The sequence below is a fragment of the Gymnoscopelus braueri genome, assembly GCF_963280865.1.
Source record: "Gymnoscopelus braueri genome assembly, chromosome: 19".
In the NCBI taxonomy this organism is placed as follows: domain Eukaryota; kingdom Metazoa; phylum Chordata; class Actinopteri; order Myctophiformes; family Myctophidae; genus Gymnoscopelus; species Gymnoscopelus braueri.
In genome coordinates this window covers 14,904,505-15,048,683 of record NC_137621.1, presented here as the reverse complement: position 1 = coordinate 15,048,683, position 144,179 = coordinate 14,904,505, and the positions used below count along the sequence as shown (strand labels likewise).

Here is a 144,179-nt window from a genome sequence, read left to right as displayed (position 1 = left end):
CAGACAGATGAGGAGATGCCACTTGCGCACTTTTGGTGTAGCTGCACAATGAACGATTGGCGCTTGCGCTTGGTATGACACACAGAATAAATGATTGAATTTCACATGCAGGCTGACTGCACACATACAGTAGCAATAGGCTACAATACAATCAGACTGTAGCTCAAAGCACGCTCACACCCTGGCCTGTACTGTACTGTATATTACAGTCAGTCAGTGACAGAAACATCACTGCTGTTGGTCATAGATTCACATCACCAAAGCGCATCAGACAAATCATCATTTTCATCCAGCATTGCCGCGGGGTCTTTTTGACCCATTTCCGAACGTTGTATGGTAAAGTCAACCACAAGTTTCTACATGTGTCTTTAGTAAAGACACATTTAGTAGGCTACATTAGTTTTCTGACAGCTTGTGCCGAATTTAACAGATGAGCGTTCTTAACCTAGCCATGGTTCACATGACACTGTCTGTCACGTTCATATTTCAAATTGTACTTTACCTCATGGTCCGGATGTAACAAGTTAAAGCGCCCGGGTCTAAGTACCCGTATCTTCCGTATTGTTCAATAAAAAGCATTTTAATCCGATCGGCGGCCATTTTCTTTTTTTCTTTAAAAAAATATATCAAAGTGCGATACACCTCCCAACCGATAGGGGCGTGTGGTTAAAAGCATATGGAGGAAATACGAAGAAAATGAAATGAAACTTGCAGTTGATCAATGCGTTTCTGCGTTTACGTGTGGACAGGGATTTTTTTTATCTTTGTCATGTGGACAGGGATTCTTTTTAAAAACAGAGGACTAAAATATCCGTTTAGAAAAAGATCCATATACGTGTAGCCTAGGCCTAGATCAGGGTCGTTTTGTACAATGCAACAATTATATTTTATTACAGTATGTCCTTAATGTCATGAGCCAGTGTACTGTACTGAGTGGTAAAGTAAATTTGTCCAGGGTTGGAAACAGGCTTTTTTTTCCTGGAAGAGAGTTCTCCTTTCCTGAGATTTTTCTTTGGTGTATGCATGCTGCAATGTGTGATTTCTGTATCCCTTATGTAAACCTTTAGTGCATATTAATGGCGTGTTGTCATCATTAGAGTCACAAAGTCTCCTCAATCTCGGAAACTGTCCAAAGGGTATTTTGGAGATGAAACTTGAGGGAGTGACCGCAACACATAGGATCGTGTTGCGGTCATTACTTTTTCTATAGATGGATGTGTTAACATTGACATTATTATCCCTCGATATCTTTATGTCAACAAAATTAATTTCTGATTTACTGTACATCCCCCAGGTTGGACAAAATGTACCGGAAAAATGCCTACTCCACCTGGCTGGTCGCCAGGAACCCCCATACCACGGTAAGACTATAGCCAGAACACATGCCAGATTCTTGGGGCCGATTGCAGTTGTGGAGAATCCCAGACCACTGATTGCTGATATTTGTTTTGAGGACAAAATCAATTATAATCAATTTGAAAACTGAGATTTGTTTCAAGTTTTTCATAAATAGAAAATAAAAAATAGACGCTCTACATTAAGCTTGTAGATGAATGGGGTACTTTTAGAATGATTACCATACAATTATTTTAATAATAATAATAATAATAATAATAATGAACATTTGCTTTATAGAAATGTAGCAGTAGCTAGTTGTAGTAGTTATAATATCTCAATATTTCAATTAATTTTGCAGCCGAAACAGAACTGAACTTCTCTTTGTTGTCACATCACAGTTTTACAGGTGTAAAGGAGTGGTTAAGATATTTTTGTGCCAGCTACTCACAACTTGCAGTTACATTTATGTACATATTAAAAATATATACGAATAAGAGTAAAAATCTCAAAACAAATTACCAGCAAAGGTCTAGATAGCCTGGAGTGGACTATTTGTGCACAACTTTGCAAAAGCTTATCCCGAGCTAACCTTTCCTACGTGGATATATAGGCTAACTATTTCTGACAGCAAATGCACAATTCTTATGGTTTTGTAAGTTAGATATCCCTCAGTAGCTGCAATGTAACAGCTCTGTGTAAACCTTCGGGTGCATCATGGCTCCTACCTGTGTAGTGTAAATGGTTGCAGTGTTAAAAAGAGAAGTATGACCTCTGGTGGTATGAAAGTGAAAACCCTATGTGTATTCGGGAGAAATGTTGGCAAAATACAAGATTCTTTATTGTTACGTGACGTCCCATTATGAACATGTAAGGACGGGAATTCGCAGTTTTAATTGGTTCAATTCTTAACAGTGATTAATGAATGAATGAATTCATAATTACATATTTACATTCCTAATTGTTGCCATGATTGAATAATAATTTGATCAAATTATTGGCTTAGGAATGTAACAAAAAACAACTCCATGGATTCCAGGCTTCATGGGGTGTTAGACTCTTATTGGACCTAAATCATAGGTCTAAAGCTTTGATTTTTAAAAGCACTGTGGCTTATTTAAAATACAGTCAGCTTACAGGTAACATCAGTGGTTCTCAACCAGTGGTCCGGGGACCACCAGTGGTCCTTGAGGGGGTTCCAGGGGGTCCCCAGCCAAATTAAGTTAGAAACCAAATTGACCCTTATGTGTCTGTAACTCTGAGAGTGTACAAATGGAACCATTTGTACACTCTCAGAGTTAAATGAACACTAAGTAATGATGATGATAAAGTGTAGATTGGGACCCCCAAGAAATCAAAATGGTTGAGTCCCTGGCATATCTTTTCAGATGGGGTCCGCGGGCTAATAAGTGTCTATTTGGGGGTCCTTGACACAAAAAAGTTTGAGAACCACTGAGTTACATGGTAAATACTTATTTATTAGGACGCCAGTAGGTGGCGGTATGCACCTTAACCTCGGTTGACGGTCGCCTTGCGCCAGGAGAGGTAGAGCTGCACGGCTTGAGTACGGCAGAAGTGGACAGCTAGCTCACGTGGTCGTGGACGGTAGCAGCGGTTCCACACGGTACAAGGTATGCTAAGAATGAGACAAACATACTGCACAAATATATAGTTTGTTAGGTTCAAAGTAATGTATTGAACGCCAGAACATAAATTAGTTTTAAATACGTCTGCACCTAGCGCCTGTTGCTACGAGGCTTTCAAGCAACGGCAAGCTAAGTGTTTGCTGGAAGCTAGCTGATGTAAATGAAGGAAAACAATCTCGGGGGTGCGTTTACGTTTCTTTTGGCAGATGTATAATATGCCATCTTTAGTTAGCAAATTAGCTAACATTAGTTGGGGGCTAGTGTGTGAAGGAGGGAGGCATGCATGAGCAACAAAAACCCGGGGCGGTATTTTTCACCTGGTGAACTCTGCCAAAACCTAACCTTATTCCTAAACGTAACGTCAGTCAAACTATGCCTAACCCTAAACTTATTTCGAACCTTATCCTCTAACAAATATAAGAATAGAAGAACCACTGGTCTGCGAAAGAAATGGGGGCGGGGGAGTGTGTTTTGGGTCACGTACGGCAAATACCGGTACAAATTCATAAACGAGACAAAACACAGCAAATGCCCAAATTACGAGTCTTATTATCCAGCAAGCATTAGAAATTGATACCAAGTGTTGGAAAAAGTACTCTCAGTTTCTATATTTAAGTAAAAGTATCAATTCTGCAATATAGAAATACCAGTGGTGGGAAAAGTACTCACATTGTTTACTTAAGTAAAAGTATCAATACTGCAATGCAGAAATACTCTGTTACAAGTAAAAGTCCGGAATTCAAAATTTACTCGAGTAAAAGTACAAAAGTATTGGCATCAAAATGTACTTAAAGTACCAAAAGTAAAAGTACTAGTTATGCCGAATGTCCTGTCTAAAATGTGTAAAATGCTTTTGAAAATAGACAAAGTTTACATAGGGCTGAATGGTTAATGTATTGTAGTGGAGTAAAAGTACACTATTTTGTCTCTGAGATGTAGTGGTGTAGAAGTAAAAGTATTGAAAAATGGAAATAATAATTAACCTTGGATGAGAGCTCCTGTTAGAGTCCTCAATGTATTCTTACTGACTAGAGAGGAAATCCTATACAAAAAACGTGTTCTTTGGTTGACTTTTTTGATTACTCTTGTTGCCATTTTATCACTGGAAACCTCACATTTTTGTGAGCTTGTAGATCTGCTCTTTTTGCTTAACAGTGCATTATGACATGCCCAGAATAGGGACGCTATGGTTAATTTGGTCAATAGCAAAAATAGGAAGAGTTATGGTAAAAACTGTATATAACACACACACACACACACACACACACACACACGCGGCAACACACCCACCACCACCACCACCACCACACACACACACACACACACACACACACACACACACACACACACACACACACACACACACACACACACACACACACACACACACACACACACACACACACACACACACACGCGCGTGTGTGTGTGTGTAATACAGGGGTAGGCAAGCTTAGGCACGGGTGCACAGGAGAGGTGATCACTGGCACACATGGCATAAGTGTGAAAGTCAAAGAGGTTTTTTATTAAAAAAAAAAAAAAGTTTAGTCAGTTAAATTAAGTCCACTCACATCTATATGCAAATTACATCAAATTCATTCAAATTGATAACTCTGACTGGGGAGGGAGTGTGGGAGATTTCTTGAAAAAAAAAGAAAAGTAAAGTAACTAGTAACTAGTTACTTTCATAATGTAGTAAAGTAACTAGTTACGTTTTTGGAGCAGTAACTAGTAACTATAACTTGTTACTTTTTAAAAGTAACTTGCCCAACACTGAGAATAACTAACATAGAATTTCTTTTTATCTTGGCAGAGCCGTCAAGATGGTGATAACTCAAGTTGGCACATTAGGCCAGCTGCAAATGAATGCACCAACAATTGACAACACACCAGGAAACTATTGGGAGCAGGATCAGAAGCACCTACATTATTATTTGAATAAGGTTACCTTTCAGGCAGACCTGGATTTTTGGCCCGACCCCAAAACCAGATTACCAGGACACCACCGTCTCCAAATAGGATGGATCAGTGCGATGTACGACAATGACCATATGGCCTTCTATAACAATCACAGGTAAAATACACAAACTAATTAAACTAATACATTTTCACCTGTCATTCCTTCGTTTATGTAGGCTATTTTCTTTTACTGCACCTGTTTTGTGACTGGTGCAGTGGTCAATGTCCACCATTAGACATATAGGGCCCTATTTAGCGCCCAAGTTGCACTACCCACTATTTGGGGATTTAGCATCTAGCAATGTTTAGCAATGTTTGGGGACAACGGGAGCTGCCTTGTGCGTTATTAACGGGTAGTGGGTAGTGCCAAGGGATAGTGTACTGCGGAAAATGGGGCCCATAGGCCTTAGCTCACTTTGCTGTGTGTGTGTGTGTGTGTGTGGCATGTTTGTATAAAACAATTGAAATCCTTGTCGACCCCACCACCTTCACAGCTTGTGACAATAAAACTGATTCTGGAACCACCACACATGCACACACCCACCCACCCACACACACTGGCAGACAGAAGACCTGGTAGCTTATTTATTGTCAGTGCATCTCTCTCAGTCTGTCCTGCTCACTCTCTCTCTCTCTCTCTCTCTCTCTCTCTCTATCTCTATCTCTATCTCTATCTCTATCTCTCTCTCTCTCTCTCTCTCTCTCTGCCCTACAGGTTAAAGTATAACTTTATCCGTGATCCCACACCACAAAACCCCCTCCCTGACGGTGATGGTGAGCATGTACCCTGGGCCTTCGAACCGGAAACGCTTACTGTTCAGGAGATGCTTCAAGGATGGAAGAAATACCCAATGAAATTTACGGACCAACCACATGGCTCTGTTCCCTGGGTTCTGAATATTGCTATTGAGCAACCGGTCCCATTGGTGGTTGTTAATGCAGGGTGAGTAAACAGACTTTAAGGCCTATGCTACACGTATATGGATGTTTTTCTAAACGCAAATTGTTTTGCATGTGGCTTCGCAAACAGTGTTTTTGGTCCCTAAAACAGAGAAATTTGTAAACGGATAAATAAGTGAAGGTTTTCCAAAACATCCGATTCAGTGGATCTGTGTGGACATGTGTGGATTTTGAGAAACGATGACTCGCGCATTCGCACATGGTCATTACAATAATAAATAATGATACACCAGGCCGCTCATGGTCATTATAATAATAAATGGACAGAGAGAGAGCAACACTTACAGTCTATGAAACAAGGCACGCTCATTTATGGCAAAATAACATCATAATTAATAATAAGACAGTGGAGGAAAAAGTACTCAAATATTTTACTTAAGTAAAGGTATCAATACTGCACTGTAGAAATACTCTATTACAAGTATAAGTCCGGGTAATCAAAATTTACTTGAGTAAAAGTACAAAAGTATTGGCATCAAAATATACTCTTAAGTAGAAAGTATAGGCTACTCATTATGCAGAATGTCACGTTTCACAACTTCAAGGTATCATATTCATGTGTATAAAATGTATAAAAAATATTTTGAAAATAGCAGATCTACAAGCTCACAACGTATTGCGTCGCATCGCCAGGCGTTGTGAGCTTGTAGATTGGCTATTTTCAAATAGCCAAAGGTTAAAGGTAGGGTAAGTGATATTTTTTTGGTTAAAACAAAAAGTATTTTGTTAAAAGGTTAAAATACTATATTCTGATAGTAATCATTGCTATAGAGTGTTTTTTCAGTAACAGATGTCTCCCTGTCTCTCCAGCTCTTTAATAAACAGAAAATCAATTTTTCGGTAGGTGTCAAAACCTCAGCCAATCAGGAGAAAGTACCCATTTTTAAGCTTAATTTGTATAGTGTTCCAGTTCAAATTTTGCCTGCTCATTTCTTAGTGTCATCACTTCCAATTTCACTTGTTTAATCTATATCCTGATTGAGTTCTCTGTCCTGGTTGGATAAAATTGGAAATGAAACTGAAACTGAAACGAAAATGCATTTTCTGTTTAATAAAGAGGTGGAGAGACAAGGAGACTCCTAATACTGAACTATACATTCTATAGCAATGAGTACTATCAGAATATAGAGCTATTTAACAATTATTTTAACCAACGCAAATCACTTACCCTACCTTTAATGTATGTTTTATAATAATAATAAACATCTACAAAGTAACTAGTGACTAAAGCTGTCAAATAATTGTAGTGGAGTAAAAGTACAATGTTTGCCTCTGAAATGTAGTGGAGTAGAAGTAAAAGTACAGAAAATTGGAAATACTCTGGTAAAGTAAAAATACCTCAAAATTGAACTTAAGTACAAGTACTTGAGTACATGTATTTATAGTTACTTTACACCACTGCAGACAGATGAGGAGATGCCACTTGCGCACTTTTGGTGTAGCTGCACAATGAACGATTGGCGCTTGCGCTTGGTATGACACACAGAATAAATGATTGAATTTCACATGCAGGCTGACTGCACACATACAGTAGCAATAGGCTACAATACAATCAGACTGTAGCTCAAAGCACGCTCACACCCTGGCCTGTACTGTACTGTATATTACAGTCAGTCAGTGACAGAAACATCACTGCTGTTGGTCATAGATTCACATCACCAAAGCGCATCAGACAAATCATCATTTTCATCTAGAATTGCTGCAGGGTCTTTTTGACCCGTTTCCGAATGTTGTATGGTAAACCACAAGTTTCTACATGTGTCTTTAGTAAAGACGCCGTGAAAAAAATCAAAGATCGGTTCTAGGCTACATTAGTTTTCTGACGGCTTGTGCCGAATTTAACAGATGAGCGTTCTTGACCTAGCCATGGTTCACATGACACTCGTCTGTCACAAGCGTCATGGCGCTATTTGTCTATGATTTTAGAAAATTGAACATTTACAACCTGTACATCTACATAAACGTTCATATTTCAAATATAAAGTGCTTTACCTCATGGTCCAGATGTAACAAGTTAGTTAGTATTGTTCAATAAAAAGCATTTTAATCCTATCGGCGGCCATTTTCTTTTTTTATAATATATCAAAGTGCAATACACCTCCCAACCGATAGGGGCACGTTGTTGAAAGCATATGGAGAAAATTCGAAGAAAATGAAATTAAACTTGCAGCTGATCAATGCGTTTCTGCGTTTACGTGTGGACAGGGATTTTTTTTTTATCTTTGTCATGTGGACAGGGATTATTTTTAAAAACGGAGGACTAAAATATATGTTTAGAAAAAGATCCATATACTTGTAGCCTAGGCCTAGATCAGGCCAGGGTCGCTCTGTACAATGCACCAATTATATTTTATTATGTCCTTAAAGGATCTACACCATGAATAAATTTAAAAAAATGATATTTAATATCATATGGTGTATGTCCCTCAAACCTTTTTCAAAAGGTTTGAGCCTAAATCATCACTCAGATATACTCATCCCAAGTCAATTGTCTCTGGCTTATACAGCACTTTCAGCTGCAATACCAAAACGTCCTCTTGGGCAGGGGGGGGCTACTGAGCAATTCTGTCTGGCCAGCATCAATGCAATGGCAATGCAAGTGACATCACTTGCATTGCACATTCTGAAATGGCCTGTTCAGACACGCCCATTCTGAAAATCTCTGAATGAATGACTGAATGTTAAAAAAATATATTTTCTGGGGTACAAGAGACACTGGGGAGCCCAAAAAATACTATAAACCAAAAAAAAAATGAAATTCATGGTGTAGACCCTTTAATGTCATGAGCCAGTGTACTGTACTGAGTGGTAAAGTAAATTTGTCAAGGGTTGGAAACAGGCTTTCTTTCTGGAAGAGAGTTCTCCTTTCCTGAGATTTTTCTTTGGTGTATGCATGCTGCAATGTGTGATTTCTGTATCCCTTATGTAAACCTTTAGTGCATATTAATGGCATGTTGGTCAAAATCATTATAGAGTCAAAGTCTCCTCAATCTCGGAAACTGTCCAAAGGGTATTTTGGAGATGAGACTGGAGGTAGTAGTGACACGTAGGATCGTGTTGCGGTCACTACTTTTTCTATAGATGGATGTGTTAACTAGGGCTGCACGATATGGACAAAATTTCATATCTCGATATTGATGCCAAATATTTCGATATCGATACGATATTACCGTTCAAATGTCATATTCTATATTTCAAGTGTTGCAACGTCAAATTCTTCAAAAAACTGACAAGTCAATATCACTTGTCACATTTTAAGTGCTAGTTGGGTTCACACCAGGCCTGGAATTTTGTCATTTTAGGGGCAAGGCCACTTGGCCTTTGGTGTGGAATTTCTTTTGAGGGCACAAAGGCCAAATGCCAGGGCAGGAAGGACCAAAAAATATTTAGAAGTCCACAGAAATAATTAATGTAATTTGATGGTTAAGGATGATTTTATTTTAATATAGTATAAGAATAGTATAACTATCTGTGAAATATAACCCATTTATTTCACAAAATAATGTTTAGTTGGTCTCAATATATGTCACATTCAGCCCTGGACTTCACTGACTGAAGTAGGGGTCACATTAATCACATTAGATTCACAGATTAGAGATTTTATGTTTTTTTTGTTTTTTTTTACATTTATTTTCATTAAAATTAAATGTGATTTAACTTGCACTAATAATGACATGAGTTGATTTTTCACTAGTTAAAATATAGTATTTCTTAATTATTAATAATAATTATAGCTTGTAGATTGTCTATTTTCATCATTTTAAATTGTTTTTAAATAATCAAAAAAAGGAACATACAAGGTTTCCACCCGACAGTGACAATACATAGCCAATATATGGTTCTGTATCAGTATATGAGTCAGTTTTAGCAGATGTCATTCTAATTGTCTACTATGACTGCCTATGAATTTCATGGGCCTGGGTAGGTCACCCTGGCCTGGCGGGGATCTGCCCTGTTGTGCACACTGCGCACAGCAGTACAACAAGGTGAAAGCAATTTAATCTAAACGAGGGCTGTGTTGCGCACCAAAACGGGCTCAAACAAACTGTCACATTCTAGCTGCTGAAATAAACTTTCCATTTAGATCATTGTTGACAAACTAACAGAACATGGATGTTGTTTTCAAAAGGATAATTTATTTATTGTCCATGAAAGAGGTGAGGTCACTCTACTGTTGTTTGATATTGATAGCCTAAACTTTGAATTTGTTTGCTTTATATTAAGACTCTCATAATTGTGGGATTTCGCTGTATTTTGTCAAATGTATTAATCTATATTTTGCTGTTGAAAAAAACATGGGGCACATCGTTCGATAGGCTACTACGGAATCCTCTCTCTCTCTCTCTCTCTCTCTCTCTCTCTCTCGTATTCACAGGAAAATCGCGCAGAGGATAAACGGTGAAATCAGCTGCTGGCTGCGCAGCTGACAGACACACACACACACACACACACACACACACACACACACCAACAGGCGCATGAAAGAGAGGGAGAAACGGAGTGCTGGTTTATTTACTGGCTAGAATAAAGGGATGTTGCTCGCTTTAGCAGTGGATGAGCGGGGGGGATTTATATCGCCGATATCGTTGCCTTTTGCGATACTGACGCGCACGTTCATACCGCGATAGCGATACGATAACGATATATCGTGCAGCCCTAGTGTTAACATTGCCATTATCATCCCTCGATATCTTTAAGTCAACAAAGTTAATCTCTGATTTACTGTACATGCCCCCAGGTTGACCAGAATACAACGTAGAAATCTCTTCTCCACCTGGCTGGTCGCCAGATACCAATACCGCCATAACCCAGTTGCCCCGACCACTACCCAGGTAAGACTATAGCCCAATCCATGCCAGATTCTTGGGTCCGATGCCGATTGCAGTTGTGGAGAATCCCAGATCACTGATTGCCAATATTTGATTTGAGGACTAAATCAATTATAATCAATTTTAAAACTGAGAACTGAGAAGTTTTTCAAAAATAGAAAATAAAAAATAGACGCTCTACATTAAGCTTGTAGATGAATGGGGTACTTTTAGAATGATTACCATACAATTATTTTAATGATAATAATAATGAACATTTGCTTTATAGAAATGTAGTAGTAGCTAGTTATAGTAGTTATAATATCTCAGTATATCAATTCATTTTGCAGCCAAAACTGAACTCAACTTCTCTTTGTTGTCACATCACAATTTTACAGGTGTAAAGAAGTGGTTAAGATATTTTTTTGCCAGCTACTCACAACTTGCAGTTACATTTATGTACATATGTATTAAGAATATGTACGAATAAGAGTAAAAATCTCAAAACAAATATCAACAAGTTTGCTCTGTATGAGGCCATGCACTTATATTGGATACCATTTATTATATGTGATACCCCAGTCTAATAATAATATAATAATAATACATTTTATTTGTATTGCACTTTACATTTGAAACAAACCTCAAAGTGCTACAGTACACAATAAAACAAGAAAAACAAGTCTACACTGTGATATCCTCAGTGATAATTTAACTAATATTTCCATTTGGAACCTCAGGTGGTCCCCGGACCTCACATTTAGAACCAGTGGAATAGAGAGGACACAAGGATGCAGAAATGGGAGGTGTTGTGTGAAACACAGGGCCGAGTTCTCGTCATGAAGTTAAAATAGACTGTGCCTCTAATGCCCAGTGCTGTACACCGACTGCCACGTATCATACCGTCTCTGTGGAAAAAAACTCATGTCTCAAGTCCAAAACTGTTACTTTTCAGGAATCAAATTCAAAAACTGAAAAAGTAGCTGATCTACAAGCTCAAAACGCTTGCACCGTGTTTCGAGCTTGCGGATCTGCTACCGTTGATACTTTTGTGTGATGCTGTAGTATGATCAAGTAGGGCACTAATAAAAAGTAAGAATATGGCAATAAGAGGTTTCTGCCTGACAGCAACGATATATAAAATATACTAACGTTACACTTTCCTCTCTCTCAACCCAAGCTAATTCCGCTGTGGAAAATAGACTGGCAGGATAGCATCCGTCTCTACATTAAGGGGCACCAGGTGTTTGAAAATACCAAAAAGAAAAACATCTTCTCCCACACTGCCACATGGACCAACCCCCCGGACTGGTGGACAAATCCCTACAATGCAGCAGACCTTTGCAACAACTCTTACCAAATGTTCCATCATCAGAACAACCTTGCGGGGCATACATTATTGCCTCAAGATCAACTCGGGTTGATACTCGGGTACCAAAAATAAAATCTGAAAAATGCTGACAAAGGTTTCTGTCATCACTTCTGATTTAACTTATTTATCCTGTAACCTGAAAAAGTTCCAGTTCCAGTTTTATCTGCTCACTCTTTCTGTCATCACTTCTGATTTAATTTGTTTATTCTGTAACCTGTATGAGTTCTCTCTCTTGATTGAACAAAATTGGTATACAGATTTTCCTTGGCCTCCAGGGAAAGTTTCATGATGAGCGGTCCAACGTTGACTTGGGACTCACAAGTCACAAGTGACAAGTCATGTCTCAAGTCAAAACAGGCCCACGTTCCAAATTGGGACTTGCCTGTCGACTTGGGACTTGACACTGGGACTTGAGTACTCTTCGTGTCAGCACTTGTGACACACGCATGCGCTCGGGGAGACCTCTACCACGCCACACTCCCAGCTAAGCCAGAGAGACTTGGCCTGTGTGTCAAAAGTGCTGACACGAAGAACCGTCTCCTGTCCAGCGTCCACTATTGTCTGAAAATGGCACTTTTCTGACCTGCTCTGACCTCACTGGACGGCCCGCCACACTTTTTTTTACACCTCTCTGGCTTAGCTACCATTTATTATATGTGATACCCCAGTCTAATAATAATATAATAATAATACATTTGATTTGTATTGCACTTTACATTTGAAACAAACCTCAAAGTGCTACAGTACATAATAAAACAAGAAAAACAAGTCTACACTGTGATATCCTCAGTGCTAATTTAATTCTGAGTTATATTTCCATTTGGTAACCTCAGGTGGTCCCCGGACCTCACATTTAGAACCAGTGGAATAGAGAGGACACAAGGATGCAGAAATTGGAGGTGTTGTGTGAAACACAGGGCCTAGTTCTCGTCATGAAGTTAAAGGAGGAGTTCACCCAAATAATTATATTTTTTTCCCCCTATCAATTGCACACCCTATGAAGCCTTGAATCCATGGATTCTTTTTTGTTTTTGTGGCATTCATAAGCTAATAATTATTCCCGTCTCCTACCGGCTAATGTATCCGGTAGGAGACACAAAGTAGATTATTTGTGTCTCCTACCGGAAATACACACGGTCATCAAATTATTGTTTTAGGAATGCCACAAAAACAAAAATAAATCCATGAAATCAAGGCTTCATGGGGTGTGTAATTGATAGAAAATAAGTAATTTTTTGGGTGAACTCCTCCTTTAAAATAGACTGTGCCTCTAATGCCCAATGCTGTACACCGACTGCCACGTATCATACCGTCTCAGTGGAAAAAAACTCATGTCTCAAGTCCAAAACTGTTACTTTGCAGGAATCAAATTCAAAAACTGAAAAAGTAGCTGATCTACAAGCTCAAAACGCTTGCACCGTGTTTCGAGCTTGCGGATCTGCTACCGTTGATACTTTTGTGTGATGCTGTAGTATGATCAAGTAGGGCACTAATAAAAAGTAAGAATATGGCAATAAGAGGTTTCTGCCCGACAGCAACGATATATGAAATATACTAACGTTACACTTTCCTCTCTCTCAACCCAAGGTAATTCCGTTGTGGAGAGTAGACTGGCAGGATAGCATCCATCTCCGGATTACGGGGCACCAGGTGATTGATATTACCAACCCAAATACGATCTTCTGCAACAGTGCCGCATTGGCCAACTCCCCGGACTGGTGGACAAATCCCTACAATCCAGGCAGCACACATTTGCAACACATCCTCCCAAATATTCCATCATCAGGACAACGTTGCGGGGCATACATTATTGCCTCAAGATCAACTCTTTCGGTAGGCGGGTACCAAAAATAAAATCAAAAAAATGCTGACAAAGGTTTCTGTCATCACTTCTGATTTAACTTATTTATCCTGTAACCTGAAAAAGTTCCAGTTCCAGTTTTATCTGCTCACTCTTTCTGTCATCACTTCTGATTTTATTTGTTTATGTGGGCTGCCATTTTCTTGAAAATAAGTAACATTACTTACCTTAGTGATATTATATCTAAGTTTTATTTTTCAGGCGCAACTTTTCAGGTTGGAAACATTTGATAATGTGTTCATAAACAACTAATCTACACAATACTAAAAAATTAGCCAGGCTCTTGATGGGGATCAACCAACTCAAAAACTAAAGGAGATAGAGGCACTCGGCCCACGGCCTAATAGCCACACACCTCTAGGCGCAAATAACGGAGTCGGCATAATGTATAGTGGGTTGTGCAGACGTAAGATACTGTTTGGGGACAACGGGAGCTGCCTTGTGCGTAATTAACGGGTAGTGCCAAGGGATAGTACACTGCGGAAGATGGGGCCCATAGGCCTTAGCTCAATTTGCTGTGTGTGTGTGTGTGTGTGGCATGTTTGTATATATAAAACAATTTGATCTCTTTTATCTGTCTGTCCTGCTCTCTCTCTCTCTCTCTCTCTCTCTCTCTCTCTCTCTCTCTCTCTCTCTCTCTCTCTCTCTCTCTCTCTCTCTCTCTCTCTCTCTCTCTCTCTCTCTCTCTCTGCCCTACAGTATAAGGTGGGACTATATCAATGCTCCCTCTGTCGTCGCTCCCATCCTTTACACCGAGACCCTTCTCAATATACCCTGGGCCAAGCCACCATCCACTTTTGATAATGAGGCGATGTTTAAGAAATGGACAGACTTCCCAAGATATAATTTCCGAACACGAGACTGGCTTCCCTGGGATCTGAAAATTGACATCCCAGTTCTTCAGGGGGTTAGAGGACGGTGAGTAAACACAGACTTTAAGGCCTATGCTACACGAATATGGATCTTTTTCTAGACAAAGTTTAAATAGGGTTGAAGTGGTTAATATATGTTTTATAATAATAATAAAAATCTACAAAGTAACTAAAGCTGTCAAATACTTGTAGCGGAGTAAAAGTACAATATTTGCCTCTGAGATGTAGTGGAGAAGTAAAAGTACAGAAAATTGGAAATACTCTGGTAAAGTAAATATACCTCAAAATTGTACTTGAGTACAGTACTTGAGTACATGTATTTATAGTTACTTTACACCACTGCAGACAGATTTTGGTGTAGCTGCACAATGAACGATTGGCGCTTGCGCTTGGTATTATACGTACAGAATAAATGATTGAATTTCACATGCAGGCTGACTGTACACATACAGTAGCAATAGGCTACAATATAATCAGACTGTAGCTCAAAGCACACTCACACCCTGGCCTGTACTGTACTGTATATTACAGTCAGTCAGTGACAGAAACATCACTGCTGTTGGTCATAGATTCACATCACCAAAGCGCATCAGACGAATCAACATTTTCATCCAGAATTGCTGCGGGGTCTTTTTGCCCCGTTTCTGAACGTTGTATGGTAAAGTCAACCACAAGTTTCTACATGTGTCTTTAGTAAAGACACATTTAGTAGGCTACATTCGTTTTCTGACGGCTTGTGCCGAATTTAACAGATGAGCGTTCTTAACCTAGCCATGGTTCACATGACACTGTCTGTCACGTTCATATTTCAAATTGTACTTTACCTCATGGTCCGGATGTAACAAGTTAAAGCGCCCGGGTCTAAGTACCCGTATCTTCCTTATTGTTCAATAAAAAGCATTTTAATATATCAAAGTGCAATACACCTCCCAACCGATAGGGGCGTGTGGTTAAAAGCATATGGAGGAAATACGAAGAAAATGAAATGAAACTTGCAGTTGATCAATGCGTTTCTGCGTTTACGTGTGGACAGGGATTTTTTTTATCTTTGTCATGTGGACAGGGATTCTTTTTAAAAATCCCTGTTTTCTAAACGGATTTTTCTAATCTGTTTAGAAAAAGATCCATATACGTGTAGCCTAGGCCTAGATCAGGGTCGTTTTGTACAATGCACCAATTATGTTTTATTATGTCCTTAATGTCATGAGCCAGTGTACTGTACTGAGTGGTAAAGTAAATTTGTCCAGGGTTGGAAACACAGGCTTTTTTTCCTGGAAGAGAGTTCTCCTTTCCTGAGATTTTTCTTTGGTGTATGCATGCTGCAATGTGTGATTTCTGTATCCCTTATGTAAACCTTTAGTGCATATTAATGGCGTGTTGTCATCATTAGAGTCACAAAGTCTCCCCAATCTCGGAAACTGTCCAAAGGGTATTTTGGAGATGAAACTTGAGGGAGTGACCGCAACACATAGGATCGTGTTGCGGTCACTACTTTTTCTATAGATGGATGTGTTAACATTGACATTATTATCCCTCGATATCTTTATGTCAACAAAGTTAATTTCTGATTTACTGTACATCCCCCAGGTTGGACAAAATGTACCGGAAAAATGCCTACTCCACCTGGCTGGTCGCCAGGAACCCCCATACCACGGTAAGACTATAGCCCAACACATGCCAGATTCTTGGGTCCGATGCCGATTGCAATTGTGGAGAATCCACTGGCACACTATAGCAGTGTGTCGGTCAGTATTGGGTAATTTTCCACTACACCCATATTGATTGGTTGATTGAGGACACGCCCATGTAAAGAGCACACCTTTGTCCCAGTCCCTATATAAGTGATGTATGCACCCATTCCCTGTTAAACCCTGAGGAAGACTGTATAGGTCGAAACGTTGGTTTCATTTCATCCATATTAAAACTTTCTGCATCGTGGCTAAGAGCTGTGCGGCCTCATCCTTGTCAACATTATTATCTGCCGTGGCCAGCACCTCATCAACACAGGTGTGCGCTCCTCACTCTGTTTTCCTTACTATGAAAGGTGCTATACAAATAAAGTTTATCATTATTATAAAAGCACAATGGCTTATTTAAAATGAGATCCCCGCGCACTCAAATCATGATGACATTTAAGAAACCAGACAGATATACACTAGGCAGAACGTCATACTGGTAACTGACTACTTCGCCAGTAGATGGCGGTATTCATCTTAACCTCGATTGCGATACGCCACAAGAGGAAGAACTACGACACGACAGTCCAACAGGTCGTTCAACACACGTTGACGACGGTCACGGTGGAACACAAGCAGAGCAGAGACACCATCAAGGTATGTTAAGAGTGAGACATATTACACAAATATATAGTTTGTTAGGTTCAAAGTAATGTATAGAACGCCAGAACATAAATTAGTTTTAAATACATCAGCTCAGCTATAGGGGCCGGGCATAGCGACGTCGCAGGGTTGAGACGCCGTTAATATGGTGGCATTTTACACTAACAACATTAATCAGAGTTTATTTTAAATTTACGTTAAATTAACGGCGACTGCACAGGGCACTACTTTCAGCACGTTTGTTATACTCAAATGTGTTACTGTAACCATTCCTTCTCTCAGAGTCGAGGGATCATTCCTAAGTTGTGTTAGAGCACCCTCTTGTGGAATCGGGGGCCGTGAACATTTTAAAAAACAAACATAACAAAAAATACCTGTGTACGTGTGGACGAAGCCTTAGAATAACTAACAATACATCTTGTAGCATTTACTCCTTTTATCTTCTTTGGTGTCTCAACAGGTCCACGACTATGGCAGGCATTACAGCAACTGCGTCCGGCAACCCCGACGCCTACTTCATTTGGGATACTTCGAGAAATATGTTCATCTTCCAGAACAAAAGGTTTTATTTTAGAGCGGAGCTCCACGGTCTCACCGTCGCCAATATCCTGAATCTGAACGTAGGTTGGATCCAGTCTTGCGACCACATGGAATTCACAACCGCATATGGGTTCGATAATCGGTAAAAAACACAAATTAAACTAATACATTTTCACCTGTCATTACTTCGTTTATGTAGGCTATTTATTTTACTGCAACTGTGTTGTGACAGAGGTCAATGTCCAGTTGCACTACCCACTATTTGGGGATTTAGCACTGTGCAAGGGGCGTTCCCGTGGCCGAGTTGCTATCTTCCGACACCTGCCTTATCCCTAAAACACCTGCGCTACCCATTACATTATGCATAGGTGTGGTTTATATTACATACTAATAAAACCAATCACCGTGCCAGATGCCATTGCCTTTAAGAGCAGGCTGTACTATACTTTATCCCCAGTGCTATCGTATACTCTCTCCCTCTCTGCCCATGGAATTATATTTGATACACAGAATTATCACTCACTGTGTGGAGTTTGCATGTTCTCCCCGTGCCCCCTAGGGTAGGTAGTACCCTCACAAAAAAACATGCAGTAATCCTGGTCTGGTAGAACAGAGTTTACAGTTTTTTATGCATTTATGAGTCAATTGTGTTCATAGATAGAGCTAAGCAATTTTACCATTTTACTTTTTTGACCGTTGCGATGTGATCTGCGATCATCATGTGTCACAGCGTCGCTATTTATTTATTTATTACTATTCCACACCATGCTTGATGTCGCTGGAGGGCCATACAGGCCCCTCCATGCTTACCACAACCATCATCTCCTCCTCCCTCACGTGATGATAGCAAGCGTTCTTAAACTAGTACACCTCCTCCTCCTCCTTCTCTACTACAAATACAATCTCCTGACTCCTCATCATGTACCACCATGGGCCCCTGGGCCTGTGTAGGAGTAGGAGCTTGGGGGTCTAGCAACGTGGGGGTGGTACTCCTGGGCCATTGTAGCCTTGTGATAGGGCCACTGGGCCAGGTATTCAGTTGAGAGACAGTGGCCAGCTGGATGTGCGAAACACTGCGAATGACCAAACTAAAACGTGTTAATTGACCTATCTGTCCTTTGTCTAGGACCATGCATATTTATTTCTTTTGATACTTAAATGTGGTACTAACACTATCTGTCTTTTGTCCAGGAACAACAGTAGGCTACCTTTATTTCAATTCAAATAGCAATACGCATGCATGTCTATACTGGAAAACTCTACAGCACAGTTTTCTGTCTGTCTGATGGTCTGTCTGTCGCGGGAGGAATAACAGCCCGCCCGTCGTGTGTGCGGTGTGCGAAGTGTGCGGGGGAGGGGGGGCAGAACTAGTTCTTATGAACGAATCGATCATGACCGACACATCACTACAGGAGAGGGTACCTGGTTCTCATGCTGTTTGTTGTTGCTGAATAAACCGAATAATGATTCTGAACCTGATCTGGACGTCTTCTCCACTTTATTCCAACCAGGGTTACCAGAAATGCGCAGGAGGGTCAAATTGACACCCATTGATGACGTGCCCCTGTCAGAATGCGTGATCAAAGTGGTTGGCCCGGACAAGGACCAGGAAAAAGGTATTTTAAAAAAAAGCTGCCAGTAATTTTCTGCAAACATTGCATGCTGGTAAAAAAAAAGTGTATTTTATGTTTTTAATTGTATGTCAATTGTATCACTCTCTCGTAGAAGACCGCAAAAGGTGCCTGGACCTGTCGCCGCTGACCACGGACAATGTAGTGTATATTAGGGCAATAATACTGGTTGGCAATAATAATCTATTTTTACATGAGCGGCTCGAATGTATTCATAATCCTTAAACCTGATGTCTTTGCAGGATTTACACTACCAGTTTCCCAAAAATAGAAATATCAAGGGCGATGGGAATTGTTTTTACAGAGCGGTCTACTCTGCTTACATGGAAACAATTCTTGAAGATGATGAAGCTTTGGAGAAGTCAGTTATAAGATTATTATTATAATTCGCTCTACCAAACTAATTTATCATAATATGAGCTTGGACAGCCGAGGTTAAGGTGTGGTGTGGACGAAGCCTTAGAATAACTAACAATACATCTTGTAGCATTTACTCCTTTATCTTCTTTGGTGTCTCAACAGGTCCACGACTATGGCAGGCATTACAGCAACTGCGGCCAGCAACCCCAACGTCGCCTACCACATTTGGGATACTCAGAGACAACTGTTCATCTTCCAGAACAAAAGGTTTTATTTTAGAGCGTCTTCTCCACTTTATTCCAACCAGGGTTACCAGAAATGCGCAGGAGGGTCAAATTGACACCCATTGATGACGTGCCCCTGTCGGAATGCGTGATCAAAGTGGTTGGCCCGGACAAGGACCAGGAAAAAGGTATTTTAAAAAAAAGCTGCCAGTAATTTTCTGCAAACATTGCATGCTGGTAAAAAAAAAGGGTATTTTATGTTGTTTTTAATTGTATGTCAATTGTATGTCACTCTCGTAGAAGACAAAAGGTGCCGGGACCTGCAGCTGACCACGAACGATGTAGTGTATATTAGGGCAATAATACTGGTTGGCAATAATAATCTCTTTTTACATGAGCGGCTCGAATGTATTCATAATCCTTAAACCTGATGTCTTTGCAGGATCCCAAAAATAGAGATATCGAGGGCGATGGGAATTGTTTTTACAGATCTGTCTACTGTGCTTACATGGAAACAATTCTCGATGATGATGAAGCTTTGGATGATGAAGCTTTGGAGAAGTCAGTTATAAGATTATTATTATAATTCGCTCTACCAAACTAATTTATCATAATATGAGCTTGGACAGCCCATTAAAAATGATCTCACCTTGATGGATTCCATTTCAGGTTAAAGAAGAAACTACAAGAGGGTCCGACATCTTTGAACCCTTTAAAGGAGTGCAGCATCATCTGACCAGAGGGCAAATAGAATTTTTATGTTGCCTTTGCGGACCAGCCCCAAGGCACTGTTCCCTGGGATCTGAATGACGTGCAGGACAACTATCATGGAGAGTGAGTAAACACAGACTATAAAATATAACGCTTGTGTTGTGTTTCGAGCTTGCGGATCTGCTACTTTTGATACTTTTGTGTGATGCTGTAGTATGATCAAGTAGGGCACTAATAAAAGTTAGAATATGGCGATAAGAGGTTTCTGCCCGACATCAATGATATATCAAATATACTAACGTTACACTTTCCTCTCTCAACCCAAGATTTGGACTCCGCTGTGTAGTCAGGTGTGGGGGTGTGAAGTCCTTTTCGCAGTAAATCCGGTGACGAGGGTGGTGATGACGACGACGCGTGACCCTGGCCCTGGCAACTACATCCGCAATGTATCGATGGAAACGTGCTTGGACTCCTGGGAAAATAGGGGGGAGCGTCTCGTTAACAGCTCAGATGTCTGTAACACTTCCTTCGACGTATGGCATCATACACCTTTAATCTCCGCATATAGGATTCTGGGTAATCCCAGAATGATTCTGGGTAATCCCAGAATTACGTTTTGAGTGGGCAAAACCGTAATGAGTGGGCAAAACTGTACCTGTATTAAAGCAGCAGCTTTTTCATATTTATCACACATTTTCTTATTTTCACCATACTTACATGACAGGTGAAAGAATTACAAAATTTTAAAAAATAGTTATCATTACTATTTTTAAAAATGTGTCATTTTTTCACCTGACATGTACGTTTGGTGAAAACAACAAAATGTGTGATAAATATGAAAAGGCTGCTCCTGTGGAAAGGTTATCACAATTTTGGGCTCTGGCTCATGTACTATTTGGTCAATAAAAAGTGACAAAAATGCTGACAAAGGTTTCTGTCATTATTTAATTTGTTTATTCTGTAACGTGTATGAGTTCTCTCTCTTGATTGAACAAAATTGGAGGAATTGGCAGCAGCATCAGAAGCTGCTAGAGTATTATTTGAATAAGGTTACCTTTCATGCAGACCAGGATTTTTGGCCCGACCCCCAAACCATAGGACACGGACACCACAGTCTCCAAATAGGGTGGATCAGTGCGATGTACGCGAATGACCATTTGGCCGTCTATAATAATCACAGGTAAAATACACAAACTAATTAAACTAATACATTTTCACCTGTCATTCCTTCGTTTATGTAGGCTATTTTCTTTTACTGCACCTGTTTTGTGACTGGTGCAGTGGTCAATGTCCACCATTAGACATATAGGGCCCTATTTAGCGCCCAAGTTGCACTACCCACTATTTGTCCGCGGGCTAATAAGTGTCTATTTGGGGGTCCTTGACACAAAAAAGTTTGAGAACCACTGAGTTACATGGTAAATACTTATTTATTAGGACGCCAGTAGGTGGCGGTATGCACCTTAACCTCGGTTGACGGTCGCCATGCGCCAGGAGAGGTAGAGCTGCACGGCTTGAGTACGGCAGAAGTGGACAGCTAGCTCACGTGGTCGTGGACGGTAGCAGCGGTTCCACACGGTACAAGGTATGCTAAGAATGAGACAAACATACTGCTTACTGATCAGCAGAAACTCTTACTGATCAGCAGATGCGTCAAGGATGGAAATACCCAATGGAATTTACGGACCGACCACATGGCTTTGTTCCCTGGGTTCTGAATATTAATTATACGCAACCTGGGCATGCGGTCCCATTGGTTGTTAATGCAGGGTGAGTAAACAGACTTTAAGGCCTACACGTATATGGATGTTTTTCTAAACGCAAATTGTTTTGCATGTGGCTTCGCAAACAGTGTTTTTGGTCCCTAAAACAGAGACATTTGTAAACGGATAAATAAGTGAAGGTTTTCCAAAACATCTGATTCAGTGGATCTGTGTGGACATGTGTGGATTTTGAGAAACGATGACTCGCGCATTCGCACATGGTCATTACAATAATAAATAATGATACACCAGGCTGCTCATGGGAGACAAAAATGTGACTTCCAAACACGGGGTAAAAAACTCTGTGACCCCTAAACCCTCCTAACAGGGTGTGGGGGCAAACCCCATCCTAAATGGGGGCCCCACCCTAGGCAACTAGTTCTAATCCCATGTAGGCGCGTACCTTAAATAAAATCTGAGAAAAATGTTGACAAAGGTTTCATTTTATTTATGTTATTCCAGTTCCAGTTTTATCTGCTCACTCTTTCTGTCACCACTTCTGATTTAATTTGTTTATTCTGTAACCTGTATGAGTTGTCACTCTCGTAGAAGACAAAAGGTGCCGGGACCTGCCGCTGACCACGAACGATGTAGTGTATATTAGGGCAATAATACTGGTTGGCAATAATAATCTCTTTTTACATGAGCGGCTCGAATGTATTCATAATCCTTAAACCTGATGTCTTTGCAGGATTTACGCTACCAGTTTCCCAAAAATAGAGATATCGAGGGCGATGGGAATTGTTTTTACAGATCTGTCTACTGTGCTTACATGGAAACAATTCTCGATGATGATGAAGCTTTGGATGATGAAGCTTTGGAGAAGTCAGTTATAAGATTATTATTATTATAATTCGCTCTACCAAACTAATTTATCATAATATGAGCTTGGACAGCCCATTAAAAATGATCTCACCTTGATGGATTCCATTTCAGGTTAAAGAAGAAACTACAAGAGGGTCCGACATCTTTGAACCCTTTAAAGGAGTGCAGCATCATCTGACCAGAGGGCAAATAGAATTTTGATGTTGCCTTTGCGGACCAGCCCCAAGGCACTGTTCCCTGGGATCTGAATGACGTGCAGGACAACTATCATGGAGAGTGAGTAAACACAGACTATAAAATATAACGCTTGTGTTGTGTTTCGAGCTTGCGGATCTGCTACTTTTGATACTTTTGTGTGACGCTGTAGTATGATCAAGTAGGGCACTAATAAAAAGTTAGAATATGGCGATAAGAGGTTTCTGCCCGACATCAATGATATATCAAATATACTAACGTTACACTTTCCTCTCTCAACCCAAGATTTGGACTCCGCTGTGTAGTCAGGTGTGGGGGTGTGAAGTCCTTTTCGCAGTAAATCCGGTGACGAGGGTGGTGATGACGACGACGCGTGACCCTGGCCCTGGCAACTACATCCGCAATGTATCGATGGAAACGTGCTTGGACTCCTGGGAAAATAGGGGGGAGCGTCTCGTTAACAGCTCAGATGTCTGTAACACTTCCTTCGACGTATGGCATCATACACCTTTAATCCCCGCATATAGGATTCTGGGTAATCCCAGAATGATTCTGGGTAATCCCAGAATTACGTTTTGAGTGGGCAAAACCGTAATGAGTGGGCAAAACTGTACCTGTATTAAAGCAGCAGCTTTTTCATATTTATCACACATTTTCTTATTTTCACCATACTTACATGACAGGTGAAAGAATTACAAAATTTTAAAAAATAGTTATCATTACTATTTTTAAAAATGTGTCATTTTTTTCACCTGTCATGTACGTTTGGTGAAAACAACAAAATGTGTGATAAATATGAAAAGGCTGCTCCTGTGGAAAGTTTATCACAATTTTGGGCTCTGGCTCATGTACTATTTGGTAAATAAAAAGTGACAAAAATGCTGACAAAGGTTTCTGTCATTATTTAATTTGTTTATTCTGTAACGTGTATGAGTTCTCTCTCTTGATTGAACAAAATTGGTATCCCGATTTTCCTTGGCCTCCAGGGAGAGTGCATGCAAAGTTTCATGCTGAGTGGTCCAACCTGGAAGAGATTGCGCTTGTAGTTCATTCATATGTCATGTAAATAGTTCATATTCATTTGTTCATGGAAGTTTATTTTTTTTTATTTTTTTAAAAATGTTTTTTCATGTAAATAAACAAAACAAGAAGTTAAGAAATGTGTTTGGTAGATGATTTCTCTGTTGTAACATTGCTTCTTGGCAATAACTTATATACGTTTGGAAAGCCTGTTTATTTCCCTTTTACAATGGTGGTTATTCTCAAGGTAAGAGCAAACCTTCATGAATGCCTGCCCCTGATCTTCATTTTTGGACCGGCCAGACTTTCTGCGCTTTGCCTCTGGGTCTTTCTGGAACTGTTGTGGTACGTTACGGCTAGTACGGAAATGAACACTGCATACATGATGGTAAATACTGTCTGCTGCATGTAGATCACAGCCATAATATTCAATTCTGCCTCGGACGGTAAAGGCCCATTCATCTGAGCGATTGTCACAACACTCAAGAATGGACTTCACAACTGCATCGGTCTTCACATAGCTTGCACTTCCATGTGCTACTGTAGCCACACAGAATTCAATAGACAGTCGGTTTGGCTGTTGAAAGGACTAGCTGCTACTCTGGCACTTCTCTTTGGTGGCTCAACTTTATTTTTTTGTTGGATTTCTTTGATTTATGTACTGCTGTTGACATTTTGAGTGTACTTTTTCACCAGCTGAAATGACTGTCATCCCCTCTTTGCACACTTGCACTGTTTCCATCAGCTCTCTTCTGACGGACTTCAACCACATCAGAAGCATCTCTTAATTCTTCATGGCAGATTTTGCAAGTCTCTTCTCACTCACTCTACCACTGGCACTGTTGCCCTTCCTAATGTGTTCTAAAAATCGAATTAATTTTGTTCATGCCATGACCCAAATGCAGGTAGACTAAAACACCAACTTAAAGTGAAATCAAAAGGTTTTATTCTCCAGTGCTCAGTGACAAGCACACATATAGATTAGTGCAACCAGTAAAGAGTCTCAGAGTGACAAACAGGTAGGCCTATATATACACAGGGAATAACTAGACACAGGTGAAACTCAAAGACAATCAACACAGGGACTGGCTTGGGCAAACAGGACACAGGAGATACAAATGAACCATAATCGGGGTAGGTGAGACAAGGCAGGTAACAACTACAAAGGAGGAAGACAGGAACACAAAACCATTACTACAAAATAAGATGCAAGAGCACACTTCAAAAACAAGACAGAAATGCAGATCTTGACAGGAGTTGTGAAGTTCTCGTGAGGTGGGTAGGGGGAGGGCAGCAGAGTGATTGGTTCATACTGCGAGAAAAATATTTAGTGAATGGGGTGGGGTGTATAATCAAAGATGCATTTTGTTTAAGCCAAATTTGATCCACAGAGCTATCCAAAACTTTTAAATAATGCAAGCAATACTATTAATCAACTGCCAATATTCTTCCACCACTTTCTGTATTACTGAAAATTGTGACAATTAGTTTTGTTGAGTTTAGCTGTTTTGAGGATATGAAGCCTTGTTCCAGTAAAAAAAAAAACTAGATGGACATTTATTACCTAATTAGTTTAGTTAACTTGAAATGGGTGACGATTTCAGGTTTTTAATAGTCACACACAAAATATTGGATTTGATCTAATTGTCACACAAAATATTGTATTTGATCTAATTGGGTCTGCCATTTGGACAAATCCAATGGATATCTAGTCCCCAAATAAATAGGGTTAGACACAAAGAATATTTGTCTAGGATAAATAATGAAAGAGTTAGGTTATTTTAATGATGTCTTGGACGCCATCTTGACAATAACACCTTTCCAGTGATCAAACTTTGGTAAACTTTTAGTATGTTATTAAGGACACCTAATACTACAAAAACCTGTTGAAAAACGTTTTGTTGCAATTTGTTTTGGGAAAGGAGCTTTTTTTTCATAACTGCACCCGCCTATAAATAGGGCTAGCTTGATTGCAGTCAGAGGAGATTGAATGCAGCTGGTCACACAGGTTCCATACATGATTCTGTCTTTAAAGCCATACTCTTTTAGTTTCCTCTTTAAATGTGTTCTAAACATTAACCTGCATGTGTCCATGCTTGTGATTCTTTCTGGCAGACAAATACATTCTTTACATGGCTCATCACCATCAGGTTCTGGCACATTGACCCACAGAGCCGCTTTTTTCTTTTATTGTGTTTAAGCCAGATGTAGCAATGGTCTGCCTCTCCCCTTTATCATGAATGTATTTTGAACAAAGCATACACCAGATGCCTTCTGTAAAATGAGGTGCTAGAAAAGGCTGCGCTGCCATTGCTTAAGGAGTTGGAAGGATTGAAAAAATGCTTGAGAGCCAAGTCAACACTGAAGACAGTATGGGACTGACAGAAGTGACACTGCAGGTTTATATAGGGCTGGCTTGATTGCAAAGGTGATTGAATGCAGCTGGTCACACAAGCAGGGAACCTGTGTCACCACATTAGGAATACACTTTTAAAAAATACCTAGTAGAACAATTGATCAGCAAACACTTATACTGATATTTCATAAAAATTTGAATAGTTTTTGCGATAAAGACATTACCATGTCTAGCTACTGCCAAATTATTCATTGCATTCATTAATTTAAATGTAGAATTACTTTAACAAATGTATCTCAAATATGCACAATACAAAAATGTCCTACGCAGAACGCTGAACGCTGTTTCTACAGGGAAAAGTACCTTGCTCAACTGAGAAATGTTTGGTAGTGATCATTGGTTTCCAAAAATATTGTCTATAATTGTCTCCGCCAGGCCGAAAGGCATGCGAGAGAGTATGTTTTGCCCCCTGTCCGTCCGTCCGTCCGTCCGTGTGTGTGTCCGTCATTCTGTCTGTGGAGAGCTAATCTCCGGCACCGTTGGCTTGCTCGCAGTGAAACTGTGCACACACACTCCCTGGATGTCACAGCAGAACCTCTGCCCCAAATTTTTCACATGGGCCTTTTATAGCGCCACCAGGAGGCCGATTTGTGCAAAACATATTTTTTGACAGTACTCCTACAGATTTTGTCCAAAAATCCCGTAAATCGGTACACAGTATCTCTATAGTCATTAAACGAAACGAGTCTTTCAGATTTTCCATATTCCATCCTGATTGGCTAAAAATGGCTTCCAAAGTTTGCAGGAGTGCTCCGTTTTGAACAAAATGCCTCAAATCATGAACACAGCATGCAATTTCCTTGAAATTTTGCATGCATATTCCCACTATGCCGAGGAAGAAATGCCATTTTAAAATGTTCAAATCAGCCTCATGGTGGCGCTATAACAGGCCCATTCGTGTTTTTACCTATAACTGCACCGATCTGTGTAAAACTTTGTAAGCGCACTCCCTAGAGGTCAAGGAAAAACCCTTGTCCTGCATTTTTCACATCTGCATTTTAGAGCGCCACCAGGAGGCCGACTTATGTAAAACACATTTTTGTATATTACTCCTTCCGATTTGATCCAAATTTCACGCAAATCGGTACACATGATCTCTATAGTCATGTGATCAAGACGGATGTGTTTGACACATTCCATCTAGATTTGCTAAGATTGACATCTAAAGTTTGCAGTAGTGGCTTGTTTTGAACAAAATGCCGCAAATCATGAATGCAGCATCCGATTGCGGTCAAACTTTGCACGCACATTCACACTATGTTGAGGAGCAAATGCCACCCTTTAACATTGGCCTGTTATAGCGCCACCAGCAGGTCTAATTTAGCAAAACACATTTTTGAACAAAATGCCTCAAATCATGAATGCAGTGTCCGATTGCCGTGCAAGGCCTAAGAAGAAATGGCACCCTTTTCACATTGGCCTATTATAGCGCCACCAGGAGGCCACAATAACCTACCTGACCTGGCGGAGACCTGTGCTCCGAGGAGCCCAAGCAGAATTAGATTCTACGTCAAAAATCACATTAGGAACTGCGAGGAGTTTGATACATCCATTTATCAGGTTGTTATAGCTTTTGCCCTGTGTATTTAGATGTTGATTTTTTGTTGGTTTTAAGTTATGTTGTTAAGCAACTAAAATCCAATATCATCTGAACGTCTCATTCTAATGTCATCTTTAAGTAGAATACGGACATTGAGTTGCCGGTTATAGAGACCAAAGCCCAACATCAACTTAACATTATAATATTAACATCCACACAACGTTAAATCCTAAATCCTAAAATCTACGTCCTTAGACGTAGATTTTTTGTTGGTTTTAATTTATATTGAATACTGACATTCTGTTGCCGGGTATTGTGACCAAAACCCAACGTCTGCTTAACTCCATTATGCTAACACAATGTTAAATAATAACATAATTAAACGTTGTTTTCTTGTTGGTTTTAAGTTGTGTTGGTATGTAACCAATACACAACGTCTGCTCAATGTATCATGCTAACATCATATATTGATGGAGAAAACTGACATGCTGTGTAGGGTATTGTAACCAAAACCCAACGTCTGCTTAACGTTATTACGTTATTAGCGCTTTGGATAAAAGCGCTATATAAATGCACCATTTACCATTTACCATTTATTATCCTAACAACCACACAATGTTAAATTTTAACATCATTAAACATAGTTCTTTTGTTGATTTTAAATTGTGTTGGTAAGTAACCAATACCCAACATCTGTTCAACGTATCATTTTAACGTCAAATTGACGTAGAATACCGACATTTTGTTGTCGGGTATTGTGACCAAAGGCCAATGTCTGCTTGACGTTATTATGCTAACATCCACACAACGTTAAATCCTAAAGCCATTAGACATAGATTTTTTGTTGGTTTTAATTTATGTTGTTAAGCAACTCAAATCCAACGTCTTCTCAATGTCCCCTTCTAACGTCTTATTTACGTTGAATACCGATATTCAGTTGTCAGTTAGTGTGAACAAAGACCAACGTCTGCTAAATGTTGTGTCAACGTCCACACAATGTTAAATTCTAGCATCATTAGACATTGAAATGAGGTTGGTTTTAAGTTGTGTTGTTGAGCAACTAAAACACAACGTCTCTTCAACCTATCATGCTAATGTTGTAGTGACGTAGAATAATGACATTCTGTTATCGGGTATTATTAGTATTGTGACCAAGTCATAATGTAAACATCCACACAACGTTAGATCCTAGTGCCATTAGATGTAGATTTGTTGTTGGTCTAAGTTGTGTTGGTGAATAACCAACATTTAACGTCTGTTCAACGTCCCATGCTAACGTAATATTAACGTAGAATACTGACATTCTGTTGCCGGGTATTGTGACCAAAACCCAACGTCTGCTTAACTCCATTATGCTAACACAATGTTAAATAATAACATAATTAAACGTTGTTTTCTTGTTGGTTTTAAGTTGTGTTGGTAAGTAACCAATACACAACGTCTGCTCAATGTATCATGCTAACATCATATATTGATGGAGAATACTGCCATGCTGTTGTCGGGTATTGTAACCAAAACCCAACGTCTGCTTAAGGTTATTACGTTATTAGCGCTTTGGATAAAAGCGATATATAAATGCACCATTTACCATTTACCATTTATTATCCTAACATCCACACAATGTTAAATTCTAACATCATTAAACATAGTTTTTTTGTTGATTTTAAATTGTGTTGGTAAGTAACCAATACCCAACATCTGTTCAACGTATCATGCTAACGTCAAATTGACGCAGAATACCGACATTCTGTTGTCGGGTATTGTGACCAAAGGCCAATGTCTGCTTGACGTTATTATGCTAACATCCACACAACGTTAAATCCTAAAGCCATTAGACGTAGATTTTTTGTTGGTTTTAAGTTATGTTGTTAAGCAACTCAAATCCAACGTCTTCTCAATGTCCCCTTCTAACGTCTTGTTTACGTTGAATACCGATATTCAGTAGTCGGTTAATGTGAACAAAGACCAACGTCTGCTAAATGATATGTCAACGTCCACACAATGTTAAATTCTAGCATCATTAGACATTGAAATGAGGTTGGTTTTAAGTTGTGTTGTTGAGCAACTAAAACACAACGTCTCTTCAACCTATCATGCTAATGTTTTACTGATGTAGAACACTGACATTCTGTTATCGGGTATTGTGACCAAAGCCCAACGTCTGAGACATGTTATAATGTAAATGTCCACACAAATCCTAACCAGCATTTTAACATCTGTTCAATGTCTCATGCTAACATCAGATTTACGTAGTATACTAACATTCTGTTGTCGGGTATTGTGACCAAAGCCCACTTTCTGCTTAACATTATAATGTTAACGTCCCCACAACGTTCAATTCTAACATCATTAGACGTTAAAATATGGTTGGTTTTAAGCTGTGTTGTTGAGCAACTAAAATACAACGTCTCTTCAACGTATCATGCTGATGTCATATTGACGTAGAATAATGACATTCTGTTATCAGGTATTGTGACCAAGTCATAATGTAAACATCCACACAACGTTAGATCTTAGCGCCATTAGATGTAGATTTGTTGTTGGTCTAAGTTGTGTTGGTGAATAACCAACATTTAACGTCTGTTCAACGTCCCATGCTAACGTAATATTAACGTAGAATACTGACATTCTGTTGTCGGGTATTATGACCAAAATCCAACGTCTGCTTAACTCCATTATGCTAACACAATGTTAAATAATAACATCATTAAACGTTGTTTTCTTGTTGGTTTTAAGTTGTGTTGGTAAGTAACCAATACACAACGTCTGCTCAATGTATCATGCTAACATCATATATTGATGGAGAATACTGACATGCTGTGTAGGGTATTGTAACCAAAACCCAACGTCTGCTTAACGTTATTACGTTATTAGCGCTTTGGATAAAAGCGCTATATAAATGCACCATTTACCATTTACAAATTTTTATCCTAACATCCACACAATGTTAAATTCTAACATCATTAAACATAGTTTTTTGTTGATTTTAAATTGTGTTGGTAAGTAACCAATACCCAACATCTGTTCAACGTATCATGCTAACGTCAAATTGACGCAGAATACCGACATTCTGTTGTCGGGTATTGTGACCAAAGGCCAATGTCTGCTTGACGTTATTATGCTAACATCCACACAACGTTAAATCCTAAAGCCATTAGACGTAGATTTTTTGTTGGTTTTAAGTTATGTTGTTAAGCAACTCAAATCCAACGTCTTCTCAATGTCCCCTTCTAACGTCTTGTTTACGTTGAATACCGATATTCAGTAGTCGGTTAATGTGAACAAAGACCAACGTCTGCTAAATGATATGTCAACGTCCACACAATGTTAAATTCTAGCATCATTAGACATTGAAATGAGGTTGGTTTTAAGTTGTGTTGTTGAGCAACTAAAACACAACGTCTCTTCAACCTATCATGCTAATGTTTTACTGATGTAGAACACTGACATTCTGTTATCGGGTATTGTGACCAAAGCCCAACGTCTGAGACATGTTATAATGTAAATGTCCACACAAATCCTAACCAGCATTTTAACATCTGTTCAATGTCTCATGCTAACATCAGATTTACGTAGTATACTAACATTCTGTTGTCGGGTATTGTGACCAAAGCCCACTTTCTGCTTAACATTATAATGTTAACGTCCCCACAACGTTCAATTCTAACATCATTAGACGTTAAAATATGTTTGGTTTTAAGCTGTGTTGTTGAGCAACTAAAATACAACGTCTCTTCAACGTATCGTGCTGATGTCATATTGACGTAGAATAATGACATTCTGTTATCAGGTATTGTGACCAAGTCATAATGTAAACATCCACACAACGTTAGATCTTAGCGCCATTAGATGTAGATTTGTTGTTGGTCTAAGTTGTGTTGGTGAATAACCAACATTTAACGTCTGTTCAACGTCCCATGCTAACGTAATATTAACGTAGAATACTGACATTCTGTTGTCGGGTATTATGACCAAAATCCAACGTCTGCTTAACTCCATTATGCTAACACAATGTTAAATAATAACATCATTAAACGTTGTTTTCTTGTTGGTTTTAAGTTGTGTTGGTAAGTAACCAATACACAACGTCTGCTCAATGTATCATGCTAACATCATATATTGATGGAGAATACTGACATGCTGTGTAGGGTATTGTAACCAAAACCCAACGTCTGCTTAACGTTATTACGTTATTAGCGCTTTGGATAAAAGCGCTATATAAATGCACCATTTACCATTTACTATTTATTATCCTAACATCCACACGATGTTAAATTTTAACATCATTAAACATAGTTCTTTTGTTGATTTTAAATTGTGTTGGTAAGTAACCAATACCCAACATCTGTTCAACGTATCATTTTAACGTCAAATTGACGTAGAATACCGACATTTTGTTGTCGGGTATTGTGACCAAAGGCCAATGTCTGCTTGACGTTATTATGCTAACATCCACACAACGTTAAATCCTAAAGCCATTAGACGTAGATTTTTTGTTGGTTTTAATTTATGTTGTTAAGCAACTCAAATCCAACGTCTTCTCAATGTCCCCTTCTAACGTCTTATTTACGTTGAATACCGATATTCAGTTGTCAGTTAATGTGAACAAAGACCAACGTCTGCTAAATGTTGTGTCAACGTCCACACAATGTTAAATTCTAGCATCATTAGACATTGAAATGAGGTTGGTTTTAAGTTGTGTTGTTGAGCAACTAAAACACAACGTCTCTTCAACCTATCATGCTAATGTTGTAGTGACGTAGAATAATGACATTCTGTTATCGGGTATTATTAGTATTGTGACCAAGTCATAATGTAAACATCCACACAACGTTAGATCCTAGTGCCATTAGATGTAGATTTGTTGTTGGTCTAAGTTGTGTTGGTGAATAACCAACATTTAACGTCTGTTCAACGTCCCATGCTAACGTAATATTAACGTAGAATACTGACATTCTGTTGCCGGGTATTGTGACCAAAACCCAACGTCTGCTTAACTCCATTATGCTAACACAATGTTAAATAATAACATAATTAAACGTTGTTTTCTTGTTGGTTTTAAGTTGTGTTGGTAAGTAACCAATACACAACGTCTGCTCAATGTATCATGCTAACATCATATATTGATGGAGAATACTGCCATGCTGTTGTCGGGTATTGTAACCAAAACCCAACGTCTGCTTAAGGTTATTACGTTATTAGCGCTTTGGATAAAAGCGATATATAAATGCACCATTTACCATTTACCATTTATTATCCTAACATCCACACAATGTTAAATTCTAACATCATTAAACATAGTTTTTTTGTTGATTTTAAATTGTGTTGGTAAGTAACCAATACCCAACATCTGTTCAACGTATCATGCTAACGTCAAATTGACGCAGAATACCGACATTCTGTTGTCGGGTATTGTGACCAAAGGCCAATGCCTGCTTGACGTTATTATACTAACATCCACACAACGTTAAATCCTAAAGCCATTAGACGTAGATTTTTTGTTGGTTTTAAGTTATGTTGTTAAGCAACTCAAATCCAACGTCTTCTCAATGTCCCCTTCTAACGTCTTGTTTACGTTGAATACCGATATTCAGTAGTCGGTTAATGTGAACAAAGACCAACGTCTGCTAAATGATATGTCAACGTCCACACAATGTTAAATTCTAGCATCATTAGACATTGAAATGAGGTTGGTTTTAAGTTGTGTTGTTGAGCAACTAAAACACAACGTCTCTTCAACCTATCATGCTAATGTTTTACTGATGTAGAACACTGACATTCTGTTATCGGGTATTGTGACCAAAGCCCAACGTCTGAGACATGTTATAATGTAAATGTCCACACAAATCCTAACCAGCATTTTAACATCTGTTCAATGTCTCATGCTAACATCAGATTTACGTAGTATACTAACATTCTGTTGTCGGGTATTGTGACCAAAGCCCACTTTCTGCTTAACATTATAATGTTAACGTCCCCACAACGTTCAATTCTAACATCATTAGACGTTAAAATATGGTTGGTTTTAAGCTGTGTTGTTGAGCAACTAAAATACAACGTCTCTTCAACGTATCATGCTGATGTCATATTGACGTAGAATAATGACATTCTGTTATCAGGTATTGTGACCAAGTCATAATGTAAACATCCACACAACGTTAGATCTTAGCGCCATTAGATGTAGATTTGTTGTTGGTCTAAGTTGTGTTGGTGAATAACCAACATTTAACGTCTGTTCAACGTCCCATGCTAACGTAATATTAACGTAGAATACTGACATTCTGTTGTCGGGTATTATGACCAAAATCCAACGTCTGCTTAACTCCATTATGCTAACACAATGTTAAATAATAACATCATTAAACGTTGTTTTCTTGTTGGTTTTAAGTTGTGTTGGTAAGTAACCAATACACAACGTCTGCTCAATGTATCATGCTAACATCATATATTGATGGAGAATACTGACATGCTGTGTAGGGTATTGTAACCAAAACCCAACGTCTGCTTAACGTTATTACGTTATTAGCGCTTTGGATAAAAGCGCTATATAAATGCACCATTTACCATTTACAATTTATTATCCTAACATCCACACAATGTTAAATTCTAACATCATTAAACATAGTTTTTTGTTGATTTTAAATTGTGTTGGTAAGTAACCAATACCCAACATCTGTTCAACGTATCATGCTAACGTCAAATTGACGCAGAATACCGACATTCTGTTGTCGGGTATTGTGACCAAAGGCCAATGTCTGCTTGACGTTATTATGCTAACATCCACACAACGTTAAATCCTAAAGCCATTAGACGTAGATTTTTTGTTGGTTTTAAGTTATGTTGTTAAGCAACTCAAATCCAACGTCTTCTCAATGTCCCCTTCTAACGTCTTGTTTACGTTGAATACCGATATTCAGTAGTCGGTTAATGTGAACAAAGACCAACGTCTGCTAAATGATATGTCAACGTCCACACAATGTTAAATTCTAGCATCATTAGACATTGAAATGAGGTTGGTTTTAAGTTGTGTTGTTGAGCAACTAAAACACAACGTCTCTTCAACCTATCATGCTAATGTTTTACTGATGTAGAACACTGACATTCTGTTATCGGGTATTGTGACCAAAGCCCAACGTCTGAGACATGTTATAATGTAAATGTCCACACAAATCCTAACCAGCATTTTAACATCTGTTCAATGTCTCATGCTAACATCAGATTTACGTAGTATACTAACATTCTGTTGTCGGGTATTGTGACCAAAGCCCACTTTCTGCTTAACATTATAATGTTAACGTCCCCACAACGTTCAATTCTAACATCATTAGACGTTAAAATATGTTTGGTTTTAAGCTGTGTTGTTGAGCAACTAAAATACAACGTCTCTTCAACGTATCGTGCTGATGTCATATTGACGTAGAATAATGACATTCTGTTATCAGGTATTGTGACCAAGTCATAATGTAAACATCCACACAACGTTAGATCTTAGCGCCATTAGATGTAGATTTGTTGTTGGTCTAAGTTGTGTTGGTGAATAACCAACATTTAACGTCTGTTCAACGTCCCATGCTAACGTAATATTAACGTAGAATACTGACATTCTGTTGTCGGGTATTATGACCAAAATCCAACGTCTGCTTAACTCCATTATGCTAACACAATGTTAAATAATAACATCATTAAACGTTGTTTTCTTGTTGGTTTTAAGTTGTGTTGGTAAGTAACCAATACACAACGTCTGCTCAATGTATCATGCTAACATCATATATTGATGGAGAATACTGACATGCTGTGTAGGGTATTGTAACCAAAACCCAACGTCTGCTTAACGTTATTACGTTATTAGCGCTTTGGATAAAAGCGCTATATAAATGCACCATTTACCATTTACTATTTATTATCCTAACATCCACACGATGTTAAATTTTAACATCATTAAACATAGTTCTTTTGTTGATTTTAAATTGTGTTGGTAAGTAACCAATACCCAACATCTGTTCAACGTATCATTTTAACGTCAAATTGACGTAGAATACCGACATTTTGTTGTCGGGTATTGTGACCAAAGGCCAATGTCTGCTTGACGTTATTATGCTAACATCCACACAACGTTAAATCCTAAAGCCATTAGACGTAGATTTTTTGTTGGTTTTAATTTATGTTGTTAAGCAACTCAAATCCAACGTCTTCTTAATGTCCCCTTCTAACGTCTTATTTACGTTGAATACCGATATTCAGTTGTCAGTTAATGTGAACAAAGACCAACGTCTGCTAAATGTTGTGTCAACGTCCACACAATGTTAAATTCTAGCATCATTAGACATTGAAATGAGGTTGGTTTTAAGTTGTGTTGTTGAGCAACTAAAACACAACGTCTCTTCAACCTATCATGCTAATGTTGTAGTGACGTAGAATAATGACATTCTGTTATCGGGTATTATTAGTATTGTGACCAAGTCATAATGTAAACATCCACACAACGTTAGATCCTAGTGCCATTAGATGTAGATTTGTTGTTGGTCTAAGTTGTGTTGGTGAATAACCAACATTTAACGTCTGTTCAACGTCCCATGCTAACGTAATATTAACGTAGAATACTGACATTCTGTTGCCGGGTATTGTGACCAAAACCCAACGTCTGCTTAACTCCATTATGCTAACACAATGTTAAATAATAACATAATTAAACGTTGTTTTCTTGTTGGTTTTAAGTTGTGTTGGTAAGTAACCAATACACAACGTCTGCTCAATGTATCATGCTAACATCATATATTGATGGAGAATACTGCCATGCTGTTGTCGGGTATTGTAACCAAAACCCAACGTCTGCTTAAGGTTATTACGTTATTAGCGCTTTGGATAAAAGCGATATATAAATGCACCATTTACCATTTACCATTTATTATCCTAACATCCACACAATGTTAAATTCTAACATCATTAAACATAGTTTTTTTGTTGATTTTAAATTGTGTTGGTAAGTAACCAATACCCAACATCTGTTCAACGTATCATGCTAACGTCAAATTGACGCAGAATACCGACATTCTGTTGTCGGGTATTGTGACCAAAGGCCAATGTCTGCTTGACGTTATTATGCTAACATCCACACAACGTTAAATCCTAAAGCCATTAGACGTAGATTTTTTGTTGGTTTTAAGTTATGTTGTTAAGCAACTCAAATCCAACGTCTTCTCAATGTTCCCTTCTAACGTCTTGTTTACGTTGAATACCGATATTCATTAGTCGGTTAATGTGAACAAAGACCAACGTCTGCTAAATGATATGTCAACGTCCACACAATGTTAAATTCTAGCATCATTAGACATTGAAATGAGGTTGGTTTTAAGTTGTGTTGTTGAGCAACTAAAACACAACGTCTCTTCAACCTATCATGCTAATGTTTTACTGATGTAGAACACTGACATTCTGTTATCGGGTATTGTGACCAAAGCCCAACGTCTGAGACATGTTATAATGTAAATGTCCACACAAATCCTAACCAGCATTTTAACATCTGTTCAATGTCTCATGCTAACATCAGATTTACGTAGTATACTAACATTCTGTTGTCGGGTATTGTGACCAAAGCCCACTTTCTGCTTAACATTATAATGTTAACGTCCCCACAACGTTCAATTCTAACATCATTAGACGTTAAAATATGGTTGGTTTTAAGCTGTGTTGTTGAGCAACTAAAATACAACGTCTCTTCAACGTATCGTGCTGATGTCATATTGACGTAGAATAATGACATTCTGTTATCAGGTATTGTGACCAAGTCATAATGTAAACATCCACACAACGTTAGATCTTAGCGCCATTAGATGTAGATTTGTTGTTGGTCTAAGTTGTGTTGGTGAATAACCAACATTTAACGTCTGTTCAACGTCCCATGCTAACGTAATATTAACGTAGAATACTGACATTCTGTTGTCGGGTATTATGACCAAAATCCAACGTCTGCTTAACTCCATTATGCTAACACAATGTTAAATAATAACATCATTAAACGTTGTTTTCTTGTTGGTTTTAAGTTGTGTTGGTAAGTAACCAATACACAACGTCTGCTCAATGTATCATGCTAACATCATATATTGATGGAGAATACTGACATGCTGTGTAGTGTATTGTAACCAAAACCCAACGTCTGCTTAACGTTATTACGTTATTAGCGCTTTGGATAAAAGCGCTATATAAATGCACCATTTACCATTTACAATTTATTATCCTAACATCCACACAATGTTAAATTCTAACATCATTAAACATAGTTTTTTGTTGATTTTAAATTGTGTTGGTAAGTAACCAATACCCAACATCTGTTCAACGTATCATGCTAACGTCAAATTGACGCAGAATACCGACATTCTGTTGTCGGGTATTGTGACCAAAGGCCAATGTCTGCTTGACGTTATTATGCTAACATCCACACAACGTTAAATCCTAAAGCCATTAGACGTAGATTTTTTGTTGGTTTTAATTTATGTTGTTAAGCAACTCAAATCCAACGTCTTCTCAATGTCCCCTTCTAACGTCTTATTTACGTTGAATACCGATATTCAGTTGTCAGTTAATGTGAACAAAGACCAACGTCTGCTAATTGTTGTGTCAACGTCCACACAATGTTAAATTCTAGCATCATTAGACATTGAAATGAGGTTGGTTTTAAGTTGTGTTGTTGAGCAACTAAAACACAACGTCTCTTCAACCTATCATGCTAATGTTGTAGTGACGTAGAATAATGACATTCTGTTATCGGGTATTATTAGTATTGTGACCAAGTCATAATGTAAACATCCACACAACGTTAGATCCTAGTGCCATTAGATGTAGATTTGTTGTTGGTCTAAGTTGTGTTGGTGAATAACCAACATTTAACGTCTGTTCAACGTCCCATGCTAACGTAATATTAACGTAGAATACTGACATTCTGTTGCCGGGTATTGTGACCAAAACCCAACGTCTGCTTAACTCCATTATGCTAACACAATGTTAAATAATAACATAATTAAACGTTGTTTTCTTGTTGGTTTTAAGTTGTGTTGGTAAGTAACCAATACACAACGTCTGCTCAATGTATCATGCTAACATCATATATTGATGGAGAATACTGCCATGCTGTTGTCGGGTATTGTAACCAAAACCCAACGTCTGCTTAAGGTTATTACGTTATTAGCGCTTTGGATAAAAGCGATATATAAATGCACCATTTACCATTTACCATTTATTATCCTAACATCCACACAATGTTAAATTCTAACATCATTAAACATAGTTTTTTTGTTGATTTTAAATTGTGTTGGTAAGTAACCAATACCCAACATCTGTTCAACGTATCATGCTAACGTCAAATTGACGTAGAATACCGACATTCTGTTGTCGGGTATTGTGACCAAAGGCCAATGTCTGCTTGACGTTATTATGCTAACATCCACACAACGTTAAATCCTAAAGCCATTAGACGTAGATTTTTTGTTGGTTTTAAGTTATGTTGTTAAGCAACTCAAATCCAACGTCTTCTCAATGTCCCCTTCTAACGTCTTGTTTACGTTGAATACCGATATTCAGTAGTCGGTTAATGTGAACAAAGACCAACGTCTGCTAAATGATATGTCAACGTCCACACAATGTTAAATTCTAGCATCATTAGACATTGAAATGAGGTTGGTTTTAAGTTGTGTTGTTGAGCAACTAAAACACAACGTCTCTTCAACCTATCATGCTAATGTTTTACTGATGTAGAACACTGACATTCTGTTATCGGGTATTGTGACCAAAGCCCAACGTCTGAGACATGTTATAATGTAAATGTCCACACAAATCCTAACCAGCATTTTAACATCTGTTCAATGTCTCATGCTAACATCAGATTTACGTAGTACAGTCATTGCCTATTGACTTTGTCGTTTTTTTTCTGGCATCTCATGCGTGTCACGCAGGACATGTGTTATTTCCACTTATTTCCACTCTGTGCCACTAGGGGCAGCAGCGGTCTACTGCCTAGAGCTGCTTACAGTTAGTGTATCCTCTCATACTTTACTATACACTTTTGTATTATGTTTTGACACTTGCTTTGGAAAATGCAAACGTATTTTTTCTCATGCCATAGCTCATTTGAATTGACAAATTATTTGTTTGTTTATTTCTGTGGTGGTGTTTCAGTGGCACTGATGAATAAAATAATTAAGCATTTTGAAATAGCCTAATGTTGCTATATTAAATAATTAAAATATATATTTAACTCTTAACTTCCTAGAAAGACAGAGAGATATCATGTCTGTTGCATACAGTACACATGTGACATTTATTACCTCGCGCTCCTGCATTAATAAATAAATACAATAAAGTAACGGGCGTCAACGCTCCTATCTGCCCCTTTTAACCGTTATTTCGTTATTTCTATTAACCGGTTATTCTATGAAATATATTTAGTTTCCATATTGCTGTCAAGTTTAGTTTAGTTTTATGAGCACATTGTTATAATATAGAAACAATACATGACGAGGCACAAAGCTCTGTGCGGCTTTTATCATAAAGTTTAAAAATAAAAACTTCGACATTAAACAAATATATTTAGCTCATCATCAGCTATATATTCTCAGTTATCTTGGCATATGCTTACATTTTTTATAAGATGATTGGATCATCTGTGACAGCACGTTTAATAAACGTCGCATTTTCATTTTGCGCTGATGTCTCGTTAAACCCATGGTGCTGGTGATCTCTCTCTCTCTCTCTCTCTCTCTCTCTCTCTCTCTCTCTCTCTCTCTCTCTCTCTCTCTCTCTCTCTCTCTCTCTCTCGTTAGTGAGGGTTTAAAATGCTCATGTTTATTGCATGGTCTTCTTTCTGTATCATCTCTTTGAGTTGCTTTTTCACCATTTCAGATCTATCGGTCCAATGGCTTCTCGCTTAAACGTGTGCTTCCCAACCTGAAGGTTGCCAGTTCAAGGCTCACTTCAGGCAGACTTCATTTGAAGCTCAATGCAAACAACATGATTATCAATGAATTCATGTGCAATTGATAATGATAACATGAAATGCTTAATTGAGAGTGTGTTTTTTCAATGTATGATATACTTCATTCTGAAAATAGCCGATCTACAATCTCAAAACTTTTCAGATAGCAATGTGTTTCTGAGCTTGTAGATCGGCTCCTTTCACTGGTTTCGGTTCCGAGGAGACATACAATTTCTCTATTGGTAAATCTCTCTAAATACGAAATACCCATGTAGCAGGGATTGTTGAAGCTGAACATGGTCCATTTTTTTTACATTAATAATTGCTTAGACCCCGTAGAGATCTGTCATTGTTTGGGGGTTATGGGATCATTTGCGTCCTTTGCGTCATTATGTTAACTCCAATGCTACTGAACGGGGATAAATTAAAGTAGTGAAAATAGCCGATCTACAAGCTCACAAAGTGTTGCAAACTACCCATCCCCCTCTCACGCTGACTGTACCTGTGAAGGTCTAACTCTACTGGAATGGCTGGGGGAAAAAACGACCCCCATCCCCCTCTAACCTCTGACTGTAGCCTACATGTGAAGGTCTGAGCTGAGCTGAGCTTTGAGCCTAGGCCAAACAGTATGCCGTGTGTCTCTTTCTTTGAGCGGACGGGGGGGAGGGTTATCAAGGCAGGCTATTTGTTCAGATGTAATTTCAGCGCGGCTATTAAATAGGCAAAAAAAAACGATCTACAAGCTCACAACGAGTCGCAATGCAGCGCTATTTTCCCAACATTTTAGTCTATTAGAGAGAGAGAGAGAGAGAGAGAGAGAGAGAGAGAGAGAGAGAGAGAGAGAGATGCATCAAAGTAGGGGTTCTCAATCTTCTTCAGGCCATGACCCCCCAAAATAACCATATTGGGGACCCCCATTTTGCGTGTGCGGCTTTCATCATAAATTTAAAAATAAAGATGATCGGATCATCTGTGACAGCACGTTCATGTTTACTGCATTAAATTTGTAACAACAGCATAATATTGGGTTGTGCAGGTGAGATTTAGAAAACCCTTAGAAAAATCTTCAGTGAATGCTTTTAGGGACTATAGGCCTACATAGAATGTGGAGGGAGAAAGGTACCAGCTGCACTTGTACTCCTTATTAACTGTAATATGCTCATTCCATGCAGCTCGGCAGAATGCGAGTGCGGCTTTAGTTTGATGAACATTGAACCTCATAACATCACTCCGTTCGCGACTGCATACAGAACGTGTGTCGGCTCTGATGTTTATTAGACAGTATGGACCTCCGCTCAGGTCCTGGAATCCAGAGCCTTATGTCAAGACTTGGCTGCGAGCACATCGCGCGGCAGAAAGCACAAAAACCAGAGTGGCACAGCCTGTCATGTCAGATAACCCAGACCCACTTTGGCAATTTTTTTAAGACAGGGGTTATTGGCGTCTTTTTGGTTTGTTTTATTTTATTTCTATTCTTATTTCTTCCTCAATATTGTTTAAGAATTAATGTGCTATCCATGACATGCTGCCTGTCACCAGTTTACCAGTTCACTGTCTGTTATTTAATGATGATCGAATATTGGCTAAATGTTTATAATGTCTTCTGTTCTGTCCAAACAATGAAAAGCACTAAGAAAAGGCAAGTGAGTCTCTCTTTAATTAAGCATGATGAGCCATGCGTTTTCCACAAAACAATTAAATATCATTGAATATAATTGCACCCTTGTCATTACTACTATGTTATTATAGCTTTCAGTAGGCCACCACAGGCACAGACAGTGCGTTTTAGCGCAGCGCAGCCTGGCTCAAGAACCGTGCTCCCCCACTTCCAAAATTAGCACTAGCCTACAACACTGGCCCAGTCTCTTGTCAAACCGGTTATGTTAATGATATGCAGCCTATTCCAAATAAGCCAAGTGAGGAACTCTGCTATCAGGTTCCCCCTCCCCCCTACAGTACCTCTGTATCTCTTCTATCAAAGTATTTGTTCAGATACAAATTCAGAGCGGCCAATTTTGATATTTTTAATGCACCAATTGGCCTACATGAAGTTAGAGGGATGGGCAGAAATGGTGTAGGCTATTTTCAACTGTTAATGGGATTTTCTTTCTTCACAAATGAATTCTACTTTGTTGTACAACAGTGTCCCATAAAAGTAGTGAAAATAGCCGATCTACAAGCTCACAAAGTGTTGTATCATGATTTTGTGATCGCATCGCACAGAGGCTGCTCCAGCTTTTACAGCTTTGCTCCTACCTACCACCGTCAGCAACAAGTGGACATGGAGTAAATGTACTTAGTTACTTTCCGCTTAGTTACTTTCACGTGCATATAAATGAGCCATGCGGTCTTATAAGAATGAAAACAAACGCCTCGCTGTTGGCCATGGGTCACATGACGGTCGTCTGTTACGACGGTGATGGATGAACTTCACCCTGGTGTACATCTACATAAACGTTCCTATTTCTAATATAAAGTGCTGACCCCATGGGCACGGATGTTACAATTCTATTCGGGTAACCCATAAGTACCCATATTTTCCGTATTGTCCAATAAAAAACATTTTAATCCGATCGGTGGCCATTTTCTCCGTATTTTCTCCATGCTTTCAACTACGCGACCCTATCGGTTGGGAGGAGTATTGCACTCTGATACATTATAACTCTATGAGAAAATGGCCGCCGATCGGATTAAAATGCTTTTTATTGAACAATACGGAAGATACAGGTACTTATACCCACTCGAAGTGAATTGTAACATCCATGGCCATGAGTTAAGCACTTTATATTTGAAATCTGAACGTTTATGTAGATGTACGGGTTGTAAATAGGCACCGACTTTAATATTTAATTTCGATTTAGCGTAGCCTAGGCCAAAGTAGTGAAAATAGCCTTTCTTTGAGCGCACTGCTTTTGTGATCGCATCGCACAGAGGCTGCTCTACACACTCTACAGACACAGGCACGCAGAGATTTAGCTATTTTATGGATAGATATATTAGATGTCATTAAATTATTTACTGCAATATTTCACCCGCGGTTTATCCGATATTAATTAATAATTATATTTAATTGACCCAAATCCAACCTAAACTGTGGTTAACACTGCGGTTAACACACACACACACAGAGTATTTGATTGCATACTTTATTAACGAGAGAGAGAGAGAGAGAGAGAGAGAGAGAGAGAGAGAGAGAGAGAGAGAGAGAGAGAGAGAGAGAGAGAGAGAGAGAGAGAGAGAGAGAGAGAGAGAGAGAGAGAGAGCGCATTGGTTCTCAAAGTGGGGTGTAACTCTGAGAGTGTACAACATTTGTACACTCTCAGAGTTACATTAACATTGATTTAACGATATAAATTCAAAAATAGCAATTACACTTCTTCACAGCGTGGGATTCGAACGCGGGCCCTAAAATCAGTAATCGTCAGCTTCCACCACTACACTGACTCCGCACTTTCAAAATAGTAGAAACAAGTAAGATAAATACTACACAGCAAATGATGCAAGAAAAAAAAAAAAAGCCAATCTACAAGTAGGTCTACACGACGTGTATAGTAGTATATAATAGTATATTATATTAATTATAATTATAATTATAATCACACACACACGCCAGGCATTGTGAGCTTGTAGATCTGCTATTTTTTTAATGACTCCCAGGTCAGGACTCCTGTCTGTCTGTCTGTCTGTCTGTCTGTCTGTCTGTCTGTCTGTCTGTCTGTCTGAAACAAAAAAAAAGTGACTCCAAAGCGCCACCTCGTGGTAGTATTTGGAACTAGATTTACTGCACGAGTGAGTGAGGCAAATGAGGAGTGTGATGTCAACATGAGAAACGACAAAGTCAATAGGCACCGACTGTATACTAACATTCTGTTGTTGGGTATTGTGACCAAAGCCCACTTTCTGCTTAACATTATAATGTTAACGTCCCCACAACGTTCAATTCTAACATCATTAGACGTTAAAATATGGTTGGTTTTAAGCTGTGTTGTTGAGCAACTAAAATACAACGTCTCTTCAACGTATCATGCTGATGTCATATTGACGTAGAATAATGACATTCTGTTATCAGGTATTGTGACCAAGTCATAATGTAAACATCCACACAACGTTAGATCTTAGCGCCATTAGATGTAGATTTGTTGTTGGTCTAAGTTGTGTTGGTGAATAACCAACATTTAACGTCTGTTCAACGTCCCATGCTAACGTAATATTAACGTAGAATACTGACATTCTGTTGTCGGGTATTATGACGAAAATCCAACGTCTGCTTAACTCCATTATGCTAACACAATGTTAAATAATAACATCATTAAACGTTGTTTTCTTGTTGGTTTTAAGTTGTGTTGGTAAGTAACCAATACACAACGTCTGCTCAATGTATCATGCTAACATCATATATTGATGGAGAATACTGACATGCTGTGTAGGGTATTGTAACCAAAAGAGTTATGCATATAACTAAGGTTCTACGAATTCCGGATGACCGCCAGAGGCAGTGTTTTCAACACCTGGATATCCATCGCTCGCTCGCGCATTGGTCGAATATTAATACCAACAAAGTCACTCGTGACCTGTGTGCACGCACGCCACCTATATAGGTGCGGGGCACACAGCGTTCATCCTCATGAAATCTTTTCGTCGAGAACGAGATTCCGAGTGACAGTCAACTCTGGCGGTCATCCGGAATTCGTAGAACCTTAGTTATATGCATAACTCTCGTTCTACTTCATTCCTACTGACCGCCAGAGGCAGTGTTTTCAACACCTGGATGACTAATACCAACATAGTCACGAGGAATCTGCGCTTACCGAAGTCGGTTTGCAGATAGAATAAACAGACAACACCACAGCCGTCGCCACAGGATGCGAGACGGCCAGGTTGACTATATATAGGAGCGGGCAAAAGCCCATGAAAGATGAAGCCCATTCGGCTGCATCTCCTGGCCTGCTCCAAGCCTGTATCACTGGTCAAGAAAGGCCTTGGGGGAACCTAGAGGCCCCCTGAAGACGTACATTTGCCTGAACACAGCAATGAAAGTCTCCATTAAGCCAAGGCACAGCTGTGCCCTTCCTCACAGACAAATACAACCAAACTCCAGCCATCACAGCTATGTCCTGCCACAGAGCCCGGACGGGACACAATAGGCAGGTACTAGAATGCAGTTGCTCCACCTCTGGTTGAGGAGCAAACTAACAAATCAACAGGCTAGCTGACGTGAAATGCAGAAAGCCTCTGAGGACGTAAGGAGGGGTCGGCCATATGGTAAACCCAGACCCATCGGAATCCCACTTTAACAGTCTCTGGCAATGGCCAGGGCATGAAGCCCATCTGCTCATTTTTGCAGATGAAGCAGTGAGGACAAAGAGTACTAGCAGATAGTCATCTGAGAGCAGCCCGATGTACCGGCTGGGGACAAAGCTTCCAATACCACAGGCAAGCATCATGAAGGCACCCATGCAACCTGTGGGGGCCACACGCGGAGAGCATCTCAATGGTAGAGAGGCTGAACCCTCTATCTAACATCATCCGCAGATATCTAGGGCAGCATAAGCACAGAGCAACGCTCCAACCTATGCAGTGGCCCTTGTCCCGACTAGAGCACAGTCTACACTCGCTGGCGTGCAACGCCCTGGTGTACGATGCACAAAAATCCAGTAATTTTCGGACAATAGTTTTGAATTTCAGTGGCCAATGACGCAGCTGAAGGTTAGGAGTGAGGATGCCACATGCACCTCCCCCCCTAACTGTGACAGGAGATCTTGTCTCTGTGGAGAGGCCAAGGCACTTCATTGAGAAGCTGCAGTAGGCCAGAGCATCTTGCCCTAACGGACTGGTCTGTCCCGGAAGGGAGACCTACAGTCAACAACGCGTTATGCCCTCAAGGCTAAGGGTACCACCGCTAGCCATACCTATGCACGTGATCCGAACTGCTATCGGATCCAAGGGGCTTCCAGTGGGAAACAAGTCCGCAGCCTGGACTGTACACCCATTGCTATGAAATTTGCAAGATGAGGCAAGGCCCACGGAAGGAGCTTCCAAGCCTCCTGCAGAGACTGACTGGGACAGACTGTTGATATATTGTGTTATTGAACAAGGCATAAACATCCTGAGGGCCAGGTGCCCTGCATGCAGGTCCAGTGCATTAACGACACTGGCTGGAGACCCTCACCATTCCGTTGCAGTCTTGGGGTTCGAGGCCCAAGCCACAGACACAAATATATATATATATGAGTAAATCAAGCAGATCAAGTAGAAACCTTCCAATTGAACTGAATTGCCTGTTCACAGTGCACTATGCTGCAAGGCCTGTTGGGTAGCAGGCCCAAACCTCTGGCCTGGAATGACAGGCAGAGTGTGAAGTGTCTCACTGCCCCTCCATGAGAGTGGGGCCTGTTGGAATGGTCCACACTCTTTTTTTTCCTTGCACATTTTTACATACGTGAAATTCATCCGCTGTATTTATTTACCCCTCCTAGAACTACTAGGAGCAGTGAGCAGCCATTCTACGGCGCTCAGGGGGCAACTAGGGGCTCAGATAGGGACACACATCGACCCATTGCTGGCCTGGCATCGAACCCGGGACATCCAGAGGCTCTGGCTCCCCATGCGGGCCACTAACCACTCAGTTATGGCCGCCTCTTAGAAAAGCCACACTGGCACTGACATTATGAAAGTAGACAGTCCGCCAATTCTCTAATCATGTAAGAAAACGCCTAGAGTGATAGGTGCTGGATAGGCGCTGGATAGGCGCTGGATAGGCGCTGGATAGGCGCTGGCGCTGGATAGGCGCTGGATAGGCGCTGGATAGGCGCTGGATAGGCGCTGGATAGGCGCTGTGTAGGCGCTGGATAGGCGCTGGATAGGCGCTGGATAGGCGCTGGATAGGCGCTGGATAGGCGCTGGCGCTGGATAGGCGCTGGATAGGCGCTGTGTAGGCGCTGGATAGGCGCTGTGTCTGCGCATCAACACTCGCATGCCGGAGGGCCAGGGCGAGGTAGTCAAGGGAATGTCCAATACGTCACATTCCAGCCGCTGTGGCATGGCTCTAGTTAGCAGACCAGAGACTAACACTGTGGCCATAAGCAACGGTCATCCAGCTCAACAGCTTCATCTAGTGACACCACCAGAGAAGCAATGTTCACAGTCTACAGTTTAGGCGTTTTGCAGGCGCTCTTAATCCGGATCGACTTACAGTAAGGTAATGTAAGTAAAGTAAGCAATGTTGGCATCAACCACTAGCCTTAGGTCTAGGCCATATTGGGCTGTACTCCCCATGGCTGACAAGTCCTTGGTAAGAGGTTCTGGAACTGGCCCACATGCCAAATCTCATGATGTACGGCACCGAGGGTGTACAACGACGATAGTTGTTGGACGCATCCATCTAGGCCAAGCCGTTATATGGCCAGCTGGGCTATGTACTCTCAACGCTTTCGTCCAGCGACAAGCAGTAGCGGAGTGGGACACACTTACTATGCTGAAGCTACGTTCATTTAGACACTTCAGCTCAGAAATAACCAGACAGTTAATGAACCATTTACCATTTATTAACCATTACCATATTAACCATAACCCATATATGCAATGATATTGCATTCAAGTTTGGCGGTGTGACTCTGCTCATGTGATATTACAGATTCCTGTGCAAACATGACACAGATCTTCAATCACAAACCCCCTGAGCAGAGCGTAATACAATTATAACATCACACAACAGTTATAACACAACAGTTATAACACAACAGTTATAACGCAACAGTTATTACACAACAGTTATAACATGACACAACATAAAACCCTTAATGTACAACCATCACCATAATACAACGCCATCTACAAAACTATCCTGCCAACATCAGATGCCAGGGAGGAGGCCGGGGAGGTGGAGGAGTTTTGACACTGACAGCTGAACAACCGGCACTGACAGCTAAGCACGTAGAATGAACAGAGAACTGGGGCTGCTTAAATGGACCGCCAGAGTTGCACTGTGGGTATAAGAGGGCGTGAGTGAGTTAGCTTATAGCGAATGAGAATGACAAGAGTTTTGAGACGTATGACTTAAAGGAGTACAACTGAATAAGCTTGTTAGCGAATGGGGGGGTCCGGGGAGTATGAATGAAGTATATAAACATTCTGCCTTCCGTGTCTACATGAACTATCGTTGCACTGGATTTCATTTAGACACTTCAGCTCAGAAATAACCAGACAGTTAATGAACCATTTACCATTTATTAACCATTACCATATTAACCATAACCCATATATGCAATGATATTGCATTCAAGTTTGGCGGTGTGACTCTGCTCATGTGATATTACAGATTCCTGTGCAAACATGACACAGATCTTCAATCACAAACCCCCAACACGCGCTCACTTGCAGTGAGCAAATACAGAGCCACACCTTAACCTATATGAGAATGTTTATCAGTTAAAGCATCAAAGTGACGCAATTTCATTTAAATCCATTTGATCTAAATGAAATATGCTACATGAATTAACTGTGTGAGTGTCAGCGATGACACATTTCCTTTAAATGCATACCGAAGATGCCCTTCACATCTAAAAGCCGACATTCTGCGCCAGCAGCAACTATTAGATGCACATTTGGCAAAACACTACTGTGTTCTGATGTTAAAGGAAATAAACTATGAAATTATGAATAACTATGTGTATAGACAGCAATGTCTAATTCCTTCTATATGATGGCAGCAATGCGAACCCTTTAGGCAAGTCCCGCTCGCCCGAACGGTGACCTGATATAGAAGGAATACACTATATAGTGAATTACCCATCTAAACCTACCATCTAAACCACCATTAAGCATACGTGAGACCCAACACGACCAATGCTTATAAATTTACCTATCTAAGCCTACCACATTAAGGTATACGTGAGACCAAACACGACCAATACCTTAGGTTAACCGTGCCTACCAACCTAAACCACTGAAGCATATGAAGACCAAGCTATACTATAAAGTTACCATAACATCATACTATAGCCTACGTGAGACCATAACACGACCGATGCTATAGTGTTTTACCTGGCCCCCAACCTGCGCTCTGGCAGGAGCAATTACTTAACCATACGACATCAATTATGCAACTCCTGACTTAATTCCATAATTGATTACACATTTACACTCATGCTTTTGAGCTGAAAGAATTTCATCCGTATTTAACGGATATAACGTTCATAAGCAGCAGATGACCAACGACCCATGGCTTTCAGTGTGAATGATGGAACCAAAGATGCTGCTGAGTTGCAGCACCAAACCGAAAGGAGTGAACAACTTGGGGCAAGTCCACATCTGAAGGCATCCTGCTTCCTGGCAGCGAACCAAGCCTTGACATGGCCCTCCCAACATCCGAACAAGGTTCATCTCCCCCAGAATTTAACCGCCGTTGAAGTAGCGAGACATAGAAGAGAACGGACAAAAGCGGTATCAGTTCTTACAATAATTGATATTCCATTAGAATAAAGCGGTATCAGTTCTTACAATAATTGATATTCCATAAGAATAATTAACTGATTTAGAGTGCTTAAGAGGAATTGAAACATGTGACTGAAAGACAGGAATGGAAATGTCATGCAAGGGATTAAAGCTTTCAGTGCAAGAAATGTATTCCCCACATCTAAGAAACCCATAAGATACTGATAGAAACTGCTTCCAAATAATATCTACATTAGTTAAGATTCTTTCCTCCGCTTAGTAATTACATAACTTCTCGCAGCTAGCTGCGTTCATCAACACATGAGCCGAGTGATCCAAAGCTACTTTTGAGTCAAATCCAACATGGTTCCAGAGCCTGGGAGCAGCAGCAGCAAAGGCGCGGTCACCCCTACTCCTCAGCCCGGTTATGGGAACCTCTAAGAGCAACTGGTTTGCTGACCTCAGCGCTCTCTCTGGAATATAGGGCTCCAAAAGTTCAGACAGGTATAGAGGGGCCAGGCCGTGCAGAGATTTGTAGGTGAATAAAATAATCGGTCGCAGCACAATTTACGGTACACTAATTTGACATAATAAGCCGTTATTACAAATAATGTGTTTCTTATTAGCAATAATGTTTTTTTATTAGGAAGAAACAAACGTTGTTATACCCTTATTTTCCACTATTATCCCTTAATTATGTTCTAATTAGAAATTGAATGAAACGTAACAAAAGGCGTTATTAGAAATGGTGTTCTCTGCTATTAGACAGAAACAAACAAACACAGTTATAGGCTAATTATGGAACATAATTCCTAGAGGCTAACAAAGCCTAATAAGACCTAACAAAGCCTAATAAGATGTTATTTCCACTTACTTGACCGTCACATTACAACCCCGCAACTACTAACTACACGATGTGATGTTAGGCTACTATTAGTCTACTGTAAGGGTTTCGTTAGAACAAATGTGTTCTTTATTAGGAGTTTATTTAATGTTATTTCAACTTACTTCAAGTTACTTTACATCTAATTACAACAGAACTGTACCGTAAATTGTACATCAGCCATTCTGGGCTAACTTCATGACCCATTATACTTCTGCCTACCTTTTTGCTTAATAAAAATTATTATGTTGTTATTAGGAACACATTACCTCTCATTACTACAGAACTGTACCGTAAATTGTACACCAGCTATTCCGGGCTAACGTCATGACACATTATACTTCTGTCTACCTTTTTGCTTAATAAAAATTAATATGTTGTTATTAGGAACACATTACCTCTCATTACTACAGAACTGTACCGTAAATTGTACACCAGCCAGTCCATGCTAACGTCATGAAAGGAGAATGCATGCTCGTTATATATCAGGTGAAGACAAAATAGCCTAAACACATCCTAGTGGCTGGTTGCTGTATAGATCATAACATCAACTCGGAAAGCTTAATAAATTGAAACAATTGCTGCAGCTTATTATTTTATTTTCACTCACTGCAAAATAAGCCATTTTGACAATGAAATCCAGTATTATGGACATATTTCTTTTAAGCTTTGCCACTCCAAGCACTTTAGGAAAAAAAATAATTAAGGACACTAAAACAAACCTTGACAATTAACAATAAAACATTTCTCTGACAAACGTTGAATAAAATATATTAAACAAGTGTCCGAAAGTCTTTATATTCCAAAACGATCCCGGTGTTGCTTCTCACACTGGACATTAGCTCAGCTAGCATGAGGCTAACACCAGTGTAACTCGAGACGCGTGCTTACTACAGTAACGTTAAAACCAGGACTCGTCTTGACTCCAAACAGGATAAATATTAAACACTATCAATACAGATGAGTAAACTCATTCATCACTTATGCACTAAGTGGTACGATTGTCACGTAATGCTCCCGTTTACATACACATAATGAGTCCTTCAGACACATCAAAACCACTTCCTCTAAAATTGGCTAAGCGCACACACACATCCCAGCTCGTCCCGCCCCCCAACCAATCATATGCTTGGAAAAGTGATGGACCGTCATAAAGACCAATCAGTCAACAAGTTAGATAGCCCCTACGGAACCTCTCCCTCCGCTTCTCTTTGCCGTTTTAGCAGGACATTGTCGCACATTTTCCACTTTACATGTTTCTTACCCCTTTCTGCACATCGTATCCAAAAAGTAAAGGTTTTCTACCATACTCTCAGATGTTTTAAGTTCTAGCGCACACTAAAAGCTATCCCAAAAAATAAGTATTTAATTCGCCTCTGTCCTCATCCGGTTACATGTTTTTAAGACATTGCGCAAGAGTTGCGCCCGTAGACATAACATTGCTGATCCCCCTACAGGTCAAATGTTGAATTGCATCTTCTAATGCAAAATATTATGGAACCGGCTGAGGACAGAGGCGAATTAAATACTTTTTTCAACTCGTTGGATAGCTTTTATTGTGCGCTTTTAAGTGCTTGGAGTGGCAAAGCTTAAAAGAAATATGTCCATAATACTGGATTTCATTGTCAAAATGGCTTATTTTGCAGTGAGTGAAAATAAAATAATAAGCTGCAGCAATTGTTTCAATTTATTAAGCTTTCCGAGTTGATGTTATGATCTATACAGCAACCAGCCACTAGGATGTGTTAGGCTATTTTGTCTTCACCTGATATATAACGAGCATGCATTCTCCTTTCATGACGTTAGCACGGAATTGCTGGTGTACAATTTACGGTACAGTTCTGTAGTAATGAGAGGTAATGTGTTCCAACAACATAATAATTTTTATTAAGCAAAAAGGTAGGCAGAAGTATAATGGGTCATGAAGTTAGCCCAGAATGGCTAATGTACAATTTACGGTACAGTTCTGTTGTAATTAGATGTAAAGTAACTTGAAGTAAGTGGAAATAACATTAAATAAAGGCCTAATAAAGAACACATTTGTTCTAACGAAACCCTTACAGTAGACTAATAGTAGCCTAACATCACATTGTGTAGTTAGTAGTTGCGGGTTGTAATGTGACGGTCAAGTAAGTGGAAATAACATCTTATTAGGCTTTGTTAGGTCTTATTAGGCTTTGTTAGCCTCTAGGAATTATGTTCCATAATTAGCCTATAACTGTGTTTGTTTGTTTCTGTCTAATAGCAGAGAACACCATTTCTAATAACGCCTTTTGTTACGTTTCATTCAATTTCTAATTAGAACATAATTAAGGGATAATAGTGGAAAATAAGGGTATAACAACGTTTGTTTCTTCCTAATAAAAAAACATTATTGCTAATAAGAAACACATTATTTGTAATAACGGCTTATTATGTCAAATTAGTGTACCGTAAATTGTGCTGCGACCAAATAATCTATTCTAAAATTAGATATAAAAGCATGGATTGCCATCTCCAGCTGTTTAGGTGGAAGATAGGGTTTAACTCTCGCTAACAGGCGTAATTGGAAAAAACTGCTTTTAACAACGGAGCTAATATGTTTATTAAAGGTGAAGGTACTGTCAAAGGTGACACAGAGGAACGGATGTTTGTGCTGAGGGAACCCAGGGTGTTGTTGGTGGATGGAGCAGTGTTATGGCCAAAGAATATAACTTCTGTTTTATTTTCATTGAGGTTTAAAAAATTAGTGTCCATCCATATTTTAACATCGTCCATGCAGTCCTGTAAGCGTTTAAGTGAGTTTTGGGCATTGGTAGTGAGGGGTAGGTATATTTGGACATCGTCAGTGTAACAATGGAAAGGAATGTTGTGTTTGGTGAAAATTGACCCTAATGGCAGCATGTATTAAAGAAACAGAATGGGGCCAAGGATAGAGCCTTGGGGGACTCCAGACGTGAGGGGGGCCGCAGGAGATGAAAAGTCACCTAGTTGGACAGAGAAACTTCTGTCCGCAAGGTAAGACTTAAACCAGGCCAGGGCAGTGCCAGATATACCTACGTGATGATAAAATGGCATAATCTACAGTGTCAAAAGCAGATGAAAGGTCCAGGAGGACCAGGACTGAGGAGCTACCAGAATCAGCAGTTAAAAACAAATCGTTAAAAACTCTCAGGAGAGCAGATTCAGTACTGTGGTCAGGTTTAAAGCCAGACTGAAACTTTTCATGTAGGCCGTTTGTGATTAGGAATGACTGTAGCTGGGTGTAAATAACTTTCTCCAAAACTTTGGAGAGAAATGGAAGGTTAGAGATTGGCCTGCAATTAGAGAAGGTAGAAGTATCAAGGTTTTTCTTTTTTAGGATTGGGTGAACAACAGCATGTTTCAGGGCAGCAGGGATGCAACCAGTGAGGAGGGAGGAATTTATTATCAGTGGCACACTTGGGCCAACAGTGTCAAAGACTTCCTTAAAAAGCCGAGATGGAATGCAGTCAGTCAAGCAATTTGTGGGCCTCAGGTGCATGACCATCAGTGAGTGTGGATAGAGACACTGGCTCAAAATGTGTGAGGGTGGCAGTGACAGGGCATGGGGGAATGGGAGGGTCTAGGGCAGTGGGAGAATGCACTGAGCGAAGGTCAGCGATACGATCAGTAAAAAATCTTTGAAATATTTAAACAAAGCAACAATGATGGGACAACAGAGGAGGCGGCACGGGGGTTTGTGAGGGAGTTAAACATATTAAAAAGGACCTGGGGTTTATTGTTGTTCATAGTGACTAAATTGGAAATTTAAGGTCTTGGCAGCTTTCACTGCCCTCTGGTAATCAGAGAGGCACGTACGTAAGATGTCTAGGGAGACGTGGAGTTTGCCTACATGTGCATCGGAGGGCGCGGGTCGAGTCATTAAGCCATGGCTCATTTTGTGTCTTGGTACGTTTGAGCCTGAGAGGAGCGACGGAATTCAGGATGTTAGTGCATGTTGTGTTAAACATGGTCAGAATCACACATGTTGTGCTCAGCGCTGGCTCATTGGCCAGAGAGTCACTGAACACCAGGGAAAACTGTGATGCAGTTGATGGGTTTATGGCTCGGGTGTGACGTGTGGGGGGGGCAGGGTTTACTACTAAGCAGGGTGTTGAGATAGAGAAAACAATGGTAGAGTGATCGGATATACAGGGCACATGAAACACATAAAGGACAGAAATAGTTAGGCAAGATGTTAACAGAAGGTCCAATGTGTGTCCCTTTTCATGGGTTGGGCCAGTTACGGACAGAGTGAGATTAAAAGAATCCAGGAGATTTAAGAAGTCCTTGACGAGGGGGCGAGACTCGCAACAGACATGTACATTCAGATCGCCACAGATCAGGATGTGATCATATTTGATCATGATGGTAGATAGGAGGTCACCAAATTCATTAATAAAATCCTTATGATACTTTGGGGGGCGATATATCAAAGCACAGAGTACGGGGGTGATAGGTACTCTGTGCTTTGATCACAAAGATCACAAAGATCAATACTGAATACGAATAAAATGCACATATCATATCACAAATAGATATTATATCACAAAACTCTCAAAATACAAGTGGACATTAAGTCCTTGAACATCCTGATAGTAGAATCTGCCCCGCCTTTCTTTGTAAATATACCATATGATTCTACTGAGCTTTATTTGTAATGTATTTGTATTTGTATTGTATTGTATGTATTATGATTTTTGTATTACTGATTAATTGAGTACAAGGGACCACAATGGAAACAAGCCCCTATAGGGCTTTGTGTGTTTTAGCATAACCTTTGACTGTACTCCCTGTACTGTTAATAATCTTGTTAATAAAGTATTCAACAAATCAATCAAGCAAACTGATATTTTGTTTATTTTCCATTCATCTTTTATTAAAGTTCATGACAGGGAAATATATTTTCACTCTTCATTAGAATCCAAAACCTCTGTTTGTGTTTTGGACTCTAATGGCCGTAGGCGCATAGAAACGTTAGTCATGTTTGCTGTCTTGTTTACTCAGTGAATAATTAAGTGACTCCGAGTTCGAGTCTGAAGAACTAATTACTTGCCTTACCTGTTTGACTCAGTACATGTTCCTTGTTTTCCAATCATACTGTGACATATACGCTACTTTGTTGGTAGCTACTGCACTGAGAGCTACTGCAGATCTTATTTTGTACATTTTTAATCAGACAGTGCTGTAAAATTCTGAAGCCCATTCAAAGGCAGTTTTGCACAACTTGTAGGCCTAGTTACTGTAAGATGCCAATATTGTAGGCTATTTGTTAGTTCTGTTCATCTCTGCCAGGAGATTCATTCAATGACAAATAAAATATGTAATTTTTGTGAATTAATAATCACAGTGCAATTGTTCCTCCAAGGCATAGATTCAACTCTCAAGGCTCATCCAGAGGCACGTATCCTCATACACACACACACGCACGCACGCACGCGCGTGCTAGTAGTGCGGAACACTGCTGTGGCATGTTGACTCTGTTCTACTTCTTAGGGGTCTGGAGGATGTGAAAACAGAACTGTAATGTTCTGTAGAAAAAACATCTGGAGGAGGGAAACAATATGAAACAATATGTGTAAACAATATTGTATCCAGTGGAAACATGTGGTTAGGAGGCTCAGTGGCAACATTCTCACAACTCATGATTCATTTACTGGTTTCAGAGATGGTAATAATATTATCTTATTGAATTAATTGAGATCATTGTTACTTTAATTTGTTAATTTAATTTGTGTAAACTATTGTAGAGTAATAATAAAACAAATACTACACAAATAATTATTCAGCAACAGCAAATTGTTGCGAACTCAGGCTATTTTTCAACAGCACAGACTGGCATGTTTTCTGAGAAGCAGATCTTGATATGCTGACTACATGACATAGGTCACTGTAGGTCACTGCATATGTCAGTAAGTTCATCAATGATTACAGTCATTTTCAAATCAGAAACTGTGGATTAACAGGAAAGTGTAAGTTTAAGCAACATTGTGGCCTCTACTTTTAAACAATCAAACAATTGTGTAGTTAGTGTATGAAAATATACTCTTAAAATATCTATTTTAAGAGCTTTTTGAAAAGGTGAAATTGCTTTTGGCTCTGTGTTTGTATAGAGAGGCCCTTTAATATGTGATTCAAATTTGATCAGATGATGTGTTCATGATTTTTGGTATTTTTTGTCAAATAGGCCTCATCCAGCAAACTTTGCAGGCCACCTGTAGCCAATTGGCATCGAATATCAAACCAAATCACGCAAACCAGCAGTTTGCAAGATTAGCCCTCGATTGACCCACAGAGACACACACACACGCACGCACACACAAGGACACAAAGACAGAGCCAGACATAACGTTTAATCAGAGCACCACATACCCTGTATTTGTTACTCTGTCTGTGGCCTGTGTGTCACTCTGGAGCGAAAAAACATGCAGGTTGTTTTCTTGTCTTTTCCACTATAGTTGAAGAGTCACAAGTGAACACGTGGCTGGTATCGATAGTGTGGCAAATGCACATTGAAACAGTTTCAAATATATTCCAAAAATGTACAAACATTTTTAAATTTCTGATAAGACTAAAACTGATTGCTGCACACACTAGAAGAAAGTTTACCCACTAAAAAGCAGTCTGTATATGGCATATACACTCCACTATACACCATTGTCCAGGGCACTGGACAATGGTCAGCACCAGCAAATTGTTGCAAACTCAGGCTATTTTTCAACAGCATAGACTGGCATGTTTTCTGAGAAGCAGATCTTGACTTGTTGATATGCTGACTACATGACATAGGTCACTGCAGGTCATGTATCATGTCAGTAAGTTCATCAATGATTACAGTCATTTCCAAATCAGAAACTGTGGATTAACAGGAAAGTGTAAGTTTAAAGGGTAAGACCACTTTGTTAGAGGTTTGGGTTGTGTAGTTACCTTGCCATGATGTAACTCCAAAGGTGGGCAAGAAATCAAAAATAATTGCTCCATTGATTAAAAATTGATAATTCAAAATGTGCTCCTCATTGACTTACATTGTACGGTAAAACAGCTCTCAGAGTCACTCTTTTAGCACATAAATGAACCCAAACATAGCTGATTCAGACAATATAGAGCATCACCAAACCCAGTACTGTTTGTTTTTTTAATAAAAATGTCAACTTCCTGTTGATTTTACTATTTGAAGATCTGGATCCGGATCCGCGGATCCAGTCCAGGTTTTCTACTTATTAAAAATGGCAAAATCAACAGGAAGTTGACATTTTTATTTAAAAAAAAAACTACTGGGTTCAATGATCAGCTGCCACGCACTTTCATTTTGATGGACAGGATGTCGACCTTGATATACTGCAAGTTCATCAGAAAACACGTGAGAAATAAACACTTCTATAAACACTTTGACCCCAGCCACAACTTCTTCATATTTCGTTCTTCTCCTCCTGGTCATTTGATATGCCATTGATCCAAATTATCCAAAGAGAATAAAGACATTTTGAGAGGTAAGGCAAAATGTTTAAGATATCAACAGATACTTTGTGCCCATGTGTCTCATGGTGTATACCTCTTGAGCATAAGAGGAATATACTTTGAGAATACAGTATGTCTTGGTTGCGCAATGCGATGCATTGAGAGCTTGCAGATCGACTAGCTTCAAAATAATGTCAAATATTTTTGGTTAAGTGGTTACAATTGTAAAGATAGCACATCAAACAGTAGTGTGCCATGATCGTTACATTGCCAGTATTCAGTTAATAGATAGACGATTAATTAACACCCTACTGTACCTGGTCTATGAATTTAAAACATATTTACATTTATTTATTCTAGCATAAAACCTTGAAAGTGTTATCTGAATAAAAGTGCAGGCTGCAACTCGCATCTGGGATGTTACCTTGTCTAGAATGTTATTTTGTTGATGTTATGTAAAATATTCCTGATGTATATTTTAAAATGTTGTTTTACTTATTACTTACTGTAATACTTGTTTAGGCCTGTAGTGGCAATGTTATTACTTTTTGGTCCCCAAAACAAATACTGCAACTCCCAAGACTGCAACTCTTCATTGTTGGAAAACATGTGAGGTATCTTCCAGCCACAGTCATACATAAAAATGGGCCAGAACTCAACTTATTTAATGAGTACAAATCAGTAGTTAAAATAAGAAGTCTGCTAAATGTTCCTTAAAGGGGCATAACAGGTAAAGAGTGGGGTCATTTGCTTAGAACGGCTAACAACACAGTAGGTGTTTGGGAAAACAATGACAATCATCTCTTGATTTGATTAACCAAATAAGCTTTTGTTTACCTTTAAAATGAGCTTTGTCCTATATTGTATTCAGGAAGCCCCAATCTGTTTGAAGCTTGGAAGGCACTGATTAATTTAGCATATTACCTGTCTGAGCAGCCTTTACAGTTTATCTAAATCATTGGGTTAAAATACAAAGTTACTTTTAAAGATGGTATTAATTCTGGGTAAAACATATACTGAAGTTAAAATTAACAAAGTCTTTAACTATGGCCTGTGTAGTTTTAATATAGGTAAAAGCCTTGTGAGGTCAAAAGTATTTACTCTTGGCTGATGTCATTAAAAGCCTCATTGAGTTAACTATTGTTTACAGATGAATGGGGATGTGATTCTTGGTATCATTCTAAAGTGTATAATGTGTAAAGTCATAATCTCAAAACAAAACTTCATCGTGAAATATGGTTTTGTACTGAAAGCAGATATTATTGTCAGAGTTATTCCCATGCAAATGTGTATGCTAAATAGAACAGGACACGCTGCCGCTCGGCCACGATGGAAAATGAGGACAGGAGGAGCTTTGAAACTAAGGAGCGTCTTTCAAATCTACAGTATAAATGCTTGTTATTTTGTGAGATGCTGTGTGCTGCTAACATCTGGACCCTCTTGCAGTAACCATTTTTGATGCTCCTTGTCGACAAATAAAGACAGGAGAAAACCTTATCACCTTCGGACCTATCTCCTTTTGTTCTGCACTCTCACTAAAGGCTAGCGTTCTTCCACGTTTCCTTTCCACGGTGTGTCCACACAGTAGATACTTCACATAAAAATAACAAAATTACAGCCATTTTTACAGAAACGTTTCATCCTTATCATGTATTTAAATGTTTCTCTCTTATACTGTCAACTCAACACATCCTCGATACCAAATCACTCCATATCCTGTACTGCACCATGATCTTACCATACCTGTCTTACTGTGTAGAAGTATGGGGAAATACATATAAAACTGCATTCCATTCACTATCCATCCTACAAAAAAGGGCCGTAAGAATCATACACAACACCGGGTACCGTGATCACGCAAACATTCTCTTCTGTAATTCCCACATCCTAAAGTTCCCTGATCTGATCAAATTCAAAACAGCCCAAGTCATGTACAGAGCAAAAAAATAAAACACTCCCAACCAATATACAAAACAGATTTCCAGATAAAGACAATTACTATAATCTAAGAAACCCATCAGACTTTGTACAACCACTAGTCAGTACTACACTCAAGTTCATGTGTGTTTCGTCCTGTGGAGTGTCACTGTGGAATGGGCTAGCTGATGATATACAAAAAAGCCCCAACATCAACCTATTCAAAAGGAAACTAAAAAAAATATTCTTTGACATTTATAAACTGGAAGACACCCTAGTAGAGTAAAATGATTTATTATACACTGTATTGTATCCTTATCACTATATAAGTATGTACTATTATTCTATTACTATCATATTATTGTATTAACCTAATAATAATACATAAATACATATAAGTAATGGACTATACCACTTAAAATAGTCACCACAGGGGGAAAAAATTGTATTAGCATACTATTATGATGATAATATATATTATGAAATGATTGTAATTATTATTGGTATTATATCATATTATATTAGTGTTATATACTATCAATATATAATTATTATTATCTAATCATAATTTCAATGAGACCTGCGCCGCCCGTTCCGCGGTGACATTCCAATGCTCTCTGCTGTCTTGACTCTCACATGAGAGTTATAAATGTGAGCGTGCTGTATCAACTGATGTATCAATTTAATGTAAATATAACATAAATTATGTATATATTTACGGTAAAAAAAAGAGGAAAAAAAAGATTATACATTTATTATTCTTTTCATTTGAATTGTGTTGCAAACACTGTACCTTTATTTCTTATTTATTTCCTTTTGCAAAATGAGCCAGGGGTAGGGCTCGATAAGCATCATGCTTCTCCCTGTCCCCTTTTCCAGTTTCTTGGACACTTCAAGTACAAGAACTTGTGCCTTGGACCTCCTTTTTTCTTGTGATTATGACTTTTCAAATTTGCATTAATGCACTTGTGTATATGTATCTTTCTGTTGTCCAAAAGAGCTGGAAATAAACTGAACTGAACTGAACTGAACTGAACTCATTAATCTTTCTATTATTCCTCATTTTTGTTTTCTATTCTACTCTCAAGATCCAACGGTTGTGAAGATGAACACCACAACTTTCAATAACACCAAGAAATGTGTTCTAGATGCCAGTGTGACAGCAGTAGTCTTCCCATGTCTATATAGTGTCCTCTTTCTAGTGGCCCTGGTACTGAACAGTCTGGCTGCATGGATCTTCTACCACCTCCCCACTACCTCCACATTTATTGTCTATCTAAAAAATGTGGTGAGTGAAGTGATTTGTGCTGGGAATATATTTGTCAGTGGAAAGAAGAAAAAACAATGTGATTAATAATATTATCCTTCACTAATAGGTGGTGGCTGACATGCTTATGACGCTGACCATCCCTGTTAGGGTGCTGAGTGACGCTGGTCTGGGCTCCTGGCAACTGCGTGTCTTCTACTGTCGATACTCAGCCGTTCTGTTCTACCTCACCATGTATGTCAGCATTCTTTTTCTGGGCCTCATCAGTCTGGACCGCTACCTGAAGATAGTCCGTCCATTCGGGAAGTATGCTCTGCAAAAGGTCTGGGTTGGTCAGGTGCTGAGTGCAACTGTCTGGGTGGTGATGTTATCTCTAGTGCTGCCAAACACCATCCTGAGTGACAAGCCACCAGAGCTCTCTGGGCGCAAACTGAAGTGTGCCTCTCTGAAGAGTAAGCCCGGACTGCTCTGGCATGAAGGATTCAACTACTTCTGTCAGGTAACTTAATAAAAAGGGATCCAGCTACTTTAGCGAGGTAACTCATCTTACTTTGCACTAAAATTGTAGACGAACGCAACTGTTGTGATATACTGTAATACTGTTTAGCATTTTAGCAGGGTAAGGAAGCAGCCTTGTTACTTCACTCACACACAGGCATTAGAGTGACCTCACAAAACCTCACAGGTTCAGTGACTAGGCACCCGGGTCTAAGAAGGCAAAAAGAGAAAGAGAAAGGTTATGGTTGAAATAGAGCAATGTGACAGTAACTCACAACTGGTTTCACAGCCTGCAGAGAGAAAGGAGGGGGTTCCCCCCCCCCCAATGTTCTTGGATATAAAGTCCCTATCACACAAATCTTTGTGTGATAGGGACTTTTTTTTTTTTTTTTTTACATTAACCACTTGAACCCTTGCATCTCTATTCTGCTATTTTCTTAGCCGAAAATAGCAGATCTAGAAGCTTACACAGCGTCGCAGACACATTGTGAGCTTGTAGATTGGCTTTTTTCGGCTAAGAGGTTTGGTGTACAGGGAGAACAGAGCAGACCAAGTACAGAGACCAAAGGTCAAGTTTCCAACGTATTGAGGGTTAAATTGGTTAAATGTTTGAAAATACACATTTAACATGAATCCAATATGTAGTGGGGGTCCCTGCTTCATCTCTCTCTCAGCAAAGGGGTCCTTGGCCTGGAAAACGTTGAAGACCCCTGGTATAACCGCTTCTTTTTCCCACCCAAGCCATGGGCCTACAATGCCAAATTGAGGATACTCATGGATGTTTACAATTGGCGCATGCGTATGATGAAACGGCCAGGGACGAACGGCTCGTTTGTGGGACAAACTGCAACGGTGCATACACGCATGGCCACACCGATGCACTTTCAAGTATAGTGCTTGTTAAAAAATAACAGCATCACAGAAGACTCTAGGGCGGCCCTTGTTATTGGGACGGTATCAAGGTTGCTTTGCAAACCAGTTAGTTAGTGCTGGTTTTCTCTTCCGTTCAAACCCATATATGGAGTTTAGATTCCCCAGTCATTATGTATGCGGAGATATCTGATCATCTGTCTACGTGAGACTATGCTACCGTATGAATCTTCCATTTCTTGCTCCGCAGCAAAACACAGTCTGCAAACACACGCACACGCACACGCACACACACACATGTAGCAGCCCCGCCTCTCAGTCACAGTGCTGATCTCAGCTCTCAACTCATCTTGTTCGCACCTCTTGAAAATAGCTGTCACAGAGTTTGTGGGTTTTAACTGGCTGAAGATGACATGTTCTTGGGCCTGTTTGCTTTATCTCCTCCTATAGAGGCGATTTAGCTTGATTTTTGTTCAACAAAACTCCCCTACAGTGCTACATGTGACTGTTTCTGTCACTGAGGGTGTCTTTTACACAGGGCACTGTTCCTGGCAGTGTGTGCGACCTTACTCTTAAAGATGGTGATAGAGTTATTTGATCTCTTATCTGAATTATCATAATGTGTCTAGGGTCCATAACCTGGTTAAAATGTCCTATTAATAATGGTCTCATATGGGCCTGTACTTTGTCATGGTAAAAGTACTCTGTACTCACAGTCTCTGTGTCTGCAAGCCAAGGTCAAACGCATGCAGGCTTTCTCTGCGGCAATCTTTTGTTTTAAGAACACTGTATCTAGAATGCTCTTTTCTACAGCTGTCTCCCTTTAGTGTCACCCAAATCATCTCTGACCAGTGACAGGTCAGAGCAGTCAGATGTCAAACGTGTTTGACCCAGACATGGGGACGCTGTTGTCCAGAGATAAACTGTCACACCATATCATCATCTACCATCATCTACCATCATCAGACGACGACGTAACCATCGCTCTCATCCAATCCGAGAAGTCCACCTTCGCCCGGAACCTCATCGATGTCACATCCTATGATGTCATATGTTTATGTTACTGGACAATGTTAAAAGCTACTGCTTTCTCTGTTACACTACAGAGAGACGCGACCGATGATGCGGAACCACTGTGATACTGTAACCTTCTATATCTCTCTGATCTGAATACAAACATGTTTCATTATACCCATGGCTGTGTCTTCTGAGTCTGGTTTCTTCCTTATTTTCCTCGTTATACAAGTATGATGTACTTTGTGTGGGTCATAAGGTGAAATCAACTCCATCAATTGGTCCTTATCGAGCCAGGATATGATTGAAATATGGTAGACGGGGGGAACTGAGAACTGTACAATCAGACTCTCTTCCCCCGGCAGACCATGTTTTAATACGTATCAAACGAACCAGCCTTGGGTGTAACGACTTATCACTTCTATTCAGATGAAGGTTAACTTTGAACGGTATCACAATTTTTTGTTTTGGACCCGGACGCGATCGCTGGACCTTTGGACTGGACCCTCGACATGTCTCAAATTCCACATGGTCCAGCCATCGGGGTCGGGATCCCTGAACCAACATCAGATTTGATGAGTATATATTTTTATTTTTATTGTACCATGGTCCAGTGATCGGGACCTCCATGTAACTTCTCCCTGTGAACCTTCTGATGAGTATACCTTTTTCTTTATTGTATGTATTGTCTTTACCGAACCATGTGTCTCATAATTATCAGCCTGTTTGTAAACTACTGTTTAACACAACTCCGCTAGGGAGTGAGTGAAGTAAAAATGTTTTATCACCTTTTATCCCTGGGAGAACATTCCTGAATGTCTCATAAATTCTCTTATCTACCTGGGTCATTATATAGTTTGTCTTTGTCTCTGTATATGTTTATGAGACCACCGGAGACACCCCGACGTTTTTTTTTACACTGATGTTTGACTATCAGCTGTTACTATCAGTTATTTGTCTTTATTTATATATATATTTATGTCAAGGCCTCTAGAATAACCCACAATTCAACTTGGGTGTTCGAGCAATGCATGGCTATATATATAAATATATGGATTTATTTTTTTGTACCTCGAAATACCACTTTTTCACGCTTTGGTTTTCGGTGCGGGTGAATTTATCTAATATTAGTTTTACACTAGGTGCAGGGGGTTTGTCTGTGTGCCTGCATAAATATATATTATTTCTCCGTCAAAGTAATGTACTAATTTTCTGTCTTGAACTCCCTGGCTACAGTTACAGCTATCAGAGCCACAGTACAGGTAACACAGGTATGCAGTTGTCTTCCAATCCAATGTTAGTACCACAAGGACACAAAGTAGTGCCGGTACAAAAACATTAACAGTAACGGACATTGAGTACAACGATAAGGTCACAATACCTGATGAATGTCCAGGGCAACGCCAGGTTGTAGTTCTCAGTACATTTATTTGTTTGTTGAGTTTGTTGTAATCTGTACCGAATAATATCTATATCTTTATTTTATCTGCCTCTCTTTCTCTCATCACCTCCGATCAGGGTGGTGCGGGGGGTGAGCATATATAATATCTATATCTTTATTTTATCTGCCTCTCTTTCTCTCACCACCTCCGGCCGGGGTGGTGCGGGGGGTGAGCGTGTATATATATTTATTACCTTTGACCGGTTTTATTTTGACCACTGTAGTTAAATCATCCATCCATTTAATATATTAAGCTTCAACAAGAAGTTTTAAATCCCTTATCCAATACAGCCTCTCATTTGTCCTGTTTCTTATCTGTTTACATTCTCTTGTTCAGAGCTGTTCTAATAACAAAGTAGGCTCACAGAAGAATACATTCACACTATAACTATGAAGGCTTGTTTTAAAAGTTTAAAATATATATTTTTTTTATCTGTTCTAAATTCCTTGAACCATCAGTATAATTATTTTTGCATAAAAAAAAAAAAACAGAGATGATTTGGGTGACACTAAAGGGAGACAGCTGTAGAAAAGAGCATTCTAGATACAGTGTTCTTAAAACAAAAGATTGCCGCAGAGAAAGCCTGCATGCGTTTGACCTTGGCTTGCAGACACAGAGACTGTGAGTACAGAGTACTTTTACCATGACAAAGTACAGGCCCATATGAGACCATTATTAATAGGACATTTTAACCAGGTTATGGACCCTAGACACATTATGATAATTCAGATAAGAGATCAAATAACTCTATCAGATGGTATAACAGAAAAACAATGTTCAGGACGGTAGAGATACCAATTTTATCAAATCAGGACAGAGAAGGATTATTTATCAGCTGCAATTTTATAGTGTTTCAAATCCAAATTTGTCTGTTCATTTTCTTTTATTTAATCACTTCCAATTTCACTTGTTTATCCTGGCTGTATAATTTATGAGTTCTGTCTCCTGATTGGATCAAATTGGCATTCTGACCTGAACATTTATATTCTATTACTATCTGAACATAGAGCACTTAATTTAACAAAGTCCTATCACTTACACTACCGATTGCAGTGAGTGTTCGACCACAATGGAAACAAGCCCTTGTGGCTTTTTGTCTTATCCTTTTAGCATCATTGTATAATCGTAAACTGTACTATTTGCAAACTGTTCAAAAAGTATTCAATCAATCAATGAAAAAGTGTGAGTTGAAGTAAAACAAGGTCCAAACGCATGTCAGTGAAGTGAATGTTTTGTTGTGCTTTTATGTATTGTGTCCAGGTGGTGTTCTGGGGCACACTGGCTCTGATGGTGGTCTGCTACACCTTCATCAGCAGGACGGTGTACGAGTCATACAAAGCCTCCAGGAGCAGCTCCAACGCAGCCAGTCGCAGAACCAAAGCAAAGGTCTTCGTGGTGGTAGCAGTGTTTTTCATCAGTTTCGCCCCCTTCCACTTTGCCCGTGTGCCCTACACATGGAGCCAAACCCAAAAAACAGCACACCACTGCGTAGTGGAGAACGCCCTCTACATTGCCAAGAACACCACCTTGTGGCTGTCAGCCACAAACGTGTGCCTGGACCCGCTCATCTACGTGCTCCTGTGCAAGGTGTTCCGAAAACGACTGACGGCCACTCTCAGGCACAAGCCCCTCCCACAAGGTTCCATCGAGGGTCCAACAGCATCTTCAACGCAGCTAGAGATGTCATAGTGTGTGATAGGAAAGGAATTTTAAAGTGTACTCTGTGATGTACTCATCACTCTATAGTGTGATGAGAATCTTTGATAAAGTAGCCTACATTAACTGTATCGTCCAAAACATTTCCTCAACTTTGCTTAACCGTCTACATTTTCTTCTGTAATCTTTTACAAATTGAACTTCCCCTCGGTATCACTTGAGCAAATTGGAAACAACATGACAGATCTAATTTCTCCACTATACATGTAGTTAAAATGTGACTATGGGAAAAATTAAGAACAGAATATACAGGAAGCAATGGTTTTCAATGGACACTGCTTGTTTTATTTGAGGTTTTCTTTCCTGGTACCTTTCACATATTTTTGCTCGTGTTTGCTAATTAACAATGTTTATTTGCATCATTGTAATTTATTTTTATGTTTTCTCTGTTACATTTACTTGTAGCGGGGGCTCTTTGGCTACAAAATAAATGTGTGGTTGTTACAAAATCCCAATTCACACCTGGACTTTTCTCACTGCACACCAGTGTGCCTCAGCCTGGTGTCAGCACACCGTTTGAGATCTACTGGGCTATAGAGCCTTACAAGCTTACATCATTGCTGATTGTCTTGTCCCAAATGTGCAAGACCTCATTTGGTCAGTCTATCTTTTTAGTAAAGGGGGGAAATTATTGAACTGTCTACCCACTGATGACAAAATTAAGCCTGACCTATGTTTTGGACATTAGCTATTTCACATACCTGTTTCACAAAGCTTAACTGTGTCTAAATTGTGAGCCAAGACCATTTTTTATTCATTGTAGGGGATGGTAATAGTAAAAGCTAAATGTCACGCCCCAACATAATCATTATTATGAAACTTACAAGACAGGTAAAGCTATGTGTTTCTGACAAGAAAACTAATGATTGATTGACTGATGATTACAAAATATTTTGCAGAGCTTTGACAAACAATGCGTTCTTGTGTTCATCCCTTTTATTCTCATGCTAAACCAGACATACAGGCTAATAATTACCCAAACTAATTACAGGTAACCCAGAACCTCTGCCTCCCTGTCTCTGAGAATATAACAGCCAAGTAATTCCTGCATTTAAAACATGGGTTGTGTGTCTTTTGTGATATGGTGCAAGGGATCTGCAGTAGATGATGGATCAACAACCACCATTTTGGTTTGATGTAGACACAGATGTTATCCGATGTTTGGAGAAGTACCTCAGAAGCAAAGCACTGGCAGAGCACCATCAATTGCTTTCAACCTGACGTCCCTGTTTTGAGCATGTCATTTAAAAAAATGTTCAATAATCCACTTTGGCTATTTTTGTTTTTTTGATGTTTTCAAATGTTTTGTGCCCAAGGCACACATAAAAATCTCAAGGCACACCTGTGTTCGTATCATGCAAAATAGACTCAAACAGTTGTTATCACTCTCGTGATTATCGTTTATTTTTATTTGCGAAAACCAAATAAAAAGTTACTCTTAAGCCCTATTTAATTAACGTTTTGAGCTTGTAGATCTGCAATTTCAGCTATTTCTTTTTTATTTGTGGGGAAGGGAGGGAAATTAAAATGTCAAATTTTAAAGGAAAAGCTAAATGTCACGCCACAACAATGTGCAGCAATGTGTTTCTGCCAAGAAAACTAGACTGATGATTATAAAATATTTTGCAGAGCTTTGACTAATAATGCGGTCTTCTGTTCATCCCTTTTATTCTCATGCCAGACCAGACATACAGGCTAATAATTACTCAAACTAATTGCAGTAGCTAGTTAACCCAGAACCTCTGCCTGTCTGTCTTATTTAAAAGCCAAAGCCTGTCTCTGAAAATGTAACAGCCCAGTAATTCCTATGTTGAAAACTTTTGTGCGAGCGTCACTGTCCATGGTGCTGACATTTAGTTTTTTCTCTGCTGCATGAGAGCAATTACCTTTAAACACTTTTAGAAAAAAAAAATTAATTGGAGAAACACTGTACTCCAGCTAAATTCATTAATATACAGTAGCATCAAATGTGTTTAACCACTTTAACCCTGTATACATAGGGTTAAAACAAGCAGTGTTATTGTGAATGCTTATGGTGCACCAGCTTAATATGTTGGTGTGGAAACTCTGCATTTTAGTTCTGCATAAAAAAGCTAGCGGCCATATTCTACATTCTAATGTTATAGCCAACAGTTTGCACACTTTAATACATATTGCTTAGTGCGACAGCGGGACATGCCAGCACAGACTAGCATGTTTTCTGAGAAGCAGATCTTGACTTGTTGATATGCTGACTACATGACATAGGTCACTGCAGGTCATGTCAGTAAGTTCATCAATGATTACAGTCATTTCCAAATCAGAAACTGTGGATTAACAGGAAAGTGTAAGTTAAGCAACATTGTGGCCTCTATTTTTAAACAATCAAACAATTGTGTAGTTAGTGTATGAAGATATACACTTAAAATGTCTATTTTAAGAGCTTTTTGAAAAGGTTAGGCCAAACATAGCCCAATTCCTGAGGTCTCCCATGGCCCCATCAAGGGCATGAGTCAGAACAAGGAGTCATAGAACAGAAGTGGGTACACTGTGTACACTGAAATATATTGAGCATATAGGCCTACTGTTGGAATTACAATATTCTCTATACTGTTATAAGTAAATAATTATATAGCTTTATTCATGAACAAGATAAACAGTATGTACTGTACACAATAATGTGTTGAAATGAAGTGAAATTGCTTTTGGCTCTGTGTTTGTATAGAGAGGCCCTTTAATATGTGATTCAAATTTGATCAGATGATGTGTTCATGATTTTTGGTATTTTTTGTCAAATAGGCCTCATCCAGCAAACTTTGCAGGCCACCTGTAGCCAATTGGCATCGAATATCAAACATTGGTATGATACATTTTCATCACGCAAACCAGCAGTTTGCAAGATTAGCCCTCGATTGACCCACAGAGACACACACACACGCACGCACACACAAGGACACAAAGACGCAGGGGCGGCCTTCGTCCTGCCAGCAGCCAGACATAACGTTTGATCAGAGCACCACATACCCTGTATTTGTTACTCAAAACCGTTTGCAGAGGCTCTGCATAGGCTAAGTGTCATTTTTAGCAAGTTAACACCCGCAAACGACTGTGAGGCGGGGCAACGTGTCTGTGGCCTGTGTGTCACTGTGGAGCAAAAAAACATGCAGGTTGTTTTCTTGTCTTTTCCACTATAGTTGAAGAGTCACAAGTGAACACGTGGCTGGTATCGATAGTGTGGCAAATGCATATTGAAACAGTTTCAAATATATTCCAGAAATGTACAAACATTTTTAAATTTTTGATAAGACTAAAACTGATTGCTGCACACACTAGAAGAAAGTTTACCCACTAAAAAGCAGTCTGTATATGGCATATACACTCCACTATACACCATTGTCCAGGGCACTGAGCATACTTTGCTCAATCAAATTTTAAGACCGAAGGAACTGCTTCTCCCATAAGCCAAAACCATCCTTTAGGTTGCTTCTTGTCTTTATTATAGTGTTTATATTGTTAATAGTGTTGTAAAATATTGTAGTTGACTGGTAGTGATTTTCACGTCTGTCACGCAAACTCTATTACTCCCAGCAGCCTCCTTGTGTCCTGATGACTGCACCCCACTACTGACACAGCCCTGGGTACTGGCAACCCGTCCTGGTGAAGATCTGCACTCTTGTCGTGCATTTTTCTAGTCATTGTTTGCTTTTATTGTTCTGAGAACAACATACTATTTCCATAGTCAAATTGTTTGGATGTGGACTAGAAATTCTGTAAAACAGTAACTGACAAATGCATGTGGAATGTCATTCCCTTAATCCACAATTCCCAGTAAAGATATTGCAATCGCCTCACAGCTCAGGGGACGCTGTGGGCGCTAGGGGCGTGTTCTCTCCTCCACATCATCAGTGCCCATACCCTAGGTGGGGTTGGCGAAAGGGCCTTTCTGTGTGGAGTTTGCATGTTCTCCCCGTGTCCCCTAGGGTAGGTACCCTCACAAAAAACATGCAGTAATCCTGGTCTCTATACTGCCTCCCCCTGGTCAGCCGGGGCGCCTGATGGAGGGGAAAGGAACTGGTTGGAATAACGTGTTCCTTACATGCGCTACATCCAACCGGGGAAACCCCCCCTGTCAGGTGATAAGAAGCGGCCTGCTCACTCCTCATGCATTGAAGGATGCATGAGCTCAGTTCGGGGCTCTCCCCAGGCTGGCAGAGGGAGAGTAGCACCCAGGATTACATGCTTAGGCAATTGGCACTGGGTGAAAAAATGGGTTACAAAATCGTGGGATAAATATTTAAGAAGAAAAATATTGCAATCAGAATCAGAACCCAAAATGCCACATGGCACAAGACTTCAAAGCAACATTATTAGAAAGTACATGGACATTATCAGCTGGCACGCACTTTTGTTTTGATGGACAGGATGTCGACCTTCATATACTGCAAGTTCATCAGAAAACACTGTGAGAAATAAACACTTCTATAAACACTTCGACCCCAGCCACAACTTCTTCATATTTCGTTCTTCTCCTCCTGGTCATTTGACATGCCATTGATGCCAATTATCCAAAGAGAATAAAGACATTTTGAGAGGTAAGGCAAAATAAAAAAAAATTAAGATATCAACAGCTACTTTGTGCCCATGTGTCTCATGGTGTATACCTCTTGAGCATAAGAGGAATATACTTTGAGAATACAGTATGTCTTGGTTGCGCAATGCGATGCATTGTGAGCTTGCAGATCGACTAGCTTCAAAATAATGTCAAATATTTTTGGTTAAGTGCTTACAATTGTAAAGATAGCACACCAAACAGTAGTGTGCCATGATCGTTACATTGCCAGTATTCAGTTAATAGATAGACGATTAATTAACGCCCTACTGTACCTGGTCTATGAATTTAAAACATATTTACATTTATTCTAGCATAAAACCTTGAAAATGTTATCTGAATAAAAGTGCAGGCTGCAACTCGCTTCTGGGATGTTACCTTGTCTAGAATGTTATTTTGTTGATCTTGTTATGTAAAATATTCCTGATGTATATTTATTCCTGATGTATAAAATGTTGTTTTACTTATTACTTACTGTAATACTTATTTAGGCCTGTAGTGGCAATGTTATTACTTTTTGGTCCCCAAAACAAATACTGCAACTCCCAAGACTGCAACTCTTCATTGTTGGAAAACATGAAAATAACAAAATTACAGCCATTTTTACAGAAACGTTTCATCCTTATCATATATTCAAATGTTTCTCTCTTATACTGTCAACTCATTGATCTTTCTATTATCCCTCATTTATGTTTTCTATTCTACTCTCAAGATCCAACAAGGTTGTGAAGATGAACACCACAACTTTCAATAACACCAAGAAATGTGTTCTAGATGCCAGTGTGACAGCAGTAGTCTTCCCATGTCTATATAGTGTCCTCTTTCTAGTGGCCCTGGTACTGAACAGTCTGGCTGCATGGATCTTCTACAACCTCCCCACTACCTCCACATTTATTGTCTATCTAAAAAATGTGGTGAGTGAAGTGATTTGTGCTGGGAATATATTTGTCAGTGGAAAGAAGAAAAAACAATGTGATTAATAGGGGTGTGCCGACTAATTTCACCAAACGATACGATACGATATTTGGCTCACAACTTCGATACGATTTCGATACGAAACGATACGCACTTTTTTATTATGAAAATATATGGGGGAGAGAAAATGCAAACAAATTATTCTGTTTTTGCATTATTCAGACGCAAACTTGTAGCTTTTCAGCTACAATAGCCGTTTTGAATCCAAATAGGGCAATAGTGTGACACCTGACCCGAAAAAAAACAACATTTTGTCACCCTTTTCACCTCGGGGCTGTTTTCAAGCCTGATTATTATTATTGTAAAAAAAAATACTAGGGGTGTGACGATATATCGGCACACCCCTAGTTGATTAATAATATTATCCTTCACTAATAGGTGGTGGCTGACATGCTTATGACGCTGACCATCCCTGTTAGGGTGCTGAGTGACGCTGGTCTGGGCTCCTGGCAACTGCGTGTCTTCTACTGTCGATACTCAGCCGTTCTGTTCTACCTCACCATGTATGTCAGCATTCTTTTTCTGGGCCTCATCAGTCTGGACCGCTACCTGAAGATAGTCCGTCCATTCGGGAAGTATGCTCTGCAAAAGGTCTGGGTTGGTCAGGTGCTGAGTGCAACTGTCTGGGTGGTGATGTTATCTCTAGTGCTGCCAAACACCATCCTGAGTGACAAGCTACCAGAGCTCTCTGGGCGCAAACTGAAGTGTGCCTCTCTGAAGAGTAAGCCCGGTCTGCTCTGGCATGAAGGATTCAACTACTTCTGTCAGGTAACTTAATAAAAAGGGATCCAGCTACTTTAGCGAGGTAACTCATCTTACTTTGCACTAAAATTGTAGACGAACGCAACTGTTGTGATATACTGTAATACTGTTTAGCATTTTAGCAGGCATTAGAGTGACCTCACAAAACCTCACAGGCACAGTGACTAGGCACCAGGGTCTAAGAAGGCAAAAAGAGAAAGAGAAAGGTTATGGTTGAAATAGAGCAATGTGACAGTAACTCACAACTGGTTTCACAGCCTGCAGAGAGAAAGGAGGGGGTTCCCCCCCCCCCCCCCAATGTTCTTGGATATAAAGTCCCTATCACACAAATCTTTGTGTGATAGGGACTTTATTTTTAATTTTTTTACATTAACCACTTGAACCCTTGCATCTCTATTCTGCTATTTTCTTAGCCAAAAATAGCAGATCTAGAAGCTCACAAAGCGTCGCAGACATTGTGAGCTTGTAGATTGGCTTTTTTCGGCTAAGAGGTTTGGTGTACAGGGAGAACAGAGCAGACCAAGTACAGAGACCAAAGGTCAAGTTTACAACGTATTGAGGGTTAAATTGGTTAAATGTTTGAAAATACACATTTAACATGAATCCAATATGTAGTGGGGGTCCCTGCTTCATCTCTCTCTCAGCAAAGGGGTCCTTGGCCTGGAAAACGTTGAATACCCCTGGTATAACCGCTTCTTTTTCCCACCCAAGCCATGGGCCTACAATGCCAAATTGAGGATACTCATGTATGTTTACAATTGGCGCATGCGTATGATGAAACGGCCAGGGACGAACGGCTCGTTTGTGGGACAAACTGCAACGGTGCATACACGCATGGCCACACCGATGCACTTTCAAGTATAGTGCTTGTTAAAAAATAACAGCATCACAGAAAACTCTAGGGCGGCCCTTGTTATTGGGACGGTATCAAGGTTGCTTTGCAAACCAGTTAGTTAGTGCTGGTTTTCTCTTCCGTTCAAACCCATATATGGAGTTTAGATTCCCCAGTCATTATGTATGCGGAGATATCTGATCATCTGTCTACGTGAGACTATGCTACTGTATGAATCTTCCATTTCTTGCTCCGCAGCAAAACACAGTCTGCAAACACACGCACACGCACACGCACACGCACACGCACACGCACACGCACACGCACACACACATGTAGCAGCCCCGCCTCTCAGTCACAGTGCTGATCTCAGCTCTCAACTCATCTTGTTCGCACCTCTTGAAAATAGCTGTCACAGAGTTTGTGGGTTTTAACTGGCTGAAGATGACATGTGCTTGGGCCCGTTTGCTTTATCTCCTCCTATAGAGGCGATTTAGCTCCCCTACAGTGCTACATGTGACTGTTTCTGTCACTAAGGGTGTCTTTTACACAGGGCACTGTTCCTGGCAGTGTGTGCGACCTTACTCTTAAAGATGGTATAACAGAAAAACCATGTTCAGGACGGTAGAGATACCAATTTTATCAAATCAGGACAGAGAAGGATTATTTATCAGCTGCAATTTTATAGTGTTTCAAATCCAAATTTGTCTGTTCATTTTCTTTTATTTAATCACTTCCAATTTCACTTGTTTATCCTGGCTGTATAATTTATGAGTTCTGTCTCCTGATTGGATCAAATTGGCATTCTGACCTGAACATTTATATTCTATTACTATCTGAACATAGAGCACTTAATTTAACAAAGTCCTATCACTTACACTACCGATTGCAGTGAGTGTTCGACCACAATGGAAACAAGCCCTTGTGGCTTTTTGTCTTATCCTTTTAGCATCATTGTATAATCGTAAACTGTACTATTTGCAAACTGTTCAAAAAGTATTCAATCAATCAATGAAAAAGTGTGAGTTGAAGTAAAACAAGGTCCAAACGCATGTCAGTGAAGTGAATGTTTTGTTGTGCTTTTATGTATTGTGTCCAGGTGGTGTTCTGGGGCACACTGGCTCTGATGGTGGTCTGCTACACCTTCATCAGCAGGACGGTGTACGAGTCATACAAAGCCTCCAGGAGCAGCTCCAACGCAGCCAGTCGCAGAACCAAAGCAAAGGTCTTCGTGGTGGTAGCAGTGTTTTTCATCAGTTTCGCCCCCTTCCACTTTGCCCGTGTGCCCTACACATGGAGCCAAACCCAAAAAACAGCACACCACTGCGTAGTGGAGAACGCCCTCTACATTGCCAAGAACACCACCTTGTGGCTGTCAGCCACAAACGTGTGCCTGGACCCGCTCATCTACGTGCTCCTGTGCAAGGTGTTCCGAAAACGACTGACGGCCACTCTCAGGCACAAGCCCCTCCCACAAGGTTCCATCGAGGGTCCAACAGCATCTTCAACGCAGCTAGAGATGTCATAGTGTGTGATAGGAAAGGAATTTTAAAGTGTACTCTGTGATGTACTCATCACTCTATAGTGTGATGAGAATCTTTGATAAAGTAGCCTACATTAACTGTATCGTCCAAAACATTTCCTCAACTTTGCTTAACCGTCTACATTTTCTTCTGTAATCTTTTACAAATTGAACTTCCCCTCGGTATCACTTGAGCAAATTGGAAACAACATGACAGATCTAATTTCTCCACTATACATGTAGTTAAAATGTGACTATGGGAAAAATTAAGAACAGAATATACAGGAAGCAATGGTTTTCAATGGACACTGCTTGTTTTATTTGAGGTTTTCTTTCCTGGTACCTTTCACATATTTTTGCTCGTGTTTGCTAATTAACAATGTTTATTTGCATCATTGTAATTTATTTTTATGTTTTCTCTGTTACATTTACTTGTAGCGGGGGCTCTTTGGCTACAAAATAAATGTGTGGTTGTTACAAAATCCCAATTCACACCTGGACTTTTCTCACTGCACACCAGTGTGCCTCAGCCTGGTGTCAGCACACCGTTTGAGATCTACTGGGCTATAGAGCCTTACAAGCTTACATCATTGCTGATTGTCTTGTCCCAAATGTGCAAGACCTCATTTGGTCAGTCTATCTTTTTAGTAAAGGGGGGAATTTATTGAACTGTCTACCCACTGTTGACAAAATTAAGCCTGACCTATGTTTTGGACATTAGCTATTTCACATACCTGTTTCACAAAGCTTAACTGTGTCTAAATTGTGAGCCAAGACCATTTTTTATTCATTGTAGGGGATGGTAATAGTAAAAGCTAAATGTCACGCCCCAACATAATCATTATTATGAAACTTACAAGACAGGTAAAGCTATGTGTTTCTGACAAGAAAACTAATGATTGATTGACTGATGATTATAAAATATTTTGCAGAGCTTTGACTAATAATGCGGTCTTCTGTTCATCCCTTTTATTCTCATGCCAGACCAGACATACAGGCTAATAATTTCTCAAACTAATTGCAGTAGCTAGTTAACCCAGAACCTCTGCCTGTCTGTCTTATTTAAAAGCCAAAGCCTGTCTCTGAAAATGTAACAGCCCAGTAATTCCTATGTTGAAAACTTGTGTGCGAGCGTCACTGTCCATGGTGCTGACATTTGGTTTTTTCTCTGCTGCATGAGAGCAATTAACTTTAAACACTTTTAGAAAAAAAAAAGTTATTGGAGAAACACTGTACTCCAGCTAAATTCATTAATATACAGTAGCATCAAATGTGTTTAACCACTTTAACCCTGTATACATAGGGTTAAAACAAGCAGTGTTATTGTGAATGCTTATGGTGCACCAGCTTAATATGTTGGTGTGGAAACTCTGTATTTTAGTTCTGCATAAAAAAGCTAGCGGCCATATTCTACATTCGAATGTTATAGCCAACAGTTTGCACACTTTAATACATATTGCTTAGTGCGACAGCGGGACACCTAAGGGGTCCTGAGAGCTACAGGGCGGCCGCCAAATCTTTGTGTGATAGGAACTTCTTTCTTTTCAACCATGAACTCTATAGCATCCCTACATTTGTCAAAAATTGTAGATCTACAGTCTCACAATGAGCTAGATCTGCTATTTTTGGCAAAGAGATAGGTGTAGAGTGGAAAAAGAGCAAGTACAGAGCCAAAGGTCAAGTTTACTAAGCATTGGGGGTTTAAAATGTCTGAAAATACACATTAACATGAATTCAACATATTAATATAAAAACTAATATTAACGAAAACAAACAAACCAAAATCAATTGACACTGATGATAATGCTGTCAAACTCAAACAAGTCTATGAATCTATCTATAAAATCTATGAAAAAGTTTAATCTGCAACACAATTTTATACGATATATAGTGGGGGGTTAGCCTGGTAAAGCCCCTCCCTCAAATGACAAATGAGATTTCCGGAGGGAGGGTTTACCAGGCTAGTGGGGGGTCTCTGCTTCACCTTTCTCTCAGCTAAGGGGTCCTTGGCCTGAAAAACATTGAAGACCCCTGGCTTAGTACATTACTTGTACTGTAGCCTATATTTGATTATGTATGCTTGATATTGTTGCCACAGTCTGGCGGAATCTGCTACACCAACATTTCACTGCACATACTGTATGAGAATATGACGAATAAGATCTCTTGAATGTTGAATGAATCTGTGGCAAACTTTGTAAAGAATAAAACCTCATGTCTCGCACACATACAACATGACAACAAATATTAAATGTATCCGAGGTATTTTACTCTTGAATTGGGGGGGAGAAACAAACTTTTTTTTGGTTCAAACTTATTTTCATACGATCATGTTTTACCCCGTTTGGTGAATTAGTTTTTTGATGTTTTCAAACTTTGATTTGCCCAAGGAACACCTAAGGGCAAGTCAAAATCTTAAGGCACTCAAGGACCAGGTTCTATAGATGTTTATTTTTTATTTACTAATAGCAAATAAAAGGTTTAATCACTTAAGCCCTAATATATTTCATACACGTTTCGAGCTTAGATCTGCTTTGTTATTTTTGAAAATGTGTGAAAAGGTTTAATGTTATCTAAATTGTGAGCTACGGCTAATTTTCTTCATTGTAGGGGATGATATTAATAGAAATGGATAAATGTCAACCTAATCATTATGATGAAACTTACAAGACAGGTAAAGCAATGTGTTTCTGCCAGGAAAACAAAGCCTGATCTTTCATGACATCTTTTTCTCATGCCATCTTTCTCTCATGCCAGACCTGACATGCTAGGCTGACAATTACCGTATTCAAACTATTTGCAGTAGCTATAGGTAACCCAGAACCCCTGCCTGCCTGTCTTACTAAACTACTGAAACCTATGTCTCTGAGAGTGTAATTAATCAGTGTTTAAAACTTGTGTGTTTTGAGAGTGAGAGCCAAGGTGCTGAAGGGCGCCTCGGGTTACACTCCACACCCTCTGGTCAAAACATCTTACCACGGCTATGGTCATACCTGTGCAGTGAATATGGCTGCAGTGTTAAATCAGTTGTAAAGGTAAAGTACAACCTCTGTTGGTATGAAAGTGAATACTGTATGTGCGCTCTGGAGAAATGTAACCCAAAATACATATGAGAAAGAATACAAGATTCTTTATAGTATATGTCCCAATATGCACGTATAAAGAGTACAATTTGCTATACATTATCAGTTAACACATTTTTCATCGGTTCAATTCTTAACGGTCAGTGATTAACTGATTGTTTTAATATTTACATTATTTGGCATTACCAACACCAACATTTCACCTGTTTGCATCCACACTCCTAGAGCTAACTTTAGCAACTCAGAAACTGTTCAACCTTTAACCTGCTTTGCTGCTGCCTTGGGACAGGAAAGACAGAGGCCTCTATACATAGCCACCACGTAGGTAGAACATTGTTAAGCACACTAGGGGGGTTTGCCATTTATGTAAGTTTCTGACTTTTAAATGAAATGACTGAATTATAACCAATTTGCCTAGTGAATTGCATCTATTTCAAGTTAAAAACAATACATGTGATGAGTGGGACATCAAAGACAAAGCTGTTCATATCTATAACTCTATAACCACATTCACTCAAGACAATGCACCAATGCAACAATGCCCCAATGCCCCAATGGCTCAATGCCTTAAACAAGTCATGTAATGTTGTTGTTAGTTGGAATAGACACAGAAGGGAGGAAGTGGACTAAGAAAGAGGAGGAGCTAACCCGAGTTCCTGTTTCTTCACAAAAAAAGGAGGTTGATAACTCTATGGTTAGTATTTACAGCAGTTGGTCTTCCTATGGAGCAGAGGCCTGGATCACTCTACAGCAGACCCATGGAAACACCAGAGATGGGCGGCAGTAGTGGCCGTCTTGGATTTGGAAGGTTCCCAGTTCGATCCCCATGCAGCTCCTCCTGGCTGTATGTCTGTAACAGGCTCCATTACAGAGTGCAGACAACGAGGTTGAGAGATCCCAATGTTCTCTTTGTTTCCAAGTAGCCAGTACAATGCTGCATGCTATGCTTTGGTGCAAGATGGGAAGAACCGGTACAGACACAGACAGACAGAGAGTGGCTTCCCCTGAAAGTGAGTGTGGGGATGACCGATTCCTGAGTTCAATTAGATTGACTCAGGCAAAGTGTGACTGCTTAAATCAGCCATCCGCCATCTCACAGTGTTGAAGTGCTCCAGATGAGCAGGTTGGTGCCGTGCATGGTTTCCTCTGCATATGTGCATTATTGGGTTCATGTAATGCACTCTGTAAAGTGGTTTGGAGATTAGATAGAATAGTCTCCACTCCTTGTTTGTTTTTTTGTGACTGTATATTTGCACATACGTGAAATTTGTCCTCTTCATTTACCCATCCTATAACAACTAGGAGTAGTGAGCAATTCGGGGAGCAATTAGGGGTCTTGCTCAGGGACACACATCGACACATTGCTGGCCTGTCATAGAATCAAACCTGGCTTCCCAGGCGGGCTAACTAACCACTCAGCTATCCACTGTCTATGGTTGCCCCCTAGAGTGGTTGAGAAGCTGAGAAGGCATTATATCAATCACTTACCATTTTATTTTACTTTTATGTCTTCAGAAATGATTTCTCCATCATGTCCATCAGCTGAGAAGACAGCTTAAAAGGAAGCAGTTCCTCCTCCTCCTCCTCCTCCTCCTCCTCCTCCTCCTCATCATCATCAAACACTAATCTCACAGCAGCCATGAAGTTAGAATTTCTGACTTTTTCATTTATGTCTCCTAAAGCAGATCTTCTTCTTAACAGCATGCAGGCCAGCAGACACTTGAGGTCAGAACATCAGAAACACCCTCACAAAGTTCCACATCAGCGCCACTAAACTGTGAAAAGTGGGAGAACAAGGAGCCACACACTCCATAAACATCTCTCTCTCTCTCTCTCTCTCTCTCTCTCTCTCTCTCTTTCTATCTCTCTCTCTCTCTCTCTCTCTCTCTCTCTCTCTCTCTCTCTCTCTCTCTCTCTCTCTCTCTCTCTCTCTCTCTCTACTCTCTCTCTCTCCTCCCTCAATTCAGTTCAATTTTAATTCTTTATTCATTCTTTATTGGCATGGTAAACATTTTAATGTGTTAACCACTTAAACCCCAGCATCCTTAGTGAAAGCCTTCCCCACATAACAGAAAACAGAAATGACACTAGTATAGAGCCCTGGGGGACTCTGGTTAACCATATTGATTGATTGATTGATGTAGTTTATTTAGAAAGACATGAGAATAGTACATGACAGTACATAACAGTACATGGAAGTACAAATTCACAATACAAGGTCTACTAAACTGGAAACCCTCATTAAGCATAACGCTTGTTTAAGATGAGAACCCCATGCACACAAATCATGATGAAATATAAGAGGCAGGCAGATATACACACTACTATACAGAATGTCATACAATCAGCTTTCAGGTTACTGGTATGACGAGAGAAAAAAATATATATAAATATATACAAAAGAGGAAAATGAAGGAGGGGGGGGGGGGGTAGGGGGGGGTAGGTTAAGACTTAGACAGGGGCCATTTTCGAATTGCAGCCTCCTGAAGGTGTATCTTTAGGGCAGTTTTGAAAGTGAGTAGGGTTTTACACTCCTTTACTCCTTTTGGTAGGGCATTCCACATTTTTGCTGAATAGCATGAGAACGAGTTCATACCCTTAGTTGAGCCAAATCTGGGTTGAACATGATCAGTGGAGCTGCCTCTGGTGTTATGATCATGGACTTCATTAACATTTTGGAAGTATTTTGACAAATACAGGGGGACAACCCTAAGCCATCCAATCCTAGCAAAATGAGCAGGGGTTAGATGGGTTCTGTGATATGGGTTTTAAATGGTCAAAACTAATTTCTCCCTCTGCTTGTGTGTGTGCATGCGTGTGTGTGTGTGTGTGTGTGTGCGTGCGTGCGTGCGTGCGTGCGTGCGTGTTCTCGTCAGAGTTAGCAGCACCCCCCCTGTCGGCAGCCGCAGGGAGCTGCAGAGCCTCGTCATCACACAGCAGTGTCTCCATTTCACTGCGTTTCGTCTCTCTACCATCATGACCTTTTAGATCCGTCCACAACAGACGGGAGGAAGACAGCGGTTTCCCCTCCGTGTTAAAAACATCGTCTTCTTCACGCTCTAGCGGACCGAGGAAGACCTTCGTCTCGAATTCATCTTCGCGTTTGACGGCGAAACGGTGAGTCTTCCATCTTCATCTCTCTCTCTCTCCTTCTTCTTTCCAGCGGACTTTCCTGCCGTCGGTGGCCGGCCGAGGAGGCGCGGCCTCCGGCTCTCCTGGAACTTGACCGCCGCTACTATACGACTCACAGGCCACACGGAGAACACAGAGCCGATTATTAACTTCAATATCAATATTAATGTTCTATATTCATACTTGACGGAACAAAAAAATGTACCGTTATAAAGATGAACGTTTAGAAGGATTAAAGTGTTTATTATTCTTCAGCTGCTAGCTTAGCTTAAGGGGCTAACGTTAGCTAGCAGCTGGTCAAAACAGCAGCGTTAGGAGGACATGTTTCATGTTAGTCTTCTTGTACAATGTGTCATTATGTCCCTTTTTGTATAGCCTATTCATGAAATGTCTTCAATATGTGTTTTTTTAACGTCTAGTTATGAGTGCCAGTCAATATCACATCGGCTAACTGAGCTATAAACCAAAGACAACCATTCTTAGAAACTTAAAAACAAACTGGTTTTAAACACTGGCAAGTTGGTTAGTTAATGTTAGTTGATGTTAATTGGTTAATTTGGTTCATTTAGATATGGAAGCGACACCCCTTTTTTAAAAGCAGTGTTTTAACTGTTTTATGCTCGTTGGCTAGCGTTAGCCTAGCAGGCCAAATGTTTAGCTTTTGTTTGTGCCGAGAGACGGATTGCTCGTTACGTTGTTATGTTGCAACATGGATCATGTTCTGGTTCTGTTGATCCGACAGAGTCGAATGGTAAACAGACTCGTCCGTGTTCATCTAGATGGAAAACGTCACTGTCAGATGGGTTTATTGCAGAGATATTGTTTCTCTATAGTAAACAACAATAACGTTTATTGTTGTTTACTAGAGAGAAACAAAACATCTCAGTCAGATGGCTTTTACAGTTTCACGAACAAGTCTGGTCTGGCCCTAGAAAAGTATAGTAAGGTTAAGTAATAAGTACCTTTTGATAATATATGAAGTATAGTGACATTATGTAATGGTATCTTACCTTTATACCTTATTTTTATTTTTTGGGTTTTCAACTTTGCTCCAGTACAACTAGCCTTGTTAACTAAAAGTGGATCATGACTAAGTGAATTTCCAATTAACCAATCTCCTCCGTCCAGTCATGTAGGTCTAGGTTTAGTTTACTGGGAGAGGGCCAGCGTGTCAGATTTAGGCTTGATAGGAGTCAGGACCTGAGCTGGTGTTGGACATGCCATGGTAAACCTTTCAGAGGCAGAATGCTGTGGGATTAATTTGTTTAATAAGAGGATCTCTAAAGGCCAGTCCACACCAATGATTCGCAGCGCAACTCCTTGCAACATGCAACTCTTTGAGGTTGCAACTGCTTGCAACCATTATCCCAAATGGCAGTTGCAAGGAGTTGCATTGGTGTGGACTGGCCTTAAAACGGTGTTGTTGCAAGGAGTTGCATTGGTGTGGACTGGCCTGTTAACAAACACACTGACAAATTCACAGTCGAACACAAACAGACGACTGGTGGTCTGTCAGCATATCTGTTGAAATTAGTCCTAACCAAGTTGGGCCTGAATGGTGTCCAAACTTTAGGACCCGTTGAGTTGTATTTTAAGTGGTTTTGACTCCTGGTGTCAGTACTACTCTCAATCAGAAATGTACTTTTTAGTGACAGTGATTGGCTGTGTTTTGGAGCTGTGCATTAAAGTGCCATGGTCATTAGGGTTGTCAGGTCTGTGACAGATGTAAAAAGTATTTAAAAAGAAAATTGATGCTCGATACCACATCAGAAAGAAGAAAAAGCTTGCACACAGTGCTGTCACTGAACACAACACATATAACACATTACTAATAGTTTTTCTCTAATGTTCTTTTCCTTCACTTGTTGTAAACAGTAGTACAGTGATGTCACTGGGTTTCCTCAGTATAAATAAATACAACTATATATATATATATATATTACACACACACACACACATACACACAGGACACTTTATTAGACACACCTCTCCAACTGCACATCAACAAACATTTCTTGTCAGCCAATCATATGGCAGAAACTCAATGCATGTAGGGCAGTAGACATGGTTAAAACGATCTGCTGCAGTTCAATCCGAGCATCTTAATAGGGAAGAAAGTTGATTTAAGTGAATTTGAACATGACATGGTTGTTGGTGCCAAACCGGCTGGTCTGAGTATTTCAGCACAATCATGCAAGTTGTATTATCATTTCTAGAAAAACACAACCATTGTAGGCACCTGACCTTGTTGACATATATCAGAATAATATCTGAGCCTTCTGTGAAAGATTGAGAAGTTTAGATAACATTAGATAGACATTTTAGATAGAGGTGTGCATTGGCACTGCCCTCATGATTCAATTCGATTACGATTCACCAGGTAACGATTCGATTACAATTAACCTTGTAATAATTCGATTCGACGATGCATCGCGATGCATCACACTTTTCTATATTATTGTACAACATTTATTTTTTTCTCAACTTTTTCATCAGTCAATACAAGCAGTCAGACATACTGAACGACATATAATTCTGCCTGCTTCTCTGTGCAATTAGCAACATGATTAAAAAACAAAAAATATATATATTTAAATTAAATAAAAAAAGCATATTTTCTTTTTCAAAATCAATTATTCGATTAAGCGATTATTGACATTTGTGAATCGATTCATAATTGTCCATGTCCGCGTTGCGATTAATCGATTATTCGATTATTTTTGACACCACTAATGACTATTTTTAAAGTAGTGATTTGTGTCATTTGACACTGGCAATAGCATTGTGAATTCATTCTCAATGTTAACCATTATTTCAACAACTTTTAAACTCAATAGTTTACAATAACTTGCAGAGATGCAATTGACCCATTGTCAGAATTGGATGGTTTTCAGCTGATTGACCGTGATTGGTTACCGGCCACCGCCAGTTTCATAAGATTCTCTGATTCTCTGCGGCTCTGTGCATAACTGTTGTCCCAGGTTTCCAGAAGGTTGCAGGTTTAAACTGATAAACACATCACACCTTCACATGTGTTTCCAGTTCAAATCTGCTGTTGAGCGAATCAAATGGAGCTATGGGGAAATAATCTATGTATTTGTGTTTGATTGGTTTATGCTGTTTTGTTTTGTTATGCTGTAATTATAATAAGTCTCTCTCTGGACAGGTGAGGGTGGTTGAATGAGGCCCAAAGAGTGGCAGCATCTTGAGCAGTGATCGGACACTGAGCCAGGTGAGTGGGGCCAAAAACCTGTATGAGCATTATAGCACAAATCCTTTCCTTCTCTTCCTGCATTAACACTTTTCTCATACTAATGGTGTTAGGCTATTGTTCAGACTGGAAGCCAATTTTATCCAGCATGGAATCAGATTTGTTTGACCAAGTCTGAATAACAAAAAAACACATGTATATTGATTTTTCTAAGAATCTTTTTCAGCGCTTATAATTTGTTTAGATGGTGACTTTTTTTTTTTTTTTAACATACTCACAGATCATATAGTTTAGATAGTGACTGTGATAGAGACAGGAAAGGCAAGCAGGGGTATGGCACCCAGCAAACAGTCCAGCCAACCATCTTATCGTATCCATAATGTCTGTCTTTGTGTCACAAGATCAGGGGTCATCCATCATGGCAGACGTGGATCCAGACACACTATTAGAATGGCTCCAGATGGGACAGGGAGACGAGAGAGACATGCAGCTCATCGCTCTGGAACAACTCTGCATGCTGCTACTAATGTCTGACAATGTGGACCGTTGTTTCGAAACGTATGTAAACACTGCAGTTACACAGTTATACTACTGCCCACGATGCAGATATACAGTTGTACTACTGACCACAATGCAGATATACGCAGTTGTTCTACTGACCACAAATAATGCTGATATACTGTTGTACTACTACTGATCACAGTGCAGTTAATAGTTATACTACAGACTCTAATACATTTAAAGGTAGGGTAAGTGATATTCTTTTGGTAAAAAATGTTTTTGTTAAAAAGGTTAAAGTACTATATTCTGATATAGCTACAGAGCGTTTGTTCGGTCCCAGGGGTTTCTCCAGCTCTTAAGTAAACAGAATGTACGTACATTTTCAGGTAGGTGACTAAATGTAAGCCAATCAGGAGAGGGCACTGAAAATGCATTTTCTGTTCAATAAAGAGCTGGAGAGACATGGGAGACTGCTTTTACTGAACACTCTATAGCAATGAGTACTATCAGAATATAGAGCTAATTAACACTTATTTTAACCAAAGAAAATCACTTAGTTACCCTACCTTTAATTATACAGTTAGTTATACTACTGACCACAGTACAGATATACAGTTATAACTGTACATCTCTGCACTGTGGTCAGTAGTATAAATACTACTGAAGTATAAATACTGCTATAAATACTACTGACGACAGTGCAGAGATATACAGTTCCAATACTGACCACCATACAGTTACACTACTGAGTCTGACCACTGCGCAGTTATAGTACTGACCATAGTACAGCACCGTTAGTTATACTACTTGACACAGGTACAGGTGACCCCTCTACGGTTATACTACTGACTAGTTGTTAGACATACAGTATATCCATTAATATACTCATTGTTGAAAATCTGTGTGTGTGTGTGTTTTTCAGGTGTCCTCCCAGGACGTTCTTACCAGCACTGTGTAAGATCTTCCTGGATGAGAGCGCTCCAGACAATGTACTTGAGGTCACAGCCAGAGCCATCACTTATTACCTGGATGTGTCGGCTGAATGCACCAGGAGGATTGTGGGAGTGGACGGAGCCATTAAAGCCCTCTGCAACAGGCTGGTGGTCGTAGAACTCAACAACAGAACCAGCAGAGACCTGGCTGAACAGTGTGTTAAGGTACATACGGTGACAAACGGACAGACAAACATGGAAGCCTCTAGTTTGAGAACGGAGGGTTCACAAATTTGACAATTTAGAAAATAAGATGTGATCCAATGTAGTTATTTAGTCACAAGCTCTTTACTTTGCATTGGTTAAATATTTGTAAAGACCCACAGACAGACGTAATCACTTTGAACCAAAATAGGGCATTCATTTATGAAGAAACATGGAGATACAAGGTTTCTGACTGTCAGTGATGACATGATTATCACCATGACTACTTAAAGATTATTCCTGAGACTGTAGTTATCAGCCAGTTGAAAGATGAGCCTTGATTGGTCACTTAATGTTATCCCTGTGATTCTGTTGGCCTGAAACAATCACACACAATACAGAAATAATAGAAAAACTAGAAAAAGTGCCCCTCGGAGCACAAGTCTCCGCCAGGTCAGGTAGGTTATGATGGCTTCCTGGTTGCGCTATAACAGGCCAATGTGAAAAGGGTGGCATTTCTTCCTCGGCCTATTGGGAATGTGCGTTGTGCGAGCAATATTTCACGGAAATCGCACACTGCGTTCATGATTTGAGGAATTTTGTTCAAAACTGACCTATCGTGCAAACTTTGGAAGCCAATGTTAGCCAATTAGGATCCGATATGAAATATCGGACACATCCATCTTGATCACATGATCATAGATATACGATTTGCGTGATTTGGACAGAATCTGAAGGAGTAATATCAAATTCTTTTTGTGCAAAAGTCGGCCTCATGGTGTGGCTATGACAGGGACCAGGGTGATGTGAAAAATGTGGGTCAGAGGTTCTGCTGTGGCATCCAGGGAGTGTGTGTGCGCAGTTTCACAGCGACCGGGCCAACGGTGGCGGAGATTAGCTGGTCGTAGACAGACGGACGGACGGCCGGACAGGGGGCAAAACACACTCTCTCGCCATGCCTTTCGGCCTGGCGGAGACAATGAAATCGACATATTCCTTTTTGTATTCAATATTTATATTGACACCATAAGAGTCCATAGTTACAGCTGTCCTACTGTCTGTCTCCTACACTGTCCCCCTCTCAGCTGTCCTACGGTCTGTCTCCTACACTGTCTCGCTCTCAGCTGTCCTACTGTCTGTCCCTCCTACACTGTCTCCCTCTCAGGTGTCCCACTGGGTCTCTCCTACACTGTCTTCCTCTCATCATATTATGTAGATGAGTAATAAAGCTGTGCATTTAGTGTCCAGGTGAAAGTTTTATATTGATTTACGTGTGCATTTAATGTATTTTCTATCGACAGGTTCTGGAGCTGATCTGTACCAGGGAGTCTGGTGCGGTGTTTGAAGCTGGAGGTCTGAACTGTGTTCTAAGTTTCATCAGAGACAGTGGACATCTGGTCCATAAAGACACACTACATTCTGCTATGGCTGTTGTGTCCCGACTCTGTAGCAAGATGGAGCCACACGACTCATCACTGGAGACATGTGTGGAATCACTGTCCAGTCTGCTGAAACATGAAGACCACCAGGTATATAGACTGACTAATCTGAGAGTTAACATCTAATGGGGCTCCTATGTTCTGTATTGTGAACCTTCAGTGTCTCTTGATTTTAGACCTCTTGGCCAGACTGCAGATGCACTAAATCATATTTACGATTTTACTCATAGTTTAACTGATGCGCCCCCTCACCTCGACGATGTCTGAAAGGAGCAGTGCTGTAGGGCTTGTGACAATGTGTACAGTTGAAATGGGGAGAAGCCTCGGGTGTATTTCTCCAGCACTGATCCTTTTAGACACCGATCAAGGTCGAGGATGCTCATCAGTTGCGCTACCTGTAATGTACCAGTCAGCTAAGGAGTCGCTAAACCAGTGAGCAAACCAGTCTGCTAGTAACAACCAGTAATTTCTTTCCAGGTGTCAGATGGAGCTCTGCGTTGCTTCGCCTCATTGGCTGACCGCTTCACACGTCGTGGTGTTGACCCCGCCCCTTTGGCCAAACATGGTCTGACAGAGGAGCTGCTGTCTCGCATGGCTGCCGCCGGTGCTACGGCAACAGGCCACTCCTCCTCCTGTAAACCTGCCCGGACCTCCACTGGACCCGCCCCTTCCACCGACAAACTGAGCAACCAAGTTTCAACCATCGTTAGTTTGTTGTCAACGCTCTGCAGGGGGTCTCCACTGGTTACGCATGTAAGACACAACACACATGACACACACACACACACACACACACACACACACACACACACACACACACACACACACACACACACACACACTCAAGTGCGGATGAGTCCTACAACTTGAATGTTTAAGAATTATAAATTGCTGTGAATGACTATCTACAATGGGAAACAATAACGCACGCATAAGTGTCTATTGTCTGGATAAGCAGGACCTTGTGCTTTCTGCGCTGGTTTCTGTTTATCAAATGTACTGTATTAGTGTTAATCTGGCTGTGTTTATGCATATTGTAATGTGTGTATGCATACAGTACGTATGATGAGTGTGTCATTGTGTTTTGCGTACTGTAGGACCTTCTACGTTCAGCCCTGCCTGACTCCATGGAGGCAGCACTAGGAGGAGATGAACGTTGTGTGTTAGACACCATGAGACTAGTGGACCTGCTACTAGTTCTGTTGTTTGAAGGTCGGAAGGCTCTGCCTAAATCTACCGCCGGGTCGACGGGCCGAATCCCTGGTCTGAGACGACTGGACAGCACAGGAGAGAGGTCACACCGACAGCTAATAGACTGTATCAGAAGTAAAGACACGGACGCTCTCATAGACGCCATAGATACTGGAGGTAATATGGATAGGAATAATATTATACTCTGGCGACAGCTAACAGACAGATGGCCTTGTAAACCATCCCGGTCGCGTGCCGTGAATTCACATTATCATGTGTCTGTCAATCACAGGGCCCCGAGCGCAGACGCCGATTGGCTCTTCCACTTTTTGGTTTCTGCAGAAGACGCATGATAATGTGAATTCACACGACCGGGATGGTTTACCAGGCTAATCGACAGATGCCATGTCTTCGAATATTATTCATATTAGACCATAAATACTAGAAGTCATATTAATATTATTATTAGACTAGATACTAGAGGTTGTTGACATTATCAGACCATATATAATATAGGTCATATTGATGTTATTACAATGAGACCACTGATACAAGAGTTAAAATTAAAATGAGTCCATTGATACTAGAAGTCATTCATATTATTATTACTATATGTCGTATTGATGTTATTACTATGAAACGATGGACACAAGAGGACAAATTAATATGATTATTAAGCCATAAATACTGGGGGCTAATAGACTTCTCTCTGTGTGACTGTCTCCCTGTTTCACAGCGTTTGAGGTCAACTTCATGGATGATGTAGGACAAACTCTTCTCAACTGGGCTTCTGCCTTTGGTACACAGGAAATGGTAAAGAAAGACACATGCACACACACACACACACACAAACACACACCTTAAATAAATATGAGTGACTTCCAGACTGTGGTTTCTTTCAACAGGATTCTTCTTTCCCTTCTCACAGAGCACAGTACTGATGAAGATTATTTGTCTGAAATAATAATTCTATATTGTATATTCATTATTTTGTGGCGTTCTCATTCAATGAGTATGCTCTGATAAGTGCTATACTGTGATGGTAGAAAATGGCAAAGTATATCTAATAAAAAAAGAAAAAGAAGGAGAAAGTCCGCACACTGTTCTCAAGCTCCAAGAAACTCACTTTTTATTTTTGCAACGTTTCGACCTTCTAGGTCTTCATCAGGCAAATGAGTATATCTAATGCCCACCCATACCTTGGAGCAGTGATCCTCAACCTTTTTCATTTCAAGGACCCCAATTTGATTTCCATCCCAAATCTAAGAAATGTTTTGTCGTTAAATATGATTTGGTCCGATATGGTCTGTTATGTGGTCCAGAATTCCTTAATGTACTGTAGAGATGTACTGTGAGATAACGGTGAAACGCTGATAAAAAATACATTCTCGTATGTTCTCTAGTTGCAGTTACATGTTACATGTAATCAAGTTACATGTAATCAATAGTGAAGATTAATATGTACGTATTGTCATTTATAGGTGGAGTTTCTCTGTGAGAGAGGAGCTGATGTGAACAGAGGTCAGAGATCATCCTCTCTCCACTATGCTGCCTGCTTTGGACGCCCTCAGGTCGCTAAGGTAATGAACGTACAGACACACACACACACACACACACACACACACACACACACACACACACATAGCAAGATTCTCCCCCTCTCCTTAGTATCCCGTCACCCAGAGCAAATAAAGGCTGGGTATTGGATACATTATTGATGTGATAATGGCCAGGCCGCTTCTGCCGCGTTTTCAGTCAACTCCCTCCCCACGCTGTAGGGGAGTCCCAAGGGGGTCATTTCCTTTTGGCACAGCACTTCCTCATTGACAATAACGTTTATTTATTCAACCAAAGTGTTGATCAAATGATATTTTTTGATTGTCTTTGTTGATATGCCAGTAACTGTAAAGTTTTTAAATGCCACTACATTTTCACTACAATGCCCTAGCCGTACCCACCCTTCCTTTTAGCTATGTGAAAATATATGATTCTGATATTCCACCGTGTTACAGTCACTCACGTCACAATATGGTCTTATCACATGTAGCTAGTAAAATGTTTCATACCATTAGCTGTAACTCTCTTGTCTATTTGTAGACTCTCCTTCGCCATGGAGCGAACCCCGACCTGAGGGATGAGGACGGAAAAACTCCGCTGGACAAAGCCAGGGAGAGAGGACACAGTGAAGTAGTATCCATACTCCAATCACCTGGTTAGTATTACTATTACTGCAGAACACAGTGAAGGTAGTATCTATAATATGTGTATGGTATGTTATTTAGTATTTTAAAAATGTTATAAAGGAGATGGCATGCTACCACCCTCAGCCTGCAGCCTCATGCCTACGACTACAGCACAGCAGTGCCGATATGTTACGGCATAGCACTCGGTAGCCCTCAGATGTCAGCCAGTTCAAAACGCTCACAATGAGTCACAATGTGATGTGTTTTGAGCTTGTAGATGGGCTATTTTCACTACTTTATAAAATAGGGCTTTAATTTACAAGTAAGACGCGCGAACGCGGTAAGCGAACGCAAAAAAAGAAAAAAAAGAATGAAAAAAAATATTGAAAAAAAAGTAACCAATAAAAAAAAAATCTGCGTTAAAAGGAGCATCTTAGAAAAATACAAATTCACAAAAAAAAAACTTGGAATGTTTTTGAACAATTCAACAAAGTGTTTGAAGTGCCTGTTTCACCCACTTCCGGGGGGCGGAGCCAAAATCCGAGCCCGATGTATTTGTTCGTAGACCCCCACTTAGGGGGGGTAGAAAAAGTTTGGGAGCGATTCGGGCACTTTTCATTTAACATGGGGTTTCAATGGGGAGTTTTTAGGAGCCTTCTCCGGGGCGTGGCTTCCGGGGGAAGGGGCGGGCTTAAACGCAACCTTGACAGGTGTGTTCAGTTTTCAAAGACCTTTCATTTGATGTATGGTACGTCTAAATTGGACATTTACTTATCTCAGAGGAGCTGCACACAGGCAGTGCACACAGGCAGTGCACACGGAGACACAGAGACACAGAGACACAACCCAAGCAGGGTTACATAGTAAGCTCCACTTGGTCGGAGGCGCGGCTTCGCCGCGCCTCCTCCCGCGTTCGCAATGAAAACTAAAATTCAATATTAAATATTGACATGGTGACAAGGTTTCTGCCTGACGGCAAGGATATATCACTACAGTGCTGGCTGCTCTTCAATGGTTTCCTGTAAATTGTTGAATACAAATCTGTATATGACAAGACAGTAACGGTTATATTAACTCATTCACTGCCTGAATTATTTTCACTGCCTATTATTATTCATGCCAGAGATTTTTCAATGAAAAAAAATAAAAGTACTCTGGAGCCGAGATACAGAATTTTTAAGTTAACAAGGAAGTGGATATATCTCTTTTTATTTTCCTTTTTAAACGAGTTAACTTGTTCTTGGCAATCAAGTGATGAAAAACTAAAAACGAGTTAAATTACACCAATTATCGAAATAGATAATAAAAAATCCTCTGGCTGTAGCATTAACCCATTAACTGCCAGAGGTATTTTCATATTTATTTAGCCAGTGCCAGAGATTTTTCATTGAAAAAAAAAAAAGTACTCAGGAGCCGAGATACAGAATGTTTAAGTTTTAAGTTAACAAGGAAGTGGATAGGAGTCTAGATCTTCGAAAAATCATATCTCCTTGGTCTTTGGGTCAAATTGAAAAAATTATATATATATATATATATATATATATATATATATATATATATATATATAAAAAATATTTAGTTCACGTAGATCTACGCGATTGGCACATGGCGGCTTTAAATAGGTTCGCGTAGATCTACGTGATTGGCAGTGAATCAGTTAACAGAGACTCTGACCTGGAACTTTGTCGCTCTGGAACAGCATTTTCTAAATGCTTACAGTCATTGTAAGATGAAACTAGGTTCCTGCTGTCAAAAAGGAGATGTAGATCCTGTGTTTGAAAAAGGCCTGTAGGTTTTTCATTGTGTGTGTGTGTGTGTGTTAGGTGACTGGATGTGTCCGGTGAATAAAGGAGATGAGAAGAGGAAGAAAGAAGTGAAAGAAGAAGAGGAAGGAAGTGAACCTAAAGGAGACCCAGAGATGGCTCCAGTTTACCTCAGAAGACTTCTACCCGTTTTCTCTCTGACATTTCAACATACAATGTTACCTTCAATAAGGTACTACTGATACTACATGGTGCAACAAGCTAACAAACCTTTTACTAGCAGAGCCTAGCTTTGACCTTTAACGTTGACCTCTGCCCCTGTAGGAAGGCCAGCCTTGCTTTGATCAGGAAGATGATTCACTACAGCGCTGAGGTTCTGCTGAAGGAGGTTTGTGACGGAGAAACCACTCACACACACAACCTGCCCACCACCCTGGTACAGATTACTGCTACTGTGCTAGACCAAGAGGTACACACACACACACACACACACACACAGACATTCCCGAAAGTCAATATATCAATTTATTTTCAACCTGTTAACCATGAATAACTTGCATTTTCTCTCTGTCTGTCTCACTCTGTCTCTCTCTATCAGGATGATGACGATGGTCATTTGTTAGCTTTACAGATCATTAGAGATCTTGTAGACAAGGGTGGAGAGCTGTTCTTAGATCAGTTAGCCAGACTGGGAGTCATTAACAAGGTTTCTACTCTGGCTGGTCCCAGTGAAGACGAAGACACCCACGAAGACAACAAGACAGACAAGGTGTGTATATACGTGTGTTCCTCTGTGTGTACATGGTCAAATCTTGTTAATTTAACTCTTGAGAGCACCGTTTCCCTTATATGCACCTGGCAGCGGCAACCTTTATTTAAATCTTTTATGAGAGAAGGGTGAAAGAACTCGGTCTTATTTCTTTAGAAACTAATAATTATGAACTATTATCTTGGTCTATGGACGCTTCATATCCAGGACAATTAACACACCTGTGGGTAGAGCACATATTGCTTAATTTATACTCTCTACGATGTTGTCACCAGAAATAGCAGGTCTACAAGCTGACAACAAACGCGTCGTGTGCTTGTAGATCTGCTAGATATTTGGGGAGCGCTGCATCATACGACGAAGTATAAATCGGTCGTAAACTAGGCATGAGACTACATCCTCTCCTCCCTTCTCCTCCAGGAGGATGAACAGCAGGAGGACTCCAAGGAGTTGTTGCAAGGAAAACCGTATCATTGGAGGGAGTGGTCTGTGATCAGAGGTAGAGATTGTCTCTATATCTGGTCTGACGCGGCGGCACTGGAGCTCTCCAACGGATCCAACGGCTGGTTCCGCTTCATTCTGGACGGGAAACTGGCAACTATGTACTCCAGCGGCAGTCCTGAGGGAGGATCTGACAGCTCTGGTACGAGCGCACACACACACGCACACACACACACACACACACACGTACGCACACGACACATGCTTACTTTACATGTAGTAAATATTGTAATATAGTTATGGTTCTAACAGTACTTCTATGTGTTTGTATGCATAGAGTCTCGTAGTGAGTTCTTGGAGAAGTTGCAGAGGGCCCGGTCCCAGGTTAAAGCAGTTTCCAGTAGCCAGCCCATCCTATCCAGTGTGGGTCCAAACAAATTGGTGGTGGGGAACTGGTCTCTGACCTGCCTAAAAGATGGGGAACTGGCTATTCACAACTCGGATGGACAGCAAGCCACCATCCTCAGAGAAGACCTGCCAGGGTTTGTTTTCGAGTCGAACCGAGGAACCAAACACTCCTTCACAGCCGAGACCTCGCTGGGTAAATATTGTTTTATAATATAGGACTGTCATCTTCCTCCTTAATCGCATTCAAATTTGCACAACTTGCATCGTTCCCGCCTTGCGTGGTCCCCGAGTAGGCTGATGCCCGAAGGGCACCAGTCTAGTTATATAAATTGATATAGTTGGTGAAAGAGTGTCAATGTTTTCAGTATCTTATACTCTTACACTGACTGCATTTGAAACGTTTATTTTTTCCAGGTTCAGAGTTTGTGACTGGCTGGACTGGCAAACGAGGGAGAAAACTAAAGTCAAAGTTGGAAAAGACAAAGCAGAAAGTGAAGCAAACAGCTAGAGAGCTTTATGAAGAACACTTTAAAGCTGTGGAGAACATGCCCAGAGGAGTGGTGGTCACTCTGCGAAACATCTCTACACAACTAGAGTCTGCATGGGAACTCCACACACACAGACAGGTAACGCACACGCACACAATACGTTTTTAATTAATAATAATGTATAATGCACTTTTTGAACAAATCTCAAAAGTGCTACAATAAACAATATGAATATAATGTGTTTTCTTGTAGTATCAGGAAGGAGAAAACACCTGGAGAGATTTGATGAAGACAGCTCTGGAGAATCTGATCGTGGTTCTAAAAGACGAAAACACCATTTCTCCTTACGAGATGTGCAGCAGTGGTCTGGTCCAAGCTCTGTTTACTGTCCTCAACACTGTAAGAACCTACCGTACTGTCCTGAACACAAAACACTGTCTGACTAGTTTTAATAACGTAACAAACTGTCTTAATGTCTTTAAAGGACTGACTGTCTTTAACATCTTAATACACAGTCTTACTGAAGAACCTCTTACGTTGGCGCTTACTGTCTCTTGATAACGTCTTACCAACGGGTATTTATTTAATTTGTATGTTTGTTTTTTGCAGAGTTCAGAGCTGGATGTGAAACAGGACTGCAAACCTCTAATGGAGAGAATCAACGTCTTTAAAACTGCCTTCAGTGAAAACGAAGACAACGAAAGGTACAGATCCAGCATTTCACACATAATCAAATAGTTAATTGTATTTATGAATTCCCCTGAGTTTAAAAGTTGTTCACAGTGATTAACCACAACTTCTCAGAACAAAAACATTCACTACAGAAGTAATTTCTGTTTTGTCAGAGGAAACAGAATAGGTGGTGAAACTCTAGAGAGCGTTCATACTGTGCTGCTGTTAAAAGTGATATGTGTGTGTGTGCGTATGTAGTCGTCCAGCTGTTGCCTTGGTGAGGAAGTTGATTGCTGTTCTGGAGTCGATAGAACGTCTTCCTTTACACCTGTATGACACACCTGGAGCTACATACAACCTGCAGGTATCTATCTGTGTTTGTATGTATATACTCAAGTTTAGATACTGTCTGTCTGCCTGTCTCTGTTTTTATGTTAATACAATCTACAGGTATGTATATGTATCTGTATGTAACTAACTGTTATATGTAACTGTTGCGTACGACAAAGCAGCAAGTTCTATTGTTTGTGTACGTTTATGTATGTCACTCGGTCTGCAAATGTATCTACCAGAGAATACTGAAAACATAATTGAGCTGTGTGGCCGTCTGTCAACGCCCTCTGGTGGACAAATCTGTGGACAGAGTCACATAAAGAGGCAGACATACACACAGCCTCATTACAATACTTTTGCACTGGCTCTTCGCATAGCTCAACTAAGCCAATCTGACATAACGGTAATGGAGTTTATATGACTCTTTGTGTGTCTACAGTTCAAAACTATCCAGTTGTATGATACTGGCACATTCACAGTAGTGTCCGTCAATGTGCTTTTGTCCTTGTAAAAATAAATAAATCAATGTTTATTCTGTGTGTGTTAGATTCTGACTCGGCGGTTGAGATTCCGTTTGGAACGAGCTCCAGGAGAGACTGCTCTGATCGACAGAACAGGAAGAATGCTGAAGATGGAACCTTTAGCCACAGTACAGTCGCTGGAACAGTACTTATTAAAGATGGTAATGCTACAAACTGTATACACACTATATACACAGTTCTGTCACTGGAACAATACAAACTATATACACTGGAACAATACGCATTGTTCACACGTCATACACAGTAACACAACTTTATATTGTCCTCTCCTCATCTCTTGTACACCTTTCTTCTCCTCCAGGTCGCTAAACAGTGGTATGATTTTGAGCGTTCATCTTTCATGTTTGTTCGCCGGCTGAGGGAAGGGCAGAGTTTCTCCTTCAGACATCAACATGACTTTGACGAAAACGGAATCATCTACTGGGTTGGAACCAATGCCAAGTAAGTACTGTACTCCACAGTACTGCAAAAACGTATAATGTTACAGTATGATTGAAGAAAACAGTCAGATTGAAAAAGGAGTGCTTGTTTTCTTCGAGTTCACCTCCCTCGCGGCGGGTAGGGACCCCCCGTCAAAAAAAGAAATGACGTCTCGGAGGTACAGAAACTAGGGGGTACGATGAGTTACGATTCTGTGCCTATCGGCACATAACTCGGGACGGCGCTGAGTCGACTGAAGGTGACTTCGCCAGGCACGGCGACTCGCTCACCTAAGCTGGTTTTGCGGTGCCTCTCGTGGCTCAAGTCACCTTCAGGCGGCACGCCTCCGTCGGTGAAACCGAGTGCACCTTTTTCAATCTGACTGGTTTTCCAATCGTACTGTGACATACACTTTGTTTAAAAAGGATTCTAAGACGGGACACATTTCAGATGGGTTATTGCATGAAATTCACTTTAACCACTTCGTCGTTCGAAGTCCCCCCGGGACTTTGAACTTCCTCCTTTTTATTCCCTTTACATCAAATCTCTTTGCAGAAAATAGCCTGTTATTTTTGCCAAATGGTCCCCAAAATAGGGACGCTAGGGTTCATGGGATGAAAAGTGTTAAACTTATATCTGTGTCCTGTTTGACGATTTTCCTGTAGGACTGCCTATGAGTGGGTGAACCCTGCGGCCTATGGCCTGGTGGTGGTGACATCATCAGAGGGTCGTAATCTCCCTTACGGCCGACTTGAGGACATCCTGAGCAGAGACAGCTCCGCCCTCAACTGTCACACCAACGATGACAAAAACGCCTGGTTCGCTGTGGACCTGGGACTGTGGGTCATCCCAACGGCCTATACGCTACGACATGCTAGGTAATGCATACATACATATAGACAGTATAGATTAGACTGGGATCAATTTGCTTTGACATTTCTGATGCGGTCTGCTTCTAGAGCGGATACAGAAATGGTGTGTGTATGTGTTCGTATTATTGCCAGTTACAGAAGTTGGGCTCTAGAACGGATCAGACGCGAGGTTAATAGCTTTTCACCTGGGCACGACCGATTCTAAAAACGCCTTCTAAATCCTGACCTAAGTTTTCTGAAAAACTTAAAATATGTATTAAAAAATTACAAAAAATGTATGTTGCTATATACTGTACATAGCAACAGGAACCAAAAGGGGTTCCCGTCTTGAAAGGTATAGTTACAAATAGGGGTACCCCCCCAAAATGGGTTAATAGACTAACATTACTGTCAATAAGGAACTACCCAGGTGAACAGAAAGGGGGCATCTGGGATTGTCCCACAGTGTGGGGTTTGATCACATTCATGTTTATTCATTTGTTGGGTATAAAGTATTAACTAAATGTGTCTCTCTGTCTGTCCAGGGGCTATGGTCGCTCTGCGTTGAGGAACTGGGTGTTTCAGGTTTCCAAAGACGGTCAGAGCTGGATGACGCTCTTCACACACACCGACGACTGCAGTCTGAATGAACCAGGGTACATATACTTACACACGCCAATGACTGTAGTCTGAAAGAACCAGGGTGTACACACACACACACACACACACACACACACACACACACACACACACACTTTATAGTTAACATTAACATGTGTGTATTGTGTATATGTTTGTTTTGTATATATATATATGTGTGTGTGTGTGTGTGTGTAGGTCTACAGCTACGTGGCCATTAGAGGTGAGTCGTGAGGAGAGGCAGGGTTGGAGGCACATCAGACTGAGGCAGATGGGAAAGAACGCCAGCGGACAGACTCACTACCTGTCTCTGTCTGGACTGGAAATCTACGGCAACGTCACTGGAGTCTGTGAAGACCAGCTAGGTAAACATACTGGCATTACTTTCAAACTGTTGTTATTATGAGTACATACACACAGAATGAGAATGTTACGTGGAACAAAGTCGATTTTCCACCACGAATAAAGAATAAAGGGCTTTTTCATATTTGTTATCATTTCTCCATGCAATGATAGTATGTGGAATCACTACTGAAAAGAGCACAGAAGCAACAGATAAAGATGATCAACAATATTTGGACTTGTATCATGATCGCTAGGTAGTTATCAAACCCACGGTTGTAATAATCATCAATTTCTCATCCATCCCCCAGGTAAAGCTGTGAAGGAGGCTGAGGCTAACCTGCGGCGGCAGCGGCGCTTGTTTCGGTCTCAGGTTCTGAGGTTCATGGTTCCTGGAGCCAGGGTCATCCGAGGAATCGACTGGAAGTGGAGAGACCAGGATGGAACTCCACCAGGAGAGGGAACAGTCACTGGAGAGGCTCATAATGGTACGAACACTAACCATAACCATAATTAAGTCATAACTCTACTGCAATTGGGCTGCCTGGTGGCTCAGCCAGTTGGTGCACAAACCATATCGTTGTAGTGAGCTTGAGGATCCGGGATCAAATCCGACCCCCGTCTTGACTCGCATGTCTCTCCTCTCTCGCTGTACTTCCTGTCTCTATACACTGATCTATTTGGAATAAGCATAACATGTTGAAAATAAAAAGGTTGATTTCATTTGCTGTCTGTAGGTTGGCTAGATGTAACGTGGGATTCTGGAGGATCAAACTCATACCGGATGGGAGCAGAAGGCAAGTTTGACCTCAAACTGGCTCCAGGTTATGACCCTGAAGCCAAACCCGTCTCCGCCACCACAGGCACAGGCCCCTCCCTGTCTGCCTTAGGCCCCTCCTCCTCGGTCCTGGGTTCCGCCTCTCAGCTGCAGCAGGGGTGGAGTTCCCTGGTGAAGAACAACTGTCCCGATAAAGGCAGGAAGGGCAGCAGTAGCTCGGTGTGCAGCTTGGCCTCCTCTTCGGATCTCAGCCTTTCGTCTGCGGGAGGAGGTCTGAGACAAGGACTCCTATTGGACCAGGGCTCCGTGGTGGGCGTGGTCGGCTCTGACGGACAGCAGCGGGAGCCTATCGTAGTGCTGTCGTCGGTGGAGGGCGGGTCCGCCTCCGTTGCCATGACGGCCGACGGCACCGTCGTCATAGCCGGCAACGACGACAACAAGGACTCTTCGACCAGCATCTCCACGGCGACAGACCCGGCCACGGCCATCTCTGTGGGGCCGGTGAGCGTGAGCTCCCCCGACGTCAGCTCCGTCTCGGAGTCCTCCGGTAAAGACGGCGCGCCTTCCCAGCGTCCCCTCTGCTCCTCCGGAGCCGTCCGACTGTCCGTCAGCTCGCTGCTGGCCGCCGGAGCCCCCATGTCCTCCAGCGCCTCCGTCCCCAACCTGTCCTCCAGAGACACCAGCCTCATGGACACCTTTGTGCGCAGAGCGCCGAACATGTCCCGAACCAACGCCACCAACAACATGAACCTCAGCAGGAGTAGCAGTGACAACAACACCAACACGCTGGGCCGCAACGTGATGAGCACCGCTAGTAAGTTTCTGATCTTAAACTGTTAGTACGTTTATCGTTACACTATAGCAGTGGTTCTCAAAGTGGGGTCCGGGGACCCCCAGGGGTCCTTGGGGGCGTTCCAGGGGGTCCCCAGCAAAATGTGTTAATATAGCATCACGATAATTTTAACCCTTTATACTTTGGCTGTTAAGAAATAGCAGACATACAAGCTCATTATTATTATTTATTTTTATTTTTCAAGCGAACATTTGCAACACAAATCTTTGCTTCTGGGGGTCCCTGGAAGAAAATATTTGAGATGGGGGTCTGCGGCCAAATGCATATCATTTTGGGGGTCCTTGACATGAAAAGATTTGAGAACCACTGCGCTATAGTACTGTCGTACGTAGGGTTGGGATCCGGAAGGAACCGGAGGAACCGGATCCAACATTGACATTGGTTTTTAATCACACTGTCTGTCAGCTGCCATGTTGACTTCACGTCTGCTATGCAATACTGTATGGGTCCATTTGGTTCCATTTGTACACTCAGAGTTACAGACCTGTTGGGGTCCATTTGGAACCCCCCTAAAGGAATCGTTAAAAGGAACCGTTAAGAGGGAATCGTCAAGGAACCGGAATCGTTAAAATCCTGAAGGATCCGAACCCTAGTCCGACTAGATGTTCTGTTATACTGTATACCAGTGGTGTCCAAACTTTTTTCAGAGGGGGCCAAATTAGAAAATATGAAAACACCCAAGGGCCAGCTTGCTCGCGCGAATCGATTATAGGCGGATTTTGGGCAAAATATGTGCGGTTTTCAGGCGGATTTGGGGCGTTTTGGGGCGTTTTATTGTTACTTTATTTCGGTTTTAGGGTTAAGCAAGAGCTAGAGAAGGTGCAGCCACCCTGAGGCGAAGGAGGAAAATGCAACTTTCACTTTTATAAATATTTTTATTTTTTTGAAGGTGCAGGCGGGGCCGTTCATAATACTATTTAGGAATGAAGCCAAGGGCCGTATAAAATGTGTCCTCGGGCCGCAAATGGCCCGCGGGCCGGACTTTGGACACCACTGCTGTATACTATGTTCTGTTATACTGCGTTACTTACTGCATATAGCACTTACCGTACTATTAGGGATGATGCATCCATTTTTAATGCTCTCAATCCATTACATTTAGTATTGAGTATATGCTGATTCAGAGCCGTGATCCTATGATTATATTTTACTACTACTACATTGGTAGGGCCAGCTCAGCTTGGGTTTAACGAGTGTCCGCCCTGAGACTGGGAGGTCGGTGTTCGATCGATCCCCGGCCGAGTCATACCAAAGATTATAAAATGGAACCGAGTAGTACCTCCCTGCTTAGCACTCGGCATCGATGATTGGATTAGGGGTATAGTATCGATTAGGCGATTATGTAATAATTATGACAGGTCTATTAACAGCATCACCTCTGATGGGAGCTCAGAGCTTTCCTAACCTGACGACCACTGGAACAACCTCCACTGTTACCATGTCAACTTCCATAGTAACCAGCAGCAACAACGTCGCCACAGCAACCACGGGGCTGTCGGTGGGCCAGTTGCTAAGTAACACCCTGACAACTAGCCTGACATCGACATCCAGCGAGAGCGACACCGGACAGGAGGCGGAGTTCAGTTTGTACGGTCAGTTAAAACACAAACACACACACACACACACACACACACACACACACACACACACACACACACACACAAATATACACACACAAGCACACTATACATTTCTCCCTCTCTGACTGGCTGTATTGTGAAATTCTTGCAGACTTCCTGGACAGCTGTCGCGCTAACACCCTATTGGCTGAGCTGGACGATGAGGAAGACCTTCCAGAACCAGATGATGAAGATGACGAGAACGAAGACGACAACCAGGAGGAGCAGGAGTACGAGGAAGTGCTGGTAAGTACAATACTGTTAGTATTGTATACTTTATTGTACTCTGATCAGACTACACTGAGATCACGCAGGCATGCAAAAGAAGCTGACTGCTCGTGAGATGCAGTGGAAAAGAAGTCGTATGTAAAAAATCTAACCTCCCAGTGTGGAGGAAGACGGCTTAGACCGTGCACTGTGACCTCTCCATCTTTAAATGTATACGCCTTGGATTCTTTCACATGTAAGCGATTCCCAAACCAGTTGTCCTCGAAACCCCAACCCCAATAGTTGTGTGATTGAGTGAGATGTGTGGAGGAAGTGCTCTTGGGCACATGAAGTCATTGAATGCTTGGTGTGGGCACTCGCTCCCATAGCAGCGAGTGCCGAGCAATGGCGTCTATACCAATGCTTGGCAAATGTTTTTATGATCAAACATAGAGATGAGGAGAAAGATGGAGACTGAATGAGAGAGAGACATGGGGAGGAAGATTGTAGGAAGATTGGTTTTGTTAGTTTTTTGCATGATGTCCAGCTGTAAGAAATGTCTTGGTGACCTCAATGTTATGCATTCTTTTATTTACTTCAGCTCTTTTCATTGTTGCTTTGTTGTAGATGAACTTTTCTATTATTATTTTCTATAATGCAGTACTTGTGTATTGATATGTGTTATTTTGTGTGTTTGTTGTTAAGGAGGAGGAGGAGTACGAGTCTAAAGGAGGAAGGAGGAGAACATGGGATGATGATTTTGTTTTAAAGAGACAGTTTTCTGCTCTGGTTCCTGCTTTCGACCCGAGACCCGGTAGAACCAACGTTCAGCAAACCACAGACCTGGAAATACCTGCACCGGGTAATAATACGAATATACATCAACACAAAATAATATATTTTTTCCCGGTTGCCAACGACACCTTCCCGCGACCCCATTTTGGGTCGTAATCCATAGTTTGAGAACCGCTGTGCTAGACAGTATAATAGGCAGCTGTGAGGTTGATGAACACTGTCCCAGTGTTTACTACACTCATCACTACACATTATACAGCTGAACAAACTATGCTTACTAACCCACGATTCCTCGCCACAGGTTCTCCTCGCTCTGAGGTGCAGGAGGAGGTGGAGTGTGCTCCGTCCCCCCACCTGGCTCTCATCCTCAAGGTAATCAATGAAATATCAATGTCAATGATGTCCCTGGTTCGAGTCAAGGCTTGCCGGACCATTTGCATGCGATTCCTTTCTTCTCTCTCCACTTTCACTATCAAAGAAAGGCTAAAAAGATGTGTGTGGGGAGTGTAGCTAATTTGCATACATACAAATGATATAGGTTACTGAGTGATAGAGGTTACTAAATTAAGAAAGAAATTGGGCCAAATGCACATTTCAACTATTACTGTACTGTATCTCACTTTCTGCTGTCTCTACTGTGTATAAGGCACTGCTGTGTCTCTACTGTGTACTGTGTATAATTTGCTGCTGTCTGAGCACTGTGTATATTGTGTGTGTGTGTGTGTGTGTGTGTGTGTGTAGGTTTCAGGTCTGGGTACAGTCAGAGAGGTTGAACTTCCGCTGTCCAACTACAAGTCGACCATCTTCTATTACGTTCAAAGACTCCTGCAGCTCTCCTGCAATGGATCTGTAAAAACTGAAAAACTACGACGTATCTGGGAGCCCACATACACGTAATAATTCTAGTATACTATTATTATTGTTATGATTGTCCATACAGTAATTCAGTCTGTAGTTCATAATATATTATCGATGGAATAGTAGAAGTAGTACAGTAATGTTTTGTATGATCAGTGGTTGTGTGTTATTTAACTACTAATGATGTTTGTAGTTTTTAGGAGCAGAATCTATCAGCAGTTTCCAGGTAAAATGTACCTTTTTAATGTGTTGTGACCTTTGACCTCTAGGATCATGTACCGAGAGCTCAAGGACTCAGACAAAGAGAAGGAGAGTGGAAAGACTGTAAGTAATTATCTCGTATGTAGGCCTGTCACAATTATTACATAATCGCAATTATTTTTGCATAATCGTTTCCATGTTGAAGAATTTTCATACATGTTCAAACATTTTCCCAAAATAGCAGAAATAGCAGATCTACAAGCTTGACGGGTTGTAAGCTTGTAGATCAGCTATTTCCGCTATTTAAATTGTTTGTGGAAAGTATACAATTATTAAATTTGTCAGTAATTTATTTGTAATTTAAGTTATTTGTCATATCTGCCCTGTGCAATTTGTGATTACGAAGCCTAAAAAACAAACTTAATTGTTTAATTGCAATTATTTGTGTGACAATTAATCGTCAACTTAAGTGGGTAATCGTGACAGCCCTACCCTTATGCCGAGTTCACACCTGTGACAAAACTGCAGAACAGAAGTATGGCCAGCTACATTAATGCAGAGTATTGCTCAATCCACACTGCACAAATGAAAAGGAGGGTTAAATGGCACAGGGAACTGGTTGACTACAAGAATGAGTTCTTCATGTTTTTGTTTCAACGTTAGCCCAATTCCTGATCCATTTCGTAAAATTATTAATTGACGCTTCACCCTAATTCATAAAAAAGATTAATCTATGCATTTGTGTAAATTAAAAATTAAGTGATTAACCTGACAAAATGGGCCAATAAGAATGAAAGTAAACAAAACAAAACAGCAGTGCTCAGCTATTGATAATTCCATGGAATGATGCCACATAAGGCAGCATGGAGACATTTTTAACCAAGAGATACAAATCACAGTGTCATACAAACATGATGGATTCAGTCAATCAAACCCTATTTAACAAATGTCATGTATATCAATATATTGGGCTAAACATAAAGCGAAGGTGCACGGATGAAATAATGTCATGAACCTGACAAAATGATGCATTGGCAGTATTAAAAACAAAAACTTTGAACTTTGACCTCCAGGACTTCTGTGAGCATGGCGTGGGAGGAGGCGGGCGGTCGGGCGGATTGAGCCCTGGCTCCGTTTCAGCCAATCATAGCAGTGAGATCCTAGTGGGTGTGGCCAGGGAGGCAGCTCAAGCCAAAGCAGGAAGTGGACAGAGCGCGTGTGGACTGGAGGACGTCCTTCAGTTGCTACGGATACTTTTCATCATTGGAACTGACGCCGTCCCGAGCACACGCACGCTGCAGGAAGGTATGCCACTCAGTCACTCACTCACTGCCGGAAGGTATGACACGCACACACAAGTCACACACTCACTAGACGTTTCAGATTTTTATTGAAGGGATAGCCGCTTGAGATGCAATCATGGCAGCATCAATCATAGAGCATCTCATTTTCCACTACCGGAAGGCATAACAAACACACACTGCAGGAAGGTATGACGCGCACACATACACACGCACACACTCACTCCTGGAAGGCATAACACAAAGACACTGCAGGAAGGTATGACCTGCTTGCACACACACAGACACACACACACTGCTGGAAGTTATGACATGCACACACACACACACACACACACACACACACACACACACACACACACACACACTCTCTCTGCTTGAAAGGTATGACACACACATTTACATCATTGCCTCATTTATCATTGATTTAGTAGTGATTAGAACATCCATTATTGTTGCTATGCAATATCCAAGTGTAACAGGTTGGAACAGAGGAATAAAAAAATACCCTGAAACCGTTTTAACACTTTCCCTGACAGGTATTATTTATGTAAACAAAAAGTGTCCGGGGGGTGGGTCTCCTACGGCGATAATGTATGAGCCATGAAATTGTCTCAATACCTCAAACTTCCTTTCATGGTGACCAATCGGGCAGCTGCTTTCTATTTGAGACAGACATGCACCTTGTTTAAACTGTATCCATGAGTGCAGCATGCAGAAAGGGAGATCTACAAGCTCGCAATGAGTTGTGAATTTCCAGATTTCCTATTTTTGTCTCTTTTATTTTTTTTGTACAATTGAAAATTAGGCTCTTGTGTTGCATTTGTTGACAATGTAAAAAATGTGCACCTATAATGTCATGCCCAAAGTAGGGACGCCAGATTGAAAGTGGTTAAATCGTATCCGAGAGAGATGGAGAAAGAGACCGAGTGAGAGATTCATTATTAAATGCTTTTCACTATGTTTCCAGATGGGGATGAATTGCAGTTCAATGCGTCTCCAGAGGAATTTACGAGCAAGAAGGTGACAACCAAGATCCTGCAACAGATAGAGGTTAGTACAACTAACTAAACAATATTATATGTACAGTATTTAAACCTCAATCCCTGCCCAGTGGAGCTTTCCATAGATGATGACAACAATATTATTAATAACGTGTCACTGGTCAGTGGAGCTCTATATAGTTGATGATGGCGACGATAATAATTATAATACATTTGTTCATAGGAACCTCTGGCTCTGGCCAGTGGAGCGTTACCTGACTGGTGTGAACAGCTGACTGCTAAATGTCCTTTCCTGATCCCATTTGAGACGAGGCAACTGTATTTCACCTGCACAGCATTTGGAGCATCCAGGTACTACACTACACACACACACCTTTTGTATTTAGCAGTGACAGAATTAACCACATAAGTCCTATTTTAAACTTTTTGTTGCGCAAAAATAAAGAAAATAGCCAATCAGCTATTTTCGCCATTTTTTTTTTTTTAAAGAACTTGGTTTAGCCCAGTTTAGCCTATAATGACATGGCCACGATAGAGGACGCCATTTTGAAAGTGGTTAAATGATGTATGCATCTTCCAGGGCTATAGTTTGGCTTCAGAACCGTCGTGAGGCGACCATGGAAAGGTCGCGGCCCTCCAGTGCCGTGAGGAGAGACGACCCAGCAGAGTTCAGAGTGGGCCGGTTAAAACATGAACGAGTCAAAGTTCCTCGAGGAGACGACATGATGGACTGGGCTGAACGAGTCATGGCTGTCCACGCTGACAGGAAGTCTGTCCTAGAGGTAAGTCGGCTCCACCTGTCTGTATATAGACTAGAACAGTGTTTCTCAAACTTTTTCGTGCCAAGGTCCCCCGAATTGTTGTATATTTGGTAGGGGTGTGCCGATACACTAATTTCACCAAACGATACGATACGATATTTGGCTCACAACTTCGATACGATACGCACTTTTTTTATTATGAAAAATATATGGGGGAGAAAAAAAGCAAATGCAAACAAATAATTCAGTTTTTGCATTATTCAGACATGCGAACTTGTAGCTTTTCAGCTACAATAGCCGTTTTGAATCCAAATAGGGCAATAGTGTGACACCTGACCCGAAAGAAAAACATGTCACCCTTTTCACCTCGGGGCTGTTTGCATGCCTGATTATTATTATTGTTAAAAAAATAAATTATAATAATAATAATTTGAAAACGATATTTTATTTTTCAAAACGATACATATCGTCACGAAAACGTATCGCGATATATCGCGGGACGATATATCGGCACACCCCTAATATTTGGCCACCCGGACGCCACTTTAAGAACCACCGGACTAGAACAGTGGTTCACAAAAGTTTTCATCTCAAGGACCCCCATAACTTTGAGAGTATATGGAACCAAACATATACACGTTGAAAGACAATTAATCAAGTAAAATGTCATGATGGTGACTGACAGCCCTGTGTGTGTGTGTGTGTGTGTGTGTGTGTGTAGGTAGAGTTCCAAGGTGAAGAAGGAACGGGTTTGGGTCCCACTCTGGAGTTTTATGCTTTGGTCGCTGCTGAGTTCCAGAGAACGTCTCTGGGGATGTGGTTATCTGATGATGACTTTCCTGATGACGAATCACGACAGGTAACGCATAACAACTCGTGCACACACACGTCAGATCAAATAAAAATGTACTGTATATTGTTGCTGTCGGGCAGAAACCTTATCTCCATATTTTTTTATTAATGCCCTACTTGATCATAGTACAGTGTCACACAAACGTATCAAAAGTAGTAGATCTGCAAGCTGGAAACACGACGTGAAGCGACACGTTTTGAGCTTGTACATCTGCTACTTTTGAGTTTGAATCCTGAAAAGTAACAGTTTTGGACATGAGGTTTCCACCCGAAAGAGACGACATGCACATCAAAGCTAAATCTATATATGTACAGTACATGTTAAAAGAAAATCTTTACACACATCAACGCAAACCATGTACAGTACATATATCAATATCTATGTACACATCAAATGAAAATCTACATTGACACATCTGGCATTACCAGAACTGACCCACGCTTCACTAATACACACACTACACATTTTGATGATTTGTTGATCGTGTGCCTTATATTTACTGTATTTCATGTTGCTAAACAACATTCATATATATATCGCACATAAAGAGCTTATGTAGTTTGGCTAATTAATACATCTTTATTATTTATTGGTTTGTATTGGATGTGTGCATTTTTAGAATGTTATTAACCAACCACTTGAACCACATGAATCCCTATTCTGGGCCAGAAATAGCAAATGATGGAGATACACAAGCTTGTAGATCTGCCATTTTTGGCAAAGAGATTTGGTGTAGAATGAAAATAAATTATAGTATAGTTATACATATATATAGTATAGTTGCAACTGGGGTTGCCTCTGTATGGGGAGTTCAACCCATTAAAACCAGGAAAGCATCTGTGTCTATTAAAAAAATAGTAGATATACAAGCCAACAGCGCGTCACTTCATGCCATGCTGCAAGCTTGTACATCTGCTATTTTTGAACATCTTTGGAAAATCTTGAATGTGTGAGAACTACTGATTTAGAAGGCATTTGTAGAATCTTCCTCAGGTCTTGATGGTTTAAGTGGTTAATATAATGATGTTGATGTTTCTATTTTAGGTTGATCTAGGAGGGGGTCTAAAACCTCCAGGTTTCTACGTCCAGAGGTCGTGTGGATTGTTTCCAGCGCCGTTCCCTCAGGACAGCGATGACTTGGACAGAATTACTAAGCTCTTCCTCTTCCTTGGAGTGTTCCTGGCCAAGTGCATCCAGGACAACCGGCTGGTGGACCTGCCCATCTCTCAGCCTTTCTTCAAGCTGCTCTGTCAGGGTGACATCCGGTCCAACATGAGCAAGCTGCTCTACCACTCGCAAGACTCCGACAACAGACATCAACCCCTCCTCTTCCTGTCGGAAAACCAATCGGAGGCCTCCACCGAGGAGAGCCAGGACACATACTCTGTGGGGAGTCTGGAGGAGGAGGACTCAAAGTCAGAGTTCATTCTGGATCCTCCCAAACCCAAACCGCCATCCTGGTACCATGGCCTGCTCACCTGGGACGACTTCCTGTTGGTTAACCCACACAGGTAAAGAAAAAGAAAAACGGGGTGCCATGCCCTTGATTGCCTTGTAGGTGATCACTGGTGTTTTTGAAGTGTGTGCATCACATATCCATAGTCTTACTTATTCATCATCAGAACAGAAAATGGCGTTTGATCAACACTTAACCCATTTTGGTTGGGAACCCCTATTTGTAACTATACCTTTCAAGACGGGAACCCCTTTTGGGGTTCCTGTTGCAATGTACAGTATATAGCAACATATAGTTTTTGTAATTTTTAAATACATATTTTCTTTTATATACAAGTTTTTCAGTCGTCAGGATTTAGAAGGCATTTTTAGAATTGGCCTCAGGTCTAAATGGGTCAAGTTAATAAATAGATTAACGTTACTGTCAATGAAGAACTGGTAGGATATCCCAACAGTGTGGGGAGTATAGGGACCGGGCGTAGCGACGTCACCGTGACGTCACAGTGGTAACCCGGCCCACTTTGGCCGCCATTTTCGGTGGGTAGATTGACGTACTGCCACAACACTGTACTAGTCCTATGCTTGTTGCACTATGGAGATCAGATGTTGGAGATATCAAAGAAACGTTGCTTGGCTTGGGTATCTTAAATACAATGAGATTGAGCTAACAGCTAAATTGTGTTTCTCTATGTGTCCAGTCTGAGAAACGTTGTCTAACGTGGGTGGCTCACGGTCACGGTGGCTGAGTAAACAGCCAAGGGACTCTTGTCTGTCTGTCAGCAAGTGTTCAGACGTCGGAGATATCAAATAAATGTAGTATGGCTTGGGTGTCAGCTGACGAAATAACATAACCTTCAACAACATTCCCAAACGCATATAAGCTCAAACGAGCATGACAGCACACAATCAAAAATATAAACATCTGTTGGAGGCGAGGCGAGCATCAGCATTGCCATGACGGCTTATTATGAGCGACTTTAGGCTTATTTTTCTGTAAAGTTGCTTGTAAAATTGGTAGTTGCGGGTTGCGTTTTTTTGTGTGGCTTATTTATAAAGTGTACTTGCTTATTTAGGCTTATTTAGGTACTTGCTTATTTAGGCTTTAACATTTTTTTAAACCAGTTCTCAAATCTTTTCATGAAAATGTTTTGTGCCAGGGAGCATTTGTTAGAATGTTTTAAAAATATTCCAAATATAAGTTTTTTTTAATAGCCTGATCAGCTATTTTCAAGTAGCTGATGTCACTAAGCCACTTCTTTTGGGCTTGTTTTCATAGACCTGGTTGCTTATTTCTCTCACAGAATATGGCAACACTGATCGCTACAAGTCCGTTGTGCACTTTCTCAATGATCAATGAACAATATAAAGTTAATAATAATACTTTGCTATAATAATATTATAAATATATATATATATATATAAATAATCAGTACTCAAGATGACTATATTTTATTTCAGTTACACAACTAAGCAACAAAATGTTGTTCTTTTCAGGTAAAATGAATGCTTGTGACTGACTGGGCACTGTCATTACATCTGATCTAGGGCGCAGATGTAATGACTTTTTTTCCAGGTAGCGTGCCTTTGCGTCCGCGTTCAGCTTCTCGCTGTATGGTATCTCTGTCACGCACTGCGCGGTCCATCTTCTGTCCTTTACCAATAAATCCGTTGTAGTGTATGCGTTCAGGAGTCAGACTCAGGACACGCGTGAGTAACTGTCAATGTTGTTGATACAGCGGTTGTTATGGAGCCCACCCAAGATGGCCACCGGAACTAGGGGCTTCTGGGCTCCAGGGACTTAGGCTCCTCCCTACGCCCATTCCCTATTGGACCCTGATGAAGGCTCCTGAGCCGAAACGTGTTGGTCACCTGTGTTTTTAAAACATTGCCACCCCATGACCTAATAAAGGCTTTTTAACACCACCGAGTGGAGTGCCTTGGATTCTCAAGTTCACCTGATTCTCTCACTTGGATACTCACAGCCTACCCCAAAGGGAAGGAACTTAAATGTTTTACCCTACAGTGTGGGGAGAGAGTTGGCTCAGAACACAAACGGCAGGTTCTGCTGGCGTGTCTCACATTTGTTGGTACGCAGCTATTCTGTGAACCATTGCAAGGTTGCCGTTTTCTGCTCTCCTTTGGTTCTTTCATGTCCCGATAAACTCCAGTGTCTCTTCAGCCATGTCTGTATTTCTCCTCACTTAATCTCCCCTCTCTTCTCCTTTTGCAGAGCTAGTTTTCTGAAGGAATTGAAGGAGTTGGCACTGAGGAGGAAGGAGGTGCTTTGTAGTAAAACTCTGTCTGAAGATGAGAAGAATGTCAGACTACAAGACATCCTGCTGAGGAACCCACTGGGAAACGGACCTCCACTCAACATAGAGGATCTGGGGTATAAAACAAACACAAAATTAACACACGCACATACAGTTCCCAGACCCAAGGGGTTCCCCAAATAATTTTGGGGGTCCCCAGATGATTAGCTTAATGTGCAACATTGTTTTCTCACTCAGCGGTAAACCAGACATGCAAAAGTGTCACTTTTCAGCTACAGTCACCTCTTTGAACCCAAATAGGGCAATTGTGTGACACCTGACCCAAAAGAAAACAACATGCTATCACCTTTTTCACCTCGGGGCTGTTTGCATGCTGTAAGTGTTGTATACACAGAGTGTCTGCACATTTCTAAAGTTACAATTTAAGGACCTTTTTAATACCTCTAAAATGAAAAATAAACTACAAGACCATTACTACATCAGAAGTAATCGACAAACTATACTATAAAATACCTGGCCAAATTGTCAAATATTACCGAAAGAGGCAACATTTTTGAAAATAGCGTTGTGGTGTTTGTTGTACTAGTGACTCCTACAGGTGAAACTCCTCACTGGCAAGTGAAAAGAAGCAGCTGGTGACTCCATTTGCATCAGAGAAAACACCTACCAAAGTTTTGTTAACAGCGACATAGAACATGTAGCATACTTAATTGTTCAATTGGCAGAACAACTACATTGGGGAGAAATGTGTTTATTTTAACCTTTGTCTCTCTCTCTCTCTCGCTCTCTCTCTCTGTAGGTTGAATTTCCAGTTCTGTCCATCTTCTAAAGTTCATGGCTTCACAGCTGTCGACCTCAAACCCAATGGAGACAATGAGGTAGGAAACTAGTTACTACTAGTCCTCTGGGGACTAGTGGTAACTAGTCTACTAGTTAAGAAGCTACTTAACTAGTCCTCTGCCAGTTAGGCCACCAGTTAACTAGCTCTCGACCAGTTAAACTACCAGTCCTCTACCATTAGATTATCAGTTAACTTGAATTACCAGCTATCTAGCACTAAGATAAGATGAACCTTTTATGGATTGCTTGTTAAACCTAGTTCATAAATGTCAATAAACTGTTTTGTCTGTGTGTAGCTTGTTACCATGGAGAATGCAGAGAACTATGTAGAGCTGATGTTCGACTTCTGTATGAACTCTGGAATCCAGAAACAGATGGAAGCTTTCAGAGGTCAGACACACACACACACACACACACACACACACACACACACACACACACACACACACGGTTGTAATAATTACAAACATATCCCACTTTAGTGTGTTTTGATAATATCAATATGAATTTCTAAAATGAATGGCAATAGAATGAAATTGTATTAGTTACATTATTTTTTTCTCACTCTTCCTTAGTATTTAGAAACTCAATTGATGTAGGGGTGATTACAATTATTATTATTATTCCATATCTTTTATTGGCAAGAATCAGACTGTTCCATTTTATCCACATTAAGCATGATTAACTAGAGGTGAACTGTCACCCTGTCAATTAAATTGTGTGATTGTTGTAGTTCAGTAACTGATAAAACAAATAAAATATGATGGCAGTGTGAGGTGAGAGGTAGCTAATAATACAAATAAAATATGATTTATTGCACTTTTTAAATACATTTTAGACTAAGCTCTCCCTGGTTAGAATGATACGATGATATTCTCAACAATTCATTATTTAAAAATGAAAACAAATCTTTCGGTAGTCAGATTTAGAAAACAAATCTTTCGGTAGTCAGAATTAGAAAAGGTTTTAAACCCAGATTGACTTTTTTGTATCTATTACTCAAGTTTGAATTCATGCAGAATTTGGGTTTGTCACATCTATTTCAAACTCATTCAAGATAAAACTTGTCTCGAATTCAGACACAAACAAAGTGTGCACCTGGTTGTGCGTGTGAACTCTGCTTGTATTGAACCCCACTGCATGCCCAGGTGCGCTCCTCGTTCATGCATGAGACTGTTACAGGATAGTCTTGTATATCGATGTGTGTGTTGAATGGTCAGCTACTGCTGTATCAGAGCCCGAAGGTTGACGTAGTTATCACTGACCTGAAGAAGATGTATTGACATCGAAACGTTGTCACGTTTTTTGCCTGCACCCTGTTTTTAAAAAGGCTTTATTTGGCAGAGTGTGCTCCAGTGCCTTCCTCCTTCATAGTTATCCCTCCCCTTACCCAGGACAGATATGACTGAATGAGTGATTAAAATGTATATTTTATATTTTCAGAGGGCTTTAATCGCGTCTTTCCAATGGAGAAGTTGAGCTCTTTCAGCCATAAAGAAGTCCAGATGATTCTCTGTGGCAACCAGATGCCTTCCTGGACTACTGATGACATCATTAACTACACAGAACCTAAACTCGGATACACCAGAGACAGGTAAATAGACAGACAGCTTATCAGATAGTTTATCCTTTATTGACATTTATGTTTAAATTATTATTGATATGAAATCTAAACCCCAAACACAACTTTTGACCTTTTTAAACCTCAGACAGGGAGTAGTTCCTCATGTCTGTAGGCCATTTAGTTAGATTGATTCAATACTGTCAAATGTTATGCTAAAAGGATAACACAAAAAGCCCCAGGAGGCTCGTTTCCATTGTGGTCCATTTGTACTCAATTCATCAGTCTACCTTCCTGTTGATATGAAGATAGTCTGACTCTACTCTCCTCCCCTCTTCCTCTCCTTACCTCTAGTCCTGGCTTCCTGAGGTTTGTCAGAGTTTTATGTGGAATGTCATCTGATGAGAGAAAAGCGTTTCTTCAGTTTACCACTGGCTGCTCTACGCTGCCCCCTGGAGGTCTGGCCAACTTGCACCCCCGACTCACTATAGTCAGAAAGGTAACGCATGTTTATTCATAAAACCAAAGAGTTCACACTTAATGTTTTAGCTTATCACTTAAGTAAGGAATAATCAACAACGACCCTGCAGTTATGGACAAATAATACTGTGGAAGCTAATTACCAGAGGGTTTTGCCTCTGAGAGCATATTTTTTTGATATGCCGTGGATTTGATTGTCCTGCTTACACCATGGACACTTACCGGCTATACAAAATATAATTGGTCTTTATTCGTATTTTGTAGTAATACGCTCTTTGAACAGAAACCTTGTGTTGACACCATCGTCATCAACCTTGGAATAAACAGTACCTCACCACTCTAGCAAGTTAGTTGACAATTAGGGATTTAACTCCAAGGGATTAAAGTCAATCAAGAATATGTATTTTAGCATAGCATTCTAGCACAGACACACAGCGGGGTGAGAGAAGGAAGAACAGTAAAATGTACAATAAACCTACAGTGCCACGCCATAAAAAGAGTTCAATTTTAAATAATATAACATTTAATAGATAATCTTTTCTCTCCGCTCTGTTCTTCTTTCAGGTTGATGCAACAGACTCTAGTTATCCTTCAGTCAATACTTGTGTTCATTACCTGAAGCTTCCAGAATATTCTTCAGAGGACATCATGAGAGAGCGCCTCCTAGCAGCCACCATGGAGAAAGGCTTCCACCTCAACTGAGCGCGCTCCGTCTACTCCCTGCTTCCCCGTCACGTGGCTCATAGCCAAGCCGGCCAATCAGATGGCCAGTTGAGCGGCTGCTGATTGGACGAAAAGGACGCAGAAGCCTAATTTTTCTAAAAAATACAAAAACAAAAGCTGCCCCCACCCTCCCCCCACCTGTCATTTTCCTCTTCCTCATTCTGCTTCTAACGCTCTCGCTCTGTTTTCTTTTTTTTTCCCCTCCGCGTTTTTCTTTGAGTATTTAACGTTTTGGATGTTTGGAGTTTTTCACTTTAATCTGATCTACAATCAGGCACACGTTTTATTTTCTACTTTCACTTTTTCTTCCCTTCCCTATTTTATTTTATTTTATTTTTTTCTGTGTGAAAGTTTTCCTGCCAGAGGGATCAGTGTGTTGCCGTAGAAATGCTGGTTTAAAAGATTTAAACTGCTTTCCTTCTCTTTTCTTTGTAAAGTAGAAACATTTATTTAACTCGAGTTCAAACATATTTTCAAAATGTGAACGCTCCAAAAAAAGAAAAACCCACAAAAAATATAATAAAAAAATAATCATTCAAATATTTGCAGAGTACAACTTATCTTGTTACTGTGGTGACGTGAATAAACAATTTTCCGCACAGATGGGATGTTTCATCATCAAGGTCTGTAGAAATAGAGGTCAAGTTAAAGCTGCACTATGTAACTTTCCTCTTCTACCCCGGATTTGAACCTGAACTTCCTGCGCAAGTACTAAAATTTCCGCATTCGATATGATTTTTTTCTCTGGGACCCCAGTCTACGCTGTAAAATCCTCAGTGTACTAATGGAACCAAATGGGCCCATAAGAGTCCATTTGTATACATTCGGAGTTACAGATCCGTAAGGGTCCATTTGGTTCCTAACTATCAATCATTTTTGTAGCTGGGGACCACCTGGAACCCCTCAAGGACCCCTGGGAGTCCCTGGAACTCACATTGAGAACCAGTGATGTTAATGTAATGACAGAGGTTGCTATGGCAACAGTACACTGTCACTAGTCACTTGACTAGGGTTTATAATTCAGTATCAATACACTGTCACTAGTCACTTGACTAGGGTTTAGAATTCAATTTCAATGTATTATAAATGTCACTGAATTATAAAGTCCAACAGTACAGGACATCATAAGTGTTCAGAGTTTAACTATTTCTGATTTCACAAAAAAAGATCTGTATGTTTTAAACAAACTTTTATTGAAAGATCAACCAGTTGGTCAGAAATAATATACATAAAAAAACAGCCATAAACAAATATCTTAACAAGTATTAATGAGACAGAAGAACAAACGGGGGGGGGGGGGGGGGTTACTGGGTCTGATTAAAATGATTTCATGTTGAATTATTTAGCTGTTTTTCCATTAGAATTTTAGGTCATTAAGCCACATTAAGACAGACAGTGTTTTGTCTGTATGACAGACCCATGGATTAAAGTTCTCGTCACCATGACTGATTTCAGTCATTTGGATTCCAAAGAAGTCAACATGTCTTCCATGGGAGCATGTTACACAAAAATATCTACAATCTTACAACTCGTCGCAGACACGTTGTAAGCTTGTACATAGCCTATTTTTGGTTATTAGTTAATTTAAGCAATAAAATACAAGTTCAATCTTCCAGAAAACCCTAATGATCTCAGATATTTCTAAATAAAAGGTTAAAAACTCGATCTGCAAACTGGTTGGCTGTATGGCTACCATAACATTATAATTGTACATATTGTGCTAATTGTTTATGAAACACAGCGCTAGTGTGTGGGGAGGTCTTGTCACAGTTTCACAAATTGCAGATTAGGACTTGGCCATACAATATTTTTCAGTCATGAGATTTTATTTAGCTTTAATCCATGGACAGACCATGTTTGACAGAGAAATGTACATTGGTTCATTTAATTGTTTTTTACACTAATGACACTGAAGAGGTGTGCCTTATCTGTCTGCCTATTTTTACTTCCAACCAGCTTCTGTGCAAAGTCAAAACTGGAAGATGAAGAACATGGACCATCAGTTCTCTATTTAACTCTAATTCACCTACTGTACTGTATATAGCACAACAAAAAGTTTATTTTAACATTTTGATTCTGATAGCTTTATACAACACTTGACAACTAGGCAGGTAAACCAACAAGCGGTGCGATCAGCAGTGTCGACTCAGCGCCGTCCCAGTTTGTATACCAATAGGGTGAGAATCAGTTATGATCTATTTTGAAATTGCACATAGTATGAAATTGAGACTGTCGACGTTGAGTTGACAAGGTCCACAGGCCTAGACATTTTTATATTAAACGTACTGTATGTCTACACCCAAATATTTTTAACAAACCTTTAAACAAGCCATTGTAAATGTTAAATGAATCAATATTGAGTAGATGCATGGCGTAATGGTATCAAACTTTTTTCTGATAACACTGACGTGATATCATAGAATAACAGACGTGATATCCTGCCTTCCTTATTCCACTGACAGTCTTAGGTTTTCACCGGCGGCACTATCCAGTGAACTGGTCGTCATAGTTATTGGCGTGTGGCCATTGCAAAAGTGAGTTGAGGCGGGCGAAAAAAGGGATGCCACCCAAGGTCTCAGCTGTCAACCATCTTGTCAAGGGCGAGGAGTGGAGCCAGAATACGACTCCTGTTTGTCTCAACAACATGGCCACCAACAATGATCTCATCCAGAATCACATGAACTCTATCCAAGTTAAACATGATCTGATAAGACAGTCAAGGAGATAGATGGATAGATATACAATATATATAAATATCAGATGTATTGATTAACAGACAGTACTGCTGTGTGCCGATTAAAGGATACATCCAGTTCACTCTGTGGGAAACATAGGACAGGACAGTTATTAGTTATTCTTGTGGTTGGTGTGGCAACAAAACTAGATCACCATGGTAACAGTAAGATATCCAGCATCGTATGGGCTTCACGTTAAGATAGAATCTTCAAATCTTCTGTTCTGGTAGACTATGAACATCTTCTGTTCTGGTAGACTATGAACAACCTGTGAGCTTTCACATTCTGACAATAGTGCAACTTACCACGCAACTGAAGTATTTGTCCAAAACCTCCACAAAGTTCTGGATGAGTTCGTAGATTGACAGCTCATTCTGTAAGAGCGAGACAAACATTAGAGACTATTCTGCAAGTGGGTTTCACTCCCATCACTTAATATTGCATCCCTTTTTCCCCTAGACGTAACAGACATTTGCCACTTAAGCCCTACATACTTCATTGTATGACAAATTGCAAAAATATCTACAAGCTCACAACGCTGTGATGTATTTTGTTGTGACCGTCGCTTTGCAATTTGTGAGCTTGTACAGCTTTCGCTCATTTATTATTGGACCTTGACCTTTTTCTCGTTTTGGCTGTACACCGCATATTAATGAACACTACATATCAATGTATTGTAAATGCACCGGATTTAGCAAAGATGACAATTTACATCCGCAGTCCCCACAAAAAAACATAAAAACAAGTATAGATAGAGTACATTACATTACACAGGCCTGACCTCACTGTGTGTGATCCCAACCACGATGTAGAGAGCTGCATACTGACGATAGACCAGCTTAAAGTCCTGATATTCCACAAACGAACACTGAGAGGGAGAGAAGGGGAGATCTCACTGACCTCTATAACCTCAGAATTGGGGGTGCAGATTTTAAAGAACTCCATTAATTGATTGAACACTTAAATGATCATTGATCACTTGATATCAATGATTTTCCTGAGAATTGTTATATTCCTCAATCAAATATTTATTGTACCATTTGAGGAACTGGCATTTTTAGAGTATAACATTATAGATTATGTAAGCTTTACGGGGAAAAGGCCATTCGCAATAGCAGAATATCCCTCTTGAAATGGGAAAGGTGACAGTGTTGTACTGGGCACTTCCCAGTGCAACAGTATCAGGGCAAAGACTGGTCAGTCACACATGCGCTTCAGAAAAGTCAATCCCCTTGTTCTATTGGAGCAAGGGGGCAGTGGAACTTCGAAGTTTGAACGAATAGGAAAGAAGCACTGTGGTCATCACTTTACTGATACTAGTCAATACATTGTTAACATCCCCACTCAGAATGGACAGAACTGGGATGGAGAAAGACGGACAGACCTCATCTTTCTTGCGTGACAAACACGCTCTGACAACGTCGGTCTCCAGGGGAACTCTCCTGCTGTGTTCCAGCGGTTGGTAGTATCGACTCAGCCTCGTCTGACCTTGTCTGTTCAACATCAGCACAAACTTTATCATGATCACAGCTACACACACACACACACACACACACACACACACACACACACACACACACACACACACACACAGGCAGAGAGGAGAATTAATGTCAACTTTATTCAGCTTCATTAGCTTAAGTTCTGCTCATACTGTTTGTAGATGAACACTTCATGACCAAACCAACATGAAAGTGATAACACATAATGGATAATACAGGACTCTGCACATTACACCACATCCCTTCAGTCAGTAAACTATACATTCAGATAGTAGACAATACACCCAGACAGTAGAGTAGACTATTCAGTCAGTAGACCATACATTCAGACAGACAGTAGAGTAGACTATTAGTCAGTAGACTATACATTCAGACAGTAGACTACATTCAGACAGTAGAGTAGACTATTCAGACAGTAGAGTAGACTATTCAGTCAGTAGACTATACATTCAGACAGACAGTAGAGTAGACTATTCAGTCAGTAGACAATACATTCAGACAGTAGACGTCAATCAGTAGACTATACATTCAGACAGACGTCAATCAGTAGACTATGACTATACATTCAGACAGTAGAGTAGACTATTGTGTGTGTGTGAGTGTGTTTTCTGCCGGTGTATTTTTGTGTTTTTAGCAGTAGCATTGTCCATTACCATGGCAAACAAAAGACATTGTCAGACCCAGACCTGTGTTTATAAGAACAAATATTAACTTCTACTCACCACTCAGTTTAATGAGCTTTATGATGATAATAAATACTAATATATGAATGTTTTATTTGATGATCAACATTCTAGAAGCTACCATAACAGACCGGAGAGGCGGCGTCACATTAAGAGCTGTAATCTGATTGGCTACGCTCCGAGTCACAGTTCAACAGCGTCAGGTCGACAAGTCAATAGTCGAGCAGAAACGAGGTTATTTCCCCCCTTTTTCTTTTACCATCAATGTACAGAGGATGTTGAATTATTATAATTATTAACATATTACAATTAACTCATTTTAAAACGTTAAATGTAGACCTATAAATATGTTAAACCTGTTCAACGTGTGATGAAACCACAGGCTAAATACGAATACCAAAACACTCGCCCCAAAACACAGTCGCCCCGGGGCAAATCCGGCGACCTCAGAACGGTCGCCAGCTGAGATTCCTAAACGTAACCTCAGTAAACTATGCCTAAACCTAAAACCTCAGTAAAACTATGCCTAACCCTAAACTTCCTTCTAACCTTATGCTCAACTCTCAGTCAAACAAATACAAGAACCACTGGGGGCGAGGGGCCCGCGAAAAGCATGGGGGCGACTCGAGCATGTTTTGGGGCGAGTCTTCCGGTTACCCTAAAAACTGGTAAAAATGTATAAACACAGACAAACTAGTCAATTGTCGAGCTATGGATGGATTAACTGTCATGGTAGACAGTTGAACTGGAAGTGGAAGTTTGTAACGAACAGAAGAGGATTATTATCCTTATTATTATTATTATTATAGGCGTATTTTTTATTATTGCTACTGCTGTTACTGTTGTTGTCATTACTGCTGTATTTATTGGGGATGTTCGGCTGTCTGGTCGCTGGTCGGCTGGTCCAGACGGACCCGGTTCTGGTGTCCGTAGACAAGTTCCTGTTCAACCTGACGGACTACGAGCAGGTGAACCACGTGGTGGTGTTCATGCTCGGCACGGTGCCGTTCCCCGCCGGGATGGGCGGGGCCGTCTACTTCTCCTTCCCGGACCCGGGTTCGACGGGCGGCGCGGTGTGGCAGCTGCTGGGCTTCATCACCAACGACAAGCCCAGCGCCATCTTCAAGATCTCCGCGCTGAAGGCCGGGGAGGGCGGGGCACATCCGTTCGGGACCATGTGTGGCGGTGCCACCGCTGGGGGGTCGTCCGTAGCTCAGGTCGGCAGTGGTGGGGGGGAAAGTACTCTATTACAAGTCCTGCATTCAAAATCTAACATAAGACACCAACAGTAATAATTATGCCCATATTTATGATTAATTTGTATATATTATTAGTTTATTGTATGATCATTATTGATGCATTAATGTGTATTCAGTGTTGAGACACATTGTTTTAACTACTTTATGACTGCTGGGCAGCTTGTGACCCCCACTGGATCAAATCAGCCTCATTTTATCTTAAAGGTCAACTTCACCCATTTTCAACCTATCTTCATATAAATGGTTCTCATTAATGCTCATTATAATATGGTACCATTTTTGTCTACCTCATCTGTGTCTCAGAGAAGGGCTGTGGACAGTTCAGAAACCCGCCTACCAGTGACATCATCGATGGGGAATCCAAGCTAATAGGAACTGCAGGCTTTCTATTACTGGAAAGTTAATATACTATAATAGAAGCCATTGTTCTCGTGTTGATAACAAAACAAGTTAAATCTCGTTTGAAACCCCCCCCCCCCCCATGCCTAGATGAAGTGTCCACAGCCCTCCTCTATGAGACACAGACGGAGAAGGAAAACATTTAACCATTTTATCGTGAGCAATAGTGAGGAGCAATTGTATGAAGATAGGTTGAAAGATGGGTTGAAAATGGGTGAAGTTGTCCTTTAATCAATTTAATAAACATATTTATTTATCTGTTAATAATATTTTATATTGATAATCTCAATGTGCAGGTAACTAAGGTATCAAATAAATGTAGTGGAGTAAAAAGTACAACATTTGCCTCCAAACAATGTAGTGTAGTACTGCAAGTAGCAGAGCATCAAGTAAAGTAGGCTACAAGTAGGCCTAGCTCAAGATTGTAGTTGAGTACAGTACTAGTAAATATACGTGTAGTTACTCCGTTTCCACCACTGCAGGTGGGTGTGTCTGTAGAACCTCTGGATCAGCTGGTCCAACAGACGCCGGTGTCCACGGCTGCCGTGTCCAACCTGGACTCCTTCCTGCTGTTCACACAGAAGATGTTGGACAGTCTGTACAACTTTGCCTCGTCCTTCGCCGTGAGCCAGGCTCAGATGACCCCGGAGCCCTCAGAGACCTTCATCCCTTCCAGCTGTGTCCTCCGCTGGTACGAGAACTTCCAGAGACGCCTGGCGCAGAACCCCAACTTCTGGAAGAGCTGAGACAGCAAAGACTACTAGACACAAGTGTCTTCTGTTCTATAGTGCCTACTGTCCATTAGGTCTTTCTTTTTATGTAAAAAAAAAAAAAAAAAATTTACAAGTGTTATCAGAGCCAACTAAAACATTTTAGTGGCCATTTTTTGAGTAGAAATAAATCAGATGAGGAAAAAAATATATTCTGTAATAAACTGACAAGAAAACATCTTTAAAACGTCTGGAATGTGGAACTTTAAATGTAGTGAACAAAATACTTTAATGGAGGACTAGGACCTTCTGATATAGCCAAACATTAACCACTTAAACCCTATACAGTTGTTCAACAACTGTCTTTACTTGGCCCCTCTCTTCGCCGGACATGCCGATGTATCGCAACTTCTTACATGAGCTTATATATCTGCTGTTTTTGCCGAATGCTCACCTATTTTCATAGAATTATTGCCTATTATGAGGCAATAATTCAGATGCGAGGGTTCATGTGGTTAACTACATATTGTCATAAAGCTGTCTTAATGATTCACATTTCATACTTTATATCAATCTATATATAAAAACGATACAGCTGAGCTCAGTAACCTTGTGGTTAGAGTGTCCAGTGTCCACCCTAAGATTGGGAGGTTGGGGTTCAATATGGCTGAGTCATACCAAAGAAGACTATAAATATGGTACCCAATGCCTCCCTGCTTGGCACTCAGCATCAAGGCTTGAATTGTGGCTAAGTCACTGTGACATACTAGTGTCATGTCCAGGGGTTGTTTGTCCAGGGGTTGTTTGTACTTGTACATCAAGCTGCCTCACTCTACGGACACAGGAGCTATACTACTGACCTATGGGCCACACGGCTCAGGAGCTGTGGGTTCCCAAAGCTATTTACTTTTATTTATAAAAACAATAGGAACATAATAATAGTCTTATCTGAATCCACAAACTGTCCTTTAAATTGAACTGTGGTGCTTCCTGATCACTGATTTGATTTGTATTCCCTGTCAATGCAGCATGGATTTCCTCTCGGGTCATGTTTAAGTATACAAGTGAAGTATACATTCCTTAAAAGTATTATTTACAGCCAATCTGTGTTTAATTTGGGAATGAGAGGTTTCTAATCCGGTTGATTCAGTGTCTTGTGATGAAAGATGTTTTCTAAAGCGGCAGTCAACATTAAGCATTTATAGACATAATTTAACATTCGTATATTACATAGAGAATATGACATTAAAACAATAGAACATGTCATTACATTTATATGGATTCACTTAATTGATTATTATTTATCGATTACTTCAGAATTATTACAGTGTGGTGACAGGATCAATCAATAGGAAATGAAAAATAATCAAACAATACTCAAATAAAATGCTTTAACGAAGTATAAGGGAATGGCAAGAAAATTAAATCAAACAAATGGTACAAAAAATATGGAAGAAGACAAAATGGGGCCTGGACTGCTGGTGTAGCGGTCCAGGCACCTAGGCTCAATGTAGCCTGACAGTGCATCGCGGGACCGACTCCCGATCTTGACTGCCTTTGCTGCATGTCACTCCCCTTCTCATTTCCTGTCAGCCTACTGTCCTGTCAAATAAAGGCATACAAAAAAGAAGACAAAATGTGGCTTATCCAGGAACAGTCATTAAAGGTAGGTTAAGTGATATATATATATATTTTTTTTTTTGTTAAAAGGTTAAAGTACTATATTCTGATAGTAATCATTGCTACAGAACGTTTGTTCGATCACAGGGGTCTCTCCAGCTCTTTAATAAACAGAATTATGTACATTTTCAGGTAGGTGACAACATTTAAGCCAATCAGGAGAGAGCACTGAAAATACATTTTCTGTTTAATAAAGAGCTGGATAGATATGGAGACTCCTTTTACTGAACAAACACTCAATGTGTACTATCAGAATATAGAGCTATTTAACACTTATTTTAACTAAAGTAAATCACTTACCCTACCTTTAAGCTAGGGGGTGGATACTCGTAATAAAGGGCATAGTTTTAAATATGACATCCATATAAATTTGATGGATATATAACTCCATCTGTCCTATTGAGCCAGCCAGTCAAACAGAAAACCAGGTGCTGAACATACGCCAGTAAACAGAAAACCAGTCAGCCACAGAACATACCAGTCAGTAAACAGAAAACCAGTCAGCCACAGAGCATACCAGTCAGTAGGCTAAACAGAAAACCAATCAGCCACAGAGCATACCAGTCAGTAGGCTAAACAGAAAACCAATCAGCCACAGAGCATACCAGTCAGTAGGCTAAACAGAAAACCAGTCAGCCACAGAGCATACCAGTCAGTGAAAAAAAGCAGTCTGCCACTTTTTATCCTTTTTTTTAAATCGATTGAATACTTAATTGGTCAGAAATGCAAACAGCACTGGCACAGTAAGAAATTAAAGCTAAAAGGATAACACAAAAAAGTCCTTGGGACTTGTTTCCATTGTGGTTCTATATATTCAATTCATCAACATTAGCATACCCCCCATCCAAGTCCACATGGGAAAATGTTTGAAAATGTTATATACAGTATAATGTGTGTGTGTGTGTGTGTGTGTGTGTGTGTGTGTGTGTGTGTGTGTGTGTGTGTGTGTGTGTGTGTGTATAGATATATATAGATATATAAAGAGAGAGATATAGAGATATATATAGATATAGATATAGATATCTTTTTTATATATATATATATATATATATATATATATATATATATATATATATATATATATATGGAAAAGCTTGAAATTAGATATTGACTTAAGGGCATGATATTGTTGCATGAAGTGTTAGGCACCGAAAATATACACCGGTGTAAATCTGGCTTTAAGATTAATGTTAAATAATAATAAATATAAATAAATGAATAGCCTAAATAAATACCTACATTTTTAAAAAAAATAGAAATGAATGTGTTATGCCTTCTTAGCCTATAGGCTGTTGTTGGGAGGTAGGGTGGAAATATATTGCTAGTGGTCCAGACAGAGCTCAAAATAGGTTGAGAACCAACCACTCCTCATAATATTTTCATTTTTCGCCATCTTGTCTGCAGTCCACGCCATACCATGACGCCATACGTCGCTATGGTCCATGCACTGCGGCAGGGTAAGCTGTTACACAGTAATTGGTGACTTATGGACATAAATGTGATATTGTGATTAAAATGGGTCACTGTTTTTTTAAACACACAGCAGATAAGAAAAATAGCCAGCAGATAGAAAACGTATATATATAGGAAAAAAATATCAGAGAGTCAAAAGATACAGATGTTTGGAGAAAGGAGGGGACAATTTTCATCATTTTTACAACATTAATCCCTATAATTATTAAATAAATTAAGTAAAATAAAAATCCAACCAAATATTATTTTCAACCGCGGTAGCTACCAATGATTTGCGACCACCAGACCCCCAGTCACCCCATTGATGGAGTAGCTGAATTCTATGGATATGCTGACTTCGGAGTAACACCAGTGTTGCCAGATTCTGCGAAAGAAATAAGCAACTAGGTCTATGAAAACAAGCCCAAAAGAAGCGACTAGGCTACGGCTATTTGAAAATAGCCGATCTACAAGCTCACAACGCATCGCGATGTGATGTGTTGTGGGATTGTATATCTGCTATTTTCAAAAAAAGAAAAAAAGAATCTTGAAAAAAAAAGAGGAAATGTTTGAACATTTGTTTTAAACATTTTAACAACACAAATCTTGTATGGGGGGGGGGTCTCTGTAGGACAAATACATATTAATTTGGGGTCCTTGACATGTTTAAGAAACCACTGATTTAAACAACAATAAGCCCAAATAAGCAACTACACTTTAGAAACAAGCCCAAAAACCCTAACCCAAAACCAGTCCAAGTCCACCAACATTTACAAGCGACTTTACAGAAAAAAAAGCCCAGGGTCGCTTATTATAAGCGGACATGGCAACACGGAGTAACACCCCGTTCCATTCAATTAACCAGACAGTCAGACAGACACGGGGTGCGTTTGAATCGTGTCGTTTTTACTGGAAGACGTTGACGACGCCATGAGTAAAGAAGAGACAGAGGTGATGGGTAAGACTAAGGAGGAGACGGAGGTGGACATGATGGGTAAAGAAGAGGAGACAGAAGTGGACACTATGGCTCCTACTACCGAGGAGACTGAGGTGGACATGATGGGTGGTGGTAAGGAGGAGACGGACGTGGAGGCTGAGCTGACAGAGGCGGAGGAGGAGAAACAGCCGATTGCCGGAGGAGGAGGAGAGACCGGGGAGAACGGGGATGCTGCTGCCGCGTTTATCCCTACGGCCGGGGCGGAGAAAAACGGCACATTGAACGTTAAAGTCCCCGAAGATGAAGCTGAGGTTAAATTCACCGGTCTGTCCAAAGAGGAGCTGCTGAGAGTTGCAGGGACTCCTGGGTGAGAGATGATCATAAATAGGCTAAATTGATTGATTGATTGATTGATTGATTGATTATTATAGGCCTACGCATGACGATGTAGGCTACTGTATGTCACTAGGCTACTTTGCGTACCTACTACCAGTGGTGGAAAGTAACTAAGTACATTTACTCAAGTAATTTACTTAAGTAGGCCTACAATTTTGAGGTACTTTTACTTAACTGGAGTATTTCCAATTTTCAATATTTACGTCTACTCTCAGAGGAAAATATTGTACTTTTACTCCACTACAATTATTTGACAACTTTAATTACTAGTTACTTTTAAAACATACATTAACCGGTTCAGACCTATAATATACTTTGGCTATTTGAAGATAGCCGATCTACAACTTCGAAGGATTGTATACATTTGGAAACTTGTGAAATGGGACATTGTGCATAATGGGTACTTTTACTTTTAGTACTCAAGAATATTTTGATGCCAATACTTTTGTACTTTTACTCAAGTAAATTTTGAATACTGGTGCTTTTACTTGTAACAGAGTATTTCTTCATTGCAGTATTGATACTAGTATTGAAAAATGTGAGTACTTTACCACCACTTTTATTACAGTGTAATAGAATGACAAATGTCTCAAAATAAATATTCCAGTACTAGTGTGGAATAATGATCATTTTCTCTCATCTGATATTTACCCCTAACAAAATCAATGTCCTATCTGAACAAATTATTCCCACCTTAGCTGACACCTCCCCAAATGTGACACAGCATATAAGGCATGCACTCTCACTCTCTGTCTCTCAGTTAAGTTCAATAAAATGTATTTATATAGAGCTAATTTGTGTGTAGTCATGCATGTAGTCATGCATGTAGTCACGTGTGTCATTTTCGAAGCCCAGTAGTCTGAGCATGAGCAAATGGTAGTGGATTTGAGGGCAGCGTTTTTTCACTTGCAGGATGTAGTAGCCTACACCCTTTCTTGCAGCCGCAATGGATACGTTCATTATAGCAGTATCTGTGAGACTTCTGGAAAGGTGTTCCACAACCCTATTCAAAAGGACTTGCAGGCAGCTCTGGCCAGAGTCAGGTACCAAAGCGTTGCTCCAGACATTGGCCTGCGGGTTGCAGCTGAGTGATTGCAATTGTGTGCACCTTGAGTGTGGGGAGTGGCAGTCCAATTAGGTGACCTTTTAAAATGAGATACAGACCAAAGCGAGAGACACAGAGAGAGAGTGATCCGTATCATCCGCATGAGTGATCTACCCAGGAGAGGAGCTGAAGTGACCACTGCGGACTGGCCAGAGGGAGGGCGGCTACCGCGAGTAGGGGTCCGGGTGGGCAGGGACAGCCTGTTCGGTGGGGAGCCAACGGTAGTCGCTGTACCCAGAAATGCAATGCAGCGATGTGCGCCTGCTGGGGAACTCCACGTGGCATGCCGCCCGGAGGATGGCCAGACCGCAGGTGTGGACAGCAGCGGTGGGACATGTTAGAAGCCACTGTACCAAGGCTTTTTGGGCGGTGTAGCCGCCCCTATAAGTGGGGTTGGGACACCTCATTAGTACACCCTTCGCTGTACTGTGATTGGCTCATAATTAGTACACCCCTAGTACTGTGATTGGCTGACTCTATTGGCTGACTCTATTCAGCACTGTGATTGGCTAGCGAGACACATGATGAAATTAATAACCTATAAATAGGACTATTTGATGACCACACCGCCCACTTCACACTGGGTGTGATTTTTATTATTAAAGGACGCATCTTTTAAAACAGATTTTAGCCTCGGTTTTCAGTCCCCTTATTGTTTGCTTCCTTACCAAGTTTCAACGAACCTGTGTAGCTTGTAGCATTTAATTGGGGATCCCACCCCTTAAAGGTGCATACAGTATGTGGTGTGATATGAAATGTAAGCTTATCATATAAACACAATCATTGTTGTCCTATCAATCTTATTTTTCGAGTGTTTCTGGAGAAACAACTTTTCAGTTGATTGTCACTCGATATTTATATACACACAATACACATAAAATGCATACTATGCTATTTGTACATGTCTTTAAATACAGTAGCATGACTGTCGTGAAGTCCAACAGGACCAGTTAATCAGATATTATTACATTATTTGTCATTTATAAATAATCATCAACTTCATTTGCATGTTCAAATGTAAATAAACAAAAAATATTCTTGATTATTCAATTAAAAAACAATAATACTTAAGAAAATAATCGATAATTTTACAGCACTAGTGTATTTTTAAACTGTCCTGTTGCTTGACCTACCCTAGAGGTACTAGGTTGACCTTTTGATCATATTGATTATGACTGCTTTTTTGTTTGCTGAACTCTTTTGTAATGTTCAAATAGTAATTTGCTCTGCTTTTATTGCTGCCCATTTCTGTGTTCTGTTTATGTCTGTATTTGCTATGCTCTTATTATAATTAACATGCTTTACATCGATGGTTCCCAAATGATGTTGGGGGGTCCCCAGATGATTAGCTTAATGTGCAACATTGTTTTCTCACTCAACAGTAAACAAACCGACATACAGTATAAGTGCATACTGGGTATCTGCACATTTCTAAAGTAAAAATGTCATGAACTTTAATACCAATTGTCAAATATTACGTAAGAAAGAGGCAATCATTGTGAAAATAACCGATCTACTGCAAGGCGTTGTGAGCTTGTAGTTTGGCTATTTTCACAATATTTATCTGTGGAACTGAGTCAAACTAAAGTCCAAGTGCTTGTCGGTGGTGGGTCCCCAGTTCAATTATGATTTTTTTTTATAATTATTAGCCGACTGTCAGTGGGCATATCACCATCACTGGCAAACGGTGCGCTTTTTGTCTGTGTATTACCAGGAAATGCCAAGTCGTGAAACTTCAAGACGGTTTCAATGTCACCCATTCAGTAACATGCTCTAACAATGAAAGTTGCATTATAGTTGCATATAGTGTGAGCTTGTAGTTCGGCTATTTTCACTATTTATCTGTGGAACCGAGTCAAACTAAATTCCAAGTGCTTGTCGGGGTGGGGGGTCCCCAGTTCAATTATGATTATTTTGGGGGGTTGTGTCCTGAAAAGGTTGGAAACCCTTGCTTTACATGATGATTATTATAATTGTTTGCTTTGTTTTGTTCTTTAAATGTGTTTCTTGATTACAAAATATTATTGTCCACATACAGTAGATGGGGATATGTCTTTGCTCTGAACTGATTGAGTGTGGTCCTGTTGTCTTAATTAAACATGTTGCTTGCTTAATGAGTTTTATATAAATAGTATGACTGTTTCTATCTCACACAACTAAAGCCTGTATATTTCGGTGTATATATTCTGTCATGTTTCAGATGGGTGCGGACACGATGGACCCTGTTGGTTCTGTTCTGGTTGGGTTGGCTGGGAATGCTGTTTGGGGCGGTGGTGATAATCCTCCAGGCTCCAGGCTGCAGACCGCTCCCTCAGCAGAGCTGGTGGAACTCTGGACCTCTCTATCAGATCACAAACATCCAAGCCTTCTCTGACACACAGGATCTGAAAGGTTGGTCATTCAAAGCTACACCAGGTTGCAGTGGAACTGATACGTAGCCTACCCAACCTAGTCAATACAGGCAGCTACACCGGTTGTGTTTGCAGCAAAGTAATATACATATTTGGAAAGAAATGTATAGCCTATGGTATAATCATGCGCAAAACTTCAAATAACACTGTAATCAAAATGTGTGCAAATTAAATAGATTACACAACTATAATGCAACTTTCATTGTTAGAAAAGTCTGCAGAGCATGTCACTGAATGGGTGACATTGAAACCGTCTTGAAGTTTCACGACTTGGCATTTCCGGATAATACACAGACAAGAAGCGCACCGTTTGCCGGTGATGGTCATATGCACGCTGACAGTCGGCTGATGTGTTTACTTTTCTGCTGTAGGGGTGGAGAAGATGATTGACAGTTTGGCTAAGCTGAAGGTCAAGGGTCTGGTGTTGGGTCCGATCCATGATGCCCCGGGCGACGACCCTGTCAGTCTGAGGTTTGAGGAGATTTCCCCCGAGGTTGGAACATTGGAACAATTTAAACGTGTACTGACTGCAGCTCACAGGAAAGGTAAGATTATCTATAAAGTCTAGCATTAAATTACATAACATTCAGAGGTGCGGTGACCTGACCGCAGACCACAGCATACAGTAGGTATTTCCATCATGCCAATTAGTTATAATAATCATCAGAGAAATAGTGTATGACAGCAGTGGGTCAGTTCACAAAAACATTTAAAGTGACACCACATGCAAAAAGTTCAGAAGCTCTTTTAGCCCACTGGTTCTCAACATGGGGTCCAGAGGACAGAATGTGAGGTGTACAAAGCTTAAACATCTTCATCTGAATCAGAACTTGACCCAGATGTTTAAAGGTGGTCTAAGTGATATTTCTTTGTTGTTAAAATAAGCTCTATATTCCCATAGTAATCTTTGCTGTAGAGTTTATGTCCAATAACAGGGGTCTCCCCATCTCTTCAGCTCTTTAGTAAATTGGAAAATACCTTTACAGGTCAGGATACCAATTTCATCCAATCAGGAGAGAGGACACTCATACAGGAGACAGGATAAACATGTGAAAGTTTAAGTGCTGAAACAAGTAAACAAAGCAAAAAAAATTGGAACTCTCTTATTGGATGACATTTGCAACCCACCTGAACATTTATTTTCTGTTTACTAAAGAGTAGACCCCCTGTATGCGACTGTAGGAGACCAAACTAACTAAGTCGTTGAGAGGCAATGAGATGGGCCATTGTATATTGTCTGACGCGCTCCGCAAACAAAAGGAAGATTCGCTGGATCCAAACACTGTGTTTTAAGGGTTTTTATTAAAGCAACATAAAGAACATACTAAAGGGTGCTCAAACTCATAGCAAGATAATCACAGCGATCAAAACAAAGCAAAATAGATAAAGCAAATAAAGCGTATAAAGCGGTCAACAAAAAGTACAGCTCCCTCCCACACACCCTCTCTCTGTCTGTCCGTTCTCAGCAGGTGAACAGGTGGTGCTTTTGAGGTAACCAGGTGTCCGCCCCTATGCCCGTCACTCAATCATCCACGTACACCAGTGATATAAACAATCAACATAACCAAACATAGACATCATAATAACAATAAACCAATTCATGGCTCCTACAACCCCTGTTATTGACCAACACTCTATAGCAACAATTACAGTCGAAATACAGAGCTTGAATTTTTAACAATAAATATTTAGTTTTAACCAAAAATATCACATATAGAGTGCCTTTAAGCACCTGATCAGCCTCAACCAACCTCCAGGGAGAGAAGAAATCGGTAAAGATGGGACTCTGTGGTTACTTACGGCCACAGCTCATAGCCAGCAACTCGTCCACAATACTTCAAAAGACAAGCCAGATGCTACAAATTATCTTAAGGCACACATTGATGAATAGCAGAGCAGCGTCAACTGTGTTTGACGTGGACATTTAGTAGAAGTCAAGACTGTGGTTGCACTGGGCAGCTCCCAGTGGTCAACAGTAGAAGACTGTGGTTGTACTGGGCAGCTCCCAGTACAACAGTAGAAGACTGTGGTTGTACTGGGCAGCTCCCTGTGGTCCACAGTAGAAGACTGTGGTTGTACTGGGAAGCTCCCAGTGACCAACAGTAGAAGACTGTGGTTGTACTGGGCAGCTCCCTGTGGTCAATAGTAGAAGACTGTGGTTGTACTGGACAGCTCCAAGGTGTGACTGTGTGTAATTATTTGGATGTGAATCATAGTGGTGCTGACAAATAACATCTATGCTCAGCAAATGAATCATCAACAATCATCAGATGGATGTAATCTTGAATGATTACATATGAAAACAGAAATGTGTTCCTTTATGAATAACATCTCTCTTGTTTTCTTTATGAATAATCTCTCTTTTCTTGGTATTTCAGGCATTTCTGTGGTTCTGGATCTGACTCCTAACTACCAGGGCACAGGGCCATGGTACTCTAACGACAGTGTGACCAGTGTGGCGGAGAAAATGAAGGTGAGGAAGCTCAGCTCTGTATAAGACAGTTTTGAGTTTACCCCTAAAGGGTAGCAAGTTGTAATTTAATTGTTTTTAAGTAGAGTTGAATAACAACGTGGCCTCCCTGTCCAATGTTTAGTTATCGATTAGTAAGTGGATTTCGGCATGAGTGATTTGTGTTTACACCAATCAAACAAACTTTGGGGTGCAGTGTACTTGGATTCGGGCCCGGGTCACTGATGTGAAAGCCCCCAGTCTGCCTTGCCTTGTGATTAGATCATGATATTGAGTGAATTGTTGTGAACAGAGTGACATACTTTCATACACAAAGGCAGACAGCCTCATTAAAATAGTTTTGCAATCAGTCACGGCTCAACTAATAACCACCTATCAAGTCCAGCCACCCAGCAAAAGACAATAGTGAATGTATAGATTTTGATTGAAGACTACCATCCTCAGATGTGTCTAATGAATCCCTGCCCTGTATCCTTGCATCCTAACCTACATCTTGGCATGCTAACCGATATATATATATGTCACAGGGTGTTTGGAGAGCCAGGGTGATTGAAGACAGAGCGCTTGTTTTTAGGCACGGGGCTTCGGGGCGATGCGGGGCTTTTCGAGACAGGGTTTATTAGCGAGGCTCGTGAGGAGGAGGAGGAGGACGGCGCTGCGATGCGGGGGGTTATTACGCGAGGCTCGCGAGGAAGAGGAGCCTCCTCCTCCTCCTCCTCCTCCTCGCGTTTTAAACCGTCCCGTCCTCTCCTTCTCTCCTTCTCCTCCGAGGAGGAGGAGGAGAAGGAGAGCGCGGAGAGGCGGGGCTTTGATGCGCCGACGGAGAGTGGAGACCTGTCTTTTGTTGTTCCCCCCCACATAGCAACCATAATATCTATGAGGGGAACGCTGAACACGCGTTCACACGCACGGCGCGCCGACTTAGTGGAGCTTGAGGCCGAGGAAGTGCGCCCTCGCGCCTCCGGGCGCGAGTGCCCGCACTGACCGGCCGACGCTCCACTAGTCGACTCAGCGCCGTTTGATTTGTAAACCGATAGGGACAGAATAGTTCTTTTCATGGATCACTGTGTGTGTGTGTGTGTGTGTGTGTGTGTGTGTGTGTGTGTGTGTGTGTGTGTGTGTGTGTGTGTGTGTGTCAGGGAGAAACTAAAACAAAAGCCAGCAGAACACAATAAAAGTATCTTAACAGTCCATTGAAAGCATGTGCGCGTGTGCGTGCGCGCACGCGCGTGTGTGTGTGTGACTGTGTGTGTGTGTGTGGTAGCGGCCATATATGCTTGTGCACAAGCCTGGCTTGTGGCTCCCTCTAGTGTCTAGTGTTGCTTCTACAGAATTGCTGGGTGGGTGGTAAAAACGAGCGAGCCTTCTTCAATCACCCTGGTTCTCCATTCACCCTGTAACATATATACTAGCATCCTAACCATGTCTCTTTGCATCCTAACTTATTATCCTAGTATGTTAAAGGTCTCCTATCACATTAATCTGTATCCTACTATGTTAAAGGTCTCCTAGCACACTAACCTGAACCTCTATCCTAGCATGCTAACACTGGTGTTTTCTCTCGCCAGCCTGCTCTCGTGTTCTGGCTGAACCAGGGTGTGGACGGTGTGCAGTTGTTGGGAGTTGAGCATGTGGCCAGTGTTGTTCCGTCCCTCTGGGCAGATATTCGAGCCATCATACAGAACGCTACAGAAGAGGATTCCACCAAGAGGTGATTCCATTACTAACCCTACTGCGAGGCAACGTTTAGATCTACTGTGGAACAAAACGACAGTATTCATTCATGTTTTTCGGCAGCGCAATCTAAGGGTTTAGCCAGTTTGACACACAGCAGGGTCAGTACAGCTGAAACTAATGGACTACATGGAATGGTCCTAATGAAAAGAGACAACCCACCACTGGCTGTATTGCATTTTATTTGATATTTGTATAAGTGCGCCCTATCCAGTCTACATGATTCTACAAATAAAGCGGGAGAGTGTTTGTAGGTTACTGTCATTGATCAAATGTGCAAATTGTTAGAGAAATATGGCTGACACCCACACCACAGTTTCTTAAATCATTTTACATTATATCATTATAATTTTACATGGTCGAAATGTATACTGCTGTACTGTATGTCGTTGTTAAGGTCCGTTTGTTGTCCCTGTGTGTTCAGAGTCCTGATTGGAGTAACAGAGAAGACAACTCCGGAGGATGTGTCCAATCTTCTGTCTTCTACAGGAGTTGACTTGCTTTTGTCTGGGGTGCTGAAGGCAGGCGGTAGCGACGCTACTGCTCAGTCTGTTCAGCTCCTACGCTCGTCCCACAACCAGAACCAGCTGGCCTGGAATGTTGGTGACCGGACCCAGGGCCACCTGGCTTCGCTGGTTGGACCAGCAATGGTCACGTTCTATCAGCTGCTACTGCTCACCCTGCCAGGAACACCCGTCTTCAGCTACGGTGATGAGATTGGATTGGTTGATGAGGTGAGAACACTACTCATGTGCAAACAGCGGCAACTGTTTAAAATGTCACTATACAGCTGGCTTTGTTTTGACTACTGGCATTTAAGTTTACTGTCAAATTGATTGTACATCTCCAACAGACCCTGACTTTCCTCTTCCCCTTACACACACACACACACACACACACGCATACACACACGCACACACACACACGCAATCCAGGTTTTACAGTACAGTATGAGCCAGGATTCGTGTCTCCTGCGTAAAAGACTAAATATCTACTACTCATGCAGTACTAGCATTGATCTGCCTGGTACACAAACATTACGTTACAGAAAATATTACAATTCTATACAATCGACTTCCGCCATAAACTAGTAGAAATACTACTGTATAATTAATTATACCATGGTCTAGTCGGATATCTAGTCGGATTAACAATATTTAGCTTGAACTGGAAGGGTGAATAAATGTCTCCATTGGATTAGAATCTCATATTTATTAAGGGGGTGGCAGTTGTTTTCCAGACATAAGTCTGATACTCAGGTGTTGTTGTCATGAGAAAAGTAAACTCTTAAAAAGTAAAATCACTTTCTGATTTTGAGTGGAATATGTTATTATATTGTTGCTAAGTGACCATGGTATAAGCGAGAAAATCAACTCCTACAGTAGGTGCACGTTAAACAATTTTAGGCACTCTATGGATCTACATTTTGCCATAACATCCTTTAAAGCTACAACCCAGGGTTTATTTTAATGAATAAAATAAAACCCTTCTATATGATAGCGTACGTTAATACAACATAACTAGTACATCTGCAGTGTTTGGAGGTGATCTCCCTACACTTCAGTTGAGAAATGTAGACTCAGGTGTTAGGCAGGACACCTACTGATTGAGTAGTACTGTCTGGAGCTCATAAGCCCAATATCAGGCTCTTCATTGAGCGGTAGATGTTTGGTCTCCCACGCAGAGAACCGAGGTTCAAATCTCAGGTGTTAGAGTCGCAGACCCTATCTGTCGGGAGAAGACAAACTTATGAATCGTCCCTTAGGTAACCGTTAATCATAACTATTTCTCTGTTAAAGGACACAATGTTTCCCAAGATGCTTTGGGACACTGTGGACCCGATGGACGAGCTAAATGGAACGCTAAAGGTAAATACAATACATGACACCACAGATGACTTGACACACATCAATACTAGCCTATTTGTTACAGCTGAAAGCTTTGAACCTTTTTAGATTTTTTTTTTCTCCAGAAATGTAGGTCCATGAAGTGAGTGATGCTCATTCTTTGTGTCTATATGATTTAGTTAAATTTAAAAGGGCCAAAATTTGAAAATAAACATACGAGCAACTTGCATACTTTATTCTTTTAGAGGACATAGTCTAACATCTCTGTTTTTATTCAATACTAGATGTGCGGGTCCTACACGTAGGATTGATAGAATATTTGGAGGAATGCTTTAATTGAATTGTTTAACTTTTGTGAGGGTGGTCCTAAATCTTTAAAAGCCAAATTATCCTGAGGGAGACGATAGAGTTGTTGCTCTCTCACATCCCATGAAGCCTTGAATCCATGGATTTATTTTAGTTTTTGTGGCATTCGTAAGCCAATAATTTGATTCCCGTCTCCTACCGGCTAATGTATCCAGTAGGAGACACAAAGCAGATTGTTTGTGTCTCCTACCGGATACACACCGGTCGTCAAATTATTAGCTTAGGAATGCCACAAAAACTAAAATAAATCCATGAATTCAAGGCTTCATGGGGTGTGCAATTGATAGAAAATAAGTCATTTTTTGGGTGAACTCCTCCTTTAAAAGCTGCCCTTTGTAACTTCCATGTTACACCCCGGATTCAAACCCGGGTCTCCTGGCAAGTGCTGATTTTTTTTTACCACTGATAGAGCCTGCCTCCTTGCTCAGAGGAGATGTTTACATTTTACCTGTTGGCAGTACCACTTGTCACCCAGTTATGTCAAACCTAATCCGAGTTCCCAGAAGTTTTTGCCAGCTCTCGCATACAAACGGGAGGGAGGGGCGAGGAACTTCTAGGCCAAAGCCCTGGTATTTGTGGGCGGGATGTAACTTACGCTCAGAATCTGAGCGGACACGCCTCTTACCGGTCTGAGAGCTGTGCAACTCGTCTAAAAAGTCCGACGAGAGGCAAACAGCAGTACACAACAATGGCGGCCGCAATTTCTCAAGGGGAAATTGCTTCCCGTCGCTCCTATTTACATGTAACACCCACTGCATGTGGATCCCGCCCCCTTTTCTTCATTGGCTGTTGATTTGAATCAGAAAGCAGTGGCCGCGCCCCTGCTGTCCAGGCTTTGAGCCGAAGCCTCCCAGACTATGTCAAACCAGACACGGGATCAAACTGTTTCAATAGAAGAGCAGGGAGACCATATACAGTATATCTACGTTCATTTATATCAGTGGTAAGGACCCCAAATTGATGTATTTGGCCGCGGACCCCCATTTCTTTTGTGCCAGGGACCCCCAGAACAGAAGATTTGTGTTAAAAAAATACATATATATTCGAAACGTTAAAATTATTCAAAACAATGCTTTCCAATATTTTATGCATTGGCTATTAAAAAATAGCCAACGTATATAATACTGATAAAGTGAAGTATTGTGATGATTTTGTTAACAAATTTAGCTCCAGCCATACGTAGTAAATATGATCCTACGTGTACTGGGCAATGTGTGAAATGTAAAAACAGTATTGGTACATACAGTCATCTGATGTGGTTCTGCCCCAAAATTGAGAATTTCTGGTTAATTTTTCAAAGGGAGATAATGAAAGTTTTTGGGATACAGATACACCTAAACCCAATGAACTGTATACTGGGCTTGGATTCAGATTACGAAAGTGGGTATAGATACATCTTAGGAATAGCCTTGTATGCCGCACGGCTTTCAATTTTACAAAAATGGTTAGATGAGGATCCCCTGATATAAAATCGTGTCCATATTACCAATGGAGAGGTTGTTACATGTACTGAGAGGCACTCTTGCTGATTTTGTTAGAGACTGGTCACCAATGGACCCTTCGCTAAACCCCACCCCAAAAGCGATTGTCCAATGCCAGCTTAGCAACCGTTGTTAGCCTGGCACAGGTCTGGCAAGCTTTCGTCACCTGCCATAACTGTCAATTGTTATTTCGCCCGCACACACACAATCATTTGCAACATAATAGCAAGAATAGGAATACCACGATAACGCAATGGTGACTATGAACCACGTACCCAAACCCGTTGGAGGCTGCTTTTCCCAAGCTGAAATCTGCACTTAAACTGCAAGGCTGAATATGGCTGTGTTGTTGAACACATACACAGCTTAACGTCAGGAAAGTTACACGACACGACTCACTCGCCCAGGTGGTGTCAACAATAGGCTACTAATCACCGTGATCGTAACAAAATTCAGAATCACAGCGCTGCCTGTTTCGGATTCCGCACGTTAAAGTATATTAATTCATTTGTTCGTCTATTTATTAACTGCTACTGTAGTCTTACCCTGCGGTACATGAAAACTCCTGTTACAGTCATGGATCAACTTCAACCTGGTGTTTGCACTTTCTCCATTTACGGTCCGTACATATATATAAACGTTCAGATTTCAAATATAAATTGCTTACCCTATGGCCACGGATGTTAAAATGATGCACGGGACTCTCAAAAGTACCCGTATATTCTGTATTGTTCAATAAAAAGCATTTTAATCCGATCGGTGGCCATTTTCTCATAGAGTTATAATGTATCAGAGTGCAATACACCTACCAACCGATAGGGTCGCTTTGTTGAAAGCATATGGAGAAAATGGCCACCGATCAGATTAAAATGCTTTTTATTGAACAATACGGATGATACGGGTACTTTTGAGAGCCCGTACATAAATGTAACATCCGTGGCCATGGGATAAGCACTTTATATTTGAAATATGAACGTTTCTGTAGATGTACGGGCTATAAATGGAGAAAGTGCAAACACCAGGTTGAAATTCATCCATGACGGTCGAGACAGACGACCGTCGTGTATCCATGGCTATTACTCCCTCTAACATTTCCCGTGTTTTTAGTTTATTGAAATAATGTCATGCACATTTGTCCAGTGCATAGCCTACTGCAGGCCTTGTTGACTAGATTTAGAAGAGATTTTGAAGCTATTGCTGCTGAAATTATCGATTATTTTTAAGGGGAAAAGCCGTCATTTAACATGCAAGTCAATGGGTGAGAAGCAGAGATTGCCAGGCGCTGCCAGGCCTGGGTGTGACTAACTTCGCACCACCAGTCACAGAGTGGAGTGGGTGGGGCTTAGCGAAGGGTCCATTGCAAGGTTTTTGAAAGAAGAATGGAAAAGAGTAATTTGTATGGGAGTGACCAATATATGAGAAGTCTAACTGTATTTGAGGAGTAAACACAGCTACTACTAATAATTCTAATTCTTTTTATAATTCTCGTTCAATTGTTGGTTGCTGGCTTGTTGTTTTTTGTCTTTTTATTTATTTATTCGTGACTATGTTGTCTTATGTGTCTAGTGTTGTGCACTTAACTGTTAAAAAATCTATAAAAACATTGAAAGAGAACAAATTTAGCTCAAGACCCCCGCCCCCCCGCCCCCACTTTGAGAACCACTGATTTATAAGCCAGCTTTAAACCGACCACTGTCATTTATATACATTTTTATGGTTCATTTTATCTAAATGTTCTCATGTTCATATATAAATAATAGCATTAAATTAATGTTCTCATGTTCATATATAAATAATAGCATTACATTAATGTTCTCATGTTCATATATAAATAATAGCATTAAATTAATTAACATGCTTCACATTTACAACCTCCGAATGTTGTTCTTTCCTCTGCAGGAGGAGACAGACCAGAGGTTGAACTGTCGCAGCTTCTTCAGCGCACTGAGTGCGTTGCGAGACAAGGAACTTTCTCTCCTCTATGGAGACTTTGTCCCACTCTTCAACTCCTCTTCCTCCATGGCGTACCTGCGGACCTGGGACCAGAGCCCCCGCTACCTGGCGGTGTTTAACTGGGGCGGAGCTGTAGAGAGGGTGGAGTTGACTGAACCGGGTCTTCCGTCCCAGGCTGTGGTGGTGCTGAGTACTAATAGTAGTTCTCTGGCCCCAGCCACTTCTGTAGACCTCAAAGCCCTGCAGATAGGCCCAGCACAGGCTGCTCTGCTAAGGTTCCCCTACTCCTCTGCATAGACCGGTGCAGTAGTTCTCAAAGTGGGGTCCAAGGACCCCCAGGGGTCCTTTAGGGGGTTCCAGCGGGTCCCCAGGAAAACTTGTTGATATACTCTGTAGTATCAACATCAGTTTAACCGCATTAACCCTATATACATCGGCTATTTGAAAATAGCCGATCTACAATCTCAGACACATTGTTTTATCTTGAAATTATCTTGACAATTTTCCAATATTTTTGAAACATTTTAACAACACAAATATTTTGTGGGAGACTCTGGCACAAGACATTTTCATGGGGGTCCAAGACGGGTCCACCAAATAAATGTTAATTTGGGGGTCCTTGATATGAAAACATTTGAGAACCGCTGGACTGGTAGATATACTACTGTGTTGGTAGTCAGTGTTAGATTTATAGAACATGTTATGTGCAAACAGTTGTAGATCTGCATTTCTCTTTGAGTCTTTTGTCATCAGACAATGGTATGCATGCTTAGATATGTGCAATGTTTCTTCTTCTCTATCAACGTATTGTCATTGCTGCCATTATGCTGGCCTTCACTAAGTTTGAGCTGGAGTCTTTCTCCAATATCTCAGCTCATCCATAAGAACAAAAACATTTTCTGGAGCTACATTTCATTTTATACATAAAAGTCAGTAAGTAAATTGTTATACTGTACTTGATCCCATTAAGGGTCAATCTGCATCAGCCTCCCCGGCCTGGGAGGGGGAATAACTGTACCCTTTATACCCCCTGTCGGCGGGCCTGTCACCCTCTGGTCTAGCTGTTTGGGTATTGTACCAATGTTGCCATCCAGGCCTTCATTCAAGTGTTATTTGTAGTTATTTGCACACAGTAATCCTATGGTTTCAATCAATTAAAATACTGAACCAGGCGTTAATGCTTCATTTTTTAAAGATGGGATTGTAATTGTATTTTTATGTACTACAAGCATTTGGTTGTGCACTACCCATCGAACTGGACACCCGACCTTATGCATTGACACGCAAAACAGGGCCTAGGGGGAGTATTGAGATTGATCACCCTTCAATGTTTGAAACACACAGGCCCCCTGGTGACTGTAAATGGGATGTATTAACTACAGGATAATACTAATGAGCATCTTTACAGACTATAGTGACTGTATAGAAAGTCAGTGGTGATGTCATTGCTACAAAATCTAAATTCAATTCCTACAAGAGCTTTTTCAGAGAGAAATTTGGTTAGACATCCAGTGGTCAATATCACTGTTCAGTGGTGGTACAGAAGCCAGTGGCTCAGGAGGTGGAGCAACGGCAGCTTGGGAAACCGAAGTTTCCTAGTTCGATGCCAGGCTCCCTCAGAGTTGGTGTCAAAGTGTCCTTGAGCAAGACACTGAACATCTTGCACCCGATGAGCAGGTTGGTGCCTTGCACAGGGGCGTATCATTGTTGCTGTCCCTGGACTCTGAGTCTTGTCCTTCTGCTGTATTGCTGGATACCCGAGAGGGGGACATTGAATTTTACAAAAGGATTCCAGCATTAGCATCATATTCACTTGGAATTTCTTCCTGTAAAACTTTAGCTCGGCAGAGTTCTTTCAGAACATAACCCCCCACCTTTAACTATCAGGAAACAGGGGAGGGACACAGTCCCCCCAATGGTCCTCCGTGTACATTGATGGCATGGGTCTTGAACCTGCAAACTATCTGTAGCAGAGATAACCGATCAAGCACACCACACCACTGCGCCAACACACCTTTGGACCCTCAGCAGGTGCCTTTTAGTGCTTTTGACTTGCTTTTTTGTTTTTTGGCCTTGAAATTTTCTAGTAAATTTGTAGTACTACAACATTGAAATATGGGACAACTGGGATTTGAACATGTAACCTCTGTGCTGAGAGTCTGGTCACTATCACACTACACCATCTCTCACTAGCACTTGACAGATGTCTTTTAGTAATTTTGAAGTGTTCTTTTATGTCAGCCTTCAGTCAGTTAGTAAAGGTGAAAAGCAATTAACCATAGAAGAACTGGGATTTGAACATGGCATCTCCATGCTGAGAGTCTGATCTTTAGACCACTACACCATCTCTCAACCACTCCCATCCTACGTCTCTTCGTACTGTTGAAGCGCTCTTTTGTATGTTAGTCTTCAGTTAGTAAAGAAATTAAAGACTGG

The 144,179-nt window shown here is 40.6% G+C and overlaps 6 protein-coding genes across 12 annotated transcripts; 5 read left to right on the top strand and 1 right to left on the bottom strand.

Moving 5' to 3' along the window:
* Positions 1–62,136: 62,136 nt before the first annotated feature.
* LOC308074364 (P2Y purinoceptor 13-like) lies at positions 62,137–68,245 on the top strand (the record flags this gene model as incomplete). The annotated part of the gene is made up of 3 exons (XM_080413785.1): positions 62,137–62,319; positions 62,408–62,797; positions 67,383–68,245. The coding sequence occupies 3 exons, from the start codon at positions 62,137–62,139 to the stop codon at positions 67,809–67,811; spliced, it is 1,002 nt and encodes a 333-aa protein (XP_080269911.1). The 3' UTR covers positions 67,812–68,245.
* A 4,912-nt stretch (positions 68,246–73,157) lies between these two features.
* LOC308075371 (P2Y purinoceptor 13-like) lies at positions 73,158–76,957 on the top strand (the record flags this gene model as incomplete). The annotated part of the gene is made up of 3 exons (XM_080415225.1): positions 73,158–73,340; positions 73,780–74,169; positions 76,095–76,957. 3 exons carry the CDS (start codon positions 73,158–73,160, stop codon positions 76,521–76,523), a joined length of 1,002 nt encoding a protein of 333 aa, XP_080271351.1. The 3' UTR covers positions 76,524–76,957.
* A 5,570-nt stretch (positions 76,958–82,527) lies between these two features.
* On the top strand, positions 82,528–117,036 carry hectd1 (HECT domain containing 1). 5 transcript variants are annotated; one of them, XM_080413519.1, is made up of 44 exons: positions 82,528–82,717; positions 85,899–85,964; positions 86,350–86,501; positions 87,367–87,601; positions 88,882–89,109; positions 89,497–89,772; positions 90,117–90,387; positions 90,947–91,023; positions 91,692–91,790; positions 92,308–92,422; positions 94,217–94,388; positions 94,481–94,625; positions 94,755–94,925; positions 95,346–95,568; positions 95,704–95,967; positions 96,189–96,400; positions 96,515–96,661; positions 96,872–96,966; positions 97,193–97,298; positions 97,815–97,949; positions 98,111–98,250; positions 98,895–99,107; positions 99,626–99,736; positions 99,918–100,084; positions 100,373–100,549; positions 100,799–101,653; positions 103,051–103,284; positions 103,424–103,557; positions 104,224–104,380; positions 104,615–104,685; positions 105,055–105,206; positions 105,441–105,495; positions 106,446–106,677; positions 107,644–107,726; positions 107,901–108,028; positions 108,258–108,459; positions 109,160–109,297; positions 110,336–110,802; positions 112,977–113,135; positions 113,819–113,897; positions 114,156–114,249; positions 115,303–115,453; positions 115,775–115,919; positions 116,465–117,036. In XM_080413519.1, the coding sequence occupies exons 3-44, from the start codon at positions 86,362–86,364 to the stop codon at positions 116,600–116,602; spliced, it is 7,593 nt and encodes a 2,530-aa protein (XP_080269645.1). In that variant the 5' UTR covers positions 82,528–82,717; positions 85,899–85,964; positions 86,350–86,361; the 3' UTR covers positions 116,603–117,036. The 5 variants fall into 5 exon arrangements, with proteins under 5 accessions (XP_080269645.1, XP_080269647.1, XP_080269648.1 ...); XM_080413521.1 differs by having other exon boundaries at positions 86,345–86,501; positions 95,358–95,568; XM_080413522.1 differs by having other exon boundaries at positions 86,345–86,501; positions 103,147–103,284.
* Positions 117,037–118,529: 1,493 nt separating this feature from the next.
* On the bottom strand, positions 118,530–121,702 carry ap4s1 (adaptor related protein complex 4 subunit sigma 1). The gene is made up of 6 exons (XM_080413523.1): positions 121,583–121,702; positions 120,743–120,888; positions 120,140–120,226; positions 119,664–119,732; positions 119,431–119,442; positions 118,530–119,327 (listed from the first exon to the last, which is right to left on the bottom strand). Exons 2-6 carry the CDS (start codon positions 120,878–120,880, stop codon positions 119,199–119,201), a joined length of 435 nt encoding a protein of 144 aa, XP_080269649.1. The 5' UTR covers positions 120,881–120,888; positions 121,583–121,702; the 3' UTR covers positions 118,530–119,198.
* A 566-nt stretch (positions 121,703–122,268) lies between these two features.
* hikeshi (heat shock protein nuclear import factor hikeshi) lies at positions 122,269–124,947 on the top strand. Of its 3 annotated transcripts, none has more exons than XM_080413543.1 (2): positions 122,269–122,770; positions 123,661–124,947. In XM_080413543.1, exons 1-2 carry the CDS (start codon positions 122,416–122,418, stop codon positions 123,945–123,947), a joined length of 642 nt encoding a protein of 213 aa, XP_080269669.1. In that variant the 5' UTR covers positions 122,269–122,415; the 3' UTR covers positions 123,948–124,947. The 3 variants fall into 3 exon arrangements, with proteins under 3 accessions (XP_080269669.1, XP_080269668.1, XP_080269670.1); XM_080413542.1 differs by having other exon boundaries at positions 123,684–124,946; XM_080413544.1 differs by having other exon boundaries at positions 122,269–122,760; positions 123,684–124,945.
* A 3,026-nt stretch (positions 124,948–127,973) lies between these two features.
* Positions 127,974–142,040, top strand: slc3a2b (solute carrier family 3 member 2b; the record flags this gene model as incomplete). The annotated part of the gene is made up of 8 exons (XM_080414183.1): positions 127,974–128,347; positions 131,682–131,872; positions 132,264–132,437; positions 134,271–134,365; positions 135,931–136,073; positions 136,521–136,830; positions 137,896–137,964; positions 141,690–142,040. The coding sequence occupies 8 exons, from the start codon at positions 127,974–127,976 to the stop codon at positions 142,038–142,040; spliced, it is 1,707 nt and encodes a 568-aa protein (XP_080270309.1).
* Positions 142,041–144,179: the final 2,139 nt, after the last annotated feature.

Coding starts and splice junctions, on each gene's coding strand:
- hikeshi (XM_080413542.1), top strand. CDS start 122,416: ATGTTCGGCTGTCTGGTCGCTGGTCGGCTGGTCCAGACGGACCCGGTT. Junction 122,771..123,683: donor CGTAGCTCAGGTCGGCAGTG/GTGGGGGGGAAA, acceptor CCACCACTGCAG/GTGGGTGTGTCTGTAGAACC.
- ap4s1 (XM_080413523.1), bottom strand. CDS start 120,880: ATGATAAAGTTTGTGCTGATGTTGAACAGACAAGGTCAGACGAGGCTG. Junction 120,227..120,742: donor TGTCACGCAAGAAAGATGAG/GTCTGTCCGTCT, acceptor TCTCCCTCTCAG/TGTTCGTTTGTGGAATATCA. Junction 119,733..120,139: donor TTGGGATCACACACAGTGAG/GTCAGGCCTGTG, acceptor TCGCTCTTACAG/AATGAGCTGTCAATCTACGA.
- hectd1 (XM_080413519.1), top strand. CDS start 86,362: ATGGCAGACGTGGATCCAGACACACTATTAGAATGGCTCCAGATGGGA. Junction 97,299..97,814: donor GAGCTACATACAACCTGCAG/GTATCTATCTGT, acceptor TGTGTGTGTTAG/ATTCTGACTCGGCGGTTGAG. Junction 113,898..114,155: donor AACCCAATGGAGACAATGAG/GTAGGAAACTAG, acceptor GTCTGTGTGTAG/CTTGTTACCATGGAGAATGC.